Source organism: Urocitellus parryii, chromosome 9 (assembly GCF_045843805.1).
Source record: "Urocitellus parryii isolate mUroPar1 chromosome 9, mUroPar1.hap1, whole genome shotgun sequence".
NCBI classification, from domain to species: Eukaryota; Metazoa; Chordata; class Mammalia; order Rodentia; family Sciuridae; genus Urocitellus; species Urocitellus parryii.
Window position 1 is genome coordinate 85,771,375 of NC_135539.1, and position 116,059 is coordinate 85,887,433.

Genomic DNA, 116,059 nt, shown 5'->3' on the forward strand with positions numbered 1-116,059 from the left:
GCCTGTTAGGATGTTTGGGAGGTTAGGTGTATTAGTTCATTTTGATTTACTGTATTTCACCCATCATTAGACAAGCAGCAGCCAACATCACCCTTGCCCTCAGAGCTGACAAACCTTTGGGGCACAGGTTCACTGGCCAAATTCAAACAGCACGGGTCGATAAGCCAGTGCATTCCTCAGAAAGAGACACTGGCAGAGGGAGGCCAGCTGTCATTTCCCAGGATGCTGCATGGAAGACAGCAGACAGGAGACAGCTCCAGCTCAGAGAGCTCTGCTGTGATACAGAATTGGGACAGAAGAAATAGATGGCTACTGGGGGACATTTCTATTCACTCAAAGGGGTGAAAATGCCCTTCTCTTTCCTGGAAGCATTTCTGGCTAAAGAGCAAGAGTCTCTAGAATTAGGACACAGGAAGTGCTATCTGACATTCTTCTCCTCACCTCTCCAGCCACCGTTGGTGCATCAGCCCTCACCTTGTGATAGAACCTCTTGAATTCAGACAACGGGGCTGCCAGGGCTGGTTCTGGCACATAGCTTAAACCCCAGCTCTGCAGATATGAGCTGTGCACCCTTCTGGGCTTGGGGTCTACCAGGTCTCTTAGGAAGCCTCTCCTGGGGAGCAGGTGGATCCTACTATTACTGATGTTCCTCTCAAATGATGCCTCTTCTTCCAAATCCCCATGGTGGGACTGTGAAGCCACTGTGAATGTCTTTTAGGCTCCTGTACAGAGTAGGAACTTGCAGTAAAGAGAGGTGTTCTCAGTGAGAACGAAGACCAAGTACAAAGACACAAGGCAATGGATCCTCTGACTCGGCCGGCAGTGCTGTCAACGGGAAGGCATGCCTACCATGCTCTTGCACCCTGTTCCAGGGGATGCTATAGCTTGTGAGCAGGAGTGATCAGGCCACTCAGAACAATTTGTTGCCTTCATGGACTGGACAGTTTTGAGGCAAACATCACACTACCTGACCTGATTCCAAGCAGATGTGTGTTTGATGGTTGATTTGCTGTCAGCTGGATTTAAGCAGGAACTACTTCCATAGTCCTGTCACCTGACTGTTGTTTAGACAGTGGGACTCAGAATCACTGCCTATTGTCCAACATAGACAGGGCAAATGCAGGCCTGGATTTGTCTAATGTCCTGGCAAAGCAGCCACTAGTGCTTGCCTGGGAGAGAGGGCGGAGCCATGAGCTCTGGGCAAGGGGAGACCTGGGGCAGCAGGGACACTGGCTGCTTTGCTGCAGTGTGAGCAAGTACCCCACCCAAGGTGCAGTCACAGGTCGCTGTGTGCATTTTGAATGTGGAATGACCTGAGTCCCTTTTCTGGCGAGGACCCATAGATGTGGAGTTTGTTTTTGCTCTTTACCTTTAGAGACCCCTGGATTAAATTAAGTAGGAACAAATCGTACATTTGAAGAGTCATTCAGAGTGCTCAGGGTACACACACGCACACACACGCACACACACGCACAAAGCCAGTGATTTTCTGCTGTCTTTCCAAAGGAAACTGGGTTTTAAATATTTATTTATTTTTTAGTTTTCGGCAGACACAACATCTTTGTTTGTATGTGGTGCTGAGGATCGAACCCAGGCCGCAGGCATGCCAGGCGAGCGCGCTACCGCTTGAGCCACATCCCCAGCCCTATGGAAACTGGGTTTTAAACAGTCCCATCGACTGAGCATCAATCAAAATGCCACAAAGCAGCTGGACCAATTCATCCCAGCACAGCGCTTGCCAGTGAGGTCCCACCTTCTACACAGGGAGTCTGATGGGAATTTCTGCCTGAATGGGAGCCCAGGGCAGAGGGCAGCAGTGGGCGGTCACCAGACCCCTGGAGGGAGAAGCCTAGGGACCATGCCCAGAGGAGGGGCCAGTGGAGGCGCCAGCAAGCTGGGGAGGGGGTGGACTCTTCCCTTTAAAAAAGGAAGGGCATTCCAGTGCATCTTTTTTTTTTCTTTTTAAATATTTTTTTAATTGTAGATTGTCACAATGTCTTTATTTTTATGTGGTGCTGAGGATTGAACCCAGGGCATTACACATGCTAGGCAAGCGTTCTACCACTGAGCTACAACTCCAGCCCTCCCTGTGCACCTTTAAGATGTCTTTGAAGGCTTGAGGTGAGGTTCACTGCACAGTGAAGATGTCTTGCTAATAAATACTACCATCCAGAACCGCCTTTCCTCCTAGGCCTGGGAGTCGGATGACACAGACAGGAGGGACTTTTTGTGCTTTGTTGCCCCTTGTGGTGCTGAGGGTGGAACCCAGGGCCTCCCAGGCTAGGCAAGCACCCTGCCACAGAGCTACACCTCGGTGGAGGCTGGGATGGCTCCAGAGAGAAGAAAGGAAGTCACGTGTTGCTTTGGAGCGTCCCTGTGGGCAGCAGAGGGAGCTAAGCGTGGAGGACCAGTACAGGATCGCCCAGCTTCTCCAGAGCAGAGCAGTACCCCTCATCCCAGAGTGCCCAGAAACTTGTGAGGGAGCACATTTTACTGCCTTTGTTTTAAAAGCGACCACATAACTGGGCGCTTAGTTTCCAGCCCTTTAGAAACACTGGGCTGTTCATCCACGCGCTGGGATCTAAATTTGGGATCTAAATTCCTTCTGAGAAACACTCCAAGAGACACAGTAGTCTCCCTCTGATACCTTTGGTTCTGGTAGCCAGACGTGGGATTGCAGAGCAACCGATACTGCATGTCTCTAAATCACTCCTGGATCTCCCAGTCCAACAGGGACGCCTGTCACCAACTGGACAGCTACTGAGGGCTGTGCTGCATCTTCTGGGGTAATTTTCAGAACCGCAAATCAAGCTTTGCCAGTCCCATTTTTCAGATGGCAAGAATGGTGAAAAGCCAAAGAGCGAACAGACATCTTCCAGAGCCAGCTTGCGGAGCTCGCCGAGGGCCAGGCCAGCCTGCCTCCACGCCCCTCCCCCGCGCCTGCAGCTGCACGGAACCGCAGGTCCCGCGGCCGCCGCTGGCGTCACGCCTTCCTGCGGTCACCCTCCCTTATAGAAGTCCTTCATCTTCCCTAGTGAAGGCCGGTTCCGGGTCCGCAGGGGGCGCCAGCGAGCACCTGCTCTGTGCTCCGGCCGCGCGACTTCAGACCCCCGCCCCGAGGCCCGAAGGACCAGGATTTCGGAAACGCGAGCAGCTTAGAGCCAGCCAGGACCCGGCGAGGGTGACTGGCGTCCCAGGGCAGTGGTTCGGAGCGCGCACTGGCCGGCGGGCGGGGCTCCGTCGCTCCGGGCGTCTCTGCGATGGACGCCTGCCTCGCGGCGCCGGAAAATCGTGGACGTCCACGTAGTGCCAGGACGCAGCAGTCCTCCAGGAATACAGAAAATCCGAAAGGGAGGAAGAATGCGAGGCCGGCACAGCCCGCAGTTCCCCATTCCGGAGCAATACCCGGCAACGGGCGCGCGCGGGGAGAACAGCCGGCCCTGCGCTCTGGCCCCTTCCTGGAGGGGCAGGTTTGCTCCGCCCGAGCCTCTGGACCCGGGCCTGGGGGATGCCCACACTGTGACAGGCTCCGGGGGGGGGGGGGGGACGCTGTGAGCGGAAGCCAGGGCCCGGTGGCTCACGCCCAGCAGCTGGGGAGGGTGGGGGGGACTGGAGGCTGGCCTCCTTGTGCGTTGCTACCAAGACCTCTAGGGCCCATTGCCCACACCTGCTTCCTTAGCCTCCTAAAACCCCTGGAATTCCTGATAGATGTGTCTCTGGTGTTAATAACGAATCCCTTCTGATTAATCATATCTGAGGCTGTGCTAACACTGTAATTTAGTGTGGGACCCTAGATTGTCTCATGATGAATTTGATCACCCAAAAGGCCCAGCGATTAGAAGGGTGAGACTTTGGCTTCCTCTTGGACCTCCAGGAAAGCGGGGGAGCTGGAGCTAGGAGGACAGAACCTGAATTAGACTAGCTGTTGTTGGTGAGCACATCCCATAGGCCTGCCTGATGGGGCATGGAGCCTGCACGCAGGGGCCTGGCCTCCAGCAGCTCTTCCATCCAGCGGTTCCTGAGTGCATCCTTTAAAAGAAACCCATCTTACCGAAGTGCTTTCTGAGCTGTTCTGGGTTTCCCAGCCAGCGAGATCTTCAGTCAGAAGTATTAGAGGCTGGGACCTGCATCTGGCTCCTGAGGTGGAGGGTGGGCTGAGCCCTGATGCTCTGCTGGGTCTGCACTGACTCTGGGTAGTGTTGGAATTGAAGGACACCTGGAGAAGCAGAAAACTGGTGGTTGAGCTGGGTGCATACCTATAATCCCAGAGACTCAGAAGGCTGAGGCACGAGAATTGCAAGTTCAAGGCCAGCCTCAGCAATTTGGTGAGGCCCTAAGCAGCTTAGCAAGACCCTTTCTCAAAATAAAAAATGAAAAGGGTTGGAGATGTGGCTCACTGGTCAAGTGCCCTGGGTTCCCCATCCCCAGTGCCAAAGAAAACAAAAGGAAACCTGGCCATTGGTGCTAGAGAACACCCAGAGCAGGCTGGGGAGGTAGCCCATGGTGCAGTGCTTGCCTAGCACTCATGAGGCTCTCTGTTCAATCCCCAATACCACCCCCAAAAAAAAAGAAACAAAAGGAAAAAGGCAAGAAAACACCCAGACCTACATATTTCCAACAAACCCTCTTCTTTGCCTGATTTCTACAACTTTCAACCACAGAATCCTCACTAATAGCCTTTATTGAAATACAGTCTTACCCAGAAGCCAGGTTCCCCCTTTCTGAACTCTGAGCCACGGGGAGCAGACACCAGAGTGTGAGTGAGGGCTACCTCAGCTCTGTTAGGGGTTTGTAAGGCGAGGTCTTTCTGGGTTCAGGACTTATCTGGCCCTCCCAGTCCACCCAGCACTGAGGCCCCAGGACAGCTGCCCACAGCCAGGACTCCCTCTGGTTAAGCTCAGCAGGTGGCCTTGGTCCAGGGTTAGGTGGAAGAGGCACCCACTGGGGCTACCATAGTGGTCAGCATGCTGCTGCTGTGGTGTCCCAGTGTTACCAAATTTTGAGCCCAAAGCCTGGGTCCTTTTTCCCTCTGGGAATTATGGAACCAATAACAAGACTGAGAACCTGTTGATCAGTGAGGGAGACTTTTATTCCTGGCCAAGAACAGAAGTGGGAGACAACTCAAAACCCAGCATCTCACCCTGGAGGTTGAGCGGCCACAGGTATTGGGCAAAGGAAGGAGGACAGCAAGGCTGACCGAGGCAGAGTCAGCAGTCATCGCGTCAGCCTGGCAACATCATGAGTCCACCTGGTGTCAGCCTGGCTACCTGAGGAGGCCCTTCTGAGCTTGGGGCATCCTGTCACATAGACACATGGCATGTTAGGGGCGGTAGAAGCTTAGCCAGGCCACCCTGCTGTACCAGGCCAGCTAGGGGAATGGTGTCTGGCCCAGCTTCTCCCTGCGTTGGCACATGCCTTTTAGACATCCTGGCTGTCTCCCTCCCAATCCTGCAGTGGCTCTCCAGCCCTGGATGTGTGCAGCTAATACAGGCCCAGCTTCCCTGCAGTGCCTGATGAACAGGAGTGGCATCTCCTTGGGCCTGCTCTCTGGTTCTCTGTTTTGACCCAGCAGACTTCTCGGAGCTCAGAGCACCCACCGAGTTCAGGTGCTTCCAGGCCTGTGGGGTGCAGAGGACTGAGCTTGTCTCTGTGAAGAATGGAGTGAGATTTCAGTGATTGTCAAGAGCTACTTTTCAGCGGGTTCCCGCGCACCCCGTCCTCCAGGGCATACCCAGCCTCTCCAGGAGGACTGACAGCCAGGCCTAGCTGCTTTCTTTGTTCTCAGGCACACAGCTGGCTACACCCTTCCTTTCCAGGGTCCCTCCCCATGTCCTGTGGGGTTTGCTTCTGTGACAAGTTTCACCTTTGCATACCCATTCCTTAAGAAGCTTGAGACTGGCGGCCACTGGAGGCTGCTTCTCCACAACTGGCCCTTGGCCTGGTCATAGGACAGATTATCTGAGAAACAGAGATCCCTGAGGGTGATCAGAGGACCAGAAAAGGCCCACTGACCTGGGCCCAAACAAGAAGGACTTGGCCTCAGAAGTCAGATAAGGTTGTTGACCTAGGTCAGGAGAGAACGGCACCTAGGAGGAGAGCTGGTGAAGGAGGTGGGGATGGTGGTCAGGCAGTGGGAAGGGGACACTGGACAAGGGTCTGCTCTGCGCTCCTTAGCAGTCCACCGATGCTTGCTTCTGGGACCTTGGGCAAGCCAAGGGCAATGGGCTGGGATCCTTTCAGTCCATGGTCAGCCTGCTCATGGGACCCACCTCTGGACAGAGCCTGTGGGCAGGATCAGGAAACTAATGATGCAGCCAGAGGCCTGGCAGGACCAGTGTGTGTGTCTGCACAGGGACACTAATGCACTCTGCTGGGGAAGAACAGGAGAGCGAGCGAGAGAGAGAAGGAAGGAAGCAGAGAAAGAAAACAGGAGCTAGTCCAGAACTATAGACTGTAGAGAGGAGATAATGTGTTACAACCCAGAGAACAATACCTGGATTCGCCCTTCCAAATTCAACTCACTGGATTTGTAGGAAACAGACCAAGCCGAGAAGAGTGGGCAGATTTGGCCTCCTTGTCTCCTGTTCCTGATCTTACAAGGCAGAGGACAGACAGTCCTCTCAGTAAGCACTGATTAGAGAAATGATAGCTTTGGTTTTTTCAAGCAAAGGCCTGTGGACGGGTTAGCGGTGAGCTGCGGGGCTGTCCACAGGCTGCCTCCTTCCTGCCTTGAGTGTCTGCCTTTGCCCTTAGCCAGCAACTGCTGGTGCTGGGACTTGGGACCCAGGGTATGGTGCTTCCACCAGAGTCCGAGCAGAACGCAAGATGCTGTGAGCATCCCACTTCCAGCTGTGGCCTTCACACTGGGGGTTACCCTCTCCTGCCTGCCCTTGAAAGCAGCTTTGTCTTGGCTGAGGCAGGGCATTTGTTGTGATCACACTGAGCACCACATCCAGCCATCGGGGACATGGTCACAGAGTTGTGAAGTGTGGATTATTCAGTGTGTTAGTTCATGAGGGCCACAGCAACAGTGCAGAGCCAGGGGCTCACACGAGAGATGGGCATCGGCCCCCAACCTGGAGGCTGCCAGCAGAGAGCTGGGGTCACAGGACAGTGTCCCCAAGGCCTCACCTTGACTTGCAGGTAGCATCTTCTGTCCAAGTCTCTTCTTCCAGGGATAACAGTTGGATTGGATCAGTGCCCACCCTGATGACCTCACTTTACTTGATCACCTTTTTACACCTTCTCCCAAATACAGTCACATTCTGAGGAACGGGGCCGGTGGTAGTGGGGAGTTGGAACGTCAACATGAATTTTGGGTGGCTACAATTCATTCTCCAACTTTGGAGGAAAGTTTTACTATTCTTTTGACACTAGCCCTTTCTAATTTGAAAAGCATTGTCCCCATTGCTGAGAACCCACCTGACCTCTTCTTCGAACTTCAGAGGAGGGCTCTTGGTCTGTTCCAGGGGAACTGGCTCTCTGACCGCTGTGCTGTGGAGGCTTTTTCTCATCTGACCCTTCTTCAATGACCTCGTGTGACTTCATATGCTAACATGCACAGGGATGAACTAAGGATGAATGAACAGGTCCCCAAGCACAGAAGACTTTGCTGGTGGATGTGCATGGAGAAGGCCCTTCTGCAGGTCTGAATGGAGTTGTCTCTGGGCAGCATGCTCCCATGTCAGGACTGTTCATATTTCTTCCTTGTTGAGATTGACCCATCTAGGTCCACAGTCCCTAGGAACAAGGCTTAGCTTCACATAGGCAGCAGCATTTTGATTATCTATCATGAATGACAACTTCTTGTTCGGTGCACTCTATGGAGTAGGAAATCCCTAATCTCATGAGGCTGAGACATGTGACTGGGCTCTGCAGGTGCCAGTGGGGGTCATTCCTTGGTCTCTGGTGGAGGAAGCCCGTGACCCACACGACTTCTGCCTGAGTGGCAGTGTTCGTGTCCTGGGTGCCCCATCCCCAGCCTTCTCTTCTTGCTGCACGTCCACCTGGCCTGGCTCCTCCAGCCAAGCTCACCTCCACTGCCAGGTCTCTAGCTCCTACCTCACCTCTGAGCTCGGACCTGCAGGTGTCTGGGCAGCATGCTTTTCTACTAACATCCTCAGAGTTGAATCAGTAAGACCTTATTTCAAAGAATGCTCCTGCTGTGCCTGAGCAGTCCATGCTTGGTCAGACAGCAGCAGCATCCGTCAGTCCAGATTCTGACTGGCTGCCAGTCCAGGTTCTTACTCTCCCCTTTCCTCAGTCCTCCCACTCAGCTGTGATTCCTGCAGATTGTACCCCCTGGGGCTACTGCATCAGAGCCCAGTCACATTAAGTTCCCTGGCTTAATGGCCACTGCATCAGCCACTGGGATGACAAAGGTGCTCTCTGGAATGCCCAGGGGAAGAAGGGTCAGCTGTGGGTGGTGGACCACAGGCCATCTCTGCTTTCTTTTTGTTCCATCTATAATTGGCACTTTAAAAAAATAAACATCGAGTTGAAGTCTGTCTTCTCCTGCAGCCACTCATTGTTGGAAACGCCTTGTAGGGCAATTCTGTGGTTTTGTTTTACTCATAGGACTGTTTGTTAGGCCTATGGGAAGGAACTACAAGACAATTAAAAAGTATGAAAGACCTAATTTTTTTTTCTTCTCTGGGTATTGGCATATCCCACATCTGCACGACTGGGTGTGGTGATAGGAACACATTTGACTTGAACTCACTGATATTTAGAGAAGGTGTCAGCCCTTGAGAACCAGGCAGATCCATCTGTACCCCAAACTATAAGGCTTTGTGCACATTGCTTCTGGATGTTTGTTTTTCTCCTATTTGGATCCTAGAAAGCAGCTTTGAAGAAATTAAATCCCAAATATGCTAGGTGGAGTATCGCCATCTATTGGAGCTGGCGACCTGTGCTGGGTTCACAAATCTGACTATTCCAGTAACTTAAGAAAACAGCAAAGAAAGCACGCAACACACAGAGGTACCTTTTCAAAATTCAGGGACAGCTCTGCTACCTTAGGGGTCCATGGAAAGAGAGAGCCACTGGAATTCTTTATTCTTGTATAGGGGACACACAAGGGGAGGTTCCATGGAATATTCTATCCCAAAAAGGACAAAGGGGTAGGATTACAAAGGAACAGGTGAATGTAACTCAACCCCATCAGGTGATGCCCACACCTTCCTTATCTGAGCTGGGGAAAAGCCCAATGTATTGCAGGGTGCGATACCTGTTCAGCACCCCTTTACTCAGGACTTACAGGTGTGCATATAGCTTTTGACCACAGCAACTCCCGACAGTGGAGAATTGTGAAATCATCGCTGTTCCATAATTCAAGTGGGAAAAGAATGGTGGGCCTCAGGCTCTCTGCTGGGCCTCAGGCTCTCTGCTGGGCTCAGGTTCTCTGCTGGGCCTCAGGCTCTCTTCTGGGCACAGGCTCTCTGCTGGGCACAGGCTCTCTGCTGGGCCTCAGGCTCTCTGCTGGGCACAGGCTCTCTGCTGGGGTCTCAGGCTCTCTGCTGGGCCTCAGGCTCTCTGCTGGGCACAGGCTCTCTGCAGGGCCTCAAGCTCTCTGCTGGGCCTCAGGCTCTCTGCTGGGTGCAGGCTCTCTGCTGGTCACAGGCCCTCTGCTGGGCCCAGTCTCTCTGCTGGGCCTCAGGCTCTCTGCTGGGCACAGGCTCTCTGCAGGGCCTCAAGCTCTCTGCTGGGCGCAGGCTCTCTGCTGGGCACAGGCCCTCTGCTGGGCCCAGTCTCTCTGCTGGGCCTCAGGCTCTCTGCTGGGCACAGGCTCTCTGCAGGGCCTCAAGCTCTCTGCTGGGCACAGGCCCTCTGCTGGGCCTCAGGCTCTCTGCAGGGCCTCAAGCTCTCTGCTGGGCACAGGATCTCTGCTTCTCAGGTCTCTCTCCCTCTGCTGCATAGACTGCTGGCTGGGAGCCTGTCTTGCCTGGGTCTCCAGTCTGTCCAGAGCCCAGTTTCCTCTCTGTGACGGTCCTGGCCCTGCATGCTCTGAGCGTCCTGGGTTCAGTACTCTGTTCAATAGGTTTATCCCTTTCATTTGATGTTCACAGTAGAGTGGATGATGCAGAGTGGGGTCTCACTATGGTCCTCCGTCTCCTCGAAGCTTACCTGGATGAGGCCCCCTGTCCCAACCCAGGCCCTCCTGTAAACTCTGGCCCTTGTAAAGGGTTTTGGATGGTGGTTTCACAGGACACGTGCCAGCTGCCAGCTGGATGACTTTTACTCCATGTGACAGCCCCAGTGACCACTGGGGCCATTCTCTCAACTCTTGCTCCCTTGTTGAGAGCCACAGCCAAAGGGGCCCCAGCAAACTTCCAGCTGCCAGCAAACTCCCAGCTGCCGGCTGATGATTGGCTCACAGTGGCCCCAGCAACATCTAGCTGATTGGCTCCTCTGCAGCGATGTTCATTGGGCTGTTTCCCTGCCCTTCAGACTACGGAACTGCTCATTGGGGGACTTCTTTGGCTCCGCCCACGCGACCCAGCCAATCGGCCTCAAGAGGAGGAGGATTGTGGGAGGTGGTGTGGTTTGTGGGGGAGAGGCTTCTGGAAGCCAGTGGTGGCAGTTGGGCTCTGAGGGTTTTTCCTGAGGAGCTGTTTTGTTTGGCGTTTGTAGTTTTAAAAATAAAGTTTGTTTCTTTTGACAAGTGGCTCCTGAATTGTGCCCAGTCAGACTGCAGCACTCCCTCAAGGTAAAAAAGGAAATGTGAATGGTCTCAGGATGATTCTCAAACAGCCAGTCATGGAGTGACAGGGCACTCCAAGTACTGAAAGATGTTGCTGTCCTCCCTCCTCTGCCCCAGAGCTGAGACTCCTGCATCCCCCTCCCCCTGTCCAGTCCACCCTCTAAGCACAGGTCATCATCCCTGCGCTGACATGTCCTCTGCCTCTGCCTCCCCACTGCCTGAGACCAGGCTGGGCGCCTCAACCTGGACCTCAAGACTGGCAGTCTCTAGATGCAGGTTATCAGATCTTCATCTTGGGCACACACCCACTAGCCATCTCCACAGTGCCACAGGATAGGTCACCCCTGTTCTGTCTCTAGCTCCTGCAAGACCCAGAAGAGTCCAACTCCTCTGCAAGGCCTTTCTCCAAAGCTGGTCCCATTTGTGAACTCCTGCAGTACACAGTGTTTACATTGTCCGCTAGGCTTTCCACTGTTTTAAAGATCCTTGTGTGTTCGCACATCTGAGTTTTAACCCTGGGGATCTAGGACTTATTTTAGGACAGTGCTGCCCAACAGAAACATAATGTGAGCTGTGGATGCAAGTCCCATATGTAATTGCATTTTTTGGTAGCCACATTTAAACATAGGTAAAATTAGGGCTGTGGCTGTGGCTCAGTGGTAGAGCACCTGCCTAGCATGTGCGAGGCACTGGGTTAGATTCTTAGCACCACATAAAAACAAATAAAATAAAGTCCATTGACAACTAAAACATGTTTTAAAAAAATAAAAATAGGTAAAATTAAAATATATTATTGCCAGACTCTGTAGTGCCTGTAATCTCTGTGACTTGGGAAGTTGAGGCAGGAGGATTGCAAGTTTGAGGCCAATCTCAGCAACTTAGCAAGGTCTGTCTCAAAAAAATAAAAATAGGGCTGGGGTTGTGGCTCAATGGTAGCATACTTGCCTGGCATGTATGAGGCACTAGGTTTGATTCTCAGCATCTTAAAAGAAAACTTAAAAGAAAACAACTTAAAAGAAAAATCTTAAAAATAAATAAATAAAAATAAAAAGGACTGGAGTTGTAGCTCACTAATAGAGAGGCCCTGGATTCAATTCCCATCAATGCAAAACAAAACACACACACACACACACACACACATATGTCTATATTTTATTTAAATTAGCATCTCCAACACATTGTTTGAACAACATGAATAGGTATCAATGAGATGTCTTGCAAGCTTTCTGCATCCACTGTGTATCACAGTTTGGCACATCTTCCTGGGGACCAGGCCACAGTTGGAGGCCCAGTCACCCTCCGTGGCCAGTGGCTGTCCTGTGCACAGCCGAGTGTCAGCACTGGGTGACTGTGCGATGCACATGAAGAATGCTGCCACCGAGCAGGGTCTGGCACAAGCTTCTGCCCTCCTCTCTGTCCTTCCTGCTCATCGTGCTCTTGGGGACTTTGCTGGGCAGTGGTCAAGTGTCTACTCCAGGGCTGTGCAGTCAGTAGGATGCTGTGCACCTACACACTGCCCATCCCATAGCTTTTAAACCACAATGAATGGAACATCTGTGGAGTCTAAGAAGCCTCACATTCAGCTGTCCACTCTCCCACCGAACACAGTATGAACATGAAAGTCCAGCTCGGGCTCCTTCTCTGGACTTTGGTTTCATCTTCTGTAAGTGGGGTGGTCACACAGGCCTCAAGAGCACTGGAGGAGAAAACGAGGTGCTGCCTTGGAAATCACACCTTCACCGCTGTCACTACCACCACAGAGGCGAATCCATTCATTGGTTTGGATGAGCTCATTCTGGGAAAGACAAGTATCAAACTAGATTGAAGAACCAAGGTTCAGAAGACCTTTTCCAACAGGATAAGATGCAATATTCACAAATCAAAGTATTACATTCAGGGTCTAAACATCCAGCCACACAAAAATAAGTTTCAGACTAACTGTAGCCTATTGGAACAGAGATATTTATGAATTTGCCTAAATATAACTAGGAACAAAATTATTTAAACACCTTTTTATTTTGTTACAATCTTCATATAGACATGCAAAGGGCGCAGGAGGATGTAAAGGATGGTTGGAGCCTCTCTTGGAACTGCTGAGCCACTGCAGACTTGCTCTTCTGTGCCCTTCAGAATCCTGTGCCCAAACAAGAAGACGTCACTCATCCCTTCTGAGCCTTAATGCGTGTGGGCAGGGACAGCTACTCCCCTGTACAGCCTACTTGGGAAGGGGTGAAGTTGGATTAAAGTTCACTATTATTCAGAAGTGGATGTGTTAACTCCGAACTTTGATTTTAGACTTCAAAAGGAGTAGGTGAACAGGGTGGCACCGGAGTCCTTCGGTGCCACCAGGAGGGCAGACAGATCTGGGATCTCTCCCGTGGGCACTGCCTCTCAGGACAGCTGCTCACACTGGTCCTGCCTGGGGGAGTGGTCAGGGAGGCAGAGGACAGAGGTGGCTGCAGGACCACAGGAGCAGGATGTAAGGATGTGCAACCTGAAGAAGGGACGTGGCAGGTGAGGGACTGGTTGCCAAGGGGGCAGGCACAGTCATTGGGGCAACCTCTGTAACCAGGGTTCTGTTACTTGAGCAGCACATTTGACTAAGTAAAAACTTCTGTGGAGGTGAGGAGAGGTAATAAATGCTAAATTGGAAGCCTCCTCCGGGGGCAATATTATTTCTGAAATTAGAAAAGTTGGACATTTTAATGGGCTTCTCTGAGTCTGCCCCTCCAATCATGTTCAATGTTTAAGGAACAGCTGGTGTATGCAGGACAGAAATCATTGCTCTGCTTCTAAAAGGCCCTCGTTCCTTATCCCAGAGCTACTGTCTGTATCTTTGAGCCTGGTAAGTACTGCTTGGCACAGAGACTGTGGAGGAGGGAGGGAGGTAGGAGGGAGCCAGGAGGGCGGGCAGGAGTGAGTGGCCTTCCTCTGCAGGTTGCCTTCCCTTCTATTTCACAGGCTCTCCCAGCTTTGACATTCCACTTCTCGAGAGTCCTCTATCCCACTGTCCCATCAATCCCCCTGTTCCTACTTCTTCTGCAGGCTAAAGGTGTGTTCCATGTGTTCTCATCCTAGGTCCTGCACCAAGTGGAAAATGACCAACGCAGACCAGAAAGTGAGCATCTCTGTGGCAGGTGCCATTCAATGTCCTCAGCTCCAAAGAGTATGTTCACAGGGACTTTCACTGTTTTCCAGGTTCTTGTGCTCTAACTGCCACCTAAGTAACAGTGGTAGGGTGCTTGCCTAGCAGGTGCAAGGCCTTGGGTTTGATCCACAGCACACCCAAAAATGAATAGAAATTTCTACAGAATTTTTGTGGCACTGGTTAAAACTATTGGTTTAAACCTGAACAATTACGCAACAGCACGCTAAATATAAATAAATAAATAAAAGGGATGTTGACTGCCAGTCCTCATGGATGTCAAAATATTTAGTGTGCTGTTGCGTAATTGTTCAGGTTTATACCAATAGTTTTAACCAGTGCCACAAAAATTCTGTAGAAATTTCTATTCATTTTGGGTGTGATGTTGATATCAATATATATCTACCCCACTGAGTACACTCCAGAATTGTGAGGCTATCATCTACACTGTCCTTGTTCCTTCTGTCCGGACACTGGGATCTTATGCTGTTACCCAGCTGGCCCTACCCCTGCTTCCCCATTCTCTGGGGGATGGGCTTCCAGGTGTTTTGAAGTAGCTTCGAAGACCCACACCTCCTACCAGCCAACTGGAGTGATTCTGCTAGGTGCTGCAAGGTGACAATGGAAGGGATTCCCACTAGGGTGTGGATGGCAGGTCAGAATGCTTCCTGTCCTTCCCCTCCTTCACTCCCACACGGGCCAGCTAAACAGGTGAATGGATGAATACCAGATGTTTAGAAAGGCAACTAGGTAATTACTGGAAATTCTGGCTAAGGGTGGGGTGGGAATCCTGAGTGCCCTCAAATCTCTCTTTCTGGGATGGAAATGCTCACACCCAGTCTTCTCCATCCCTAGGGTCCATTCTGCAGGACCTAGGGTCATTTTTAGACCTTGGTTCTGGCTGGGCTCCATGGGTGATAGATTAAAGGGAAGAAAGTCCTTCAGGACTAGACAGTGCTTTTATGTTGGGTGTCCGAAGCTCTCAGCACACTTTGTAATTATGCTCCTACTGAATGCATTTAGGACAATCAAGTCCCTTTATAATTAGGCCCCACAATCATGGGCACTCAAGGCAGACTGTATGCTGCCGCGGTTTTTCACCAGCAGCTGGGCGGCAGCCCCCCTTCCTCGCCTTCCCTGCCTCTCACCTGGCTATAACTGCCTGTCACTTTTACTCTTCCTGGAAGGGGCAGAGCCTCTCTCCTCTCCTTTGCTGTGACGTGCTGTTTATTTTTGCCGGAGTTGACAGTTTCTGAGAGTTAATTTCTTCCCGCATTTCCTCACATTTCAATTACAATTACTCTCCTGTTCATGGCAGGACTGAAAGAATGTTTGCTGGTGTCCTGGAATTCCCAGAGTCCTGGCTGCTGCGGTGCGGGGACACTGCCATCTGTCAGAGGTCCAGCGAGCCCGTCCGAAGTATCCCTGCTTGCTCCCCTGACGTCCAGCCCGCACTCCCGCACCAGCGGCCTCCTGGGTCAGACCTGGAGCTGGGGCCCAAGCAGTCACCAGCAGCTTGCGGGCTGATCCGGGAGGAGCGGGGCGGGGTCCGGGCTGCGGGCGAGCTGGACACTGGGCGGGGTGCGCCGAGGCGGCGCGGGGCTGGACCAGGGGTGGGCGGAGGGTGGGGCCGCCGCCGAGACCAGCCGGGTTGCGGGGCGGGCACGGGGGCGGGGCCAGGCGGGGCGGGACGGGGCGGGGACCTCGGGCGCCCGGGCCTCGGCCAGGCGGCAGCGCGTGGCCGGCCACGACGGGATGAGCGGGGCTGGGGCGGCGGGCGCGGCAGGCGCGGCGCGGGGGCTGCGGGTGGACGGGCTCCCTCCGCTGCCCAAGAGCCTGAGCGGGCTTCTTCGCTCGGCGGCGGGCGGCGCGGCGGGCAGCTGGCGACACCTGGAGCGGCTGTACGCGCAGAAGTCGCGCATCCAGGACGAGCTGAGCCGCGGGGGCGCGGGCGGCCGCGGGGCGCGGGCGGCGGGGCCGCGCGCCAAGCCGCCCAACCTGGACGCCGCGCTGGCGCTGCTACGCAGGGAGATGGTAAGGGTCTGCGGGGCGCGGGCGCCGTCGGCCCGGCCGTCGAGGGAGGTGGCCCCGCCGCCCGGAAATCCGCGCCCCTCTCGCGTGTCCCCTCTGCCCACGGAAGACGCGCGCCGGAGGGGCGGCTTTTGGAGGGTAGCCTTCGTGGTGCGGCGCGAGGCTCGCCCTGGAGGCGTGGTGGCCTAGGGTCGGGGGCTGCGCAGTGGGGGACAGTTCCGGAAGGCGGGGGTGGTGCGGCCCGGGCCCTCCCCTGCGCCGGTCCCTAATCCGATTAGCCGGCGGCAGCCGGGGGCCGCAGTTGGAGGCGCGGCGCGGAGTCTGCAGACCCGAGGTTGTGGTGGTCCTACCGTCGGGGCGGAGGCCGGTGCTTCCTCGGGTGGTGTCGGGCCCGCAACAACCGGATTTAGTTTTTCTCAGACCTGGAAAGTGTAATAGGTTTTAGTGGTACAGGGTGACCACGAAAGCAGAGTAGAGATTTGGGGCAAGGAATCTCACCCTAAGCTCTCTGTCCCAGGCTTAGCCAGAGGAACTGGGACAGAAAACTCCCTCCTTTCTAATCCTCTGCCCGCCCCTCTGGTCTGTTCTTACCTCAGTCCAGTGTTCCCTCTCTTGAGCCAGGTTTCCAAAGACTGAATTTGCCAAAAAGTTGTTAGAGGAATCTTTAAGTAAGCATCTGATGTATTTAACATTTTGCTCAGGAGAGTTGAATTTATGCATAGTTTCCCAGGAGCATGTCTGTTCTGAAAAGGCTTAACTGAATTCAGAAAGCAACCTTAGCACATTGTAATCAACTAGATATTGTCCCACTCTGCAGCTGGCATTGAAGTGATTTCTGATTCTAAAGATTCCCTAAGCTTTTTACTGAACACTTGTGTTCCACACCAACCACTTTCATTTATTAACAGACATTAAGTGACACTGGTATGACTGCATTTTAATGAGACATAGGGGCACCTCTGTGTTTACAGCCTGAACTGTCACTTAGCAAAGCCCCTGGGTTAAAGGAAGACCCACCCTGGTGTTGAAGTTCCTTTCTTGAATGGGAGGCAGGAAAGGCTCAGGGCCACTCCTCTTTAAAGCTCTGGTTTGTAAACATGCTCCCAGGGGAGTCATGCTGTGGTGGCTTGGGAGCCCACTGGCCATTCTGGAAAGTACTTTCCAGGTCCCTCCTGGTGTGACTGAAGTACAACTCAACCTCATGATTATGCCTTGGACCAGAGCTCCTCTCCTAATGAACAGCTCTCTCTAGTCTGTCTGATATTTAGCTATGATTAGGTTAGGTATTTCAAGAAATGTCAGAAGGTCTTTAAAAGTACTGTCTTGGGAGCTTTTAAAGAGGTTTACTGACCTGGGGCAGTGGGGTCCCAATGGCCGACTCATGCTAAGGCTCCACTGGGGAGTTCTTGCCAAACAAGAAAGGGAGTTCACTCCTGAATCATCTGCAGAATGTCTGTGTTGATCCATTTAATTTGAAGGCCTGAGGTCAAAGCTGTGACAAAGGACATAATTGGATGTCTTGGGAGAATGTGACCAAATGCTTGAGGGAAAAGCCCCTTGCAAGCACAGAAAGGAGGTGGAGGTTGGGGAATGGAGAGGGCTTCTTTTCAGGAGGATTGCAGCCCTGGAGGTGTGGGGGGCCTGGCCACAGGGGAGAGGAGCCCCAGGAAGGTGGCAGTAAGCTGGCACTTGTGAGCTGCAGTTGGAGGAGAGAGTGCTCAGAAGCAGGAGGGCACCCTCCTGGCTGCACTTGGAGGGTGCAGGAGGCTGAGCTAATCCTGGGAGGCTCCTGGGGAGATGGCTCAGGTGTGCATAGGAGGGTTGACTTCTACCAGAAAACAATTCTGTGGGAACCACTATTTGGAAGCAGAAGCTGCAGGAATTGCAGATAAAGTGTTAGGGTCTGGAAAGGTGATAAAAAGGAACCAAAGATGACAAGCTTTTTAATGGAAAGTGTAGTTAAGCAAAACAATGAAAAATTACAGTCATAGCACTGATTGATGATTGTTGCTAATATTTTGGGATATCGCCTGTATAGGTAAAATATTAGTGCTTTCTGTACATTGTTTTCCTACTCGATCCATATAATTTTCCATAGAATTGGTACTTAAAGTCTATTTTATATTAAAAAGAAGAAATGAGGTGCTAACCCTACTTCCCATAAGCTCACAGGTCCCTTTAGGTCTGCAGGGCTCCAAGGCCCTGTTTAATTGTGGTATTGTACTGTCCACACACTAGGATCACCTTGTGCTCGCCAGTGTGTTTTGGGAGGTACCTTTTGCAAACATTCACCAGGCCACATCTTTGTATGGCAGCAGTAGGAGCCACTTGAACCTTGGAACGCACCGCTCCCAGGGATAGTTTGGAGGAGTGGCTGCTTCTTTTTTTTGTTGTTGTTGTTTTTAGATACTTTTATTTCTTCAAATTTGTTATTTATCAGGAGTGACTGAAATAAAAAATTTTCTGGGGAAAGGTGGCAGGCCATTGTGTCAGTGTGTTAGGCGTTTGAGAGTTTCCGTGTGGAGCTGGAGGTGCAAGGGAAGACCTAGGCCTGGGTATTGCTGAAGAACTGGTGGCGGCTGAGTGAGCAAATGAAATCTCAGAGGAGAGACAGGGATGCCGTGGGTGGAGCCTGGGGAGCTGGTTCCTGGGCTGAGAAGGTAGGGCTCGCCTGAGTGGCAGAGGGCTCTGACCCATGCTGGGTGACACCTTGAGCTGCTCAGGGTGGTGGTTTCTGCTCCAAGTTCCACCACTCCCTGTTCCAGCTATCTTACATCTGTGACTTCTCTATCACTGAGACATTGAGCTGTCCAGAAGGACCCATTTGGAAAGCTTTAAGGGCCAAATGGTTGCTGCCCTATAACAGCAATAACTGAAAAGACACTCTGGAAAATATTTGCTGTTATTTTTACACTAGAGAATATTTTAGGTCACTTTCAACATGTCACTGGGTGAATGTCTATAAGGTACTCTGGAAGATTTGAGGACACGTTAAAGAGCCTCTGACACCTGGTGGTATGGCATCTTTATGGCAATGTGGTGAAGACTCTAATAATAATAGAACTGCAACCTGCACTAGCTTTTGAAAAAGGAGAGTCTTATGAAAGGTCTGGACGTGTTCAGAGAAAGACTGGACCCGCTATCCACTGAGGTGTTCTCTTCGCCTCCCCCTGCTACTGTAGTTCTTCCTCTGGAACCTGACCCTTGACAATGTCCATGGTCAGTTTTGGCCACAGTTTAGGACAGGACCATGTGGACAGGACAGGATACTGCATAGGACCAGTTTGTACAAGCTGCAATAGGACGTGAGGCAGCCTGGACAGCCTGGGCCAGCTGCGAGGAATGAGGCCAGGAGGGGATGTTCTTAATGGAAGCTGTGTGGACAGGACCATGTGGACAGGACTGTGTGGACAGGACTGGGTACTGGGCTATGTGGACAGGACTATGTAGACAGGACTGTATGACAGGTCTGAGGACTGGGCATTCCCCAAAGATAGGCCCTCAGATAAGGTCATAGGAATATAATCTGAAGATTTGAGGCTCCAAAGGATTGAAAAGCTTCTCTGTGCCTCTGTACACTCGTGTCTGCTCCCTCCCCACCTGTAGGGTACTGGACAGTCTGCTCCTGGATTCACAGCCTTCCCCCTTTCTGCCACATGTCAGGGTCACAGTGCTCCCAACAGCCACAGCCCAGCCTGCGCTGGTTCTGATGGGTGTTGCTGTAGCTCTCTGGGGTCAGGTGGGCAAGGATATTTAGAGCAGGCTGGAGGAGGGAACCCTGGCCTTCCTGGGTCACACCCACCATGCAGCAGCAGGACCAACATGAACTTCACAAGACACCGACTCCCTCTGAGAAGCCATTTTCACAATCCCATGGGGGAAACTGCACATGTACACTGCAGACCTCGTGAGCAGGCAGCCAGCCCTGAGGCTGGCGGCAGAGGTCTGCCCCTTTCCAGTGCCACCCTTTAGCAAGAGTCCCACCTCCATCTGCACTTTCCCGTGAAGATTGTGGGTTCCTTCCGTGCTCCTACCTGCAGATGCTCAACACTGGGATTGTCCTTGAGGTGGTGCTCTGCCTCAGATGCTGGAGGCAGGAAGTCCCTAAGCCTGCCTTACTGGCTACAGCATTCACTAAGACATGTGGCCTATTCTGTTTTGGGGAATACTGTGTTCCCTTCCTTGATTGGTCCTAAGAGCCACAGATGGCCTGTCTTGCAGTTGTGGGCGTTCTGAATCTCCATTTGTGTGTGTTGCAGGGAAGGGCCTGGGGAGCAGGGAGAGTATTTGTCCTCTGACCAGAGCTCCCCAGTTGAGGAGGGTGAGCTCTGGGACTGCAGAATGCCTGGCCTGTCCCTGCCAGTAGCCCATATGCCAAGGGAGAAGGTGATGAGGGAGGGAGAGGATGGGGACCGGATGACTGGAGATTAGAAATGCAGAGAAGGGTGTCTGGCATGTTCCTGAGTGCTTGACTAGATTGATGAGACGGGTGAACAAAAGTCTTGTTTTTATTTCCAATAAGGTCAACACTGACAAGTATGACCTATATAACCACAGGAGGGTCTTTGGGACCCTCAGTTGTAGTTAGAATTGGAGGTAAAATACCCAAGTTAAACAGGAGGACATTTAAATCCCTTGCTATCTGTACATCTGAAGTTTGTTACTATAGCACATCATGTACCTGAAGAAGGGACTTAAGAGAATGATCACAGTGACCTGAGGGTTGGAGAGATGGGCCTCACATTCTATTGTGAAGGGCAGTTTTGTAAAACTTAGGAAACTGAGTGTGTGCCCTTTAATTTCATTTCCTTTTAAAGCCCTAAAGTGGCTTCTACTGAATAGCAAGTCAGAGTTGCAAGGGGGCTTTAAATATGGGTAACTGGGGTCTGTAGCACAATTACCTTGTCTTCCTGCTACCTGTGGACTCTTCCATCAGCAGGGACATACGGTTGCCCTGGGATTAAGAGTCGTCTAGGTCCATTGGCCTGATCAGTGGGCTTCATTCTTGCCATCATCACACACATTTTAAAGCTTCTACAGATTAGAGGCTGGGCCTGGGAGGGATCAGGAGGATGACGACATCCTTCTCCCTCCTTGCCTCCGCACAGATATCTCACTTTTCCAAATGTGTCTCACAGAGGTGGTCACATGAGTGAGGAGCAGTACTTGTAGGTTGGTGCATATTGGTGGTTTCTTTTAATAATAGTCAAGTAGTGACAGTGCTGAACAGTTGCTGAAAACACCATGGAGACATTCTCATGTAAGGACCTAGAAACAGTGCTCACAGTGGAAGTGTAAGCTATGGGACAGGTCCCACAAGTTTGTACCTGTGGTACAGCAGCCAGAATCCAAAGTAGACATGCAGGGTACCTTAAGGGACAGGCCTGCAGTGCTACAGGTGGGTATCTTTAGAACAGGGGTTCTTAGTATGTGGTCTGGGGACTCCTGGGAGTTTCTGAGGTCCTTGCAGGGGTCCATGAGTCAGTTGTGGTCATGGTGACAAATGTGGCTTTTTTGTTCTCATCTGAGGACATGCACTAGCACTTGGAAGATGAGTGTAATTTGGCTAACCCATTTCCACATTTTTCATATGACTTGTGCTAGATACTCCAACGTCCACTCAGAGCGCAAGACTGGTGGTTTCAGTGTAGCAGGATGGAAGTTGGTTGGAGTTCACAGTCCCCCGCTGGCATAGAGAAACACAGAAAGGCAGTTAGAGGAGGCTGTTACATGGATGCTTCTTTCTTCTCACACACACACACACGCACACGCACACGCACACGCGTGTGCACACTGGGCCAGATTTTCTTCATTTATTTCGACCAGAACACGTGTCCCAGAGGACCAAATGAAGAAGCAGATGAGCTGGACATTAAAAAGTATTTACAAAAATGTTACTGTTTATAAAGATTATGAACATGTGCTGGGTTTGGTAGCATGTGATGGGTTTATTATTTTTAATGGATTAATAAGTATTTTATATGAAGACACAAATTGGTGTGAATATACTTTATATACAACCAGAGATATGAAAAATTGTTCTCTATATGTGTAATAAGAATTGTAATACATTCCACTGTCATATATAAATGAAAAATTAATTTAAAAAAAATTCAAATATTTTTCTAAAAAAAGAATTATGTTGTATGTAACCCAGTGATTTTTTAAATTATATATGCAGTATAATTTTTTTTGATCCCAAAGTAATCTGCCCTGTAATTGTGGCTACTACTTTTGTACTATTTGTTCTGTTCTTTAAGTAATCACCAATAATCTGCATTTTAAATTGCCAGTTTATGGTCTTCATAGATATACTTGCATTTTTTCTCTGTTAATTTTCATCTTTATCCTGTAAATTTTGGGAAAGTCTTTCAAATTGTTCCCCATATTATCTCATCAATAATTTACTTTATATTTCTATAAAATTACTTTTATATTATTTCCTAAATGTTTTTCAGATCCATATAATAGATCATTTTTGGAATTAATGTTTTCCTTTGAATCTTTTGTATATTGTTCAATATACTCGATTCTGCATTATATTTTCGTAAGTTCTAGGTTATCTGTGTATTTTTTCTTTTAATATGAATTTAATTGCAATCTCTTAAAGATTAGCAACAGATAGAATAAGAAATAAACATAAAAAAAAGGTATAGTAAAAAAAATGGCAGTTGCTTTTCTCTCTGTCTAGGACAGAAGGAAAGGAAGCAGGCTTATTTGTGCTGCCATTGGAGATAACAAGAGGGGCTTATGAGGATCCTGTCCTGTGTCTCTGGACGCCATAATTATATCTCTATATATTCTTATGAGGGTGCTACCTTATCTTGAATAATGTAACTTAAAAGTGAGTTTTGAAATTTGGAAAAGTGAGTCTTCCAACTTTGTTTCTCTCTGTCAAGACTTTTGTGTTGTTCTCTTGTCTCTTGAATTTCTAAATGAATTTTAATGCAAGCTTCTCATACACAAAGTATGGTGAAAATTCTTTATACAAAAAGTTAGGTGAAAATTCTATAGTAAATACACTGAATCTGCAAATCAAACAAAAAAAAAAGTGTTTTAAAGCTTCTCTATTTTAATTTCCACTAAGGTGAATATCGATAGGTATAACTCTATCAAAGAAAATCAGGTGTAATTCACATAAATGAAAGCATTTGGAGACCCTGAATAATTTTGGAGAGTGGGATGGGTTCCCAAGACCAAAACATTTGAAATCTACTTCATAACGAAGATTGGGAAAAGGCTGGTTCCTATGATTAATGAACCATTTGAGCTTTTTTTTTTTTTTTTTTTTTTTTTTTTTTTTTGTGGTGCTGAGGATCAAACCCAGGGCCTTGTGCATGCAAGGCAAGCACTCTACCAACTGAGCTATATCCCCAGCCCCCATTTGAGCTTTTAGTGCAGTGAAAAGGTTTTATATTTGTAATCAGAGAAAAGCAAAAGAATGTACAAAGACATTTGTTGAAGAAAATGGCAGGGGCTGCAGTTGTGGCTCAGTTGTAGAGAGCTTGCCTAGGATGTGTGAGGCATGGGTTTGCTCCCCAGCACCACATTAAATAAATAAATAAATAAATAAACAAACAAAGGTATAGTAAAAAAAAAAAAAGGCAGTTGCTTTTCTCTCTGTCTAGGACAGAAGGAAAGGAAGCAGGCTTATTTGTGCTGCCTTTGGAGATAACAAGAGGGGCTTATGAGGATCCTGTCCTGTGTCTCTGGACGTCATCAACCTAAGTCAGCAAGCAGAAAGGCCCACAGATGGGGTAGGGGTGTGACAAACTCTGAGTTTGTCCTAATTTGGGGGCTCAGTCACCCTGGCTTCTCTCGTCTGAATCACCATGGTTCTTCTCAGGCTAGTCCCACCCTGGTGGATGACATGTCCACAGGAAGTGAAGCTGACCAGGGGACGTCCGTGTGCTTCCACCTATGGGAGCAGGCTGCAGTCGTGGAGTCCCAGGGGAATGCAGGGCAACCAGGCGTTTGTTTCTAACCAGTGTCGGTGGCTGGGTCAGTAGTCCTTCCCTGCTACATCAACACCAGTCAAGTCCTCCTCTTTGCTCTCCTTTTCTAAACAGTACATAGGTCAACACCCTTCTGTCAACCCTAGTTTACCAGGAATCAGATTACCACCAGGCAGGGCTCCGCCTCCTTCAGTCACAGTCCAGTCCTGTGGACATACACTGGGCACCTGGATTAGATTTTGAGCATTTGCTACATCTTTTCCTAAACCATCTGTGTATGCTTTCTCATTCATCGAATTTCTAAAAGGTAATAGTAAAGGGTCTCTCGTTGTAAGTTAATACCTGTAGAAAATCTAGAAAATTCAGAAAAACCAAAAGTAAAAATTGCAGTGATCCCAGCAGTTTGCAGAAGTCCTGCTAGCCTTGGGGCTTCTTGCTTCGGGTCTTCCTACAAGTGGACCAGGGTCCTGCAGATCTGGGGTAGCTCCTGCTCTGCTGCTGACTGGCCACAGGCCAGGGTCCATCTTACTAGAATCAGAACTGCCTCATAGGACAAGGACGAGGAAGATATATTGCTGTACAATGGAGACTTTTTTTTCTCTCCAACAAAACCTTAGCTGATTCAAAGATATGGCATATTTTCAAGGCTTTGGATAGATACAGCCACTCAGTTCTCCAAAAAGGGCTTGTAGTACTTGGTCCTGCTAGCTGTGTGTGTTCACTGTGTGTTTTCTTATTATTAGTAGTAGTTTTAAACTCAAGAGAAATGTGCTTGTTGGGAAAAAGGCTAAGCAGTGCAGAGGCTGTAACAGGGACAAGTGAGGCTTCTTCACCCAGTGCCACATCTCGGAAGTCCTGACACAGCTTACACGTGTGTACGTACGTGTGAGCCCTACACGTGCCCCTCTGTAGTGGCCTGTGGGCCTGGACATGCTCCTCAGCTGCAACCCACAGACGGAACTTGCCCCTCTGGCATGGTGCCTTAATGTGGGTGTATGGTTGTGCCAGCCTCTGGACCTGGCGATTGCAGCGTGGGTGGAGGAGTCATGGAGAGGGTGGGTTCCCGGTGTGACCCGCTGAGTCCAGCTGTCACTTCACCAGTTGCTGCCATCTCCTGGTGTGCTGGCCTCAATTCAACTCCACTGTGTTGGGGAAGAAGTCTCTTGTTTGTATCTCTTAAATACAAATATGAATTGCCCCAACTTTTATTTTTAGTTTTTTTTCTAAAAGACACCTTAAAGTTTTTCTTTAATTTTTTTTTTTAGTTGTAGATGGACACAATACCGTTATTTATTTTTATGTGGTGCTGAGGATCGAACCCAGTGCCTCACGTGTGCAAGGGAGGCGCTCTACTGCTGAGCCACAACCCCAGCCTGAGTTGTTGTGGCTAAATGATAGAGTGTCCCCTGTCTGGGTTTAATCCTGGTCCTGGAAAAAGAAAAAATAAAAATCTTCCTTTTAGAGGTCCTCTCGTCTAAACCTTGTCGCCTAGTGGCAGTGTCTCTACTGTGTCTTTCACAAGCTGGGAAGAACCCCTGCCCCCTGCAGCCCTGGAAGTGTTAAGAGACCTGTGGGGACCCTAGCTGGGAGTCACTTCCTGCCTGAAGCACACTCCTGTTGGAGCCTGTGCCACAGCGAGGAGGCAGGAGTCTTGCTCAGAACGGTGGGGCCTGATCGTGGGAATTCTGTGGCTGAGGAGCCTCCTGTGGTCAAGGCAGTCGGGTGAAGGGAGCCCCACGTGGAAGTGGAGAGAATGGCCAGGAAGGAAGCAGGAAGCCTGGACAGGAAAGAGGAAGGACGCTAGCAGCTTGCAGCAGTGGATGCTAATTGGTTGTCCCATCTTGGAGTCTGGAATTAAGGATGTATATTGCAGAGTCTGACAATTCTGTATTTTTCTTTTAATGAGCCTTTCTGAAATTCAAAGCTTATGCTTTCAGAAAAGAGCTGTATTTTCCGAATCCAGCTGTGGATGAGGGCAGTGCTTCCCCCCCAGTAGCTAGGACTGCACTGTGTCCATGGGCTAGATTTTGGGCAAGTTCTTGCTCTGGGCTGTTCGTTTCCTGTAGTTTGCTCCTGGGATGGCCCTCTCTCCCCTCTTGTGCCCCAGACCTCTGCTGGAGGAATCTTGGCATCTGCTGCTCAGGCAAGAGGTGTTCTTTGATGCCATGCAAACTGTGCGGGCACTCAGAGGCTGGATGCTCTCTATAGGAGCACCTCGGGGTGCACTGGGCACAGAGGGCTTCCTCTTCAGCTGATGCTTCTATGACTGCCTGGGGGTGTGGCCAGGATCTCTGCACAGCCCATGGTAGGACTGGCCAGGCTGCTTCTGCAGCCATACAACCTGAGCTCTCTATAACCGGCTGTACACTGAGGCACCTGGTATCTGCATGTCCATGCTTCGAGCTCCAGGCTGGTGGCTGAGGACTCCCAGAAGGATGTGAGTCACTTCCTTAAAGCAGCTTGTCCTGTGGCAGGAGGAAGGAGACCCATCTGCACACCTGGAGCATAAGGTGGAGAACCAGGAATGCCCCAAGACATCCCAGGAGGAAAGGGCTGAATACTGGCTGAGCCAGTCACTAGCAGCGGGGTGCCGCTGCTGGGCCAGGTGGTCCCAGAGGCTCTGGCTTGTGTGGAGCGGACACCTGGGGCTAGTCTGGGTGAAGGGGCCTCAACCTGACTGGTGCATGTGGTGCAGTGGCAAGTAGGGACACAGCCGAAGAGTCATCTGACCGTGATGGAACGCTGCCCAGCGAGTTCCCGCTCCCTGAGAAGATGGAGTGACCTTGTTCAGCAGCCAGCAGGAGATGTTCTGACAAGAAATCAGGGCTGCCCCCATAGCTATTTCTAAGGATTTCTGCTAAGTCAGAGAAGTCTGGGTGCCTGGAGACGTTGCAGGGTGTGTGTGTCCTTGCTGGTGGCCCAGTGCTTGGCGCGTGGTCACCTGTGTTGCAGGTATGGACAGGACGGACCTGCATTCCTAGGCCAGTGTCCCACCCATGACAGGGCAGCTTTGAGTCATCTGGTACTATGGCACTGAGAAGTCCCGGCACTGTCCTCTGCTTCCAGCTCACTGCTGCCGGCCCACTCGGGGCTCCGGGAAGACCTTGGAAAGCCTAGAACCACCAAGAACCACACCTGTGTCACAGGAGGGGAAAGGCAGAGCCTTCACTCTCCAAGGGGCCGTCTTGCCTTGGAGCCCAGGCACCTGCCTCTCCCAAGCACACCAGGTACCCTGGGAGGGTGGAGGTCAGCACGCTACTGGTGATCCTGGGTGACTCTGGTCTGCCCTGAGGTGGGAGTAGAGTCTCGCACCCTTACCCTGATGGTGTCAGAATCACTCAGTGGAAGCAAGCCTTGTCCCTAGTCTCTGGGTGGGTGTGGTGTTGCTGAAGTTCCATTGTTCCCTCATACTAGCCCTAGAAGAGGTCAGTGCTCTGGGGCTTGCCGAGTCAGGATCTGTGTGCAGGGCTTGTATCTTGAAAGGAATCTCCGGAAGCAGGAGCCAGTTTGGAGGAAGGACTTGGTGGTCAGCAGACCAGAGCATCCTGTGAAAGTAGTGGCAGGACCCAAGGTACCTAGTTTGGAGAGATGAGTTAGCTGGTCTGTTAGGTGTAAGGGTGTGGACTGAACCCCGCCTCCGGGTATTTAAAGGGTGGATAGGAGAGAGCAACAGGGTGGTACCTAACACCAGGGTGCTGGAGACAGGACCCAGCACAGCAGGGCTGTTGGAGGCCTCGACTCGCTCGGAGGGTCGGCGTGTGGAGTCAGAGGCAGAACATCCAGGTCCTTTCAGACCGGGGTCTTCAGGTACCATGTTGCTGGTGATTTTTATCCTGTTTGCTACGCTGACCGTCTCCTGCCCAGGGTGGCCCAGGGCACTTCTGGGTGCCCGGGCTCCTTTCCCACCCAGTGCTGCTGCTCTGCTCTGCTGGTAGAGCTGCACATAACACGCCTGCCTCATCACAGTAGGAGGGCAGGGCTGTGCACTCTGTCCACTGTTGGCAGAGTGCCAGCGGGCAGTCTTTAGTCTGCTCTTCTGCTCTTTGTAGCCTCAAATGCCATCCTGGGAGCAGCGTAAATGTCAGTGGCTCAGGAAAGACAGAGGCCTTTGTGTGGAGATGCTGGTTCTTGGCTGGGATGGGTATCGGTCACCGGTGAAGCTCCAGGCCAGCACCGCTCTTCCTGACGGGTATGCACACCCAGGCTTCAGTAAGGAGGGCAACCTACCGTGTCTGACCCAGATTTGGGGGGCTTGGTGCCCCCAGGCTTGCCATTGGCTCACCTGGGAGGCTGCCTGAGGGCAGGTAGCCACTGGGTGGAGCCGCTTCTTATGACAATTTACCCAGGCACTGGGTCTCATATTTACAGACCCACTGAGGGTGTGGACTTAAGCAGAGCCCCTGAGAAAGACAGGACTGGGCCTGGGGGAGGCTTCTCCAGGAGTTCTAGGCCCACGAGGTGCCAGAGTGACAGCAGGACGGCCTGTCTGAAAGTCTAGAAGGTTGCCCTTGGGGCTGGGCAAACACAGCTCCTTTCTTATAACTTTTTCTGTACGGGGTTGGACCCAGGGCCTTAGGCACATGAGGGTAGACAAGTGCTCCAACACTGAACTACGTCCTCTGCCCTTTTTATTTTATTCAAGATAGGGTCTTGAATAAAGACCCAGGCTGGCCTCCAACTTGCAATCTTCCTTCCGTAGTCTCCCCGGAGCTGGGATAGGTGTGCATCCCCACAGCTACAGTGCTATGTCTGGTCTATTCAGAAGCCAGCCAGTATTTGCCTGGTGGCTGGGAGTGATTGAAGGGCGTAAAGAATGACCTTCAGTTTAACACCCAATCTCATCTCAAGAATATCGATTTTTAGGGCTGGGGATGTGGCTCAAGCGGTAGCGTGCTCGCCTGGCATGCGTGTGGCCCGGGTTCGATCCTCAGCACCACATACAAACAAAGATGTTGTGTCTGCCGAAAACTAAAAAATAAATATTGAAATTCTCTCTCTCTCTCTCTCTCTCTCTCTCTCTTTCTCTCTCTCTCTCTTTAAAAAAAAAAAAGAAAATCGATTTTTAACTGGGCTCCAGCTTCCTTTATGAAAGTCAGACTCTTACCTGGAGAATCTCGTGCTGGGTAAGGAAGCCATTTTTGCATGCCATCTGCCTCTTTGTGGGCAATGTCCATGTGTAAGGGGCCTTAGCATGCAGGAGGTGTCTGTTAACGGGGACTGGACTTCATATAGACCTCCCAGCAGAGTCCAAGTAACTGGACTGGGAGTGAGAGAGGATGCAGGGCTCCCCTGCTTTATGCATCCTTAGGGCTGTCCCCTAGGTGTGGTCAGCGTCGCCCATGGCTTCCAGCGGCCCCAGCTGCTGAATGGAGCCAGTATGGTTCCTGTATGGTTCCTGAGCACACTGAGGATTCAGGTGTACTGGGCTCCCCTGCATTTTCAAGCACATGAAGAGCTTCTGTCTTGGATTGATAGAAATGGTTCCTTTCCTACCCTAGCTGCCTTCCCTGGGTAGGCAGTGGGAAGGGAGGAACTTGAAGATAAATAAGTATGTGTCCCTTATTCAGTTACCACTTTTTTTTTTTCTTTTGGTACTGAGGATTGAATTGAACCCAGGGGTGCTTAACCACTGAGCCACATTCCCAGCCATTTTGTTTTTTTGGTGCAGGAGATTGAACCCAGGGCCTCGTGCATGCGAGGCAAGTGCTCTACCAACTGAGCTATGTCCCCAGCCCCCCAGCCCTTTTTTAAAAAACATATTTTTTTTAGCTGAGTTGCTGAGGCTGGCTTTGAACTCATGATCCTCCTGCCTTAGCCTCCCGAGCTGCTGGGATTCCTGGTGTGTACCGCTGTCCCCAGTCACCACTTCTTTTTGTGGAACGTGTTTCCAGGAGAAGCTGTCAGCTGCATCTTACCAGGCTGCTGCTTTTTAAAAAAATTTTTCATTTTCTTTTTAGATATATGTGATGGTATTTTGACATACTATACATACATGGAGTATATTTTACTCTAATTAAGATCACATTCTTGTGATGTACATGATGTGGAGTTACACTGGTTGTGTATTCGTGTATAAACATAGGAAAGTTATGTCTAATTTTTTTATAATATATTTATATTTTATATTTTTATTTTTATATTTATGTGGTGCTGAGGATCGAACCCAGTGCCTCATACATGAGAGGCAAACACTGTACCACTGAGCCATAACCCCAGTCCCTATAAAATATATTTTTAATATCTTTATTTTTACTTATTTATATGTGGTGCTGAGGATCAAACCCAGGGCTTCACACATGGTAGGGGGGAGGGCTCTACCTCTGAGCTACGACCCCAGCCCAAGTTATATCTAATTAATTCCACTGTCTTTCCTATTCCTGTCCCCTCTCTTCCCTTTATTACTCTTTTGTCTAATCCAATGAACTTCTGTTCTTTACTCCCTACCTTATTCACATATCAGAGAAAAATTCAGCCTTTAGTTTTTTGGGGGATTGGCTTATTTCACTAAGCATGATTGTCTCTGGATCATTCATTTACCATAAAAAGTCATAAAGTCATTCTTTTTGCCTGTGTATGTGGAGGGGGGAGTACCAGGATTGAACCAGGGCACAGGAAAACCGAGCCACATCCCCAGACCAATTTTGTAGTTTATTTAGAGATAGGGTCTCACTGAGTTGCTTAGCTCCTTGCTTTTTGCTGAGGCTGGCTTTGGACTTGCAATCCTGCCTCAGCCTCCAGAGCTTTTGGGATACAGGCTGTGTTCCACTGCGCCCAGCTCAAAGTCATTCTTTTTTATGGATGAGTCATATTCCATTGTTACTGGATTTCTTCATGGTCAGCCAGTTGTTTGGGGAGGGATCCCACAACTCTGGAGCAGCGGGTGTCTGGCCTCCAAGGGTCCTCTTGTAAACCTGGGGCTGAGCTGGTTTGGAGGTGGGTGCTGCAGGGTGGCTGCATTCCAACCCCGGGAGCTGTGACTTCGGTGCTCAGATCCTAACATACTGACAGGGAAAGCAGACGAGGATCTTCTGAGTCTGGTGGCTGGGAGGAAATGACCTGTGGCTTGGTGTGCCTGGTGCAGCCAGCTGGAGTGCCACAGCAAACTCCGAAGGCTGGGCTCACCACCTCACAGTGGTGTTTCTCCCCAGGCTGTGGATGGGCCTGACACAGGAAGGTGTTCTCCAAACTGGAGACCCCAGTCTCCGAGAGATGTGGCTCTGTTTCTGTGTGGGAGGACTGAGCTGGCCTCGGCAGATAGCTGACCGGGCGTGCTGACTTGTTTTGCCTCCTGCCTTCCCTTAGGTTGGCCTCCGGCAGCTGGACGTGTCTTTGCTCTGCCAGCTATACAGCCTCTACGAGTCAATTCAGGAGTACAAGGGTGCGTGCCAGGCGGCCTCCAGCCCTGACTGCACGTGTGCACTGGAGAACGGCTTCTCTGACGAGGAAGAAGAGGGTTTCCAGGACCAGAGCTCCCTCCGTGAAGGCCAGGATGGAGGCCCTCCTGGGAGCCTGCCCCTGCCTGTGCCCCACCTCTCTGGCAGTGACTGGATTCTAGAGTCCATCTAGGGCCTCGGGTGGTGGTGGCTTCAAACTGGACCCACTGTCAGCATCTGCTGCTCTTCTTGCAAGAATGTGTTAGCCTGTCCACTGTGGACAGTCCTTGGCCATGTGGGACTTCGAGGGGAGTCCATTGCTGCGCAGTGGTGATCTGCTTGGGTGACCCCGAGGTGCTGAGAATGCTTTGGCAGCTTGTGCTGGGTGCAGACACCCCTGCTGGAGGTTCTTGGGACAAGAGGCCCTGCAGGAGGCCTGAGTCACTCCTTACAGACAGGTCACTGGCATCTCCTCCATGAGGGTCATGCTTCCAGTTGGGGATGGATGAAGCCATTCCTCTGCCCTTCCCCAGACTAGTCAGCGGCACTTCTTGCTGTTTAACAAGTGGTGGAGCCTCTTTGTTCAGCTTTATTTTCATGCCGCATCACTGATGGTCCAGGTAACTCCACGGAAGCCTTTTGTCAAGAAGGCAAACATTTTCGCCTCAGCCATCATGGCGTTCTCGCAGCCTGCTAGAACTTGGCCATTTTGTCCCTCTGGTGTAGGAGGAAGGAAGATAATACCAAGATACATTGAATGGGAAAAAAACAAACCTGGGCAGGCCAGTGTTTGCATAGTCCCTGGATGGTGACTGTGTTCATTTTAAATGACCCTGAACATAAACTAGTATGTGGGAAAGCAAACACTGTCCCCTCCAAACAGTGGTTACCTTGAGCCTTCATATATTTATTAAAATGCTTTTTGAGAACTATGCTGTTAAACACGAGGATAAAATGCTCAAACTGTGTTGTGTGTTACTTTGTTCTCAATGCAGAATCCAATGCAAAATCCCCTTTCATGACCAGAATGCTAGTCAAAACAAACATGTGGAAAGAAAAGCAGTGTTTCTTGCTGTTAAATGCATCTCGAAACAGCTTCCATCCTCTGTCAAGCTTCAGCAGCCCTCTTATTAGTAACAGGCCGCCATCTGCAGCAAGGTCTGGACTTTGTCCAGTCCCCTGCCTTCTTCCTTCCAGTGTGATGAGTGCTCACCGGTGCCTCCTTCAGGATGATACTGGGAAGTACAGCCTGACTTAGGAGCAGAGCATGCCAGGCCTCAGGAACTGGGCCACACTGGCAGAGGGCACCCTGCTCAGTTCCTCTGCTGACAGTAGTTACTGTGAAGGGTGCCAGTAAGCTGCCTTCACCCTTTGACAAGATGATTCTGCAGGGACAGGAAGTCAAAAGCAGCAGGTCCAGTCACCTGTGGGATCCTATTTATCTGAGGCTGGCCCTTCTTTACCATGAGTTAGCACTTAGGTCAGCCGGACCATGTTGAGGGTCAACTGGGAAGCTTCAACAAGACTGTGCGGGCTTTGGCAGCACCCCTTGGCACCCATGGTTCCTTGGCAGGTGGTGCCTGTGCATCTGTGTGTCTCTGGGGACGGAGCTCCTCTGCCACCTCTGGAGGGAACCGGAGCCTATCCCCTGGAGGGCAGTGCTCCAGTGCAGAGGGGCAACCCATGGACACTCATTTATCTTAAGTGGACTGGGATCACCAACATGCCACCTTTGTTTCCAAAGTTATTTAATTCTGCTTTATAAAAAGTCACACAACACAATAAAATGTTTTTAAAAGTCAGAAGTCCTGGCTTGGAAGTCAGGACCAGAGGGGCAGGAGAGAGGGCAGGGCAGGAGAGGGAAGTTGGGGGATTCAGCACGATTGGGAGCATGCAGTAAGGAGAGTTCTGACCTTGAGTTCAAGGCATAGCCCAGGGACAGAAGGTAGAGGCTCACCGCTGGACAGGTGCTTGCTTGGTGTCCCTGCTGGGTTTGTCCGTGCCAGGCGTCTTCTGGGAAACTGGAAGGGGTTCAACAGCATTCTTTGGATGTTGCAAGGGAATCTTCAAAGCTGCGCCCAGTCTGCCTCTTGGCTGGTGCAGAGATATGGTCCAGGGCAGCCCAGAGGCCTGGCAGCTCCAGGAGGGCGGTGCGCTTCATTGCAGGCTGCCTGACAAAGGGCTCCTTGTATTGCCCTGATGTCTGTCTTCCTATCCTTTGATGAGGTCACAGATAAAGGCTCTCTCCATAGGAGTCCTGCCCAAACCTGAAAGGGGATGTCACTGTAGGGGAGTCCCTATTAGCCAGATGGCTTTGTGGCAGGTTGAAAACTGGTCCCCCAAAGATGCCTAGTCCAAGGAGTCTCAGAAACTTGTAGACGGGAACTTATCTGGTGGAAGGGCCTTTGCAGGGTCTTCAGCAGTCTTGATATGGGAAGATTGTTCTCATTACAATGTGGGTCATCAGTGCCATCACAGGTGCCTTATGGGAAGTAGAGGGACAACTGACACATGCTGGGGTGCCCTGTGGGGGTGGGAGAGGTGGAGTGCTGCAGCAGCTAGCTGAGGGTGAGGGGCGACAGCAGCGAGGAAGCCGAGGTTCTCCCTGAGCCTCCAGAGGAAGCTTGGCTCTGCCGACACCTTGACTGGGCCCAGTGAAACCGACTCTGGACTTCTGCCTCCAGGATGGGAGCATCACGGGTGGCTTTAAGAAACGCAGTGTGGTCATTGCTGTGGCTTCTGAGTGGTGCCTGGCACAAAGCAGTATACCAGTCATTAGGTAGAAGTAAGGAAGTAGAATCCTGTTTGGGGCAGCCAGGTCTTTTGCTTTGGTTCTATTTTCCCTCTGTTGGCCTTCAGGAGCCAGAGAATATTTGAGACTTAGTCTTAAGTTAAAAACTTTCCCCTTATGAATCTGTTCCCAATTTTAGAATGACACGTTATGGTTAGATATCAGAAAGGCATATTGTAACCTTCAAGGGTTTCAGGCGTTCCTGCAGAAAAGGGGCTGTCAGAGCCTAACCCTATTTAGATGTGGTTCCAGTTATTGGAGTTCCCCATTTTTTAAAAACCCTTTTAGCTGTACCCAGTGGCATACCCCTGTAATCCCAGGGACTCAGGAAGCTGAGTCAGGAAGATCATAAGTTGTAGGCCAGTCTCAGCAAATTTGTGAGACCATGTCTCAAAAAAGTAAAAGGGCTCGAGTGCAGCTCAGTGTATAGCACGCCTGGGTTCAGTCCCCAGCACAAAAATAGGAGGAAAGAGTTCTTTTATCCTTTATTTCCTGTACTATATTTGAAGACCGCTAAGTCTGCCAAGCGACCAGCCCTGGTTTCATTAAAGAAGGTTCGAATCATGAGTAAAACGCTAGGGAATTTTAAATTAAAGAGACAAGACTCTAATTACCTTTAAAACCAGCTCCAGGACGGCTTATCCTAGCTCCAGCCACCCAATGCGGTAGCGAGGAGAGAGAGAGAGGACATGACAGGGAGTCGACTTTTATTGGGCAACAAAAAATTCCAGGGAAAGTCCCATCCAATGAATGTTAAGGGGGGCAGCATCCCAAAGTCAGGGGCGACTATTGGGTCTTCGAGAAAGTAGCCAGACACGCCTCTGCATGGAAAAGCCCTCGGACCTGGAAAAGGATGGGGAAAGCTCTGACACAGCTGTGTCTAAGCACCTCTCACCCAGCCAGGGAGGTAACTCAAATCACATGCGAGGATGGCCTCCCACAGGTAAGCATTCCTTCTTCATACCAACCCTCAGAGAGCCACCATTAGACTACCAACAGGCCAACATTAGGGGCCCTGTATTAGCCTAGGCACTGACTAGAAAGGACCCAATCTGGTCACTTGAGACCTTGAGCAGGTCCCTTAGCCATTCTAAGACTGGTTATAAAAACTGTCTTTGGGTTTCCTGATTCATGCCTCTGTCTTGTAATAGCTGCAATATTCTTTCTTTGGCTCAAACATACACCATGTTGTTTTCTCCCCAATATGGTTCAGAGGCTCCAAACACTGCTGGAGGAAGCCTTTAACAAAAGGCCCCTGTCCATCTCCACGGCTGTGTCAGCCTGCCTGCCATGTGCGCCTCCCGTGCATTTCCTCCGCTGGTTCTCAGCTCTCCTGAGACTCAAGAGCAAGCAGTGGACTCCGTCCATTTGCAGGACAGCTCGTCAATGGCTGTGGACTAGGCAGGACTTCCAGGTGGCTGGAGTGCTCATGGTTTTTAATAAAGGAAGAATATCTAAAAGTGACTTAATTTTGTATCTTTTTCTTTCTTTAAATACTTAAAACAATTTTTTTTTAGTTGTAGATGGTCAAATACCTTTTATTTTTATGTGGTGCTGAAAGTAGAACCCAGTGCTTCACGCGTGCCAGGCTAGTGCTCTATCACTGAGCTACAGCCCCAGCCCCTTAATTTTGTATCTTTAAAGTGGATTTTCATGTAAGTATATTTGTGCTGTTGTTAGATCACATCTCAATTTTGGGGTGGTGGTGGCAGAGGCACGGAAAATAGACATCAAACTAAGGCACCAAATATCGCCACTGGTAACTTCCCAGAGTAACTAGCTGGGCAATTATGCCTAGCCTCTGAATTTTAAAAAGAAATTGGGGCAAAATGAATGGCTGTGATGTGCAGGGCTGGACATGGGTGTCCTCACTGTACTATTTATTCAACTGTCCTAAAATTTTTCATAAAAAAATGCTGGAAAACCAAGGCTGCCACCAGCGCAGAGGCAGTATGAGCCCTGGGGCTTAGGTGTGGGGACAGTGACCCACTTCCCTAATTTTCTTAGTCTTGCCTTTCTTTCCTCACATGGTGTTATTGGCACCTGAAGTTCAGTCAGAGATGGGTCCAGGCCAACTCTACCTGAAGTTCCACAGCCTTTGGCCAATTGCTGCTCACTGACACCAAGGAGGTGGTCTTAATAATTTAGTAGTTATCTATTCTTTTAAAGATAAGCAAATACCTTTGTGGTGATCAAGAAAGATGGGGGGTATGGAGCATGGATTTGGAAGTGGATGGTGTCAACCAGCAGTCTGTAACCTACTATCAGTGTGTCACAGTGCTTGCTTGTTTTGGGCGGAAAGCGGCTGGGGACTGAACCCAGGATGTGGACATGCATGTGCTTTACTGAGCTAGAACCCCAAACTTCTTTTGTTTTTTGCAGGGTTGGGGATTGAACCCAGGACCTCACACATACTAAGGCAAGCCCTCTACCCTGCCCTAAGCTGCATCCCCAGCCCTGCATCTGCCAATTTAAAAAAGTAATTTAGTCAGTACATTGAAAATTTTTAAAAATTCAGTTGAAAGACTTTTATTAAGAGGAAAGTGTTTCTGCTGTTTCAAGAACACAAAATATCATCATTTTAAGCCAGTAACTTAACTTTCAATTGAAAAGACATGACCACTCCAAGGGATGAAACCTTGCCCTGTGTGGGGCTCAGGAGTGGACCTTTTGGCCGGCGGGCTGGGGCACGAGGGCTTCTACTCCACATCTCCGCCTCTTATCTTTGCTTCACTTGTTCATCAGGACAGAGCTTGGCTTCGGTCCTGCTTTCCACAGATGGCAGAAGAAAGGCACGTGCGGCTGACAGTCCGGGAGAGGCTGCCACAGGGCCTCCCAGAGCACCCTGAGAGAGGGCAGGGCAGCAGGAGCCTGGGTGCAGATGGGAGATGACGTACCGCAGGACAGGGCTTCCCCAACTGTGAATCATACTGACAGTGACAAGTAGAAACACTTGTGAAATGGGACAAAATGCCAGCATTGAGTTGGTCCAGGCAATCCTGGGAACACAGCTGCCGCGGGTGGGCAGGCACCAGTGAGCAGGAGTGCAGTTGCCCGGCGTGGCTCCTGGGGCAGCAGCAGCGCTGGAGAGCAGACCTGCAGGGGGTTGAGCGTGGAGAGGAACCTCAGTGGGCAGTGCCAGGGCCTTGCCCCGTCCCAGAAGAAACCAAAGATGTGGTGCTCCTAGGTCAGCAGGAAGAGGTGATGGGAGACTGGGTGGGGGGGCACCCCTGCCTTGTGCTCTGGGAGGACTGAGGTGGCACCAGCAGGTGAAGGCCTTAGACAGGAGGCAGAGTGAGACGGGAGGGGCACTGCCTGAGGAAAGCTGTCAGGCAAGCATTATTTTGGGGGACACAGATCCCAGGGAGTTCAGTTTCAGGCTAGTTGACCTTAGGAAATGGAAGAAAGGCCCATCTGGTCATTACATAGGAGCAGTGGACAGTGCCCAGTCACCTGGCAAGAGGAAGAGCTGGCAGGGTGCCCTGGAAGGAACATGCACAGAGGTGCACATAAGAGACAGGAAGAGGACCGAGGGCAGAGCAGGCACTCAGGGCAGGAGACCTGGCAGAAGGGGAGAGGGAGGTTTGCTTCAGAAGGAGCAAGACCCTGAAGAGAAGCCAGCAGCCAGCTGCCCTGGGAAGTTTAAGGCCACGGAGTTCCCGAGACTCTGGGAGAAAAAACTTTCTTTCTTTTATTCATTTATTTTTGGTCCTAGGAATTGAATCCAGAGGCTCTTTACCACTTAGCCACATCCCAAGCTCTTTAATTTTTGAGACAGGGTCTCTTTAAATCTTGGAGGCTATCCTCAAACTTACAACAGCCCATATTAGGCTCTGGAGTGGTTGGGGTTACAGGTGTGTGTACTGTGCCTGAGAAAGCACATTTTATACAGGAGTCGTGAGCGTGGGGAAGGGGCAGGCTGAGGCCAACTGCTGGGCACAGGTAGTGGGCAGAGGAAAGACGCCCCATGGAGGAGAAGGGCAGCTGAAGCCACAGCTACCTGCAGGAGAGGGTGAAAAGAGCAGAACAGGCGGAGACGCAGGCCACCAGATGAAGTGGGGTGTCAGGAGGGCTGCGGCAGCAGATGGCGGTCACCCGCCAGGTGGACATGATAGGACAAGGAAGGGGCAATGTACTACCTGGACTCCCCAGAAGTGTGGCATGGACATGGCTGCTCCCCAGGATGCACCTCCCAGCACCAGCCACAGATAGCCCTGGGGAGACAGGTGAGCACCTGGGCAGAGCACAAGGGCTGGCGGTGCTCTGGATGCAGAGCCCAGGCTCCCACCACCTTAGTCCTTAGCCAGAGGAGGCCGGTATGGGTGAGGGGTACATGGCAGGGGTCAGGCCCTCCAGTGAGAGGCCCTGGAGATGCCACGAGAACAGAGGAGCACCCAGAGGTCTGTCCGCAGAACTCCTGTGCTGAAGGGGCACACCCTGTGTAGAAGCAGATGGCGAGGCTCACCCAGACAGCCTCTAGGAGGCCACACAACAGAGGACAAAGGCCAGGAAGTGCTCAGGGCCAACAGCACTGCTTGGTCACTGCTTACAGGCTCTAGGTATGAGCGAACAGGGGCAGAGTAGGCCAAAAGCAGAGAAAAGGAGGAAGTGAAGGGACAAGGCAAGAAAGGCAGCGAAGAGCAGGTGGGGAGGCAGGGGACTCGCTGTGCAGGGTAGGAGAGGGCTGCAGGCAGTTGCAGAGGCTAAGCTCCAGGGCAGGCCCTGCTCTGTGAGGGCAGGACCCAAGATAATGCAAGCAGGGACGTTGCTGTTAGGAAGAGGGCATATGGACCCGAGTGAAGGGTCCAGAGCCACGGGCTGTAGACTTGAGGTGCCCAGGTGGTGCAGGCTGCCTAGGCTGGGAAGGCCTGAGGCCGCCCGTACCTTCAGAAGTCCTGGGACTTATAGATGGCGCAGTCGCTGCTGACGTCCCACTCCAGCCTCTGGAAGAGGCACACCATGGAGCTCTCCAGCAGTAAGCCACTCAGGATGGCCAGCAGGGACAGCTTCCGGTTGATGCTCAGGGCCACTGCGAAAGAAGAGGCAGTCAACACAGTCTTAGGAGTCTCAATGACACTGGAATGTGAATTCTGTGGGTGTGAGCTGTTTGGCAAAGATGTTCTTTCATGTACACTGTTTATATTTCTCTGCTTGCTTCCTTCTCTAGCACTTCCATCAGCAAGCCTTTGAGAGAATCAAGAGTCAGAGTCTCATCAACATTTGGAAAAACAAAAAGCAGACTCCCGGGTTCTAAAGAGAGCAACAGAGAAGAACCATAGTCTCAAGGTCAAATTTGCAAGAGGGTAAGCATGATGGTAACAGCATCAGAGAACAGTCATTAAAACGGTGACAGGAAGAAGTGGAGACATGTTTCCTGGAGTGGCAGGTGCTGCCTGCTGTGGATGCCCATGCCTGGCATGCATCCTGGGGTGGCAACTGCCTGGCCTTGTTAACTCTCGCCATGCCACTCAGCCCTTGCAGTCCTGTGAACTCATTCATAAAAGTAATGCAACAAAGGCCACCCACGAGTTTCACAGGACAGGGGGAGGGCAGAGGAGGGCACCTGGTCACAGTGAATGAATCCTGAGCACCCACCTGCACAAGGGACTACAGGCGCGCTGGTCTGCTGAGGCCCCAGAAGCAACCACAGGGTTCTGAAGGCCCAGAAGCGAGGCTTCACCATCCCTGTGGGAGGGAGGCGGAGGCGGAGGAGCAGAGCAGAAGCTTACCTCTGACCGCCTGGAAGTTTGATGTCAGCACAAACACTTTGATGAGCTTGAGGCACAGAGGAGTGTAGTCATGCTCCCAGATGACAGCCGGGATCAGCAGGAGCTTCCCGTAGCTTGACAACAGCAGCGCTTTAAGCAACAAAATAAAGTGGGGCTTTCTCTTTGTTGTCCTGGGTCGTTCTGCCCACAGGAAAGTAAAAATGCCAATGAAAAAGGCAGTCTGTTCTGGGAGGAAACGAGAAATGAAAACATGTATATCCATCCAAACTACACCTCAGAACAAGCAACCCTCAATTCCAGGCTATGACTAATCCCCTGAATATCTCCATCCAAACTACACCCTCAAACAAGCAACCCTCAATTCCAAACTACAACAGATCCCCTGACTCCACAGGAATGTTTCCACAATACCAGACCCTCTTTCTCCCTGTAGCCCTGGCCTTTATCTCTCACCTGGCCAGCAGGAGCCAACAAATACATGTCAACGGACTCTAACCAAGCCTGTCAATGTCCCCTGAAAAAAAAGCAGCCTTGAGAGACGGTGGTAACCCACTCTGTGAAGGCTTCTGGGCAGGGGGAGTCAAATGGCCAAGGAAGGCTGCCAGGTCCGAGGCCTGGAGCTGCTCTGAGGCCCCTGCAAGCACTGTTTTGGTCTGTTCTCCCACTAGGCATTGACAAGACTTGGAATGTTTTGTTACCTAAATTAAAAGACTTCCTTTATTAATTTTAATAATATGTCTGAATGCAATTCCTTATACTCTAGAAAATATTCTTAAAATATGGAGTCCAGATTAGAGGAGGCAGCAGCTGCCCTGGCATCCCAGGGCCATGGGACTGCACCATCTGTCAGTCCCTGCCCAATGGGGCCTCACTTGTGTGACTGCTGTGGGTAGGACTGTTAATCTTCTGCTTACCTACCCACATGCATTCTGAGTGGTCTGTCCTTAGCTCTCTTTTCCCCCATGAGCTGTGTTATACCTCCAGAATCAGGCTCCTCTGGAACATGTGTCATATTAAAGCAGGTTTAGATGTGTGGTGTTGCCCAAAAGTTCAAGGGTAAGAAATTGAGAGGTGAAATGATTGGGTTTTGATAGCCTTAACCCAATCAGCAAATCAATCCCCTGACAGGGATTCACTTGGTGGTGACTGAGAGCCGGCAGGCTGTGTCACTGGGGCATGCCTCCAGGGTATATGTTTTGTGCTTGTTGAGCCAAACTCTCTGCTTCCTGGAGCCATGTTCCCAGCTGCTTTCCTCGGCCACACACATCTGCCATGATGTTCTTTCTGGCTCACCTCAAGCTCTGAGGAATGGAGCTGGCTGGCTGTGGATGGAGGCCTCTGAAGTTGTAAGCCCCAAAATAAACTTTTCCTCCTCTAACTGTTCTTGTCAGGTCTTTGGGTTACAGTAGTGAAAAAGTTGACCAAGGTACTGAGAAGTGTGGTGGAAGGCTTCAGGGTGCTGAGAAGGCAGAGGGACAGGGTAGGCTCAGGAAGGTCTAGATTAGAGACAGACACTTGGGAATTCTGAGTAGGCAGATGAGAAGACCAAGGGAGTGATGATGAGGACACACAGGCCAGAAATGCGACATCGGAATGGACTGGAGACTTCATACCACTAAAATGATGTTCGTTATAGTCAAAGGATTTATCTATTATTATCACTTTTAAAGTTCCTTTTTTTTTTTTTGGAGGGGGGACCAGGGATTGAACTCAGGGGCACTCAACCACTGAGTCACATCTCCAGCAGTATTTTGTATTTTATTTAGAAATAGGGTCTCACTGAGTTGCTTAGCACCTCGTTGTTGCTGAGGCTGGCTTTGAACCTACGATCCTCCTGTCTCAGCCTCTCAAACTGCTGGGATTACAGGCATGCGATTACAGGCTTGTGCCAATGTGCCCAGCCAAAACTCTTTTTTAAAATAGGGGGTCTCACTGTGTGGCCCAGGCTGCCTTGATCTCCTGGGCTCAAGTGATCTTCTGGCCTCAATTGTCTGAGAAGCTGGTACTCTAGTTGGTGCCTGTGCCCAGCTTTAATTGAAGGATTTAGCAGCAGAGAATCATAGAAATTAGTATGAAAATAGCCACAGAAATCAATTTCACATAATTCTGACCCTAGAAGGACAAGTCACAAATCTGATGCTGAAGAAAGAACTTTCCAAACATAAATGTGTTAGGGGCGGGCAGGTTAGCCAATTTCCCCAAGGAACAAGGCAGTTAAGTTGCAAGCTTTCCCTGTTCAATATATTGCATTAGTACTAAGCAGCTGGCTAATGCATTGGGTAATGTCAGTCTGTTTTTTAATAAAGATGGGGTTTAATAATCTTCAAATTAGATAATCAGAAATTTAAAATTACAACTTTTATCAACGTTTCAAAACATTTTATGAAACTTTCTAATATTAAATATGACTATTCCTATGCACATTTGTTAACAAATAAGAAAGTAGGTGATTTAGATGAATTCACCTAGCAGGGTAGTGGTAGAGCTGAAAATTTAGTCTCAGGTGCTATATTAACTATCTCTCTTGCCAAGGATTAAAACCATTTGTCTTAGTTTTGTTTTTTGGTACCAGGTATTGAACCTAGGGGGGCTTAACCACTGAGCAACATCCCCAGCCCTTTTTATTTTGAGACAAGGTCTCACTAAGTTGCTTAGGGACTTGTTAAGTTGCTGAGGCTGGCTTTGAACTCCTGTCTCACCTCCTGAGCTGCTGAGATAACAGGAATGCACCACAGTGCCAAAATAGTTAAGTACTAGGTTTATAAGAATGGAAAGGTAGGCGTCTCCTTACCTAAAGAAGCAATGGCAAACATCCGATAGAAGTCCCATTCTTTGGCGTATCTGATCAAGTCATCAGGAGCAGTGTTCTGGGTTGAATCTTGAAGCTGCCACCACCTCAGGTATGCTTCACAAAGCAAGCAAAACATGCAGAGTTTTCCATGGATCTAAAGGTCAAAGACAATGCCACTCAATCAGGTAAAGAAGCACTCAGTTATACTGAGTATCTATAGGTACAGCTGTAGGTTTGAAGACTGTCCCCTGTGGACCATTTTCAAATCCAGAACTGCCCAATAAAGTGGCCAGTTGTAGCTATTCTGAAAATCAGTGGCTCTTTTGTGATATTGGGGATCGAACCCAGGGGTGCTTTACCATTGAGCTACCTACCGCTGGCCTATTTTTTTTTTTTTTTAAATAGGGTCTTGCTAATTTGTTGAGGCTGGCCTCAAACTTGCAAACCTCCTGCCTCAGACTCCCAAGTCACTAGGATTATAGGTGTGTGTTACTGTGCTCAGCAAATCAGAGGTTTGGTTTATTTATTTTTAATTTTTTTTTTTGGTAGTTAGAGAAGAATAGCATGCCTTTATTTTATTTTATGTGGTGTTAAGGGTCAAACCCAGTGCCTCACATGTGCCAGGGAAGCAAGCGCTCTGCCATTAGCTACAGCCCTATCCTAAATCACAGGTCCTTTTTTGGGGGTGGGGGTGCCAGGGATTGAACTCAGGGGCACTCAACCACTGAACCACACCTCCAGCCCTATTTTTTTTTTTTTTGGCGGGGGGTACTGGGGATTGAACCCAGGAGCACTTAACTACTGAGCCACATCCCCAGCCCTTTTTTATATTTTATTTAGAGACAGAGTCTTGCTAAGTTGCTAAGTGCCTCGTTAATCTGCTGAGGCGGCCTTTGAACTCACAATCCTCCTGCCTCAGCCTCCCAAGCAGCTAGGATTATAGGTATGCGCCACTGTGCTAGGATCCAATTCAGAGGTTCCTAATCAGCAATGGCCATTGGAATCACATAGGGAGTTTTTTTCAATTTAAGAATATCAGGGCCACAGTCCTAAGTCAGAATCTTTGATACTAAAACCTAGACGTGTATATTTTATAGCAATTCTTAGGGGAACTCTAACATATACATAAGAATCATTGATTTAAATAGCTCACCATTTGTTACATTTTTGACACAAAATTTATGTGACCCACATATAGGTGCAGACAACCGTCAGAGAATACATTTAATCTGAAGGTTCCAAGCAGCACATAAGGAACTGTTGGTCTAAACATGAAAAAAAAAAAAAAAAAGGCCTCTGGATGGATGAATACAAATCAATACTGAAAGAAAACGGTTAAAAGGAAAACTAAGCTGAATGTCTGATGGTCAACAGGGACTACTGAGCAGTAAGAACTGCCCCCTCCCGGCTCCTCCTAGGAATCGAGCCTCTGCCCCTATGCCAACCAGTGTGACCCATGCTCGAGTCCAGCATGTTTGGAGGCTCTCAATGGGCACAGGGATGCCTGGAACCCCTGGGGAGCTGTGACCACGCAGATGCCAGGAGGCCTTGGAATGTTTCCCTTTCCACTGGCCAACCAGATGGTCCTAAATGTGCAGCCGAGGCTGAGAATCAATGCTCTGGCGACTCAGCTGTGGGATGGGGCAGGGATAAATCAATTGTTAATATCTACCTTAGGGCAAATTTAGGGTTGCTAAATCAAATAAATGAAAATATAGGACACCCAGTTAAATTTAGGTTTCATATACACAACAAATAATTTGTACAAGTGTGTTCCATGCAACATTTGGTACATACTTTTCTTTGTTTTTCTGATTTTCAAAGGTACTGAGTGTCCTGTATTTTACCCATCAATCCTACTCAAACTACTCATGCGTTTACCATGCAATACACTAGATTATGTTTTGAAAACTACTTTAAAAGTTAGGACTTTCCTAACAACTCAATTTTGTTATTCACCTCATACATTTCCTTAGTGTGAAATGGAACAAATTATGTTTTTCATAGTTTTCTTTTAATGTTTGTTTATTTCTCTTAGGTATGATTCTTTCCCTACCCAGCTGTTTGATTTCATTCTGTTGAGAACCCATTCACTAGGTAGCCCACTGAGAGCCATCACAACTAATTGTTTGAATCCTGCCAGTGGCCAAAGCTCACACCATGCAGTGCATCCACATCTGTTAATTCTAGAAATTTTTCCAGCCATTGTGAGAAAAGATCCATACTCCAGTCAGAATTTCTTACACTTTAGTCTTTCAAAATTCAAAAGCATCACCAAGTAACATTAAAAAACTTCCACAACTCACATTTATTTTGGTATTGAAAAGTATATGTCTGTAGGCCTGGGCTTTGCACAAAATAGCATTGATCAAGATGATAACAGGATCATACTCAATGTATTTGTCTACAGGTTTTTGGCAGGATTTCTGAAATAACACAAGATAATGTTAGAACAAGCAAATTTATACATTCAGAAATCTTAGTGGACTTTTAAACTTGTAGAGCAATAAGGCCACATCCACATTTAGGTATACTTCCATTCAGATAAAAATGTTCCTATATGTAAGATGTGGCTTTACAAGGGACTAAATATAAGTTTCTAGGCTAGAAATATGAATTTTAACATCATATTTGGGAAGCTAAAAGATAGTCAACTTAAAGGCTAATTCCCAGAAGATTCTACTTTCAATTCTACCTTTGATCTATAGGAATTGTTAAAAGACAACCCTATAGTGTCCTTCGCTGATCGACTGTTGCCATTGGCTTGATGGCCCCAGTGTTGTGGTCCTGAAACATGATTTGGAGAAGGGTGTTCAGCCATGGTCTCACTCCAGGCTGCGCAGGACCCTTCGCCCTCTATACTGTAGCAGAGAGCCCATGTTCCTTCCTGTTCTCAGTGCTGACAAGGAATACCCAGGCTTCCCCGGGCCCGTTGGCTCAGGATTCTTGGCATGGTGTCCTGTTCTTTACTCAGCTTCTGAGAAGAGGGGTGTGTGGCCTGGGCCTAGGTCACCAATCACTGCTTTCTTGGGTCCATAGCATGTGCTGCTAAATGGCCTTCCACAAAGATCACCAGGTTCAATAGAGTTGGGTTCTCTGGACACCTGACTACAATGTAGTCACATCCAGTACTAGCAGAACATGGACTTGTGATGCAGTGCTAATTACAAAGCTATGTCAGTGCTACAATTCACTGCAAAAAGAATGGTGGCTACAATTCAAATGAGACATTTTGAAACTCTGACTAGATAAAACAGAAATGGAAGAAGAAGCAACTAGTATACAAACACACTGGGATGGCCTTTTAGTTACACCAAAACACTAGAAGATTATTAATCCTGTGCTTCAATACGAACTTGGATTCAATTCCAATTTGAAGAGCTTCTCTACTTCATTCATGTCATTACAAGAAATAGGCTTGTTTGTCCAATCCCCAAGTAAATCAGCAAGGAAGATGTGCCACTCCCCAAACTCAAATCCAACCAATGAAACAGAGGCCGGGAAGTCATAGTGAACGAATGAATGAATGATTTTATGGGGCTGGAGACTGAACCCAGGACCTAGCACATGCTGGAGGGGTGCCATACCACTGAGCTACAATCCTAACCCTTTTAAACATTTTACTTAGAGACAGTTTTGCTAAGTTGTCCAGGGTGGCCAGGAATTTGCATTGCTTCTGCCTCTGCCATTCTCAAGGACCTGGGATTACGGCACAGGCCACTGTGCCTGGCAGGAGTTCATATTTCTGCGGCTCTCTACCTGAGCAAATAGTGTCAGCTTTAAACAGAAGCTAGAGTTGACAACCCCAGATTCACAGGCAAGGTTCTCTCATAGACCCCTCCCATGCTATTCCTGCGGAGCTCATGTCCTCCCTTCATGGTGGAATGCTCCTGCATTTCTAAATGGGTCCCTGCCTGTCCTTCAGAAGTTCTCTAAACCCCATCTTTAGAAGTAGGCCAGCAGACACCAGCAGCAGGCGGCACAAGCTCCTGCTCCTAGTGCACCCACTCCTTCAAGCGACAGTCACTCTGAGAGCGGCTGTGCGTTCCTAGCAAGAGCTCCTTCTCAGTCACTCTGAGATCAGCCACATCCAAGACGCCGGACGACCTGGGGCCACTGTCTCTAGCCCCCAGGACCTTAGAGTTTGCCAGGGGAAGATAAGCATACCCCCCATGACAGGGGCCCAGAAAGGGCTGCGCCCAGCGCCACCCTACTTGCGTGGCCGTCCACCTCCCCATCGCAGCCGCCGACCAACGGGGCTACAGCGTCAGAGCTCACTTGCCCTCGCTCGCCCTCCAGCACTGGCCTTTCCCCAAGTGCTGCCACCCCACCCGCCACTCAAGTGGAACGTCCTCCGAGTCCTCCAGGCACTGCCGAAGGCGCGCGCTGGCCAGACGGAGTCTGCGTCCCCGACCCGAGGCCCCGCCGCCGCCCGGCCGCGCTCACGCAGATGGTGATCTTCAGAACGCCGTGGCGGTAGTCCCGGTACAGCTCCCGCGCCTCCTCGTTGCACTCGATGCAGCGGTACCGGCAGGGGCCCAAGACGGCGCCCCCAGCGCCCTTAGCCGGCCGCGGACCGCTGCGCCCGCCCGTTCCCATGGCCACGGGTGCCCTTCCGGTCCCGGGCGGAAGTCACGACGCCGCTCCGGAAGTCCGCAGAATCTACGCGCATGCGCGGGCCGGGGCGCGCGGCCGCGAGTACCACTCGCGGCGGGTGAGGCCGCGGTGCCGCGCCCACCCGCCCGGCGCGCCGCGCCTGCGCCGTGCGCGAAGATGGCACCTGCCAGCCGCGGCTGCGGCTGCCGGGTCTGCGCGGGGGCCCGGGTGCCGCCGCCGCCGCCGCTGTTGCCGCTGCTGCTGCTGTTGCTGGCGGGGCTGGGCTGCGCGCGGGCTACAGAGCACTACTCGCCGCTGTCCCTGCTCAAGCAGGAGCTGCAGCACCGGCAGCAGCAGGACGCCGCGGCGGGCGGCGGCTGCCCGCAGTCGGGGGACTGGACGGACCAGTACCCGGCTGAGTGCGGTGAGTGGGCCCGCTGTGGTGACGCCCTCGGGCTGCGGGGGTGAGGGAAGAGAGAAGGTGGGCGGTGGGGGAAAGGGAGAAGGCGGGCTACGGCGGGGGGAGGGAGAAGGAGGGGGGAAGGGAAGAAGGCGGCCTGCGGGAGGAGAAGGCGGGCGGCGGGGAGGGAGGAGGCGGGTGGAGGAGGGCCTGGAGAAGGCGGGCGATGTGGAGGGAGGAGGCTGCGAGGGGCGAGGGCGACTCGTGGACGTGGACACCTCCTGCGGGAGCCCGCCGGCTGCACGTCTGGTGTTCAGGTCTTCTCCCTACGAGTTCCACCTGGGAGAAGGAAGGGCAGGCCCCTGGCATCTGCACGGACACCCAGTTCTGTGCCTGCCCGGTGACTCCCTCCGGTAAATGACCTGGGGCCTCTGCAAGCCGCGAGTTGCCTCTGGACGGTTCATTCATTGAAGTCGGGCTGTTGATATCCCAGGCCACAGCCTCTGGGCATAACATGCACAAGAGCATTTTTGTTGTTGTTCCGAATTCTGTAGTGTCTTTCCCCTTTGAGCCCTTCTTTCCCCTCTGCTGTGTGTGGGCTCCCTTGTGGCTTGCCTTGGGAAGGGCCTAGGTCTCCTAGGCTCATTAGGACCTGACTGGTTGCTTTTAAGGCTCCACAAGGTTGTTTAACAACTTCTACCTGCAAAGACAATATCTGTTTTATTGAGATGTCAAGATCAGATGTCTGATTTCCTTTTGGCATAATCTGACTTCCTGGAGGAATTCTCACTGAGGGCGTGTGACTTCTTTATAGTATATACTGGTAACTCACAGGACCAGTGTTATATAGAAAAGGAATGGCCATTATCGGTGTCACTGTGATCTGAGTGCCCTTGTGCACACCATGGTGTGCACCCTCACTGGAGACTGCCTGGACTCTGGGTTTTGTTTTCCACAAACGGGGAACAGCTAAGGAAGGTAGCAGTGTGCAGGTGCTGTCCTTAGCTCTTAGTCTGCAGGCCTCCTGTGTTAGTCTATCAGAAAAGCCGTGGCTGCCTCATTGAATGGTAGCTTCTAGGCTCAGGTGGAGAAGCCAAGGCACAGTGGAAGTGTGAGTTTCCTGAGGTCTAGCTGGTAGGAGGAGCTGTCCACTAGGCCTGATGCCTGTTTTTGACTTGGCTGCTGGTTGGTTGTACGTAGGAAGGCACACCAGTAGTGTTCTCCAGCCTGTCAGTCATCAGTTTGTCTTTCCCCTCCCTCCTGGAGGCCTGTGATACACACTGGCTGAAGAGAGTCGGTTGGTGGCACTGGCTTAGATGGCTCACTTTGTCCAGCAGCATCAGGTTGTGCCTATTTAAGAATCCTTGTTTAAGCCAACTCAGACTTGTGTTAGGGTTTCCCCCCAGTTAACCACAAATGTAGTTTCTACTGGGCAAGTGGAGGAGTCCTTCTGTCCCTTTCCCATTCCCTCAATACGGAGTACATTGTCTCATGTTCTCTGCTTCTGGGGAGGCGTACTGTGAGGCTCTGAACTTGACGGGTTTAGATACTTCAGTTTTCTTGGTGGGACTTCAGACAGCTTCCCTGGCTGCCCTGAATGTGCAGGAGCTGCCAGCAGGTGCAGAAGAGGCGCATGGCTTTGTAGTTGCCCCTGACCTTCCCAGTGTCAGCAGCATGCTGCTTGGGGCTCTAGTCTTTACTTTTGCAGTCTGTGATAAAAACTCTGTTGTGGAGACTCCTTGAAATGCCTCTTGCTTCTCCCTCCTAACCCTGGACATTTCTGTGGAAGCTGGAGCCTGTGAAGCCTGCTCCAGTCCTCGGTCCTAGGAGGCAGGGACACATTATTCAGGGTCTATAACTAAGCACATACTGGCCGGAGGGGCAGCTGATGTCTGTCTCTAGAGCCCCTTATGATCAACACAGTGTTCTGGAAGAGTGTTAGAATCCAACACTGATCAGCTCTTCGGATTCACAGGCCAGATCTCATCAGTGGACAGGCTTGTGGCTATCTGTCTGTCCAGCCACAAGCCTGTCCATATGAAGCCAGCACCTGTATGAAGAGCCAGCCTGGCAGCACAACTGCTTCTCAGCTGAGTGGAAGCTGCCATGTCTGTACCTGCTCACCTGATGGGTGGACTGTTCACCCCAGTGATCTCAGGTGCAGGGTGACTACTGTCAGGATCCACCATCTGGAGGTGTCCTGGCAGTGGCCAGCCCAGCTGGATACACCATCCTGAAGGGGCATCCTGGGCAGCTGGCCAGTGGACATGGTGCCGTTGTCTAGGCCTGAGCCTGACATGTCTCCAGGCTCCTTGTGACTGGGAGAAGGGAGTGCTGCTGTGACAGGTGGCCAGGGAACTCTGGGCACAACCAGACGGAGACTCCTAATTCTGTGGGTCTGGTAAACTCAGGCCTAGACCAAGTGTGACTTGTCATTGATTTAAGGATGCAGGTTCTCCTTTTTTTCTGCCCAAGCTGAGCGGCCTGGTTAAATGACTGGCTTTTCAGGCAGGCCGGGATGCATTTGAGTGGCTCACACAGGTGCGCTTCTAGCTGTTGCAGAGAGACTTGTTCTTTCTCTCCATTTGGAAATATGGTAGTAATGAGAACAGGGAGTCATGTGCGTTTTTAGCTGTTGGCAGACTTTGGCTGCTCGTAGGTGACAGTCATATTGATTTTTTTTTTTTATTGCAGTTGTAGATAGACAGGATACCTTTATTTTTATGTGGTGTTGAGGATCCAACCCAGTGTCTCACATGTGCTAGGCAAGCTCTCTGCTGCTGAGCCTCAGCCCTAATCCATATTTGATGTTTTCATGGTAGTTTTCTAATAGCCACCTCCATCCATTGGTGATCGTAGCACAGTCCATTTTTAATATTTCACTCAATATGAATGATTAATTTACATTCTTTAGTAGTTTTTTTTTTCTTTTCTTTTCATGGTGGCAGGTATGTGCCACCATGCCCAATAGTAGTTTTCTTTAGTTATTTGAAATGAATGACCCAGAATTGGGATTATTTGATCTTTCTGTTTCTTTGTGGAGAAAGCATGTGGTGATTATCTACTCTGAGGTTCACTGCCAGGAAAACAAATGGCCTGTGCCCAGCTCTGCCTTTGGACAAGAAGATGCACAGTTTGCCAGTGTGCAGCTCCTTTCTTAATTGTGGAGGGGTTTGTTTGAAGACAGGAAATTGATTTTCTTGTTCACAGCACTCAGATGTTGCTATTCCTGGGGATGGTAGAGAGTCCTTAGAAGGAAAGCTGTGTCACCAGGGCTGTTTGCTTTCTGGGTCCAGAAGAAGTTGAGACCCATGTGTAGTGTTGAGTGGCAGCCCTGGGGACCCTTGCTGAGTTCCCTCTCTGGTGCCTAAGTTGAGACCCATGTGTAGTGTTGAGTGGCAGCCCCGGGGACCCTTGCTGCTGCTCTGTGCCCAGCCTCCCTGCCCTGATTTCCTGGGTGTGGTCGCACCTGGTTCTGTGGCAGGTCTCAGGTCTCTTTCTCAGGGCCAACCCTCGTCCATTTGCAGGTCAGTCACTGCTCACTGCAAGCCTAGGGCTTGGTCCCTGTATGGAGAGGCCTGGCACTGGCTCACCCTTGGGTGTAGTCTTGCTGACTAGACAGCATCTTCCGAAGGCCCCTGGTTTAGTCAGATGTGCCCTGGGAGCCCTGAGGCGGGCGCCTGTCAAGTCTGCAGACTGGTTTGCTTTTCACTCACTTGTGTTGTCCTTAAGGATGACTTCACCAGGGCTGAGGTGCCATCAGTGACAGAGTGCCGGGTTTCTGTTCTTGCGACTAAAAGGCTCAGGGGTCACTCCAGTTAAACCTGGCTAACTGGGCTGCACAAAATAACCACACAAGAGACACAAATACCTTTTTCTTTGGGGTCGCTGTAACGGCTCCTCTGACCTTAAGGGTCCGCAGAAAGAGAGAGAGCGAGAGCATGCGCTGACCCCTTTTATTGAGGAGAGGTTATTTAAATGAGGCAAGGGGTCAGGCTTCAGGGGGCTGAGTCTATCTTCATGATGTCCACTGTCAGCAGGTTGACTGACACCTGGGTAGGCCACAACCAAGGGCACAGTAAGAGAAGGGGATATACACGAGGCACTTCCATGGAAGATTCTATCCTAAACAGGGCAAGGGGTTATATCACAAAGGAACAGGTGAGCATAGCTTCACCCATGGGGCTGTAGCAAGACACACTCATGCACAAGACACCAACCCTCGCACCCAAGAAGGGTGGGGAAAGCTCTGCCACATTTCTTCGACTGAGTGCCCCAACACCCAGCCGGGAAGTATAACCCAGTCACATGTAAGGTTGGTCTCCCACAACAGATCACTTTCCCAACATGTGCAAGGCCTGGGTTCCCTCTCTGGTGCCTAAAACACAAATGAGTTGTGTCACTGTTTAGAAGGTCTGCACACCACCAAACACATGTGGTGAGGGTTGGTTTAGAAGGTCTGCTCACTACCAAACACATGTGGTGAGGGCTGATGTTTTTTTTTTAAACCTCTGTGGGAGGCCAGAGGGTAATGCAGCCTGGGATTGGTTGGTTGATGATTGATTTTGTGTTGCTGGGGGTTGACCAGGGTCTAATGCATGCTAGACAAGAGCTCTAACTCTGAGCTGCACCCAGTCCTGTCCTGGGCTCACATCTGCACACGCTGGCATGGCTGGGGAATGGCAGGGCCCTGCATACCTCAGTGAGCCTCTCCAGCAGAGGGCAGGTGTCTGGCTCCACCCACAGGACACCAGGCTGGCTGGCAAGTGTGTTCCTTTATGGTGTGCTCTCTCAGAGGTTGCTGACTTGGGCTCAACTTAAATAAGTTAAACAGACTTATTAGAGTTACAGAGATTGGCTGTTCTTTATATTTATTTATTTATTTTTTATACCAGGGTTTGAACCTGGGTGCACTTAACCACTAAGCCACATTCCAGCCCTTTTTATGTTTTATTTTGAGCTAGGGTCTTGCTAAGTAGATAAGGTTGGCCTTGAACTTGCGACCCTCTTGCCTCAGCCTCCCGAGCTGCTGTGCCAGCAGGTGTGAGCCACTGGGACTGCAGGTGTGAGCCACTGGGCCAGCAGGTGTATAGCATTATGCCAGAAGGTGTGAGCCACTGGGACTGCGGGTGTGAGCTACTGTTTCCAGCCAATTTGGGTACTTTTGAATTTCCAACGTCTTCCTTCTATTGTCTTTTATTTTTTACCGTTTCTTAAAATATGACATATGCAAAAAAATACACATCACAAGTCTGTGTAGCTCAGGGAATTTTCATGAAGTGAACAACTTGTGTAACTTGAAATAACACAAACAATAGCTATGCATTTTAAAGCTTTTGGTGAAGTCTCATTTGGATGCTTTCTCTACTGTCCTCTCTGAATCAAGATCTAGCTTAGGGTTGGGGCTCTCTCCCCTATACTTGGGAGGCCCCCATCTGCTGACCTGCACACAAGGCCACTTTCCCAGTCTCCTTGGAGTGCTCTTAGGGGCTTCTGCCACTTTCCCAGTCTCCTTGGAGTGCTCTTAGGGGCTTCCTTCCCTGTCACTTGTCACCTCTGTCACTGTCTGAAGCAGTCACAGGCTCCCAGATGTCTGACCACAGGATTGAGTTTCTGGGAAGATCTTGCTCTTGAAAGTGTGTGCACTAAGTGTGTCTTCAGCCTCCCTCCCTGTCCTGGACTGCACTACACAGTCTGCCTGGAGCATTGTTCCACTCTTGCAGCTGGCTGGAACCCTTCCTCCTGTTCTACAGGTTCTTTGCATGGGTTGGTACTTGTATGTAGGCTGATGTAGCTTTGATTGGATTACATTAAAATTTGTGGATCCTTGTTCTGAGGAATTAATTATGTACTTACTTTATAGTCCACAGTGGAAAGTCTTCGTCTTTGAGTTGTTTTACAGTAGCTTTGCTAGTCTCCTGATCTCAAACACATTCCTTATTGCTGAACTGTTCTCCTGTGTGTATGATGGGTATAACGTATATTCAGAAAATTAAGGAAAAAAAGAGTTTGTGAAGCATATGAAAACTGGAAAGTGCTATTTTGGTCTGAAAATAAGGAAAGCAGAAAGAAGAAATCAACAGAGAAAAAAATCACAAGTGGAAATTTTCATACCATGAAACTGTTTCATGTACAAAATTATTTAAAATGCTTTATTAAACTGCCTTCAGACTATGTGTATAAGATATCTATGAAACATAAATAAACTTCATATTTAGACCTGGTTTTCCTCCCCAAGATATCTTATTATGCGTATAGTAAGTATTCCAAAATTGGAAAACATTCAAAATCTGAAACACTTCCAGTCTCCAGTGGTTCAGGTAAGGGGCTCTCAGCCTGTGCTAGCATCGGGCATTGTGGTCCATGTCCTGAGTCCCCACAGTGGTCCTGTGTGGAGGTGTGTGGCTCTCCCTATCCTGAAGGTGAGAGCGAGAGGCTGAGACACTGGAGGACGTGCCCAGTCAGACGGCCAGCCAGGCACCAACTGCATCTGTGCTCGCACAGCCTCTGGCGTTCCCGTCATGTCTCCTCTGAACTAATTAAACTGGAAGTCAGGGAAAGAATAGAATTAAATATAAGAACTAGTTCTTTGAAAATACCGGTAAAATTTAGACAATTATCGAGCAAGCCTGATATAGAAAAATGACAAAAAATAAACATTATCTTTTTTTTTTTTTTTTTAAGAGAGAGGGGAGAGAGAGAGAGAGAGAATTTTTAACATTTATTTTTTTTTAGTTCTTGGCGGACACAACATCTTTGTTGGTATGTGGTGCTGAGGATCGAACCCGGGCCGCACGCATGCTAGGCGAGCGCGCTACCGCTTGAGCCACATCCCCAGCCCCCTGAGCCACATCCCCAGCCCCCAACATTATCTTTAGAAATAACAAAGTACAATGAGATATGAAGACCATGATGAGTTTTTGGACAGTGTTATAGCCAAGAGCTAGGACATTTCAGAGAATAGCTAGTGGTTTTTTTTTTTTTTTTTTTTTTTTTTTTAAGAAAGTGAGTTGCCAAGTCAGTGCCTCCAGGTGTCATCCCCCATCCTCCCTGTCCCTCTATCCTTCCCCCGGACCCAGCTCTTTTCTTAAGGGTGGATTTCCTGAGCCCGTTCAGAGGCCATCCACATGGGCTAGTGGTTGTCTGGGCCCTGCCTGTAGCTTTTTTTTTTTTTTTTTTTTTAATATTTTTAGTTGTAATTAGACATCATACCTTTATTTTATTTATTTATGTTTACGTGGTGCTGAGGATCAACCTAGCACCTCTCATGTAGTAAGACTGACAAATCTCATGTGCTAGTCGAGTGCTGTACCACTGAGCCACAGCCACAGACCCTGTCTGTAGCATTTATTTCCTCCAGGCCTGCAGATGGCTTCTGGGTGGCACTTCACAAGCACTGGCTTAGACCCTGCCCCTGGACCACTCGCCCTCTGCGGCCCCTCCCCCTCTGTGGCCTCTCCCCCTCCTGCCCCTGGACTGCTCACCCTCTGAGGCCCCATCCCTGGCCCACACCACATCTTCCCTCCTTGCACACCCAGAGACCCGTGCCTTCCCTCTCAGCATGCCCTGGCTTGTCTCCAAGCTGACCTCTCTCTACACTGAGACCCTGCATTTCAACCCAGATCCAGCCTCTGGCCAGATCTTCCCGTGCTCTGCTGGTCCTGCCTCCCAGCCCTGTTCTTTCAGTGGTCTCTCTTCTTGCCATCACATCCTGACTTAGCATCAAAGAAGAAAGAGAGTAAAGGAGCTGAGGTGGCTAACTTGAAAAGTGAAAAGATGAAATGAAGGAAGTTGTAAGGACTCAATGGAAGAAAGCTCTAGTAAATGGATTAAAACAGCAGTAGTAAGACTGACAAATTGGCCCAAGAGTTGTTTTTTTAATAGAATAAAGCATATATTTAAAATAAGTTCTGGAGAGCTGTTTTGCATCTGTGTGAGTGTACCCAGCAGTACTAGGCTGCAGGCTTAAAATGGTTACGGTGGTCAGTGGCTTTATGTATTTTTTTAAGCACAAGAAACACCCCAGAGTAACAAATTCTTAGGCCATTCCAAAAAGAGAGGGTAAAGTAGATGAGCCACAGGGAGCAGGAGAGCAAGTGAACAGTGGGAACTGGTACAGCGTGAACCAGGCGAGCAGGGTGCTGAGGCCATCAGGACGTGAGGTGGTTTATAACCTTGCTTCTGCCGTCACATTCTGCAGCAGTAAAGAAATGTCCAGAGAACAGTAAAATTCTGTGATGTGTTTTGAGACAATTTTTGTAGTAACCACTATTAACCTGTACAGCCAAAGAGGGGAGGAGAACGAATGCTTTTCCTCTCTAAGAAATGGGTAGTGTATATGGGCTGTCACATATGTATAGTGTGTAGGGGACACATTTTTGGGCCCAGTGTTCAGGAACTGGAGGCGGGAGTTTGAGACAGCCTGGGCAAGGTAGCAAGACCCTATCTCAAAAAGCAGACAATATATAACTGGTTGTGCTGAATTGTCTGTGATATTAAATAATTATTTCATAATGTAGTTGCTACTTCTAAATATATGCTTTATTCTACATAGTATATTAATATACGATAGCATGATTACATATGATAAAACAACTAAGACTATAGGATGCTTAATTACTTGAAGATCAAAGAACAAATTTTAGCTTCCTGTTCCAAACAGCTGTGGTTTCAATAGGCTTCTTTTTTCTCTCATTGACTTTACCAAACCAGTGAAAAGCACTGATACCAAAATCTAATGCTGTTGGGAGAAAGTTACATACACATCTATAAATTAAATCCTAAATTAAATATAATAAACTGAGCCCAGCAAGCAATGAAAAGAGCAGTCTTTTTGCGTTAGTTTATTCCAGAAGTACAAAAATGGTCTTCAGTAGGTCAAAGGAGAAAAATCGCGTACTCATCCTAAAGAAATCTTCAAAGGCACTTGATGATAGGCAGGCACTATCACCTGACTCAACACTTCTGGGGAGACAGGGTAGAATAACACTTCCTTTACGTGGTGAATGCACAGTCTCAGCCCAGAGCCAGGCCCTGGCCTTCCCCTGCACGTGGATCAGTGCTGCAGGGTTGTGACCTTAAAGTTAGCCGCTCTTCTGCCCCTGGCCTGAAGCCATCTGTGAATGTGGTCTGTACCCTCTTGACCGAGAAAGCCCCACAAGGTCATGCAGATGAGGAGGTTCACATCTTCCAGGGCCAGCCTCTTCCCAAACCCACCTGAAAGGTGCCACTTTAAAGAAGCAATGTGCCGTCCCTGCAGGTTAGTGGCAGAGGTGTAGACAGTGGGGCTGGGCACAGGTGGTGGCCCAGCAAGAGCTTGAGGGTCTGGATGTAGATTCTCCAGGTGAACCAGACACACCACTGCACCTACAGAGCTCACAGTCAGAATGACCCACAGGGCATCCCTTGCCATGTAAACGGTCCCCACTGAGAAGGAATGGGTTGTTTCTAACCCAGAAGAGTCTGCGTGGAAGACTACGACGTCCCCATAGAGCGAAGAAGCAGGCTTATGGCTCAGGAGTGAACTCGGCATGAAATAGATGCAGACGCAGGTCTAAAACAAGTCATGGGTACTCTGGACTCCTAGGCACGGTGTTCGTGTCAGGGATGAGAAGGGCGCCTGTTGCCACTGGTGTTACAGGCACTTTTATGGACGTTTCTCTCAACATGATAAGGTGCTGCATGAATATATGTCACAAGCCTTGGTGACATTACATGGAAACAGTAGACCTAGCTGAATAAATGAGGACATTAGTAGACTTGTAAGGAGGTCAGAAATGTGGACAGATGAAATACCCAGTTCCAGCCAGTTAGACACATCTTCAGAATGTGTGGCACTTCTGCCTGGACTTCCCTGTGCCACTGCCCTCTGGCCTTTGTCACCTCAGTGACTCCCCTTAGCTCTACCTTCATTGTCTATGGCTCACCCAAACCTGCTGGATGCAGTGACCATACTGTCATCCTAGCTATTTGGGAAGCTGAGACAGGAGGATTCCAAGTTTGAGGCCAGCCTGGACAACTCAGTAAGGCCCTGTCTCAAACTAAAGAGGCTGGGAAGGAAGTTCAGTGGTATAGCACCCCTGGATTCAGCCAGTACAAAAAAAAGAAAAGAAAAGAAAAACCCACCAAATAAGCAGCCACCACTTATGCCCAACAGCAACGAAACCTACTCCAGAGCCAGCCCCTGGGCTCAGGTCCCGCCCTCCGTCATTGCTGGAACATGGCTTCAGCTGGGTTTGTTTTCTTTTGGTCTCTGATGAGTGGGCTCAGGGAGCGCCTGTGGGAGTGGGGGGAGGGTGATGGTATTTTAGCTGCTCCCCTCATCTGTGTCCTGGGCAGATGCTGCCTTACTGTGCCCTTGGTGTAGCCCTGTGCTGGCTGCTGCTGCTGTCTGACTGCTGCTGTCTGACTGCTGCTGGTTGCCCCTGGGTTGCTGTCCACTGGGTGTAGCTGGGGCAGGGCTGCCACAGATGTGCTTAGTCAGCAGTCGCACCAGCAGTTGAAGATGTAAGGCTTCATACAGGTCCGAGGAAGACTTTAACCAACCACATAAGTTGGTTAGATTTTGTGAAGAAATCAGGTATTCCTTTCCCCATTAATTAAAATTTATGTAATTCTAATAAAAATCATAGAAAGAATTTTTGTTTTGGACCTAAAGAAAATATTTAAAGGTTACTAGGAAAAAGAATGTTTATACAAATAATGAAGAATTCTTAGAAAGAGCTTAATGGCTTTGCTTCATGATTGTGAAGCTACAGCAATCGAAACAGTGACACTGAAGCCAAATAGTTCCTTCCAAGGGATTGAGGAGTCAGTCTAGAGCCAACAAAGCAGGTTCAATGAAGAAAATGGAAATCTTTATTTTAAAAATGGCATGTCATTCCCAAGCTTTGAATTTAAGTGCAAAAATAAATTAATCGTGGGAAAACACGTTGTATTGTTGAAAGGGCTGGTTGCAGAAGGGCCTCATTCAGTTCATACAGCCCCATGGTGGTTACAGCCAGTATGTCGTGGTCTCCTCCTGGGGCCCAGGGGTGGCCCTGTGTGCTCTTCACATAATCCTTATTAGCCTCACAACTGAGAAGTGGGTGGTACTGTTGACCCCTTTTACCAGTGACACTGAGGTTTCCATGGCCAAGAGCTGGTGAGTGCTGACAGAGGCTGGGAGGTCAGCCCGGCCATCTGATTTCAGAAGTCCACCCTCAGTTATGTCTAACACATTTTCCCTGTGGTTCTCAGGAATTGTGCTATTCCAGATGTCTTCTGTGTTTTGTGATTTTTCTCTATTTTCTTCAAAGAACATGAATTATTGCTGAGGTTTTTTTGAGGGGGGGCGGGTTATAAGGGATTGAACCCAGGGGTGCTTAACCACTAAGCCACATCCACAGCATAGCCCCTTTTATATTTCATGAGACAGAGTCTTGCTTAGACTGAGGCTGGCTTGAATACAGAGTTCTCCTAGCGCAGCTGGCTACTGCTGTACTCTTTGACAGATGTCCACATCGAAAGTGGACTGTGATCTGTCAGAGGTGACACAGGCATTGTGCTGGGCAGGGGCTATACCACCCTGCTGTCTCCAGTCTCTTGAATAATCTTAAAAGATTCCTTTGAAGGAAAAGTCTAGAATGCCCCTCTAGTGGCTGTGATGTGTTCTAAGGCTGATGAAGAAATTGATGGTCAGTGCTGCTGGGACAGCTGCGAAATCAGGTGACTGGGGATTCTTCATGGCTGAAGTCAGGGAAAGTCACTCAACTTGAAAATGAACATCAATAAATAAATCTCAAAAAATAATAAAACAAAGAGGATTGGTAAAGGGTGGGGTAGAAAATGAGCAAAGGCCATGACAAGGCCCCAAAGCAGCCCCACAGATGGCCAAGGAGCCCCTCATGTGACGTGCTAGTGTTGTTTGGACTGGGGAGGATGAGCAGGCTGATACCCAGGGAGCCGAGGGAGTGGACCACAGAGAAAGCCCACTACTGTCGCTCGAGTGTGTGCACATGAGTCCTGATTGGTAAATATGTAGAATAGAGACCACAGACACCCACTGGAGCACTGGTGTGGCATGGAAAAGCAGGGGGCTCCCGGGCTTTCCCCATAGCCCTTCCCCACGGGCCTCCCTGGCCGTCCCCACGAGCCTCCTGGACCACCCCCATGGGCCTCCCTGGGTCGCCCCCACAGGCTGGGTGTACGGTGGCACCCCCTCCAGCAGGCCCCTCCCGCCTGCCCCTTCGCATCCCGGCCTCTGCGCCTGCGCAGCGGCCTCCGGTGCACTGCGTGCCCAGTGCCCAGCCCACTCGGCTCCTCATCCTGCCCTGTGCGGAAACCCCTGGGGGCTGAGGCTATTTGTCAGTTTTACTTTTGGTCAGTTCTGTCCCCCAATTGGCTCCTTGGACTCCCCTTGGTGCTCCTTAATGGCTGCTCAATTAGGACATAGCTTTTTAAAATAGTTGAGGTGAGGGTCTCATAATGATATTGACCACTTTATTTTATTATTATGTTTGTCCAAGGGACTGAACCCAGGGATGCTTAATCATTGAGCCACGTCCCTGGTCTTTTAATTTTTCTTTTTATACCAGGAATTGAATGGGGGTACTCAATTGAATGGGGGTACTCAGTGGAACCACATCCAAGTCCTTTTTATTTTTTAATATTTATTTTTAGTTGTAGACAGACACAATACCTTTATTTATTTTTATGTGGCACTGAGGATCAAACCCAAGGCCTCGCACTTGCTAGGCGAGCGTTCTACCACTGAGCCACAGCCCCTAAATAAAATATTTTAAAGAATATTTTATTTAGAGACAGGGTCTTGCCGAGTTGCTCAGGGTCTCACTAAGCTGCTGAGGCTGGCTTTGAACCAGCAGTCCTCCTGCTTCAGCCTCCTGAGCCACCAAGATTACAGGAGTCTGCCTTCACTCCCTGCCTGGTTTCTGTTCTCGGGACTAAAAGGCTCAGGAGTCACTCCACTTGAACTGGGCTAACTGGGCTGTGCAAAATAACCACACAAGAGACACAAATACCTTTTTCTTTGGGGTCGCTGTGACAGCTCCTCTGACCCTAAGGGTCCGCAGGAAGAGAGAGAACACACTGACCCCTTTTATTAAGGAGAAGCTATTCAAATGAGGAAAGGGGCCAGGTTTCAGGGGGCTGAGTCTATTTTCATGATGTCCACTGTCAGCAGGTTGACTGACACCTGGGTAGGCCACAACCAAGGGCACAGTAAGAGAAGGGACACATGAGGCACTTCCATGGAAAATTCTACCCTAAACAGGGCAAGGAGTTATATTACAAAGGAACAGGTGAGCATAGCTTCACCCATGGGGCTATAGCAAGACACACCCATGCACGAGACATTGACCCTCGAACCCAAGAAGGGTGGGGAAAGCTCTGCCACATTTCTTTGACTGAGCACCTCAGCACCCAGCTGGGGAGTGTGACTTAGTCACGTGCAAGGTTGGTCTCCCACAACTTCCAGCCAGTCTTTTTTATTTTGAAATAAGGTCTGGCTAAGTTACTGAGGCTGGCCTTTAACTTGCAGTTCTCCTGCCTCAAATTCTCGAGTTGCGGGGATAATAGGTATGACTGTTTTAAAGTGAGCGGTTCCAGGTGCTCACAGGACATGCAGATGTGGCAGGGCTCCTCAGAGCAGGTCTGCCCTGCCCATGAAGCATTTCTCCCATTCCCCTCCCCTGGCCACCAGCAGTCCGCGCTGTCTCTGCAGACAGACCTGTTCTGGGCATTTCTTGCCAGTGGTGCTTTGTGACCTGTGACCTTTTGTCTCGGCCTCATGTTTTGGAGGTTCTTCCACGGGTCAGGTGCTTCAGCACCTCAGTGTATGGCTGAGTGACAGTCCACTGCAGACACAGCTCTGGATGTCTCTTCATCCTTGGTGCACATGTGGACTGTTGTGAACAGAGCTGCTGTGAGCGAGTGTTCACGGCACATGTTTGAGTCCCTATTCTCAGTTCTGTACCTGGGCCTGGAATCACTGGGTCATGTGATGATTCCGTGCTTAACTTTTTGAGAAAATGCAAAACTGCTCTCCATAGTGGCTGTTCCATTTTACCTTCTTACCTGCCAGACCCAAAGTTCCCAGTTCTCCTACGTCCTTGCCAACACTTGTTTTCTTCTTTTTAAGTTGGCCATCTTAGGGGTGTGAGGAAGTCCTCGTTGTGGTCTACTTTGCATTTTTATAAATGATAGAATCATTTCATATATAGGGGGCCACTTGGCCCTCTGGAGGCTCCTCCTTGAGCCCTCTGCTGCCTTTTCCACTTGGCCCATGTCTTGTTGAGTGGTGGTTTTCGTGTTCTGGATGCTGGACTCTGCACACTCTCTAGTGCTATCTCCCTGGCTTGGCATCACTCCCTGGCGCGCGCTCTGGATGTGACGCAAGAGCTCCGGGAGGACCTGGAGCCAGAGGCCCAGCTCCAGCCCTTCATCCCGTGCTGAGCATGCCTCCAGCAGGCTGCCCTGCCTGCTGCTGTTAGAGAGGCCGCAACTGCACTGCCCTCCGTGTGCCATTAGCCGGCTTTGTGCCCTTTGAGGGTGGCCATGGGGATGGACACATGGGTGTTGGAAGATCCTGGGCCTGCAGGCGCTGGAGAGGGAGACAAGACCTCTGTCACAGCGTTTCCAACCTCGTCCTCATTTGTTCTGTGGGTTCCTGAAATTCCAGTTCATGCTAAGCTGCTGAATTCATGGCGAGAAGAATGACAAGGTGCTTGCTTTTCAGAGTCGTCCTTTCTGAACTTCCACGAATCCGACTGCGAACCCAAAGGCTCACCACCCTGCGACTCCCTGCTTCCTCTCAACACCGAGAAGATTCTGGTATGCGTCTCTGTCCTGCTTGCTGTGCTGTGTCCCGAAGCACAGGCTTCCCCGGCCCTGCATTCAGAGGGGAAAGGCAGGGCACCTGGCATCTGGTCACCTTGCACTGCTAGAGGCAGGTCAGCCGGCTGGCTGTTCTTGACCTGGGACATGCGCATGAGCGGAGGGAGCATGTCTGGCCTTCTCTCCAGGAGGGCCCTGCGCTCCGCGTTCCCTTGCCTCGCCCTCATGGTCTCTCGTGTTTCTCATCAATACCAGCTGGACCTACAGGGGTGCCCTTGCCTGTCAGTGTTGGCTTTTTTCCCTGCCTGCCCCTGCCTCAAGGAGGACAGGCCTTTTTGTGTTCATAGGGGCTCTGGAGCTGAGCTGCTGAGTGCCTAGGCTCAGCCTGTTTCTACCGTCCTTTTCTTTCCGTGTTCTTAGAGGATCTGTTTAAAATTCCCCTTACGCTACTCTTTGTTTTCCAAACAGCTGGGCTTTTTTGTCAGACCCATTGAAGACAGTTAGAAATTGGGACAGGAGGGTGAGCCCCTGGTTTTCCTAAATTGCTGACAGTTGTCAACTTGATATGTGGCAGAAACTTTGAGACTTGTCAAAAATCAGCTCTTGTAAGGTAGTGAGTTGGCCGTCACTGGAAGTATTTAACTGTGCAGGTAGGTCCCTAGAGTTGAGTCCATCCTCTGACGGAAATCCCTACCCTTCCTCTGGTGGCACTGGAATGCCTTCGCTGGGGCTGGGAGTAGCCCGCAGGAGAAGGCTCCCTGTTCTTGCGTTGGTAATACTGCATCTGGAAGAAGGCTCACAGAGGAGTTCCCACCCTGTGGCAGAACCAGAGGGGCTGATGAGCTTCTCTAGTTGCCAGGGCTCGACCATGAGAGTGCAGACATTTCCACAGCAGGGGTCTCTCCAGATGCTTCATTCCATGGGGCTCCTGGATGAGAGGGGAGGGAGGTGTGAGCCCCGAGATGGGTGCCTCCGGCCTGTGTCTTCAGCAGTGGCTTGTGCGTTGGCTCTGCACCTGTCCAGGCAAACCAAGGAGCTTTCTGTAGCTGACCACTAACTGGGACTTGGAGCATATAAGGAGCATACGCGGGGAAATACCTTTGGAACCCCCTTCCTTGAATCAGTGAGGCCCAGTGGGCTATGGCTAAGGAGTCCCAGGCAGAGGCTGAGAAGCTTATGCCTTGGCCAGGGTGTCCCAGGTATGGCTGTCTGCCCACAGTGTCTGCGCTGGGCCAGGAGGACTCTGACTAACTGCACTGTCCCCGGCTCTGAGCCTCTAGACTTGCCAAGGCCGCAGATCCTTGGTCTCTTCTGGTCTTAGCTTCCCTGTGGATTGTGTGTTGTGACTGCCTCTGGGCGACTCTGCTGTGGAGTTAAGTTTCCACATGCACACTGTAGGCTGGCATGTCACCACTCCTGGTGGCAGATCTCCTGGTGAGGTGGCAGGTGTGTGTTTTATCAGATCCGAGTTGTTTCCAGAGTGCAGGACAGCCGTCACTTTTTGTGGTGGGCAGAGACTGCATGTGCATCCATCCCAGTGACCAGGCTTCCTTACCTTCCTTACCTTCCTTACCACTTCCTTACCTTGCTGTCCCGTGGCTTCTGAACGTGGGTGTTGTCTGCTGGCTTCTCTGGGGCCTATCTTCAGGCTGGGTGGGTCCACGCTGGGCGGGATGCTGCGCCCTGCTGGCTGTGCTTCCCTCCGTGGAAGTCCTGCTTTTAAATTGGATTGGTGTTTCCAGAGTTTAAAGCACAGTATCTGTGTTCAAGCCACATTGGAGGACTGGTTACTGGAGTGACGGGAGTGAAGTCATTGACGCTCCCTGTGAAGATGGGGAGTGTCCTTGAAGCAGCTGGCAAGGTTTGTTGCCACGGAAGGAAAGCAGTACTTTCTCTCGAAAACCAGTGGGGAGAGAGGAAGTACCAGCTCCACCAGATGGTGTTCTCGAAGACATGGTTGTTAGTACTAAATGCAAATGCTTCCTGCTTCCACTTAAATAAAATATACCTTTAATATTTTACAATACAAGTTTTTAACAGAGGTTTTTTTTCATTTGTGATTAGCTAAAGTATGTGTTTCTGTTTTATTTTTTTCCAGAGCCAGGCCAGGTCTATTGCAGAACAAAAGAGGTTCCCATTTGCTACCGACAATGACAGCACCAATGAAGAGCTGGGTAAGCTGGCTCTGGGCCTCCCTCCTGGGCCTCCCTCTACCACTGAGGCCAATATGTAGGCAGGGTAGTGGGGCAGCAGAGCAGGGCTGCATCTTGCACGGTGCCTCTGGCCCCGCGGAGGTTCCACTTGTTGGATGTCATTTTTAAGAGAAGGTTTGTGTGCAGCCATCAGTAGGTGCCACTGCAGCCCTGTGTTTGCGTGGACTTAACAGTCCTTAGCTCTGGCTGTGTAGCAGATGGTCGGTCACCTGGGTGCTTGTCATCAAGAAGCGAAGGCAGGATGGAGTGTTGGGACATCTGCTTCAGTCTCAGAGTTCAAGAATATTTTACTTCTGAGGCCAATCCACGGTTATGGGTGTGAGGATGTGGGAGTAGAGAACGGAGTTCATTCAGATTTGCACAGTTTCTGGTGTGTGTTGGGTGTGCCTCCTCATGGCCTAGTGAGCTCACCTGAAGGGAGGGAGAGAGGGGCGCGGACAGGCCACTGCCACACCTCACCCGCCGCTGGGTCCCTGCAGCAGACACAGTGGTGAAGTTTTTCCCATGGGCCCTGAGGAGTTTGGGGTCTTTCGAGGGACAGTGATTCTTCCTGGAGGAATGTCTTCTGTGGTATAGAGTTGCTAGGAGGTGCTAGCTGGTGGAGATTGCTGAGAATTATAGCTCTTCATTTATCTGTTATGACTTTGTTTTCCCACAACAAAACTTAGATTCTACTAGTTATTTATGTTTGTGAGTGTTTTGGATTAGGTTTTTTTTTTAAACTTTGGGTTTTTTCTTTAGATGGAAAGATTTGGGAATTGCATTTGATGTTATTCGAGTGGAATTGAATAGCCAAGCCTTGGACAAAAATTTAAATATAGTCCTAAAGTACATTTTCCCCTAAACTCCTCTGCTTGTTTTTTATAATCTCTATTCATTTGTTCATTCAAGAGATACTGCTGATTTGGGTAGGTAGGTAGGTGGGTCTTGACATGGTGAGAAGTGACTGAGGTCTCCAGGACCATGTGGACCTGAACTGGAGTCCAGCTCCCTGCAGTTCTGTCCCTGTGCCTCTGCGTTTGCAAGGCAGCCCGCACATGGGGTCCCCAGGATGGACCTGTGCTGCTTCTGTACAGCCAGTGGTAAGGAGGCAAGCTGTGCACCAGGGCCTGGTTCACTGGCCTAACTCACGGCTGTTTGGCTTCAGTCACCCCAGCTCTTCTAGTTACCACAGCCTCATGTCCTCGTCTGCAGATTGTCCCTCCCTGCAGCTAGGGAATGAGGAGTTGATGTGGCAAAGGGGCAGGACTGAGCCAGCTCCTGATGTCCACCTCCCCATTGAGAAAATACCCAGGTGCTGTCCATTCTTCTTCTGAACATGAGTTTGGCCTTAATCTATCTTTTCAAAACAACTCCATTCTCTACACCTAGGATTAAGTTGGTAATTCTCTTTTCTCAACAAATTGATGAGATATTTCAGCCTTTGTTTTGTTTTGGAGAATGCTCCAAAGCTCTGGTGTATTATGCTCAGTTTTTTTGAGCTATTATTTTTCTTGGGCACTTTCAAAGATTTTTCTAAATTTCTTTATTCATTTAGTGTGTCTCTGTTAAGTGTTTGTTGCTTCTCTTTGGCAGGAAGTGTGTGCTCTCAACAGCAGCAGTGAGTTGCCTGTCTGCACCCGTTAGGTCCAGAAACAGATGGCTTTTATGCAAAAAATGTCATCAAAATAGTCACTACGTTGAATGAGGACCAAAATATCTTTCAGGAATTAGGAAGTGGGGGAGGATTAGAGCAAATATCACAGGTGGAATGTAACCTGAATGTTGTGACTTATTCATGTGTTTTGGTCTCTGTTTTGGCTTTTGAGATGGAGTCTTGCTGTGCTGCCCAGGCTGGTTTCTGCCTCCTGGACTCAAATGGTCCTCCAGTGCTGAGGTGACGGGCATATGCCACCACCCTGGCTTGTTGGCAGTTTGCTGGGTGAGAGTGGAGTCAGAATGTCACTGTGTCTCAGAAGGTTTCCATAGCTCTGATTTCAGAACACCACTTTCCCGACCCTTAGATCAGAACTGCCTTCCTCTGTGTGAGTCCTTCGCAGGCCATGGCTGTGTCTTGGTTGCGGGGGGGAGAGCCTGTCTGCTGGGGGAGTCACCCGGCTCAGCACTGCCAGGCATCTTAGCTGGGGAGCAGGCAGTGGGCTCAGCACCCCAGGAACAGATTCCTGAGGCCGTCAGTATTTCTCTGAATGCTCATAATGAAGAAACAGGCCCACGCTATGCCACAGTGCTTGGGCCATTCCCCGCTCCCTGGCATATAGGCAGGAGACATCACAAAGGTCTCTGGGGTTTGAAAGTGAGTGATAGTATTGCACGTATGAATATGTGACAACAGACCCTGCCATTGTGTGCAACTATAACACACCAGTAAAGATGTGGGAAACAGAAGGTAGCCTGGAGACCTCCATCACCACAGCTGGAGGCCCTGAGGCTGGCTAGCCAGTGCCGGGTTGGGAGTGGAGAGTCCAGTGGCCCTGCTGCTCCCAGCCCTGCAGCTGTCCCTGCGTGTCACCCGAGCATTCAGCCCTGATGCTGTCAGAGCCCTTGATTCTGTCCTTAACATTTGTGTGTCTTACTTTACAGCAATTGCTTATGTGTTGATTGGCAGTGGTCTCTACGATGAAGCAATAAGGCATTTCTCAACAATGCTTCAGGTAATTTTTCTTCTTATTTATGTAGTTCAGGTTTACAATCATGATAAAAGCATGGGCTCCTGCGTAGCCGAATGCCACGGGACGCTCTATTGTAGGGTTCCAAGCAGCAGAGATGTCAGTGCCGACCATGCACTGCCCTGGTGCTAGGCTTTGCAGGGTTACTTTTTTTAAAAGAGGAGAAGAGTCCATTGAGCCAGTCAGTCTGCACTGTCTCCCAGCTGTCTGGTAGCAGAGTGGCATTCAGATGCAAGATGGATAAGACAGCAGCTCCAGGTTCCTCTCCTAGGCACACACCTCCCCTGAGATAGGGACTCTTGACGCTCCAGCCCCTTCCTGCATGGAGTTTGCAGGCTGACTTCATTTCCATTCACTTTAAACATGACCAAGCCACCTTAGCTAAGGAAGGAGCCTTTGTGGGTTGGTTGCTCTGTGGCATCCACAGAGGAGAAAGCCTGTATGTGGACCTGCAGGAGCTGAGGGGGTCCTGCAGGAGCTGAGGGGGGCTGAGGGGGTCCTACGAAAGCTGAGGGGTCCTGCAGAAGCTGAGGGGTCCTGCAGGAGCTGAGTAGGGGCCTGCTGGAGGTGAGTGGGGGCCTGCGGGAGCTGAGGGGGGGCCTTCCGGAGCTGAGGGGGGCCTTCAGGAGCTGAGTGGGGTCCTGCAGGAGCTGAGGGGGGCTGCGGGAGCTGAGGGGGCCTTACATGGTCTCACTTGGTGCTTGCCTGTCCTTGCCACAGTGTGCCAGCTGTCTGCCTGGTGCGCTACAGAGAAGGAGATGGGTTAGCACTGAGCACTCAGTGCTGACACACAGTCAGGTGCTGAGTAAGCTTTAGCTACTCAGAGTGCATTCTAGTAAATGTGTCAGTGTTGACCACAGCAGGAGCCAGCAAAGGTCTGACCGTCTAGGATGGGATTCCAAATTACTGTTTGTGAGGTGTCAGCTCTACTTTTGTTTTCCTTTTCAGAACCTAGGATTAATTTGGTAATTCTCTTTTCTCAACAAATTGATGAGATATTTTTGGTTGTGACTTTGAGGCCCTTCCTTAGATGGAGCAGCTCTGTGTTTGGGGGTCATGTGGAATTGGAATGCAGAAGTAACCTAGGCTGGAATCGCCTCTGTAGTCTGCAGCATTGCAAAGGGTGGGCCCCACTTTATCCTGGGCTGCAGGATCCTGGCCTGAAAGCAGTTTTGCTTCATCTGTCCAGAGAAGTGTAACATAGTAACCACAGCTGCTTGCTGACCCATTGTCTTTCATTCAACTCTTAGAAAATGTTATTATCTTTGTAATTGATGACAATATTGAAGAAAAATTTTTAAAATAAAAATTTCCTAATTCTGACAGTCTTAACATTATTTAAATGTTTTGTTCTTTGCCTTTTTTGAAGTGTGCATTTGTGTTTATAGCCTGAGCACATACTATACACTTTGGATGTTTTGAACTTAATTTCATAGTTTAAATGTTTTTTACTGTTCATCTGTAATCTGTGATTTCCATGGCTCTGTGATGTGCCTTTGATGGCCATCACAATGTAGAATATACTTCCCGGTCATCAGCTTGGGGTGGAGGCTCAGAAAGATGATCACAGTTTCTTTTGTGCAAAGGAAAGACAGGAGTATGTTGACATGAGACACAGCTTTTGTCACTCTGGGATAAGGTGGTGGCTCTCTCCCCAGAGGTGTGATATGTGAACGGCGAGGTCAGACTGCCTTTCTGAGGTCGGGCGTGATGGGCAACATTGGGCAGCTCAGGTGCAGAACGGCCGCCCCGTGCTGTCCTGGTGGTCTCTCAGTGCTCCCACCTGTCCCAGGTCATGGACATGGGGTAAGCAGGAGAGAGGAGAGGCATCCAGACAGGGTAGTGGAAATCGTCGTGTTTTCTTCCTTGTATGTGATTATGATAAAGCCTAGAAAACACAAAGATTCAATATTAAATGCTACCAGTGTTTTGTTTTGTTTTCCAAAAATTTTAATAAGGAACTTGATCCTGTTTTCTGGACAGAACTTTTCTACATTGGGTTTTAACTTTGAATCGATATGCAAAGTTCCTGTGGGTTTCTTGAGGTTTTCTGTAGCTACTGTCACCAAGGTGCTGTTCAACCAGGTGGTGGCAGGTGTCCAGAGAGTAGTCAGTCTGCTTCTCCAGCTGACCAGGACTCCTCTTCTCACCCTGGATCTCCACCTGGATAAGTCAGCCTCTTCAACTGTTTTAAAATCATGGTCATTCTTCAAACTCTGATTATTCATTTCTTTTTTTTTTTTTTTAATACTGGGGATTGAACAGGGGCACTTGACCACTGAGCCACATCCCCAGCCCTTTTTTATACTTTATTTATAGACAGGGTCTTGCAGAGTTGCTTAGGGCCTCACTAAGTTGCTGAGGCTGGCTTTGAACTCATAGTCCTCTGACCTTAGCCCCCTGGGCTGCTGGGATTAAGATGTAGGTCTCCACACCTGGCTCTTTTCATTTTAATGGGAAAATTCAGTGATGAAGCTTCTTGTAATAGTGTAGTTGACTTCCTCCTGGCGACTCATGTCCTGCACTCAGCAGGTGTGACTGCTCTGCCTCTTTTTGTCACAGGGCCGCAGTTGAGTTCAGTCCTAAGCTGCTTCCAAGTGTGCAAAAAATCTGTTCTTTAGCCGGGAATGGTCCCGACAGATCTTCCCTGTGGTGACTGCACCCAGGGCTGTGGTCTCTTGAGCTCAGGAACATGTGGCAAAGCTTTTCTGTTGGACAGGCCTGGCTGCAGCACAAGACAGCAAGTATGGCTGAGTCCATCACAGTGTGCTGATCGTGGGCCCCGGGAGCTTGAATCGTAGGGGTCTGTTTGGATAAGATTGTTGCAGTGAAATTCAGAGCTGCAACGAGGCTCCTCATTTTCCAGTGTGACCTGTGGCAAGAAGCTCGCGTGCCCTCCTGTTGCCTGGGCTGCACCATCGGGATGAGAGTCTGAGATGTTCAGTGATCCTGGGCATCCCCGGGGGCCCACTGGAATCCACCCTGTGGTTTGATGCTTCTGTAATGGAGAATGCACTCCTCCTGCATCCTGGCCTCTCCCTGGGCCCAGGCACCATGGAAGCTGACAGGTGGCCTTGGGCCCATGACTCTGAAGCTCTCCCACTGTGTAGGTGGCCAGCAGCATGGTCTCTGGGAGGGGAACCGCTTCCCACTTGCTGGGCTTCTGTCCCAGGGCAGGGCTGCTGCTCAGGTGACCTTGAGCTTGCTGGTTCTGATTCATTTCTGGAGGAACTGAGGTTGTAACAGAATTCCGCTTTACTTGGGTGGGTAGCATTTAAAAATAGTCCTCGAATAGACACGTGCCTCCCACCGGTGCTCCGGGACTGGTTCACTCATCTTGGACATAGCAACTGCCTGTTGGAATCAGAGGCCACCCGTCGCACAGCTCATGTGGTGAGCCCCCAGGTCACTGTGAGGAGCCCTGGGAGGTTCCCTGCCAGGCAGGCCCAGGCTCCAAGGGTCATGCTCCACTGAAGGGCTATCTTCTGATTTTGCAGTTGTGTAAAGTAAAATTAGAGGACTAAATGCTAATTTTCATTTAACTTTGGAATTCTGAAAACTTCATAATGTACAAAGTATTAGACTCATATACTTAAAAATACTTTGAAAAACTGATACTCTCACCCCAACTTACTTTAAGGAATGTTGTTTTTTCTGCTGAAAAACCAATAATTCACTACTACATTTCACAAATAAAAGTTTTCACTTCTTAACATCTGAAACTAGTGATAGATAAAGTATTAGATAGAGTTGTATCAATTTTAGAAAGTATAAAGTCTATTATATAAATTTAGGAACAATTTAGACTCTGAATAGGATAACAGCCAAAATTCTTACACATCCTTCTGTGCTGTTAGGAAAATCTAAAAAGACAGGCTAAATGAGTAGAGAAACCTAAACACTTCACAGCGCGTGCGGGAGCTTGTTCAGTGTGTGAGGAGCAGAACTTGTGGCTCAGGAGGGCTTAGCCACGGGCTGCATGTGGAGCAGGGAGGCCAGGGCTGAGTTCAGGGGTCGGCAGCATGCACAAAGCAACTAGTGTAGACTTTCAAAAGGCCCAAATGTGCTCAGTGGAGAACCATCAGGGCCATCACGGTGGAGGCTCAGCATGGAGATGGAGGTGGAGGCTCTGCTTGGGGTGGAGGCCCAGCTTGGGGTGGCTCTACATGGTTGATGGAGGCTCAGCTTGGTGTGAAGGCTCAGCTTGGGGTGGAGGCCCAGCTTGGGGTGGCTCAACATGGTTGGTGGAGGTTCAGCATGGTTGGTGGAGGATCAGCATGGGGTAGAGGCTCAGCATTGGCCATCTCTAGGGCTCACTGGCCACACTGCCTCGTGCTGCCTGCGCCAGCCTTTTCCTTCCTCACTGTACTACCCCACCCTTTTCAGCCACCATCCTGCAGCTTGTCCTTTAGGAAGAGCTGGCCCAGTGGGGTGGACTCTGATCTGATGTTCCTTTAACCCTCATCAGGGTTTCCTAGCTGCCTGATGCACTCTCATTGTCCTTGCTAAATGGTAACTCCACTTGGCAAGGTCTGTCGTGTGCCAGGCATCACAGAAAACAAAGAGATCATGTCAGGATGCTACAGTCGCAGTGGCAGGTATGACGTCAGTGTGCCCCTGTGACTCTCAGGCCCACGTGGGGCTCCCTGTTGCCCCCTCCCTTGGTAGTGGGTCCGTGGCTGCACTCACCCATCTCCTGCCTCTTTCAGTCCCACACGCTCTGCACCTCCTGAGAGTCTCCACAGTCCACGCTGCCCTCCCTGCGCTGCCACACCCAGGCCACTGTCCACTGCCAGATGACCACACACTGGGCTTGCCTTGTCCCCCTGCCTGCACATGCTGGTTATCCTCAGGTGTGCTTGGAGTGCGCAGACCCTGTTCCAGCCCTTTCTGCCCCTGCTCCCACATCGTGGGCCAGCAGCCCTGCTCCTCGAGTTCTTGCATTTTTGCACAGCTGCGGGATCCCCTCACCCCCGCCATCCCAACCCAGTGGTCTCTCCCATGGGAAGCCCTTCCTAACCTTGTCTAGGTCTTGGTTTTCCCGGAGCACCACTCACCGCCTGTTGGGGAGTCACTGTCTCTGGTTTGGCTGTCTGGCTGTGCTCCCAGAAAGCAGGGCTCCTTCGCTTTCTCTGGGGCTTTGCTCACGTTCCTGCTCAGGGCTCTGCAGGGCAGTCTCTCACATGGACCCTGCTTCTGCAGCAGCGGCCTGAGAGAGCATGGAGTGAGGTGCCGACATCCATACTGCACACAGTGGAAGCGAAAGGAAAGCCTGTTTGCCTCCTAGGGATCTGGAAGGGGTCTGGAGAGGTGCATTGGGCAGAGGCTGTGAGTGAGACGTCCCGTGCACGAATGGGGCGAGGTTCTGGAGTGTGAAGTGGAGCGGGGGAGGAGGACTGGGTGGACAGCCACCAGTGGCATCACAGGGCATCGCAGCATGGCCTCACTGACACTCAAGTCATGGGCTCTGGTGTTCTTAAACAATGGGGGGCGTCAGGCTGGAAAGCATCAGACTGTACTGGACAGAAAGCACGACTGCGATGGCCAAGCAGCATGTCCTGCTGTGTGTGTGACATTATGCATGTGTTCACTGGTAGTGCAGAATGTCCTGTAGTGGGTGCTTGAAAGGTCACTGTGGTCAGTGTGGACGGGGCAGGCTGAGGTCCCACCCGTGGATAACGCAGGAGCCTGTCTGAAGGAGAGCCGTGTAGTCTCGGGAGGCAGGAAGACATTGTGGCTGCCTGGCGAGAAGGCTGTAACTAGGCTCCTTGGTGGCAGGTGTTGGGGATGCAGTCCCCGCAGCAGAGTGCTGTGTACATGGACCTTCTTCTCACTGGTCTCTTGCTCCTCTGGATAAACCTGTGCTCAGGTTAATACCAGCAGAGCCAGGCTTCACTCCAGAGAGACGTCCTCCCGCAGTTGGGCCGTGTGGGCTCGCGTCCTGCCCGCCGTGGCGAGGTGCTCTTCTGGGCCCTGTACTTCTTACGGCAGGAATTGCTGCTGAGAAGCAGGAGGGCAGTGTCCTCCGCGCCCTCGGGAGGCAGCCTGCGTCCTGCCCGCCCTGCCCGCTGTCTCTGTACCCCATCCCCTGCCCCCGTCTCTATACCACATCCCCTGTCCTCCATCTCTGTACCCCATCCCCTGCCCCCCGTCTCTGTACCCCATTCCCCTGCCCGCCATCTCTGTACCCCATCCCATGCCCCCACTCACAGTGCCTCATGGGGCAGAGCCACAGGGAGCCTTTCTCTCTCTTTCTGTGTTTTTCTTCATCCTCTAGGCTTTCTGTACTGAAATACGTAGATTGCTTAACATGTCTTTTTTCTGATTGTGGATGAATGAATGTGTGCTTTAAACAGCTGAAAGGAACACAGCATGCTAGTGACTGCTTGCTGGAGAGTGGCAAGTGTTTGGGGAGCCTCCCTCTGCACTGCATTAGTTAGCAGTCCTGTGGGCCTCTGTGGGCCTGTGGCCTGGACGTCTTTCCCCTCCACAAACAGCAGGGTTTCTTACGCACCATTTCCCTGAACGTTACAGGACACACATCGGAGCTCCAATGTGGGGAGGAGGCTCTGTGGAGCAGTGGCAGTGCCACACGTCAGAGCTCTGCGTGTAGGGAGGAGGCTCTGTGGGGCAGTGGCAGTGGCACCAGAAGCTGACGACCGTGAAGCCCCGTCTGAAGAGGCAGCCAGTGCTTAGCTCTGGGTGGGCTGTTGGACACGGGCCTGTCTTGGCTGGGTCTGCTGAGGTTCCAGAAGCCAGCACCTGGAATCACTTGGTTGAGGTTTTGTGATGGTGCATAAGTCGTATAGGCCAGTCTGCTGATGAGGTCATGGCCATCACGTGCCATTGGCCCCTGGTACCGATGGTCCTTGTACTGTGTGAGTAGCCTTTTAGCAAGCTTCTCTGCATTGCAGCCCCTCCTTCTCCTTCTCCTTTGGCTCCTCGTTGAGGTTGATGTGTTCTTTCCCTCTGGTACCAGCTCATCGCCCGCCTCAGGTTTGAAACTGAGCATCCTGTGTAGCTAAGACTCTCAGCCTCAGGAGTGTGACCAGGACTTTGTAGCAAAGGCTTCAGAAGAGAGGTGTGACTTGCAGAGGCTGGCTGTGGACTGGAGGCCTGTGAGAAGGGCTCCCTGGCCAGGCGGCCCAGCGAGCAGGGAGCGCTCAGGCCAGAGGAGCCCACAGGGCGCAGCACACCTGCCCTCCTGCTGCTGCCGCCTCCTCAGGAGGTTTCTCGTTGGGCAGGGAAAGAGCTAGCAGAGGTCCTCCTGTCCCCCTCATGTTGCCCTCCTGCCGAGCCTTCAGCTCCCCCCCCACCCCAGGACAAGCAGCTGCAGCTGTCAGAGTGGCTAAGAGTGAGACCCCTGTATGAGAAATGTGGCCTTGGGTCCCTGCCCTCTCTGTGGGTTTTCAGTGCAAAATTTGTATTGTATCTCATTCAAATGAGGCTAAGACAGGCTTTTTGGGTCCGGGCTGCAGACCGAGTAGTGGGACAGCATGAAGGAGAGCGGCCACTTGAGGCAATAACGTGCTTTAAGCAGAAACTGATTTTTTTCTTTTGTTTCATTTATAGTTTTTGACGTGTTTCTGTTTTGGTCTGACTAGGAGGAGCCTGATCTGGTTAGTGCAATTTATGGCCGAGGGATAGCCTATGGAAAGAAGGGCCTACATGTGAGTATGAGTAGTCACGATCGCCCAGCCCCCGCCCGACCCCCACCAGCCTCTGCCACAGCTGCTTTCTGTCCACTGAGCTGATGGGACACATGTGAAAGGGCAGTGGGTGGTCTGCCCATGGCCAGAGGCCTTCCAAGACCAGGAAAAGCCGGGGCCAGGCGCACCTCAGAGCACCAGCGGGAGCTGAGGAGGCCTTGCGGGGTAGCAGGACTTAGAGCTGTAGCTTTCCAGGTATTACAGGGGGTTGAATAAAAGAATGGGGGGTTGAGTGTGCAGACTCTATTTTTACTTGCTATATTTTTTAAAAATGTAATTGTAAGCGGACATGATACCTTTATTTAATTAACTTGTTTTTGTGGTGCTAAGGATGGAACCCAGCGCTCACACATGCTAGGCCAGCGCTCTAGGCTGAGCCGCAGCCCAGCCCTACATGCTATATTTCCATGCTTTTTCATACAGTGTGGTATCTTTAGCTGCCATCAGTGATGTCCACGTTTCTCTGAGGAAAGCTACCTCATGCATATTTCATATGAGCAGCCCCAGGTGACCATCGCTGTCTGCAGGCTGGAGTTCATCGGGAACTGGCCTGAGACTCCACTCTTGGACTCTCACTCCAGAGCACTGTGCACAAAGCTTTCCTGTTTTCCTTTTGATTAATAAAAATATTCATATGGAAATGTGTTTTGAGGGGTAAATGCCACTTTTGTAACTTTTGCATTAAAAATACTGAATCATCAACATTTTCTAGGGATGGGTATCAGGGATTAAACTCAGGGGCACTTGACCACTGAGCCACATCCCCAGCCCTATTTTGTATTTTATTTAGACAGGATCTCACTGAGTTGCTTAGCGCCTCACTTTTGCTGAGGCTGGCTTTGAACTCGTGATCCTCCTGCCTCAGCCTCACGAGCTGCTGAAGTTACAGGTGTGCGCCATTGCACTTTGCTGAATCATGAACGTTTTAGTTAAAATTTATTAAAACATTAAAATTAAAAAATTAAACGGGTGCTGGCTTGCTAGTGAAATTTTATGCAGCATCTGTGCACTTCCGAGACAACAGAAGTCCAGAGTGAGTTCAGGCTGGATCATGCTTACAAACACAGATAGCAAGTCCTTGGGTTGAAGTTGCCCTGGAGGAAACTTTAGAAACAGGCTTTTTTTTTTTTTTGATTCTTTGTTTTTTGTTTTTTGTTTTTAGAAAGAATTTTTAATATTTATTTTTTAGTTTTCGGCGGACACAACATCTTTGTTTGTATGTGGTGCTGAGGATCGAACCTGGGCCGCATGCATACCAGGCGAGCGCGCTACCCCTTGAGCCACATCCCCAGCCCCTTTTTTTTGATTCTTACCTTTTAAAATTTTGCATCTTGATATGCAGCTTGCTTTATCTTTAATGATACTTTTTATGTGAAAGTAATATGCAGCGGTTAAAGAGAGCTCCCCTGGCCTTGTTAGGTGCGGGTTCTGGGTTTGTGACTTTGATGGGCACTTGGCCCCATTCTGTCCCTTGTGGCCATTGGTCAGCAGCACGTAGACAGGTGCCCACATGCCCAACCTTGAGGTCAGTTGGTTCCAGATGTAGGTAGGTTACAGTTAAGCGGAGCCTGTTGCCTGTGGGACCTGAGACAGGCGGCCAGATCAGTGGAGGAAGGGAGAGGAGTGGGCTGAGGCACTGTCGCTACACAGAAATGAAGTGCATGTCTGTTTCTGAACAACACCACCTGCTTTCCAGCCGCAGTCTTTCTCATACCCAGCTAATGCCTTTTCAAGGACATTAAGAATGCTGAGCTTGCTCTGTTCGAGCTGAGCCGAGTAATTGCCTTGGAACCAGACCGCCCAGAGGTGTTTGAGCAGCGAGCAGAAGTGAGTGCGGTTTCTTTTCCCCTGTCTTTATCGGGTTAATGGAACTTGGATCTTCCCCTACTGTCTTATCACGGTGACTGTCACCCCCTACGCCTGTGGCTTTCCTACGGAGGCCCTAGTGCCTGTAAGTGTGGCTGGTGTTGCTGGAGCAGTGAGAACTGAGCGTCCAGCAGTGACGCTTAGGGTTCAAGGATGCAGTTACGACCTGCGCTGCCTCCGTCTGTGGTCACTACAGACACGTTGCACACGTACTTCTGGTGTACATGATACTCTTCAACAAAACGTAATGTGACAGTTTGGTCAAACTGAAATGTAAAGCCCTGTGGCTCTTACAAGAAGGACCTGCCTACCCAGACGCACAGAGCAGGTAAGGGGGACTGTGGCCAGACCTGAGGAGTCCGACTTGTCACGGGAGTGCTGGGCACAAGGGGGTGCTGTGGGGCATGGTGTGCTGTGTTCCTCAGGTAGCCATGGCCCCTGATCATCCTGTTGACGCGTTTGCCTTGAATGACACCTGACCTTAGGCGTCTGACCTGGTGGGATCTCATAGCTGGACTAAGAAGAAAGATCTCTGCTTCCTCTTTGGGGAGAGAAAGCGCAGGAGCGCTGTGTACTCGGGGCTTTGGAAGCTTCCTCCGTGGTGTCCATGCTCAGTGTCTCACTGTCCCTTCTCTTAAAGTGGGATTCGCATTTAGCCAGGGATTTGGGTTTCAGGTGGTGTCTTCCTTACCCATCTGTGTGACCTGTCGTCCCCCAGCGCTGCACTGCCTTGGGGGGGGCCAGGGCCGGCCTGGGCCCTGCGTGGCAGCTGGGGTTACCCTGCGCTGGTCTGATGAGTCGCGAAGTCGGTTAAGGTGCTGAGACTTGGCAGCTTCAGCGCTTCCCGCTCCTGATAGAGAACTAATTACTTATCCAGAAACAGTCTTGGCAATCGTGGCCGCACAGTACTGTTTTCCTCGTACAGCATGGTTGGGCAGGAGTGGCCCAGAGTGGGTCTCACAGCCAGATCTCGGCCCCCACTGGTGTCGCGCAAGCTCCCTGAGCAGCCTCGATAAGCAGGGCACCACGCTGGGCAGGGCACCTCCCTGGAGCACTAGTCCTGTGCTCCGGTCGCCTGGAAGGTGTGCTTCCTGGTGCCTGGGCCAGTGAGGAGGCCCGTCCCTCCCCAGTGCAGCCTGCCCACTGCTGCCCTTGAGCGCCAGGTGCCATACTGAGTGCTGGGGGTGGCTCGTCCCCTGTCCCCCCGTGCTGCTTTGGAGAGCGTGGAACAGCTGGCAGCATGGGCTAAAGGCCCCTGCCACCAGCAGACCTCGAATTGGACACGTGGCTGGGTCCAGCTGTGTGGCTGCCGGTGCCCTTTGGTGCCCTGAGCCTCTTTAGTCACCTTCGCCCTGTGGATGCTGGCTGTCTGTGCTGTCAGTTTGCCCAATAGCGACTGGACTCTGAGTCGCAGGAGAGCGGACCATGGGTGAGGGGTGGGCAGCACTTGGGCTCTGAGAGAGCAGCTACCATTCCCACAGAGGACAGAGCTGAAGACCTCAGAGAACTCTAACCTCTGCCCAGTGACTTGCCTGTGCTAATGATAGAAGTTGTCATTCAGATGAGTTTCCACAACCTTGTTTGTATTTGCCAAATTTTGAAAGGTATATATAGTCCCTGCAAAAAGGGTCAGATTTCAAGAAAAGCCACCTCTGGGTCCCCTGAGGGTGAGATAGTGTCGGGACTGTCACTATGGTTGCAGCTGCTCATTCTTCCCCCAACTGGAAGAGGGTTCAGGCCTCTCAGCTCTTGGTCCTCGCACCCTCAGAGGATGTGGCTGAGGGAGCAGCTGGTGTGTGTGTGGTCAGGGGGACTCAGAAGCCAGTGTCAGCTCAGCGCTGATCACTTTTTCTGGGTTTCCAGATTCTGTCCCCTCTGGGACGAATTAACGAAGCAGTGAGTGATCTCACCAAAGCCATTCAGCTCCAGCCATCAGCCCGGCTGTACAGGCACCGGGGGACTCTGTACTTCATCTCTGAGGTGAGTGGCTGTGCTTGGTGTCTCGTGCTGCTGAGCAGAGCTCTCCTGCCCCCATCTGCCTGGGCTGTAAGACCCCGGTGCCACAGCACAGCCCCAGAAGCCTGGTAGACAAAGGGACATATCCAAATCACATGTTCTCTTCTAAGCTGTTAGCAACAAAGTGTTAGCTGATAGAAAAGGTAAGAAGAGGCTGGGCACAGTGTCCACACCTGTAATCCCAGCAGCTCTGGAGGCTGAGGCAGGAGGATCATGAGTTCAAAGCCAGCCTCAGCAAAAGCAAGGTGCTAAGCAACTCAGGGACACCCTATCTCTAAATAACATACAGAATAGGGCTGGGGATGGGGCTCAGTGGTCGAGTGCCCCTGAGTTCAATCCCAGTACCTAAAAAGAAAAAGGTAAGAAGAGGTGAAGTCTGGTTCAGGGTGATGCCTCCATTCCTCTTGCAGATGTTAGCAGAGGGAAGCAAGGCGTGCGGCCGTATGGGTCTGTCTGAGCGTCCTGAGGAGCCTGGCCTGAGCTTGCATGGCTTCTCGGTACAGGTCTGCGTGAGCAGCCCAGACTGGCAGGAGCGTCCTCTGTGCACCTCGTGAGTGCCACCTCTGCTCTTGTGGGACGATACGTGAAAAGGGCCTCAGCCAGGTTGGACCCATGGCCTGGTATTTCAGAAGTACCCAGAATATTCTTTCTGTAGTTGAGATAAAAGACTTGAATTAAACCTCTTTGAAAATCAGCTACGAACAAATGATCTGAGTGTGGCCAGGAATTATTCCCTGTGGAGTCCTTGAGGACACAGGACGAGTGGGGTTTCTCTGCTTGTCAGAGGCCGGAGGCGTCCCACCATCTGACCACCCCTCGCGGTTTCCCCTCCCTCCCGCAGGACTACGCGACGGCCCACGAGGACTTCGAGCAGTCCTTGGAGCTGAACAGGAACCAGCCTACAGCCATGCTGTACAAAGGCCTGACCTTCTTCCACAGAGGGCTTCTCAAGGTGACGGTGCTCTGTAGCGCAGGTGCACTGCGCTTTGCGGGGACAGGGGCTTCAGTGGAATTCAGCATGACACATGTTAAGAAGGCATCTCGGGTGTCTGATTGGTCTCTCCTAGAAAATCATCTGATATTTCTTGAGCTCCTACTGTATGCCAGTGTGTCAGTCACCTTTGCATTGCTGTGACCCAAATACCCAATCAAAACACCCGAGAGGAGGAAGTTTATTTGGGCTTAGGGTTTTAGAGTTCCAGTTCTTGGTCAGCCAGCTCCATTGCCCAGGGCCCCAGCTGACGCAAAACATAGTGGTAGAGGAGAGCTGAGCTCCTAGCAGCCAGAAAGCAGAGAGAGGGGAAGGGCTTGGAGGAGATAAACCTCCAGGGCGCGCCAGCGAGGCCCTGCTCACAGTCATCCCTTCTGCCATTGGCGGATTGATTCATGGATGGGCCCAGTCCTCCTGGTCTAATCACCCCTCAAAGGCCCCACCTCTAACACGGGAGACTCTGGGGCACATTCTAGTTCCAAACGATAGCAGCGAGGTCCTTGGAGGTGCAGTAAGGGAGACGATGCAAGATGACGAGGGAGAAGTAGGACTTGCACTCTCGGAGTGCGTCGCAGAGTTCAGGGGGGAGGCAGGGAGAAGGCCCTGGGGGCCGTGAGGGGCCAGAGCAGGCACAGCGGGTGGGTGTTGGTGGAGGCCAGGCCTCAGCCTGGACTCTGTGCTGAGCATTCTGACTGAATCTTGTGAACCCAGAGAAGCTATGTGAGTTGAAGATGGGGAAAATCTATAATTGGAACCAAAATCTCTGATTTAGGAAGTAGATTTGGAGATTGTAGTGGCCACAGTGAGGAGTGACACAGACCGGCTACTGGGTGTTGGTGGTGTTCCCTGTGCCTAAGGAGGCCTTGAGGAACTGCCGAGGTGCTCTGGGAGCAGGAGGAAGGTGCTGCTGGGCTGGTGTGGCTCGAGGACCACAGGGCACTGGGGGGAGGTGACGGAGGGTGGCAGGAAGGCTCTTGGTCTGGGGTCTGTGTTGCGACTGGCAGCAGCACAGGGCAGGTGTGTGCTGTGGCAAATAGAACATGCCTTTTGTCACTGAAAGCAGTTCTGGGGACTTGAGGGTCCGACACACATGGCCCTCTGTATCTGTGGGTCCCACATCTGTACTTGGAGGAAGCATTGTGTGGCACTGAGCAACGTGGACCTCCTGCCTTCATCTCCTGGAGAGCTCAGCATAGCCCTGTCCCGCAGCCTGTGGAGGAGGCATCCAGGAGGAGTGGAAGCTTCTGGAGAAGACCTGAAGTGCACAGAGGGCGTGGGCTGCATGCACCTAAGCGCCTGCAGGCCTCGGCAGGCCTCGGTACCCTGCAGGCCTCGGTACCTGCCACACCGAGGGACAGTTGTGCATGCAGTACGGATGGGCGGAGTACCCTGTGAAGAGCCATGTGTTGGTGTCAGTGTTGTGGACAGGGCCTGCCATGTGGCAGGTTCTCAAACAGGATCGGATGAATAGATTTCAAGTACAGCATTGAATCTGGCCTTGGAAGGTCTTGCTCTGAAGTTTTTAGCTGTGCTGCAGGCCACGCTCCTGAACCCTTCTACCAGCCTCTCCTGTTGTCCGCCCTTGAAGTGACTGAGGACTAAGTACAGTACTGTGTGTGAAAAGTGCTCTCTGAACTCTAAATGGGAATCGGGTGTCGTTATGAATGTTTTCCCTGTGGAAGTCGAGGTTGTATAGATTCTGGAAAAATAACCTTCATCCCACAAAAACAAAACCAAGAAGGATGTTGCACATTCTGTGTCTTGCACTCACATGCCCTGGCTGGTGAGTGGAGGGTGGTCCCAGTAGAGTCCTTCAGACAGACTGGCTTGGAGAGCTGTTGGTCGGGGTGCACTCAAGCAGCTGCCTGGAGACTCTGACCTTCGTTCTGAATCTGCCCTGTGCTCCTACGATTCTCACACAGCCACCTTAGATGAACAGGTCCAGACCCACAGTGCTGTGCTCAGTTCAACCCTCGAGTGGCTCATGGAGGAGGAGAAAGCTTAAAACATAGAGAAGCCCATCCTGTTAAAGATCAGAGTGCTTTCACAGTGAACAGAGGCAGATGACTGACTTCCCTTCACCTTGGCACTACGCGGCTGGCTTCAGGCTGTCGGGAAGTGACATTTTTAGAGAAGTGCTGTAACAGACACACTACTACAAATTGGATGAGGGCTGTGATTAGCTTATTCTGGATCAGCATGACGAGGACCCAGAGACGGGGCTTTCATATACTGGGCATCAGAAGCCTCTCTGTGAATCAGTCCTGCCAAGGTTTTTGGTCAGTGCTCCTAGCACAAAGACCCCAAGGGTCATAGTGGGACACTTTCTGCATTCTTGTAGATCTGCTGGGAGGTCGGCCTCACAGGAGTCCTAGCAGTATAGGAGGCATGGAAGGAGCCGGGCCATCCCCATTACCTAGGGGGGACCTGAGTCAGTGGTGAAATCTAGAGTTAATGCATGAATTGGGTCCAGATGCTTCTGTTTCTCTTATTAACCGAAGTGATGAAAGGACCAGTGAGTTTGAGCTGTTTTTATATCCTAAAAATGGTCTGTGTAGGCCAATGACAATTTAGAAATTAATCAGGTGGGTGACTGTGGGACAGTAGCTATTAGGCAATGTCATTTTACAGATTTCACAACTGCCAACTTAGCCACTCTCTCAGACATTTTGGATGTTCCTAGGGAAACTAGAGCAGAGTCTTTCTGTTGAAGTCTGTCCGATGCTATTCACTCCACCGTTTTTACCAGACTTTGCTTTGAGCTGCCTGAATGTATTCTTGGTGTCAGTGAGCAGCTGCAGAGGGTTGGTGGCTGTCAACCTTTGGTGTTCACTCTCAGTAGTCATTACCAATGAGTTTGAGCTGTTTTTATATTCTAAAAATGGTCTTTGTAGGCCAATGACAATTTAGAAATTAATCAGGTGGGTGACTATGGGACAATAGTATGAATTCAGGGCCAGTTCATGTATGTAAAGACCAACTCGTTTGAACGCAGTTCTCTGTTCCTGGTGGCTTACCATCCTGACTCTGCTGTGTCCCCTCTCTGGCAGAGTGAGGTAGCCAGCTGTGCAGTGATTAGACAGGAGCCCCGAAACCCAAGGCTCTTAGGAGCTGGAAAGAATCAGACTTGGAAGAACTGTGGCGTCCACGCATGCTGTAAGTGGAGCGGGCGGCAGGTGCCTCCTGGGCACCGCACCAGGTGTCCACACGCACTCGGACTGGACACGCCCGGCTGTCCTTCCTCCTGCACTCCTCGAGTCCGCCCAGCTCTTCAGCTTCAGGCTCCCTGCCCTCCTCTCCCTTGTCCCGTCCCCCTAGCCTCCAGACCCTGTCCCAGTCTGCCTTCAAACGCATCCCCTGGACCTGACCCTTCTCTCCTGTCCTCGAGCACTGTTTAAGCTTTCATTATCTCTTGCCTGGACTGCCACGGTGACCTTGCTGGGCTGCTCTGCCCTCTGCCCTCCTGTTCTGGCAGGCAGCCTTCTCCCTGGGGTGGCGTCTCCTGGGGCCACACCTGCCGAGGCGCCTGGTTCTTGCAGGCAGTGTTGCCCCGCTTGCTGCCACAGTGGGCCTTTGCCCCCTCGCCCTCCACATGCCCAACTCTCTGCCCCGCCCCACACACTCCTCCACAGAATGCCCTCTTCATCAGCTGCGCCCTGTCTCCAAGACCCACTGCACTCCCACTTCCTCCCAAGCTTCTCCTGGTGTCCCCTGGTGCAGTTGGCCGTTCCCTTCTCAGAAGGGAAACTTCCCAGAAACTTACCCGTCTCCTTGTGGCTGCTGATTTTTACGCCTAATAACCCAGCTAGCAGTTGGCTGTCTAACTAGACTGCATTCTTTAAGGACAGAGATAATGACTTGCTCATCTTTGTGCCCCCCCTCCCCACCTCAGCTCTTTCTAACACATAGTAGGCGCTCAATACATGCTTGTTGGTGAAAGTACAGTTGTAAAGATCTTAAAAATCAAGGTTCTGCCATGGCAGGAAGCCAAATTAAGAGTAGCCTCTTGCTCTCCATCCCACCAGATATAGTCAGATGCAGGGCAGATAGCTCTCTGAGAAGAGTTGAGACTGGGCTGCTTTTGCTAAGCGGTTTGCAGATGTTTGCAGAGTGCCTATCATGTGTAAGGCGTCTTCAGGAGCACTCTCCCACCAGTGGCCTGAGTGTCTACAGGGAAGCCCTTTTCCTTAAAGCTACCACAGAGCAACTTTGTGGCAGTTAACTGAAGTAAGATGCTCTTCCCGGGGACAGTGTGACGTGTCTTTTTGTTAACAGTAATAATGAAGTTGTGGTGACAAGTTCAGGGCCAAGCCTAGGGCGTCACCCTTAAGCAGAACTGAGCACCATACTGCAGGCTCTCAGGGAAGGGGAGGGTCCCTGGGAGCCCCATGGATGCCGGCCCTCGTCTGGGTTCTTCCTTTCCTGTTTGGCCAGGGGAATCCCCAGATGACACTCCTGGGAGCCTTTTCTCTTTCTTTACACACATTTTTGTCTCTTTGTCGATGAGATTTTAAACGCTGCTAATGTGATCATTTCAAATGCTCTCATGCAGCTTCTAGGTTTACTTTTGGTCTGTTAGGCATTTATTAATGAAGGAAATTATATTCAGATGAAGGTGCATTCTAGTGCATTTGTTACTCCTGAAATCAAACCCTCCTCAGAGTCTGTTGCATTTCCTCTCTCTCTCAAGTTCACCTATTTAAAAGAGACTCTTGTCAGGGACCATGTGTAATATCTGTTTAAATCCTTTAGTGAATTATGTGAAACTTGATTTTAAGAGCTATGCAAATGAAATAATTTCCACATACTTTTTCCAGGAAGCCATTGAGTCCTTCAAAGAAGCTCTGAAGCAGAAAGTTGATTTTATTGATGCATATAAAAGCCTGGGGCAGGCCTACAGGTAAGTCATGGTCATGGGGCACGGGGAGACTGAGGAAGAAGCCTGGAGCAGGATGTTATAGAAGATGACGTTTCTTACCCAAGAGAGGGTCATTCTGCCCTGGGTGGGCATTTGTGTGCTGGTGGGTGGTCCCCAGGACCTAGGCAGCTGGTGGGTGGTCCCTGGGACCGAGGCAACTGTATGTCACATCAGCATCTTGAGCACCTTGGGTGTGGCCTCCTGGCCAGGAGGTCCTTAGTTCTTTGAGGTCATCATTTTGAATCTGGTATTTTGAAGCTCCTGGGTTGTAGATGCTTCTGTCACTTTCAGATGGTAATATGGTCAATTTCCACATCACGTGATCTGCTTGAAGGTGAAGGGGTGAGAACATCTTGGTTATAATGTGCCTCTGTCAGGTGAGAGCACTAGTGACTGGAACCTGGCACCTGGCTCCAAGCCTGGAGCTCCCTGGTAGAGCCTCTGATTACACTCTGATCCCGAGAGGAGGCGGGTGGCATGACAGAGGGGCTCATGGCTTAGGCCTTGACAGGCTAGATCCTGGCCCCCTCCACAGGTGTGGACTCTGACCACCCTGAGCTCCAGGGTCTCCCTGTCAGGTCCCCCACTCAGGTGGGCCAAACTGAAGAGCTTATTTACTGGATGTAGTAGTTTGAGACACTGTCTTACACTGACTTGGAGAAAGTGCATTTGGATTTGTTTGGGGTTTAAGGGATCATATGTATCCCTCCTGTCCCACAGAATCGTTGGGAGTAGAAATTGAAAACAGACTCGAAATCACCTTGTAAAGTGTTCTATGAATGTAAGCAGATATTTTATAACAAATACTTGTTATTTATAGAAAACTGATATATAGAGTATCTGGAAATTATTCCTATTCTTTGTAGAAGTTTCAAAATATGAAAATTATTAGGTTAGTAAGAATTTTTCATTCTGGAATGCTTATAATTCTAAAGTATGCTTTCATCTCAAAATTTCAAATTAGGGCTGGAGATAGAGCTCAGTTGGCAAAGTGCTTGCCTCGAATGCACAAGGCCCTGGGTTCAATTCCTAGCACCACCAAAAAAAAAAAAAATTCAAATTACACAATGATTTCCTAGATTAAGTGGAGTAATGTCAGTGGACCAAGATAATAGTAATAATGATGAGAATAAAACAAATCTTAAGTCTGTGAATTTGATTCAGAACAATAAACCTGTATATGATTATAATCTGCATACTTTTTTCCAAAGGGAAAAGTGTGTTTTAGTATTACTTACTAAAATTCACTTTTTTAGGGGTGAGAGCTCATTTTGAATTGGGCAGAGGGTTTTGAGTAGCGTGTCGTTGTGAAAATCAGTGCTTTAACGTCCCAGAGTTGAGGAGCTGTGTGGTTGTCCTCCTGTGCCCTGGCTAGCCTCACAGGTGGAGCACACTGAGTCAGAGGCTCTGCCCAGGTTCAGTGGCAAGGTGGCATCTACCCATGCCCACTCAGCAGTCTACATGATCTCTGTGCTATCTACACTGTGTTCATCCTGTTGTTGAATATCTATAGAGAACTGGGCAATTTTGAAGCGGCCACTGAGAGCTTTCAGAAGGCTCTGCTGCTCAACCAGAATCACGTGCAGACCCTCCAGCTTCGGGGCATGATGCTCTACCACCACGGCAGCTTGCAGGAAGCCCTGAAGAACTTCAAGGTGGGCCCGCACAGCAGGAGGCACTGGAGTGGGTTCTGGGTCTTTCTTTGGAGATCTGAGTATGTGACTAGGGAAGGGGGGGCCAAGGACAGTGTGCAGTCCATGGGAGGAAAAAGGACATTCCTTGTCTTTCCCTATAGTTTACAGAGTAGAGGTGTGTCTGAGACCCCAGAATGAAGAATGAGGAACTGCAGTTTCTTAAGCCGCGTGGGTGCTGACATGGCATTCTGTGTTTCCTCGCCCAGAGGTGTCTGCAGCTGGAGCCATATAATGAAGTGTGCCAGTACATGAAGGGGCTCAGCCACGTGGCCATGGGACAGTTTTATGAAGGGATAAAAGCACAAACCAAAGTCATGCTGAACGATCCTCTTCCGGGCCAGAAGGCTAGCCCGGAGTACCTCAAAGTGAAGTACCTCCGTGGTAAGTCAAGAAGCGCTCAGACCTTCAGAATCAGAGTCTCCGAGAGGCTGGGTCCCTTGCCCCCAGCCCCTCTGGCCAGCTTATGCTTTCCTACCCTTCCTGCAATATTTATTCCTGAAGTTCAAATACATTTTACCTGAGTGGGAAAACACATCAACAAATGTGATGGTCTTTGGGATGTTCCTGCCTGGCCGCAGCTCATCTGGGACACAGAGGGAAGGAGAGAGGCCTCTACACGCCTGCTAGGAGTGAGGGGGTGCCACCTCCACCTGCCTCCTTCCTGGGATCCTGTGTAGGACAGTGAAATTCCTCTGGGAGGAAGGAAACGAATCTTAGTTACCTTCTGTTACTCAGTGTCACCTTCTCCATAACACGTAGAGGTGTTTCTTGCCTGGATGAGGCCTGTCTAGTTTTGTTTTGTTATTGTTAGCCCTCTGCACCATCACTGCCCAACAGAAAAAAAAATTGCTCCCTATGTATGTAATTTAAAATTTGTTATAGCCATATTAAAAAGTAAAACAAGCAGGTGGAATTAATTTTAATAATATATTTTATTTAATTTAATATACCCAGTTCAGCATATAATTAACATAAAACAGTATTAATTAAGCAATTTACATTATTTTTGTACTAAGTGAAATCTGGTGTATATTTTACAATTTTATTATATCTCAGTTTGGTAAATTTTTTTTGGATATTCTCTTTTTTTTTACCCTGTGATAGTAGGGATTGAACCCAGGGCCTCACTCATGCCAGGCAAGTGCTCTAGCCCTTTTTAAAAATGTTATTTTGGTATAGGGTCTTTTTTGCGGGGGGTGGGGAGTACCAGGGATTGAACTCAGGGACACTCGACCACTGAGCCCCATCCCCAGCCCTGTTTTGTATTTCATTTAGAGACAGGGTCTCACTGAGCTGCTTAGCACCTTACCATTGCTGAGGCTGGCTTTGAACTCGCCATCCTTCTGCCTCAGCCTCCCAGGCTGCTGGGATTACAAGTGTGGCCACCTTGCCCAGCTGCTACAGGGTCTTGATGAGTAGACCAGGCTGTGCCCACCTTTCACTGCAGAGTCCTCACCTGGATTTAGATCTCATAAAATTTACAGCTAAAAAGTTAGATTCACATATGCAGATTATTTCAAATTTACCCAGGTTTTCTAATAATTGAATCAAGTATCAGTTGTTGTTGTAGGTGGACACGATACCTTTATTTATTTATCTTTATGTGGTGCTGAGGATCCAACCCAAGACCTCGCACATGCTAGGTTAGTGTCCACCACTGAGTCCCAGCTCCAGCCCAAGCATCAGTTTTAAATTCATATCAAATAAAAATACACTCCTGTCCCCTCAGGCTCATCCTAAGTGTTCTTGACAGGTGGCACAGGCTGCCCCCTCGGCAGCCCTGCTCTTCACCCTCTTTTCCGGGCTCAGGGAGCATGGCCTTGTGGACTGCAGGCTGGGGGCAGTCCCATGCACCTAGTCCTCCTGCAGTGCTTCTGCAGTGACGGGCAGAGGGTGTGCTGGAGAAGGCTTGTCCTCACGGATCTGCCTGTCAGTTGGCAGAGCCCCAGCCTCAGCCTGGCACTGAGCTTGGTTCTCAGGCTCTGGAATTGAAAGATGAGGTCTTCGTTGTAGTTTGTGGGAAGGTGTCTACAGTGTAACCAGAGGTGGCCAGGTCAACTGCCTTGTCCTTGACTATGGCACTTCACATCATGGTCAGGTGGCCCTGTTACCATGTCATAATGGGGCCTATTAAAGCTTAGGGTCTCCTGTGGAGTCCTGAAACTAAACAGCAATGTGTTAGGTGCATCTGTGTGGCTGGCAGCTTAGAGAGCATGGCCCTGCCTTTGCCTCCACAGAGTACTCCCGGTACCTTCATGCACACCTCGACACGCCCCTCACAGAGTACAGCGTAGATGTGGACCTGCCTGGCAGCTTCAAGGACCACTGGGCAAAGAGCCTGCCCTTCCTCATAGAAGACTACGAGGAGCAACCGGGCCTGCAGCCCCATATAAAGTGAGTGCTGCTGGGGAGCACGATGCTCTTTACCTTTCAGAGCTGAGCAGCAGTGCATCCTCACTGTTCTCCTTCACCACGTGGCTCCCTGTCCACTGCATCCTCACCCTTCTCCATTACCATGTGGCTCCCTGTCCACTGCATCTCACCCTTCTCCATCACCACGTAGCTCTCTGTCCACTGCATCCTCACCGTTCTCCATCACCACGTGGCTCCCTGTCCACTGCATCCTCATCCTTCTCCATCCCACATGGCTCCCTATCTGCTGTATCCTCACTGTTCTCCATCACCACATGGCTCCCTGTCCGCTGCATCCTCACACTTCTCCATCTCCACGTGGCTCCCTGTCCTCATCCTTCTCCATCACCATGTGGCTCCCTGTCCACGTTCACATTTGATTTCTTTCTGGAGCTCATAGGGCTTCAGCTGTTTTCATGCAAAGTACTTTGAGGCTGTTCATGGACATCTTTCCCTCCAGCCTCACTTTCCCTGCGGCTTACACTTAGGCGGTTTGATTTCCTTGATTCTTTTACTGTGTTACTTTCATAAGAAATTATCTAACATTTCAAAAGTTTAAAGTTACATAGTAACAACTACTGCTGTAAAGTGGCAAAAATGGAAATGTTAAAGGGCTCTTTGCAAAACAGTTGGGTCTGGAGTAGAACTGGATGCCTAGAAGTCTAGCGATGCCGTAAAGGAGAGAATTACTAAAGTTAGACCTTTTCATTTTCTCAAGCCAGAGTGGTGGGTGAGAAGCACCTTTTTGAGTACAGTAGAGTCCTGGGGTGAGTGCAGTGGAGTAACAGGGCCCCTGGGCACAGGAAGGCTTGGTTGCTCAGCACAAAGGGGCTGAAGCATCCTTGTTGGAGGCATGGCCCAGGTCTTAACAGAAGCACATGCAAATCCTTCCTTCCTGGTGGGAAAACAGTGCCACTTGGCCCCCAGGATCCATGCACACCCACATCATTGGTATGAGAGCCAGGGGCCAAAGTCACTAGTGCCATATAAGGAAATTGTCAGAACAATAGACCACAGCCTGAGACCTTGAGACCTGGGTATTGCAGTTGTTGATGCAGACTGAAAATTACGCCGAGTGAAATGCTTAAGGAAATGGTGAAGAGAGAACAAGAGACTATCACAAATAGATCTTAAATAAAAGTTTTAGGGATAGAAAATGTGATTGTTGAAATAGGAATCCAACATACAGAGTAATAGCAGATCTCCCGTTGTCTGCTCTTAAGGGTTGGCTCACCCTTGTCTGCTGTGGAAATTCTCACCAGGTAGTGATGTTTCTTCCAGAGACGTGCTGCATCAGAGTTTCGAGAGTTATAAGCCTGGAGTGCAGGAACTGATCTGTGTGGCTGATCGTTTGGGGTCACTGATGCAGTATGAAACACCCGGCTTTCTGCCCAACAAGCGGATACACAGAGGTATTCTGGGAACTGGTTTGGAATGCCGCTGTTTCTAGCATAAGAGCCAAGGGTCAGTCTGCTTTCTGCTTTTTTTAAAAAAAAAAAAATATTTATTTTTTAGTTTTTAGATGGACACAATGTCTTTATTTTTATGTGGTGCTGAGGATCGAACCCAGTGCCTCATGCATGCTAGGCAAGCACTGTACCACTGAGCCACCACCCCAACCCACTTCCTGGTTTTTAAAAAATATCCATAGCATGTGTTGAGCTCACCCTTCATGCAATCCCCACAGAGACACGACAAGTCGTTTAGGGGGAATTGTGAAAGAAACACCACTTCCCGCCCTCACAGACCCAGAACAGAGGTCCTCTCAGGTCCTCTCTGGGTCGGGTGGGTGGTCCAGGGCCGCCGGTTTGGTTTGTTATAGTGTAGTGAGGAGTTCAGAGGATGGGAGCTTCCCCTGCTTTCCTGGGGGAGCTGGGAGAAGACCCTTTGGTCTTGGTTTAGGAGGACGGTGCCAGGCTTGTATGGTGCGTCCCGCTGTGTGGCCAGGACTTGTGAGTCTGGTGCCTAATTGAAGAGGTGAGCACCCTTGCACCCTGGTGAGCCATCTCAGCCTTTCTCTCTTCTCGCAGCCATGGGCTTGGCAGCACTGGAAGTCATGCAGGCTGTGCAGCGCACCTGGACCAACGGGAAGGTGCGCATGGGCGGGAGGACGCGGCTGATGCAGTGGAGGGACATGTTCGACATTGCCGTGCGATGGAGAAGGTAACCGGCCAGGGGGAGCAGGCCCTGGTCTCCCTGTGGGCAGGTGGCGCCTCTTCTGACCCGCAGGTGTGAATGCTGCTGGGCTTAGTAATAGTTGGCCTGTGCGTTAGGTTGCTCTCTGGAAAGGCCTTCAGAAATTGCTGTCCTCTTTTTTCTGTGGAAAAACACCCAGCTCAAGTTGTGAAGCAGGAGCTGAGTGCTGCACGGCTCCAGTCCTTTGTTATCACCGCATTCTTTCCTCAGTTTTGGAAGAGTCTGGAAGAGGCAGTCTCTGAGGAGCCATTCCTTACCTGTGGCTGCTTTGAGTGGGTGGCAGGGCGGGTCCCTCTCTAGCCAGCCGGTGTGGAGGGTCTTTGGTCCTCATTTGCTCTGCTGGTAAACCTTTGTTGCTTCCTGCTTGGCCCCCTGGGACCTCTGTTGGACTCTGCAGCTTGAGTCGCACTTTGGGATGCCACAACCTAGTGGTTCAAGGCTATTGTGCTCTATGTGCGTGTCTGCAAGTGTCTGGGTTCCTGAGGTCTCAGCTATCATGCACTCTGCTTCACAGGGTGGCCGACCCCGACCAGCCCGTGCTGTGGCTGGATCAGATGCCAGCACGGAGTCTCAGCAGAGGCTTCAATAACCACATCAACCTGATCAGGTACATGCCTTCTGCGTCCTCTCCCTCCATGGGAGTGGACAGCCCAAGGTCAGCTCTGCACCCACAGTCCTGTGACACCCCTTTCCGCTGCCTGCCACGCTCTTTCCCCAGCTCTTCTCAATGTTGAGCATAACTGAAGGGTAGGCTGCCAGGTTCAGTCTCTAAGGAGTCCTGAGACACCCACGAGATGAAGAATGCTGAGAACCTGGTGACCAGTCTGCAGTAGCAGGGGGAAGCTTGCCTCTCCCCGACACGGGAGAGCCAGTGGATGGCTGAGTACTGTGCTTTGTCCAAGAGCTCTGCAAGTTGGGCTCTGGGCAGCACGTACCACCTCCCTCTCTCCCTCCCCATCTTATCCGCCCTCTAAGTAAATGATGAACACATTAGAGTCAGCTTCAAGGAGATCTATGCAATTAGCCTCTTTAATGAAATTAAGTTTAGATAAAACTTACAAATATACCATGTCACATCAAAAATGCTTCTGATTACAGAAACCTGAGTCAATAAGATATCATTCCACATGACTGACATTTAGGTTGGGTGTTAGTAGAAATGCCAATTTTTTTAAGTTCTAGAAAATAAATTTCTTTTTCCCTTCAGACTCGTATCTTCCTATTTCACATGGAACCAATTTGATATGTGTAGCTGGCCTCAGTCAACTGGCTGTGACTGAAGGCCACTGTTGCTGGGCATGTGCTGGGCAGTGTGGTGGACTGTGGGAGGTGCAGCAGGCCCTGGCTTGAGGGATACAGTGCGGTACTGAGACAGGGTGGCCACTGGTGCAGGATGCCCAGGGAACAGAGAAGGGGCTTGGTCCAGGCTGTAAGGAAGGTAGGCTGCCAGGAAGAGGGGAGGGGATAAGGGGGCATAAGTCCAGGAATGTGCTGGGCAAGGTCCTGGAGGTGGTGACCCAGTGCAGCTGAGGGGCAGGGGGTGCAGAGGCTGGAAAGACAGAAGCCAGGATACAAATAGCTCTTAGTTCCCCCTGAGGAATTTTCCCTGAAGGTGGTGGTGAACCATTCAGGAGTGGCAGCAGGGCAGCTGTGGGGGACCAGTTTGGAGAGCTGTGAACACATTAGCGGTCTTGGAGCTGTCAGGAAGTGAGTTGACAGAGGAGAAAATGTTCAGGAGGGGCAGCCAGGAGCTCTGGTGGTGTGTCAGAAGTGGTGGGGAGCCTGGCCACAGGGACGGCCCCGAGTCTGCCGGCTCAGGTGCGTGGTCATCTAGGTAGCCAGCTAACACAGGACGGAGTTGGTGGAGCCCAAGAAGTGCTACACAGGGCGCCATTCATGCTGTGCAGTGGTGACCTTGAGGTGGGGGCCAGGGAGGCAGCAAGGCGGGCCCTGGGACTCCAGTACGGCTGGACGTGAATTTCTGGAATAGGAAAAAGGGACATGAAGCAAGGAGAATATTTGGAGTAGAAAGTAGGAAAGAAAGTTGGAGAGCAGGAGGCCCATCAGTGGCACATCAGGAGAGCTGGCGGCTGCCCGGGGCGTGCGGCTGCATCCGAGTCTGCACCTGCATTGCGCTCCTCAGGGCTGTGCTGTACCTGGGTGGAGCCAGCTCTCCAGACAGGAAGGGCCCCCAAGCCTGCTGAGGCCTTGCTTCTGCCTTCAAGACCGAGCGAGGGATCCCCAACCTTGTCTTGGCTGTGTTGTTCTTATGACTCTTGATGTCCCTGAATTGACACAGGTATCACTCCAAGCATGTTCCTTTGTGAGAAGATTGTTAATTTCAATATTTCTTCTGCCTTTCAGGGGTCAGGTGATCAACATGAGATATCTGGAATATTTTGAGAAAATACTTCATTTTATCAAAGATAGAATTCTTGTTTATCATGGGTAAGCCTCCAGTTTTTCCTTCATGGTGATGGACCGACTGGATAGCTTTTACATTTGTTATGTTCACTGAATGTAGAGATGTAACACCATGCCCACTGACGGGGGAGAATGGGTGGACCAGATGTTGTGTGGGGCCTCAGATTGTGAGGCCTATAGTCGGCACTCCTCCTCCACAGCCAGAGTTCGGAGGGCTGAGTGCTAGCCTGGCACTTGGGCCCTTGGGGTCTCCTCCTTTCTCCAGGGAACTCAGCACTGAGTGGCCACAGAGCACTAACTCAGCCTGCATTGGTGTGAACCCTGGCAGGTTGCGCTCACTGAGCAGCCTCAGGGTGAAAAACGCTTTTATGGCCAGCTGCAGAATTGGGGAATTGACAGGGTCTTGCCAGAATCCACACCACACATGGGACGTGATGCTAGCTGGCTGTCCCTGCTGCCTTCCCTGCTCCACCACTTCAGTGATTCTCATCTGCAGCCTGAACTCCATAGGATTGTGCACGCCCCTGCCCCCGTACCATTTAGAACTGAGGTTTTGGCCTACCACACAAGTGCAGACATCCCCTGGTCCCCCCCCATGGGGACAGTCCCAGGACCTGCAGTAGATGCCAACACCTGCAGCTGCTATAGCAATGAAGAAGTGCTTCTAAAAATGACAGTGTTTGCATAGGACCCCATCACGTCAGCCCCACACCCAGGCTACCTCTAGGTTGCCGCTGTTGCCAAGCAAAGCACAGTGCTGTTAATGGTTGGCTTACTGTGTTGTTTAGGAGTAATGTCAGGTAGGACACCCGCACATGTCCAGTACCGAGGCTGTACTTTTGTACTTCCTCCGCCCTAGTTGAACCCCAGGTGCTCTAACATGGAGCCACATCGCCACTCTTTTTTTTTTTTTTAATTTTAGTTTGAGACAGGGCCTTGCCAGGTTACCCCTGCTGTCTTGAACCTTTGATCCTCCTGCCTGAATTTTCCAAGGTACCGAGATTACAGGTGTGCGCACTTCTCCCAGCTTTTTCTGTGTATTTTTGATCCCTTGGTTGAATTTGCACATGTGGAACCTGAGGATACAGAGGCCAACTGTACTGACTGCTTGTAATTAGGAGCAACTTATTTATTTAAGTTAATGCTAATTGCATGATTGGTTAATCATATTTCTGCATAACCTCAGTTGCCCTCTCCTTCCTTCCCCCTCTCTCTTAAAGGGCTAATAATCCTAAAGGGTTGTTGGAAGTCAGAGAAGCTTTGGAAAAGGTACACAAAGTAGAAGACCTTCTTCCAATTATGAAGGTAACTTGATCATCAGAACTGCAGAGGTGGCTTCAGGGGAAAAGCAACAGCACTTACAGCCTCATAATCTCTAAGTGCATACTTGCTAACAGTAATTAGGGGGAGTCAGTGCTGCGGTCTGCATGTCCCCCAGAGCTCTCCTGCAGGAACAGTCCCTGGTGCACAGTGTGGGGATGGCACCTCTGTTGTGGTAGCCAGTGATGATATGGTTGGGCAGGGCTCTGGGGAGCAAGCTCTGCCTCTTGCCCGCCTACTCTCCATCATGAAGCCTCACTCTCGGGCTTCCAGCCTCCATTTTGTGACAGTGAATTTCTATTCTTATAAATTTCCCAGAATCAGGTGTTCTGTCAGAGTAGCATGAAATGTGAAGAAAGGGGACCCATAACCAAGAAAAGTAAACAGAAGGTTTTGTTTGCTTTGTAAACACTTCAGGAGCCCAGAGCAAAACAGAAACTTACTAATGGAAAACCTCAGCAGGAAAATGGGAGCTACCAGAGGAATCAAAAGAAAATCCAGGGACGAAAAGTCAGTGGTCCCCAGTCTAGACTGGTGATCAGCTCAGGAGCTCAGCAGCTTTGGGGCAGCTCTGGGGGGGGAGCTGGACGGCAGCAGGTCACATAGCATCTAGGTCTCACAGCCCCGCAAGACTAGAAATGGCTGCTTGAAACACCCCGCCTCAGATGTGCATGGTGAGATGTGGTCACAGCGTGTGCTGCCCATCCACATCTCTGCTGGTCCAGAGGAGGGCTTCCAGGGACCTGTGAGTGCTCCTCAGTGAGTACGTGGAAGAGATTCAAGACCAAAGGGAAGATTTGTGACTGGATCTCAGAAACACTGCTTTGGACAGAGAAGCCCGATGCAGGAGATAACGGTGCCAAGAAGGAGCCCCAGTTAGCTGTCCTCCGGGGGAGAGCCAGAGCAGGAGAGACCTGCCTAGAAGAGCAGGAGAGTCCCAGAACGCGAGGCTGCTTGCATGGGTGCATGTGTGCCAAGTACGTCAGCTGTACCAGGGCACTGCCTGTGTGATCCGACCTCAGTGAGAACACGTGGGTCATTTCATGAGAGTGAATCAGTGTCATGGGGTGAATGGATGTGTGATGGGAAAGAAACGGAGTTTTTACGAGCTGAGCAAGTCTGAGCGGCCCCAGATGGAAGATGGCTGAACGTCAGACACAGGCGCTTCAGCTGGCCTCCCAGGACTGTGTCCAAGGAAGAGGCGCCTGCCCCGAGTCCTCCCAAGGTGGGAGGAAACAGGTGAAGAGCAGCCCTAGCTAGCAGAAGCCCAGGAGAGAAGAAAGATGGGGGTGGGGGCATAGCCAGCCAGATGATGGACGGGTCAATGAGGGCGAGGTGAGTTGGGGCCTGGGTGCTCGGAGCTCACTGTGTCCAAGAGTGGCACCCCATGCGCAGGAGCACCCTGGGGCCCAAAGAGAAGTTCCTTAGGAATGAGACAGGGTCTCACAGCCCTGCGCTGTACTCTGGGAACTGGGGTGGGCACTGGAGCAGATAGGTGCCCCCCGAGTCAGCCACATGTGCCGGAGTGTCCCTCGGCTTGCAGTGAATGGACACAGCATGCTCTGCACACACAACAGGGACGTGCCTAGAAGACTCGCCAAGCACAGCAGGCCAACCCCCAGAGGGCAGCTGCCAGCTCCACTCTCCGACAGCCAGAGGCACCATGGCAGATTCACCAGGACCAGGACAGGGTGGAGCATGTGGGGCAGGGCTCTGGTTACAGAGGTAGGTTCTAGACTGGGTTAGTGAAAGGGTCATGGAAGCCGGGGTGACACTGCACACACCGTGAAGATGACCAGAGTTCCCCCTTTTATTGCAGTATGTTGCAACTGCTCTGTTTTTATAGTTGCACAGAGTTTACAAATTTAATTCCACCTTAGATATGTATGTAGGGCAAACAGTGTGTATGGGGCTCAATCCTGTCTCCATATAAAGTCGGTACTTGACTTCCTGCCAGAGTGGTGGATTCTCACAGACAGTGGAGGGGATCCCTCGGAATACCCAGTCCCATATCTGGCTGTGATGGTATGGCAGAGGCAGTTTCAAGCATGTAGGAATTCAGGAATCCCAGTAAGCACAGATGATCCTCTGTCAGAATAACTCGAGAACAAAGAATTCTCAAAAAACAAATGCAAGGAAAACAAGATAGAAATGTGGTGGTGAACAGTCTGAAGTCGGCTGTTGAATGCATGTTGCAAAATAGAAAGTTGTCTGAAGTCGAAATGCTTGGTCACCTCAGCGTTAAAGGTTTAAAAAGTAGAGGGTGGGAGTGGAAATTTACGGCAGTCCTTGTTTTCTCTGGAAAAGCAGATGACCACTGAGTGACCCGTGACATACACAGGTTCAGGGTTGGGCATGCTGCTCGGGCAGAGCACTTGCCCAGCATGCATGGGCCGTGGGCTGAAGCTTCAGCTGCCCCCAGCATAGACTCGGACCCCAGAAGAGCAGAGTGGGGTGTCTGACTTCTCAGCCTCAAGCTCACAAGAAGAGGAGGGACACAAAATGTGGCCATCATGGCCACACGTTGGCAGGCAGGTCTCAGGTGGGCGTTAAGAGGAAGTGCGGGCAGCAGCACAGCATGGAACAGTGAGGGCAGAGGTGTGCTGTGCACGTACTCGAGAGAGCAGCAGGCTGGCCATCAGAATCAAACCCACGGGAACCCAAGGGACTGATGGACTATATCATTGGCTCGGTCGTCAAAACATGAGCTTTTCACCTGGGAGTGAAACTGCCCCAACCTGCCAACTACAGGTACATCTGCTTCTCCCAACAGCCACTTTGGCTGGGAGGACCCACGTCCAGTGATGTTTAGGAGACACGTGTGAAGACCAGCGAGTACCCACCTCTGGGGAGGACCTGGAGCTGGTGGTGAAGCCAGAGCTCGGCCTCTGCCCCAGGCCCGCGTCCACAGCCAGGACTGCAGGGGTCCGTGCTGTGTTTGCATCCTGGGTCTCATCTACGGAGCGTGGAGATGCAGTCAAGAAGCAGCCAGCTGCTCACATGCTTCCGTGGACTCTCGGGAATGTGGCAGGCCCAGGTTCAGCCCTGTGTCTGGTACTTGGTGACTCACTGTCATTGGTAGCGTGGTATTCTGGAATGGTCAGCCATGCTTAGTAAAGCTCTAAACTGCATGTAATATGTTCTTTCCTCAATTTATGTGGTGTTTGTGCTGCTGGCACATTCAGTGTATGTGAAATACTACATGGGTATGAAACAGAGTCTGGTTCCAGGCGCAGTTTTCAGTGAATCATGAACAGGTTTTCCCTCTATGTGGAAGCCCAGCAGCACAGTTGTGTGTGACCTGAACAATGGGACGGTCCTGGTGCAATCACTGCAATAGCCTAAGTGTCCCATCAGTCTCCCAGTGTCCCCAGGGGGCAGGTCAGCGTCAGTGCTGGGACGCACCAGAGGAATGAACTGGAGGGTCTCAGCCTTTGCCTCTGCCCCATGGGCGTCAGGCACTGAGGCTTACTGTATCAGAGCACAAAAGCTGCTTGCAGGGTGGCTTAGACAGAAGAGCAGACTGGACAGTGAGACCATCCCTCAGCAGGAGCCCAAGAGAGGCCAGCACACCCGTCTCAGTGTGAAGTCGCCCAGTCCTATGGGTGGGAATGATGACGCCAGGGAACAGACATGTTGCGTTTCACAAGCACTGGCGGACATCTGCAGCAAGATGTCTGCGTTTTACCTAGGTGGCAAAATGGGGGCAAGCCTGCTGCCTCCAAAGGGCACAATGACGAGAAGGCACGTAGAGCAGCCTGGAAGCCGCAGGTGACTGGTTAGCAGGAGTGCAGGGGCCTGGGTTCACGCCACTTACTGCTTCCTGCTCAGTCGCTCAGTGGATTCCCACCTGGCCCTCCGTGGGTGTGCACCTGAATGAGAAGCGTGGCACCCCAGGCTGGAGTGGCCTTCTGAGAACTGCCTTCCTGGACAAAGCGGCTTCTATTGACAACACCAGGGTCATCAGCACCACCTCTGTTACACTTCACTCCTCCTGTTTCCATCAGCCTTGAGAAAACAAGGACCATGGGCTGGGCTGGGGTTCAGAGACGGAGCACTCCCTGGCACGTGTGAGGCTCTGGGTTCGAACCTCAGCACCACATAAAATAAGCAAATTAATTAAATGAAAGTACAACTAAATATATATATATATATAAAGAAAACATGGATCCTATAAAGGAGCCAGATTTGGGAGGCATTTTTCTGGAATAGTGATCTCTACGAGATTTGGGGTTTGTCACAGCTGTTTAAACAGCTGGCGTCTGGAGCAGCAGCACACAGTGGATCCCACTGAGCACTAGGAGTTCCCTTAGCCCCTGCAGAGGTGGTGCGAGCATGCCTGTGGTGGGACCCACAGGTCAGAGGGGACCCCAGCGTGCCAGCGAGGCCCTCGGCTCTGAGCAGGGAGTGCCTGTGTGGGAGCAGCTGTCTGTAGGATCCGGTTGCTACCTGCCACATAGGATGGGGGAGTCAGGGGCAGCTCCTAGAGGAGGCCCACCCTGGCTGGTCTCAGGGAGTGGACTTAGGCTCACGGGGCTTGTGTTGGGTCTGAGGACTGGAGAGGTATGCTCGTCCCTGTGTGACAGGACAGAGCACTCTGCCTCTTGCATCCAGCGACTTCCCAGACCCCGTGGACATACTCAGACAGTCTGGGTCAGCACTGCAGAACTTCAGCTAGGGTTCTCCGTGGGGTAGACACTAGTAACGGTGATTTTCTTTTCCCCCCTGAAAGCAGTTTAATACCAAAACAAAGGATGGGTTCACTGTAAACACAAAAGTTCCCAGCCTCCGGGACCAAGGGAAGGAGCACGACGGGTTCACCATCACAGTCACTGGAGACAAGTACGTCCGATGGGGCAGGTGCACATGTGCGGGGCGTGACGAGGGGCTGGTTCAGAAAGGAACAGCAGCAGGGCCCAGCTTGCAGTGGCAGGCTTCAGAGGCTGTCACCTGAGACCAGCAGCCTCTGGCCACCCAGTGTGAGGCCGAGCATGTGGCGAGGGGAGGCTTTGACCAGAGAGAGAATGCAGGTGAGCGGATGGCAGGCTGAAGTCGCCGTGGGACTTTCTTTAAGTACATAGGCTTTAGTGCATTGCAGGGGTAGTGTCTTATTGTAGAACATTCAGAAGATGCAGATAAGCAGAGTCAACAAGATAAAAATGAGGTCAATGTCCTTGGGATGGAGTCACCTCGCTGGGTGGGCCGATGCCTCTGCACTCTCACCATCCCGCTGTCATGGCCTTCCAGTCATTTTCTTAGAAGTTTCTGTAGCAACCATAGTGTTAGAATTTAGATGTAGCGTTTCCCCTACAGATAAGTGTTTAAAGTGTTTCCCTTTATGGCTGAATAATCACCCTGATAAGCATTTTCATGAGCTGGATTTTACTTGTATCTGAAATCCAAACCTCATCTCAGAGCTTCCAAACCCCTGGCACTGGGCGGGGGGACAGGTCTCAAGCCTCCCTCTGAGGGTCCTCCAGGGAGGCCTGTGGGAGATCCAAGCCCTCCTGGGGTTTCTGCCCACTGGTGACATGGCCCTGAGTGCCCCTCTGCCTCTTGTGCTTGGCTTTCTCATGAGCATTTGTTCTCACATGGGCGAAGCCACCTCCTGGCGTTCCATGTGGGAACTAACAGGCCCTCATGAGTGAGCACTGGTTAGCAACTTACAAACTCCGTGCCTCTCCTTGTCGTTGAGGTCTTCATCTCTATGCCAAGTACTTTCCCAGGAAAGATGATTCCGCCAGTGGAATTCCAGGGAGTGCTGTTTGATGTAAAGACTGTTCCCTTTTCCTTGCACACACTCAGGGTCTGTGTCCTGGGGTCTAGTCCCAGGCGGAAGTGGGAAGACTGGACAAAGACACATGACATCCCTTCCCCAGCTGCCTTCCACCCACTTCCTCCCTTGCCGTCGGGCTGACTTGAGGCTGGTCTCCAGATCCAGCTGCTGCTTCACCAGGGCTTCACAGCCTTTCCGAAGTCCCTTCCCCATACACCCTGCCCTTGCCTTTCGCTACCAGCACCAGCTCCAGCTCCCAGCAGGTCATTGGTGGCCTCAGATAGTACTTTCGGCCCTGCTTGGACCCCGTCCTGCCAGAACCTGGCCGTTCTGCCCCGCCCCCACCTCCTGTGTCCTCACCTTCCTCCTGTCCAGGGCCCATGTTGAGGCCACATCTTCAAGAGACCTTCCTGGCTTTTTACCCTCTGACAGCTATGTTTGGGCCATGAGCCTGGTCTCCTGGGACCTCCTCTCTGTCCCTTCAATAGCAGCAGCACCTGTGCTTCTCTGTGTGGGCTTGAGAAGGAGCCTGTCTGGTACCGGCCTCGTGTGGCGGCCCCTCAGGTGCAGGTTCTCCACTAGTCTCTGGCATTCAGGGCCCAGCGCCTGGTGAAGCTCCTGAGGAAGTCACTGCCATCAGCCCATGCACTGTGCTGCTGTTCCTCAGCACTGTCTTGGTGGGACCTCAGCAGCTTAGCTCCTGGATCAGGGACGTGTGGTTGGACTAATAGGAGCCAGGTGCCGCAGCTCCTTTCAGTGTAAGCCAGTGTCAGGCCACGGCCAACGTCGTGAGGAGCCACTGGGCTGAGTGGGAGCAGCTCAGCGTGTGGGCTGGCCTCCTTCCTCTTTCCTTCCTTCTTTCCTTCCTTCTTTCTTCCTTTCTTTGTTTGGCTATGTGGACTGGGTAGTAGATACATGCCTTTGACACTCCTGGTTGTGTTTTCAGAGTTGGAAATATCCTATTTTCTGTGGAAACTCAAACCACAGAAGAAAGGACCCAGCTATATCACGCTGAGATAGACGCCCTGTATAAAGACCTGACGGCAAGAGGAAAAGTGCTGATCCTCTCCTCAGAATTTGGGGTAGGTCTCTGTGCCATTTCCAGCTTTTCTCCGGTTCTTTCACAAATGTTTAAAAACCTTTCGTTGAGGTGGTCCGTCTTGTGCTTGAACATCTACAGACATGTATACCTCTTTTTAGAGATTCCTCAAGGCAGAACCTGTCCCACATTTAGCAGTTGCAGTAACTGGGTGTTGAATTGGCAGGTCACAATGTGAATCTGGGCCTCCTCTTCCCTCCCCTCCCAGTACTCGCAGTGAAATTGTAGATTTGAACACACGATGTGTTCTCACTGGATTAGGCAGTGAAATCACACTGAACTTGCTTACTTCGAGCCTAGTGGCCCTGTCTGGCAGGGCCTCTTCCCTTGGTTGCCTGCCCAGATTAGAGGGGGCCCTGTGTAGGTGGGGCCTCGCTTGTCTGCTTGGTGGGCTCCCCACGTGCAGTGGGCACCTCTAAGCTTGAGCAGTTGCTCATTTCTCTGACATTTAACCAGTTCTTCATCAAAGTCCAAGCACAGGATGAAGGTTTTTATCACTTGGGTCTCAATGCAAAGGAAAGAGGCAGCTCGCCAGCACACTTTGGAGCAGAAAGACATGTTATTTGAGAAAGCATGTTAAGGGCTGAGCGTTGCTCAGTGCTTGCCTCACATGCACAAGGCCCAGGTCAGAGCCCCAGCATGGCAAAGAGTAAGCAAGAAAACATATGAGGTGTTGCTAAGTGCTTTTAAAATCCTAACTGTGGTATGTGTCTTGATGTTCCAAATAGCATTAAAGGAGCTGAGGTTTCTGTTTGTCACAGGCTGCTGTGGGAGCTGGGGTTGTGGCTCAGCGGTATAGCGCTTGTCTAGCATGTGTGAGGCCCTGGGTTCCATCCTCAGCACCACTTAAAGATAAATAAATAAAGGTATTGTGTCCATCTACAACTAAAATATATTTTTTAAAAAAATAAGGCTGTGTGGGAGGAACAGCTGGGGACTTGATGCTCCAGGCAGAGGGTGTACGCACCTTCTTGCTGGAGGACCGAGGGCAGATCTTAGAGGGGGGCCGTGGACCATCTTTCCTGATATGGCGGCCCTCACGCCTGCCTGTGGAGTGTTGGTCTGGTGGCCTTCAGTTCACGAGTCTGTGTCCTTTTCCAGGAGGCTGATGCTGTCTGCAACTTGATCTTATCCTTGGTTTATTACTTCTACAATCTAATGCCTCTCTCGCGGGGATCTAGGTAAGTGATGTCTGATGATTACAGCTTTCACATTTAAAAGTGCATTCTGGCTGGCTCCTGTCCTGGACACAGGTGCAAAAGCATCTGAGAAACACTGAGCAGCCAGCCACCTGTTTGTTTTCCCCGAACTCACACCCACAAAAATGGCTTCCTTGATCTGCACATTAGGGGTCTAGTGTGGCTTGTATAGTCTGCCACTCTTGCTAGAGGCCCAGGACGGGGCCGTGCCCTGTGCTTTAGCTCTGGAGTTCACAGTCCCTCCCCTGCCCCTGCCCTCCCTCCTCTCTTTGGCCATTAGTGGCCCTTTAACCTTGAAATGCTCTACTTTGGGTTGCCAGTCCTCCATTACTGGCCCTCCGTGGGGTAGATTCTTGCCAGGTGTTAGACAAGGGGTGTGTCTGCAGTGCTTGCTTCCCTTCTCCTTTCCCAGGACACAGTGCCGCATGATCAGGTGGCACGTTACCCCTATTTGAACTTAAGGTGTTTTTGGCTGAAATATTCTTGAATTTCTTTCAAGTTTTGGAAACATGATAGTAAGTTTTGTGATGGTATTTACAAGGCTTTGAAACAGGACCATGGTCTCAGTGCCAAGTCTCCTCCACCCAGCACTGCAGCCACCCCGTTCCTCCTGCCAAGAGTTGGAGCAGGGCCACTTCCAAACACTGCTGCCCTGGACCTGTCCAGGGAGACCAGGCAGCAGACTCTGCTCATGGGCCCCAAGCAAGCAGGCAAGGGCCCCAGGCTCGGTCTCCTGTGGCCTCCTTGTTCCCGGCAGCTCACGTACCCCCAAGTTCCAGACCACTGCTTGCTAGTTGTCTGTTCTGCTTCTTTGGGGGCCAACATTTTTAATGCTTAAAAAATATGATTACTGCATTTGTTTTTATAAACCTTGTGTATGTGTGTCTTAGTGCCATTTTAAACTTACTATTTCACAGCAGTAGAAAATGGGAAGAAAACCCATAAAAATACTTTTCTTAGAAAGAACGTACTCAGTGACTTTACCCTAAAATAGCAAATCAGTCGATTTTTAGTAGTAAATGACTCAATTTTTTTAAACAAGTAAAAGCCTTGCTGTGTGACTAAGTGATGGATGTCCTGCCTTGTGTGGTGGCAAGCGTGCGAGGCCTGGTGAAGGTCCTGCCACCTGACGGCTGTTCTCCTTACAGCGTCATCGCCTACTCAGTCATTGTGGGTGCACTCATGGCGAGCGGGAAGGAGGTGGCCGGGAAGATCCCCAAGGGGAAGGTGCGTGAGTGCCACTGGGGGCCTGCTGGGTGGGGCCTGGATGCCACCCCATCTCACTGCTGCCCCACGTCTCTCCCTTTTTCAGTTGGTCGACTTTGAAGCTATGACAGCCCCCGGTTCAGAGGCCTTTAGCAGAATAGCCAAAAGCTGGATGAACTTGAAAAGGTAACTCCATGTGGAGGGGGGTGGAGGCCTAGCCTGTGTGGATACTGTGGGTCCCGGGTGCTTGTGTGGGTTGAGGGTTCTCCTGCCTGGTGGGCCCTTCAGGTGGGCTAGAGACGAAGGTGAGGGAGGTGGTAGGTGAGGAAAGCAGGTGGGTCAGAGTCGCACTCCCAGGCCTCCACTGCTGGGGCCACTTGCCCTGGACGGGGGCGTGCTCGTTGTCAGAGCCTGTCTCACTACTGGTACTGGCACAGAGCCTGGTTGCTCTGTGACACATCGTGGTGACATGGGCAGGAATAAGCCAGTGGTGCTGCGTGCCAGGAGTCCGCAGACCCACTGCCCAGCTCTTGCCCACCTCCAGGGCCCTGGGGAGGAGCCTGGGATCAGACTCTGCTGCTTCCACGGCGAGCACAAGGAGAGGCCTGCTGTCACATCTTAACCAGCTGCAGATTTGCCTTCATGCCCACAGCAGCCCTCTGACTGCTGCTGGGTGATTCGTGTTCTTTAAAAGGGAGAGGTGTGGGGTTGAGATTGTGGCCCATCATCCTTCTGCCTGCCCCGAGTCCTTGTTTGGGGTTTGCCAACTCACACATGGTCACAAGGCTGGCCGATGGGAGAGTTCACCTTGCAAGCCTTCTGGCAGCCCCTGAGGGGACAGTGACAGCAAGACCTAGCCCTGTTGGTCAGTGTTTGCAAGCTGGCTGTTGCTGAGGGGGAAGTTCGGGCGGGGTGCGACCTGGCGGCGGGGGGCGGTGCGGTGTCCTCAGCTTCCAGGTCCAGCTTCAGCACAACGGGAGAGGCGCGGGCCCATGTGATCCCTTTGACTTCTGAGCTGCCAGGGTGCCTGGGGCCCTGCAGGGAGGGGTGACCACTGCACCTCCTGCCTGCTTTTCCCAGGGGAGGGACGAGGGCCAGGTGAACTCTGGCCTGTGTGTGAGGCGGTGCAGGCCCTCAGACCTTGTCTCTCTTCCAGCATCTCTCCTTCCTACAAGGCTCTTCCGTCCGTGTCAGAGACGTTCCCCACGTTGCGGTCGATGATTGAGGTGCTGAACACAGACTCCTCTCCACGCTGTCTCAAGCAGCTCTAGCTGCACCGTGGGCTTTCTGCACACAGGCGGCCGGGCCTCTTTCTTCTTAAGTTATTTTTTAAAACATGGAATTATTAAGAAATTAGGTCCTTTATTACTTTTGATACCAATTTTTGATAGGAATTGAATACTTGAAATCATTTTCTTTACTTTTCCAAACCATAAAAGAAATCATGAAAACAGGTTTTTGGAGAAAAGCTACTTGACTAGGAAGGGGGAAAGTGTTGGTTGGTGTCTGTAGGTCTCCACTGACAGTCATGGGACTCCTTCCTTAAGCAAAAAAAAGTTCACTTCAGAAGCCAAAAATCAATGACCCGAGAACAAAGCCAAGAACTCACCGGCCTGTCTTCATAGCTGCGGGGCCAGGTGCGCGCAGACCTGGCTAACCTTGTGCCAGGTGTGGTCCGGGCCTATATTATCCCAGCGTGGGCAGAGGAGCTGGGCCCAGGAGTGCACCACCACCGCAGCTGGAGCGCGTCACCGACGGTGCCAGTGTCCTGACCCCGGATCACAGAACCATTAGGAAAACGACTGAAGTGACTCTGTCAGTCACCATTTGGCCCTGGATTTCGAATGTTCTGTTTTGTGAGCTAGGTTGGCTTTTGTGCCTAAGGACACTCAGAAAGCTGCTTGTCCATGTGCAGACAGGGCGAGTGGCAGGGAGTGAAGGTCATTAAACTGTTGGCACTGCCAGTCCCCCCTGTGCTGGCTCCTTGACTCTGTGTTCTGCTTTTGTTAGGGTTCAAACAAGCTCCTTCCTGCTCTGGGCTGCCCAGTATATGTCCTGGAATGTGCGTGAGACCACCTCCGGGACGGTCCTTGCCTGCCCCTGCCCCTGCCTCTGCCCCTACCCCTGGGAAAGACGCTACCCAGGAACTGGCTCCCAGATGGCCGCCACACACAGGTGGCTTGTGCCCTCCTCTGGCAAACCTGGAGACGGCAGTCATGTCGGTTCTCAAGTGCCTCAGTTTGTAAACAGATTTCACACTCACATATCATCTTCCTGGGGCTGCAACTGTGCTCGGAGAGGTCGTCTTGCTTGAGTTGTGCAGGTCGGGGAGGTCAGCAACTCACTGAGGCCCCAGGTGTGCCCTGCTGTTCCATGCTTTAGGAACCAGGGCCTCAGCTGACTGGCTCGCCTGGCGCTGCACGGGACGGAGTCCTCACTAGGAGGCCCTGAAGCCTTTGGCCTGCTGGTATGGCGCCAGGCACAGAAGACGCCACTGAGCCACACTAGCCCAGTCAGCAAGCCCAGTCCAGGCCAGTGAATATTTGGGGGGGACACAAGTATTCAGTCTATAGCGCCCCAGAATTAGAATTTATCCTTTTTATGACTTAGCTAACTCCAGATTCCTGCATTTCCACTTTGATGATCCATTTCTGCTCAGGCAAGAAGTGCCTCTGGCTTGTGGAGACATGTGGCTCAGGGGCTGCTGAGGCTCTGGGGACCTGCGTCAAGGCCAGGTGAAGGAGCTCTGTTGCCGGCCGAGGCGGTGCTGGTTCTCTGAGCACCTCTTCTCAGGGAGGCTAAGGGGGTACGTGTGTGTGGTGACACTGGAGGTTCTTTTATCACATCTGCAACAATGAGAAGGTCAACCACAGTTCCTGCTGCAAGAATTGCTCTCTGAAAAGTTCACATTGGTTGTACTTTTTATTTCTTTATTTTTGGTACCAGGGATTGAACCCAGGGGCACTGAACCCCTGAGCCCCATCCCCAGCTCTATTCTGTATTTTATTTAGAGACAGGGCCTCCCTGAGCTGCTTAGTGCCTCACTGTTGCTGAGGCTGGCTTTGAACTCACCATCCTCCTGCCTCAGCCTCCCCAGCCACTAGGATAATAGGTGTGCACCACCTCTCCTGGCTAGTGGTCCTTTTTTTTTTTTTTTAATATTTTTAGTTGTAGATGGACACAATACCTTTATTTTGTTTATTTGGTTTTTTGTGTGGTACTGGGGATCGAACCCAGGGCCTCATGCAAGCTAGGGCAAGCACTCTACCACTGAGCCCAGCCGCAACCCTAGTTGTACTTTTTATAGAGATCTTTTTTTTCCCCTCTCTCTCTCTCTCTCTCTCTTTTTTTTTTTTTTTAACAATGGCGATGGAATCCAGGGGTTTTCTGCCACTGAACTTCACCTCCAGCCCTTTAATTTTTTATTTTTGAGACAGAATCTTGCTAACTTGCTTAGGGCCTCACTAAGTTGCTGATGCTGACCTTGAATTTGCAGTCCTTCTGCCCCAGGAGTCCTGGGATTACAGGCCCAGGCGTGGCAACAGCGTCCAGGTTCTCCTTCTAGGAAGTGCCTGCAGTGTGTCTTGATGCTTTTTTCTGCCTCCTGAGTCTGTGGAGTGGGAGGCAGAACTTGGAGGTGTCTGTGGCTCCATAGCCCCTCAGCGTTCCAGCTGTGGTGAAGACTGAGAGGGCAGCCGCCATGCTCCCTGATGGTGGGGACGCAGGTTCCATGACCAGAATGCACTTGAGGCCCTCATGGGGCCGTGGGCTGTGGAAGCCCTACATGGAGCCTCCTGTATCCTGGAAGTGCCTTTTTTCCTTATGTTTTGCAGTGCTGGGGATGGAGCCCTGGGCCTCGGGCATGTCAGGCCAGCGCTGGGCCCCTCCTGTGACCTCTGCTACCTGATATAGCATGCACGCCACCTAGGTAGCCATCACACTGCCTTCCTCTGGGAGTGATGACAAGAACGCATTCCGCACAATCCTGAGTATTCCTAACCCCTGGTGGGTTGACTGCAGCCTGTGCTTTGGCCCTGTGTTGTGGTCTCATCACAGGAAACCCCCAGGTGGCTCCCGGGGTGTCCCTGGAGGACCTTTTCCCCCTGAGGGGTTTGAGAGGAGTGTTAAAGGGCTTGGAAAAGTTGGCCCCAGGGTCCACACCACCCATCTCCAGGCCACGAAGAAGGCCCTGGCTCCCTCCGGCTGCTCCCTGTTCAGACCCCACAGCTCCAGTCATCCTGAAGTGCCTGGATCTCCTGTGCCCAGCCACCCTTGCCACTCCCCCTAGCCCCTGCTCTATGCCTCCCCACAGTGTGAAGTTCCACCAGAGGGAGGGGGCCCTGTGCCTGGGCCCTGGAGATGTGCTGTGCCCAGGACCCAAGTTCCTCGCAGAGTCCTGATTTCAGGGTGAGCTGCCGTGGAACTGTGGCTTCAACTCACCACCTGCAGCCCCCCAGGTTGGAACAAGGCCTCCATGCAGGAGCCTGAGCCACAGCCCACTAGGTGGGCTGCAGGGAGGTTGGCAGGCCAGCCCGGAGTCCCAGAACTGAAGGTCACCAAGGCACTGGCTTGCTGGACCAGGTCTTCACACAACCGGCCCTCCTCCACCGTGCCGATGCCGACTGCGTGTGACGGGGACTTCTGGCATGAACTTCCAGAGTCAGACCCCAGGGTTAAGGTGTGGCCCAGACTGCCCGGCTCCCGGCCCCAGTCTCAGTTGGGCCTCTGTGCCTGAGCTGCTGTACGTCGGGTTCACTTCCCTGTGCTGGGATGGCTCCTAGAGATCTCACTAGTTCCAGCATATTAGACAGGATACAAGTGACCCCCCAGCAGAAGGGACCTGGTGTGGTGGAGCTGCATGGAGCTCCCATCCTCCCTGCAGGGCACCCTCCTAGCACCCCACGTGTTCACCAGCCTTGGGGCCCCTGGAGGTTCAGGTAGGTGTGGACTGTGTCTTGGTGGGGGAGGGGGACTCCCCACTCTCCCTTTGTGGAGGTCCAGGAGTGCCTGAAAGTTCCACCTCTGATCACATGCCCACCCTCAGGCACTCAGCCCTGTGTCCCAAGGCCCCTCATGAGCCACACCCCTTGACTTCAACAGGGTGTGGGCAGCAGGAGGTGGCCCTCTCACCCCACCACTCAAGAAATTCCAAGGGCTTAGGAGCTATGTACCAGAAGCTGGGGGCAGAGACCAAATGTATATGTTATTTACATTACAGTTCTTTTTGTGAAGTTGCTTCTGTGAACCAGAATGTTCAAACTTTAAAAAAAAAAAAAAATCTGAACCAAAACTTGTTAGTAAACTAGGAATTTAGTGTGCATTATTTTGGTGTAGAAAGTATATAAGGGACCAGGCATGCTGTTACACACCTGTAATGTCAGGCTCCAGAGGCTGAGGCAGGAGGATCGCAAGTTTGAGGCTAGCCTCAGCAATTTAATGAAGCCCTAAACAACTTAGCAAGACCATGTCTTAAAAATAAAAAGGGCCGGGGATGCTGCTCAGTGGTAGAGCACCCTTGGGTTCACTCCTAGTAGCAGGAGAAAAGAATATGAGGGACAGGAAATGAACCTCCAACCCTAATAATTACTTTTGGTAATAGGGAAGGACAGGAACATGATTTACATGGGCCAGAAGAGAGCAGGATCACCCTCGGAATCCCCATATGTAGCAGGCCAGTAAGGCATGACAGATTCATGAGCATGCTGAAGGGTCTGTCAGGGAGCTGCTGTGACTCCCCTTCCCTTCCCTGGAACATAGTGACACCCTCCGCACCAGCCCTTCCTCATCCCCACCTCATAGCTGTCAGGGGAAGAGGTCCAGCTCTGTCGAAGCCATTTAAACTGACCCAGATCAGACGATGTGCAGTGGGGTTCCTGAGTCTTACCAGTGGCAAAGGGCTCAGCAGCCACACGTCCAGCAGGCACTGAATGGCGGTTTGCGCTGAATACAGTTCCCACCACACTGCTGTGTCAAGGGACGTCCTGCTGGGCCCAGTGGTGCCTGCCTGTAATCCTGGCAGCTTGGAGGGTGAAGCAGGCGATCCTGAATTCAAAGCCACCTCAGCAAAAAGTGAGCAACTCAGACCCCGTTTTAAATACAGAATAGGGCTGGGGATGTGGCTCCGTGGTCCAGTGTCCCTGAGTTCAATCCCTGGCACCACCACCCCCACACACATAAAAAAAAAAAAAAAAGAATGTCTGAAGGGGCTTGTTATAGATCTAACTGGCTTTTCCCCGTGAGGCAGGGGCACAACGGTGAGTTCATCAGGTGGGTATACGGAAACAAGGAGAAAGCCAGTTGCTCACCAAGTTGCCGCAGGTCACTTTTTCCGCAAGGTTAAAGCAATGGGATCCCCTGTCAGGCAGACTCGGGTGGACTGGAGCCTCCTGATCTGGGGAGAAGCCACTGTTTGGGGTCAATCGCTTCCTTACAGTCTGGGTTTGATGAGGTGGCACTTGAAGCAGCAGCTCTCCTGGCCTGGTCTGGCTGTGGGGCCAGGGCAGGAGCTTAGCCAAACAGGGCCTCCCATTGTGTCTGAATGGAGATTAGGGTGGGAATCCCTGTAAGCAAGGTCCAAGTTTCAGGGAGAATAGAGTAAAGGGTGTCTGGTGGCAGCCTGGGGAGGCAAGTGGGAAAGCAAACCTCTGAGCCTAGCCTGAAAGCTTTCTGTGCTTTGCTGGCCCAGAGCCAGCCCCGGGGCCTCAGTCAGACCTCAGGAAAATCCACCTCGGACGCCCCCGCTGCTACCATGACTACTGTAATTCTGGTTAGGATCATGGTAGCTCTTCTTTCTTCAACCCATGTTCTCATAAATATAAAATTTCTGCAGTTCCATGTTTGCAAACAAACGTTACTAGTGACACTGTACCCAGCCCTCCTGCCGTAGCCATCAACAGTGCCACTTTCAAAGCACCTGGCCTGGGTGATGGTTCATGTGCCCCTGAGTGGCCTTGGATCTAATGTGTGTGAAAGTCCAGGGACTCCATCAGCCCCCACAGCACCTCCTCCGGCCCAGCACCCACTAGAAGCCAAGTTATGTGCTAGGCATTGGAGACAGAGTTGAGCAGGGCAGAAACCCACCCCGGAAGAGCTCATGGGGCTAATGGGCACCCCACAAATGAGGCCTAAGATAGCCCAGGAGAGCTGGGTGAGCAAATTATGTTATATAGATGTATAAATGTTTAAATGAACCTCATAATTATGTATAACCACAATTGACTAATAAAAAACAAACTAAAGAAATCTAGGTAGGAACGGAAGGGGAAGAAACTGGGAAAGACCCCAGTGGATGCACATTGGACCAGGGGTGTGATCCTCCAGCTGCTGGCCTTGGCTTGTGAGCAGGTACCCTGTGTATTATTTACAATGCGATCTAAAGCTGAGATGTCCATCACTGATGGGGGGGGGGGATCACATTGGGATGCCCTCCCAGCAGTGGGGGCAGAACCCCCACCCCGGCCGCCATCAGCCCTGGTGCTAGGGCCAGAGGATAGGGTGGGAGCACTCTTGCAACGCTAGACCACCAGCTCAACGTTTGTTCCTGGGCAGAGGGCCTACAGGTTCCATAGTCAGGCAAGGAAGGGGACAGGATGTGCTGAAGGGTTCAGAGGAACGCCAGGCCCACCCCATGTCCACCGTCAAGCAAAACAAGGTAAAGGCAGTATTTTCACCAACGTTCACATTTTGATTTGTTGTACAGTGAGGCAGTTAGAGACTCTCAACATTCTCTAATAAGCTAATTGATGAGATTCAGAAAAATCAAAACCCATGCATTCGATGTGACCATGAAGGTGCTAGCACTGAGGGAAGCCTTTCAGCTTCTCCGTGGCAGGAGCAGGAGCGGCCAGTGGAGCCACACAGTGCCCCTGCCCTCCTCTAAACATGCTGAGTTGGACATTGGCTAACACAACTTCACAGTTCTGGTTTTGCCTGGCTTTGTCTCCCTCCTGGAAGCAGAAATGCAAAACTGAGATGTGGTCTCAGGGAAATCTGCCAATTCCTTTTTGTTCTTTGGCTCCTGCTGACAAATACTCTGTCCTTCATGTCCAATGTGGGAGGCAGAGTACGCATCCTGCTCCGCCTTGTGACCTGGAACCTGTGAAGCACATTACAAAGCGGAGAAGAGACAGCATTCTGCACAAAGAGTGCTTAGGTACAACAGACTTCCTCCATCTCTCAGGGTCTTTTCAACGCATGGGCAAGGAGCAGCACAGGACACACACTTACTGATATATGTGGAGAAAGACCAGAGTGTAAAAAATAGAATGTTCACATAGTTGTATATTGTGTTTACTCTATTTTCCAAATTTTTGATAGTTATTATTTTTAGATGGTTATTTTTAAAATTTAAGCAACAAGGGTCTGGGAATGTGGCTCAGGGGTAGAGTGCTTGCCTAGCAAACAAGAGGTCCTGGGTTTGAGCCCCAGCACTGGGGAAAAAAAAAAAGTTAACTGAGTCAGGAATGTAAAAAAATCTCCTAATTTATATTCTGAATCAGAAATCATTTCTAATGTTGGTATATACAAATAAATGCACTACAATTTCCTAAAAAGAGTTAGTAGTCTTTTTAGTACTTTGGAGGACGCATTTTAGTGTTTTTTCTTTAGGTTTTGTTGTTTTCTAGTTGATGGTACCTGCAAAGCCAAGACCTCGGGAAGGGGGCTGGGGATGTGGCTCAAGTGGTAGCGCACTTGCCTGGCAGCACCACATACAAACAAAGATATTGTGTCCGCCGAGAACTAAAAAATAAATTTAAAAAAAAAAATTCTCTCTCTCTCTCTCTCTTTCTTTAAAAAAAAAAAAAAAAAGACCTCGGGAAGGTCCCAGCCTGGAGGTGTTGCAGAAAACAGGTTCCAAAACATCTTTAAAAGCTGACTGCACGTATTTAGTGCAGATTGTATGCAGTTTAGGAATAACAAACCTAACAGTGGATGTGGTGAGGGGTCCCAGGATCTCACAGGAAAGGGAGGGCCCTGGGAGGGAGCCAGGCCTCCAGGGAGCCTGCTGCAAGAGTGTCTTGTGGTCAGACCTGGGAATGTGGATCTCACCTTCTGTGGGCAGATTCTGAAGCATGGGAATGAACTGATTAGACTTACGAAAACGATTCTGCCTCAGTAGCAAGGATAGGTGAAGCAAAGGTATGGTTTGCACTGTGTCACCTTGACTGGGCCCACACTCTGCCCCGGGTTCCTGTGTGCCATGCTCGCACGGACCCTGCCTGTTCTCACCAGCATCTCTGTGTACCTCCTGGTGTGGACCTCATGTTCCCAGCTGGCAGCTCCCCTCTGTCCCCGTGCTCCTCCCTCAAACTCCAGCCCTGTCATACTCCTCAGAAACCCCTATCCCTGTAGACTCTAACCTCCACTCTTCACTCCACCACGCTCCCAGTGATCTGAGCATAAACCCCGCTATCATTGTCCTGCACGTAACCCATTTCCAAGTGCTGCTGTGTGACATCTGTGCCAGGGAGGGGTTGGGGGCCTGTCTCTGCACCCCAGGACAGGTGGAACCCAGGATTCTGAAACGTCTAAGTTCAAGTCTGGCCCTCAGGAAATTCTGCGGGTGCAGTTTTCAAAATAAGAGGGTGTAACGTGTATCATGAGAGTTTGCTCCCTTGGGTGCATGAGACCCACTATACTGTTCTCTAGCCCTCCCCTTGCTGGGCTGCACAGGTGAGGTGACCAACAGGGCCTGCAGTCCAGTTCCTGAGTGCAGAGGAAAGTAGCAAGGGCTTCACGCATACGCGGTGGGCCCCAGAGCACCATCACTGTTGGAGCGTGGCCTTCTCCTGTGACCAGCCTTCCACCCGCCCCACACAGCCTCCTGCTCTCAGAAATCCTTGAGCTACAAGTGAACCCCAAGCACTCCTTTATGAGGCAGAGAATTTAGTTTTTGGAGTGGCACTCTGCTCTCTAGACCTCCATGCTCAGTGTGGCTCGTGGCCATGGCAGGGTGTGTCCTCTCTGTGGAGCCCTGGAGAGGGAAGGCTGCAAGTGGTCCAGAGGCCCAGGAGTTGTAGAAAGGAAGGCTGGGCATTGGGTCTTGGGGGAGAGCAAGGAAACACAGAAGGAATGGAGGGGGAAGCAGAAACAACTCAGGTCTGAGGGAAGAACTTCCTGTGGGGACAGACCGCCACAGCCCACTGTCCCGAAGGAAGGTGCTCAGGGTGGAGTCTCACCTCAGGGTGCTGAGGTGACCTTGGCTCAGCGGGGCAGAGGGAGGGCAGAGATTGCGGGATGCAAGCGGTGCCAAGGAAAAGAACAGTCCAGGCTTGGGAGAGAAGAAAAAGGCCAAGCCCTGACAGGCCCAAATGACAGAAGGACAGCAAGGCTCTTCATCCACACAGCCTCAGAGCCTCTGAGGGTGCAGGGAGGAGCCCGGGCAGAAGGAGAGCAAGCAGCTTTGGTCTGTCCCAGGGAGCAACCTCCTGGCCCTTCCAGAACTCCAGTGTCCAGGGCTGGCCAGCTCCTGTGCCTACAGAGGGGCCTTCAGCTAAGTCCCAGGCAGCCCCAGAGGGCCCACTGCCTCTCTCAGCCTTCCTGGGCTAAGGAAGGACATTCCTGGTCACACCAATGAGCCGGAACAGGTGGACAGGACTTGGAGAGCCCAGCCACATGGGCTCAGGAGAGCCACACAAAGGCAGGGCCTGCCCTTGGGTGAACTGAAGTCTAGATGAGATGAGGGACAGGTGAGGGCCAGCCGAGGCCAAAGACGGCTGAGGCCTCAAGTGATGGCAAGAGGAAGACCCCCAGCCAGGTGTGTGGAGGAGGAGACTGGAGGGAAGTGGGAATGTAAGGAAGCACCAGGTGGGAGGCCATCAGCCCCTAGTGGCCCCAGTGGCAGGACCTGGAGTGTGGGAGAGGTGATGGACAGCTAAGGGAAGAGCATATGGCTCGGCTACCTCTCTCTCTCTACCCTCCCCCCTCTCTCTTTCTCTTTCTTTCATGGTACTGGAGATTGAATCTAGAGGTGCTCTACCACTGAGCTACACCCCCAGTCCTTTTTTTTTGAGACGGGGTCTTGCTAAGTTGCCCAGACTGACCTCAAACTTAAGATCCTCCTGCCTCAGGCTCCCGAGTGGCTGCCATGGCAAGTGTACATAATTACTCATCTCAAAACTGACCGTTGAGGGCTGGTCGAGGCACTGGTAGTGGCTTTCTCTCACTGGAGGGCAGGAGCTGCTCCTCCTCACCTCCTGGCACGAAGACCATCACTTCTCCATCAGCACGGCAAGTCTTCACGTCCTCTTGGTATGCTGATGGTATTTCAAGTGAATGGACCCAAGGACATAAATCTCTAAGGTCCAATCGCCCTCTAATGTGACTCTCAGAGCAGGGGCCAGATGTTAATTAAATTTCATGAGTACATTTTTAAGCACCCCTTGCCTTAGTAAACAGGGATTAGAGGGATAAATCAGCAGATCCTGTCAGTCAACTCTGCTTATGTAGCTTCAACTCAAATAAGAATAATAATACCACAAAGTAGGCTTGCAGGCTTATTGCTTTGTAAATAAGCCTGTACATACAGGCCATTCGGCTGTCACCTGGGGCGCTTGCTTTTCCCATTGCTTCTACATATTACGCTGGTAATATTCTTGATAAAAATATCTTTTATTGCCATCCTGCCACCTTTGTGACATTTCAAAAAAATTCTTAGGATTCTGGTGAGAAGATGAGGTGTCTCATGTTTGGAACAGAACTTTGCATTCACGTTTGGATTTGTTTTTTAATTGTAGATGGACACAATACCTTTATTTTACTTTATTATTTATTTATTTGCAGTGCTGAGGATTGAACCCAGTGCCTTACACCTGCTAGGCAAACACTCTACCTCTGAGCTACAAACACAGTCCCTCATGTTTGGAATTTTCCAAGTGCTACTTCAGAGGCAAAGTCCCTAGGCATGGGCTGACATGGAGTTCTTTTAAGGACACTCATTTCTCACCTGAGACTTTTAAGTCTTGCTAAAATCAGCCAGGTCAGGCAGACTTGGTGGGTGGGTGGAGTGGT

The 116,059-nt window shown here is 50.8% G+C and overlaps 3 protein-coding genes and 1 pseudogene across 8 annotated transcripts; 3 read left to right on the forward strand and 1 right to left on the reverse strand.

The window, feature by feature from the left end:
* Positions 1 to 8,496: 8,496 nt before the first annotated feature.
* Positions 8,497 to 8,618, forward strand: LOC113200227 (small nucleolar RNA SNORA18; annotated as a pseudogene).
* Positions 8,619 to 15,602: 6,984 nt separating this feature from the next.
* Fam89a (family with sequence similarity 89 member A) lies at positions 15,603 to 32,147 on the forward strand. The gene is made up of 2 exons (XM_026413165.2): positions 15,603 to 15,881; positions 31,136 to 32,147. The coding sequence occupies exons 1-2, from the start codon at positions 15,603 to 15,605 to the stop codon at positions 31,397 to 31,399; spliced, it is 543 nt and encodes a 180-aa protein (XP_026268950.1). The 3' UTR covers positions 31,400 to 32,147.
* Positions 32,148 to 36,510: 4,363 nt separating this feature from the next.
* Positions 36,511 to 47,151, reverse strand: Arv1 (ARV1 fatty acid homeostasis modulator). Of its 3 annotated transcripts, XR_003303001.2 has the most exons (7): positions 46,964 to 47,150; positions 44,824 to 44,943; positions 42,518 to 42,671; positions 39,727 to 39,951; positions 38,882 to 39,026; positions 37,451 to 37,558; positions 36,511 to 37,093 (listed from the first exon to the last, which is right to left on the reverse strand). XR_003303001.2 is itself a non-coding variant. In XM_026413426.2 (6 exons), exons 1-5 carry the CDS (start codon positions 47,114 to 47,116, stop codon positions 38,884 to 38,886), a joined length of 795 nt encoding a protein of 264 aa, XP_026269211.1. In that variant the 5' UTR covers positions 47,117 to 47,150; the 3' UTR covers positions 36,511 to 37,093; positions 38,882 to 38,883. The 3 variants fall into 3 exon arrangements, 2 of the variants coding, with proteins under 2 accessions (XP_026269211.1, XP_026269226.1); XM_026413426.2 differs by lacking the exon at positions 37,451 to 37,558; XM_026413441.2 differs by lacking the exons at positions 37,451 to 37,558; positions 44,824 to 44,943 and having other exon boundaries at positions 46,964 to 47,151.
* A 138-nt stretch (positions 47,152 to 47,289) lies between these two features.
* On the forward strand, positions 47,290 to 106,017 carry Ttc13 (tetratricopeptide repeat domain 13). 4 transcript variants are annotated; one of them, XM_026412298.2, is made up of 23 exons: positions 47,290 to 47,537; positions 62,248 to 62,342; positions 64,444 to 64,519; positions 67,139 to 67,209; positions 74,829 to 74,894; positions 76,668 to 76,760; positions 78,663 to 78,779; positions 79,657 to 79,767; positions 84,624 to 84,706; positions 86,238 to 86,379; positions 86,625 to 86,799; positions 88,656 to 88,812; positions 90,112 to 90,242; positions 90,861 to 90,993; positions 91,541 to 91,633; positions 93,391 to 93,474; positions 94,671 to 94,755; positions 99,503 to 99,612; positions 101,493 to 101,628; positions 102,747 to 102,826; positions 103,993 to 104,071; positions 104,157 to 104,236; positions 105,207 to 106,017. In XM_026412298.2, exons 1-23 carry the CDS (start codon positions 47,291 to 47,293, stop codon positions 105,319 to 105,321), a joined length of 2,559 nt encoding a protein of 852 aa, XP_026268083.1. In that variant the 5' UTR covers position 47,290; the 3' UTR covers positions 105,322 to 106,017. The 4 variants fall into 4 exon arrangements, with proteins under 4 accessions (XP_026268083.1, XP_077658389.1, XP_077658390.1 ...); XM_077802263.1 differs by having other exon boundaries at positions 99,506 to 99,612; XM_077802264.1 differs by lacking the exons at positions 74,829 to 74,894; positions 76,668 to 76,760.
* The last annotated feature ends 10,042 nt before the right edge of the window (positions 106,018 to 116,059 follow it).

Excerpts from the sequence above, each read along its gene's own strand:
- Fam89a (XM_026413165.2), top strand. The coding sequence starts at position 15,603 with ATGAGCGGGGCTGGGGCGGCGGGCGCGGCAGGCGCGGCGCGGGGGCTG. Across the intron at positions 15,882-31,135 it reads CGCTGCTACGCAGGGAGATG|GTTGGCCTCCGGCAGCTGGA; the intron begins GTAAGGGTCTGC and ends GCCTTCCCTTAG.
- Arv1 (XM_026413426.2), bottom strand. The coding sequence starts at position 47,116 with ATGGGAACGGGCGGGCGCAGCGGTCCGCGGCCGGCTAAGGGCGCTGGG. Across the intron at positions 39,952-42,517 it reads GTTTGCCATTGCTTCTTTAG|AACAGACTGCCTTTTTCATT; the intron begins GTAAGGAGACGC and ends GTTTCCTCCCAG. Across the intron at positions 39,027-39,726 it reads AAACTTCCAGGCGGTCAGAG|TGGCCCTGAGCATCAACCGG; the intron begins GTAAGCTTCTGC and ends CTTCTTTCGCAG.
- Ttc13 (XM_026412298.2), top strand. The coding sequence starts at position 47,291 with ATGGCACCTGCCAGCCGCGGCTGCGGCTGCCGGGTCTGCGCGGGGGCC. Across the intron at positions 101,629-102,746 it reads TCCTCTCCTCAGAATTTGGG|GAGGCTGATGCTGTCTGCAA; the intron begins GTAGGTCTCTGT and ends GTCCTTTTCCAG. Across the intron at positions 102,827-103,992 it reads CCTCTCTCGCGGGGATCTAG|CGTCATCGCCTACTCAGTCA; the intron begins GTAAGTGATGTC and ends TTCTCCTTACAG.